Source organism: Antechinus flavipes, chromosome 4 (assembly GCF_016432865.1).
Source record: "Antechinus flavipes isolate AdamAnt ecotype Samford, QLD, Australia chromosome 4, AdamAnt_v2, whole genome shotgun sequence".
In the NCBI taxonomy this organism is placed as follows: domain Eukaryota; kingdom Metazoa; phylum Chordata; class Mammalia; order Dasyuromorphia; family Dasyuridae; genus Antechinus; species Antechinus flavipes.
In genome coordinates this window covers 431,134,856-431,279,034 of record NC_067401.1, presented here as the reverse complement: position 1 = coordinate 431,279,034, position 144,179 = coordinate 431,134,856, and the positions used below count along the sequence as shown (strand labels likewise).

General features: G+C 36.6%; 1 protein-coding gene across 2 annotated transcripts; it reads left to right on the top strand.

Annotated features, from left to right (window-relative positions):
* Nucleotides 1-52,584: 52,584 nt before the first annotated feature.
* Nucleotides 52,585-102,416, top strand: LRRC52 (leucine rich repeat containing 52). 2 transcript variants are annotated; one of them, XR_007953849.1, is made up of 3 exons: nt 72,624-72,727; nt 92,032-92,179; nt 101,957-102,054. XR_007953849.1 is itself a non-coding variant. In XM_051999105.1 (2 exons), exons 1-2 carry the CDS (start codon nt 52,951-52,953, stop codon nt 102,283-102,285), a joined length of 948 nt encoding a protein of 315 aa, XP_051855065.1. In that variant the 5' UTR covers nt 52,585-52,950; the 3' UTR covers nt 102,286-102,416. The 2 variants fall into 2 exon arrangements, 1 of the variants encoding a protein (XP_051855065.1); XM_051999105.1 differs by lacking the exons at nt 72,624-72,727; nt 92,032-92,179 and adding an exon at nt 52,585-53,569 and having other exon boundaries at nt 101,957-102,416.
* Nucleotides 102,417-144,179: the final 41,763 nt, after the last annotated feature.

The following is a 144,179-nucleotide window of genomic DNA, read 5'->3' as shown; positions in this document are numbered from 1 at the left end:
GCATTCAAATTTCTACTTTGTTTCTTATTTGAGCAACTCATGTAATCTCTCCTAATTCATCTTCTTCCCTTTCCACTTTTCCCTTCCTCCTCCTTTTTTTCTTCCCTTTTTACTTTTCTTTCTTTTCCTATTCCAAGTAGTTTGAAATCAATCCTTATATAAACCAAAATAAAACATGTCTAGACTCAAGGGATTGCCAAAATGGAATGAATATAATTTTGGACTCTGAATCACAAAAAATCACAGGTTCAAATCCTGTTTCTGACACTTCCTAATTATGTGACCCTATATAAGTCATTTAACATCTCTGAGTCTGTAAAGAGGATGCTGAACTAAATAAGCTTCTCTCAGTTCATAATTCTTTCCCCCTCTCCTATTTTCCTAGCATGCTTCTCTGCTTCTTCATGAATAAAATGAGGGAGTTGGACTACATGACCTCTAATAACCCCTCCAGTTCAAAGTCTAAGATTTTAAATTATATTCTATGCAAGATGATGAGCCCAATGCTTTACTGATGGTATCTAACTAGAGTACATATTCAGAATTTTTGGAAAAAATATTCAAGCTTGGGTTTTAACAGTACATGCTCCTTTATTATATTTTCCCATTTAAAAAGCTTACATTTTTACACAGAGTTTCAGCCACCAATACTCTAGCCTTCTTCCCTCTTCCTCCTGCCACCCCTGAAACCCTGGGCTCAGACTGGCAAACTTTGACCCTATATTGCCTGGTCTCAGTTGCACCATGCCACTTTTCAGCTACCTCCAATTCTACTCTCATAACTGTAACAGTGTTCCACCAATCCCATGCCTACCCCTGCTTACTAATTCTAGTTTTTCTATATCTATAGACTCTCCCTATTAGAATGTAAGTTCCTTGGAAGCACAGAATCTCTTGGTTTCTTGTATTCATATTCCCAGAACTTAACACAGTGCCAAGCATATAGTAAGGACTTCATAGATACTCTTTAATTCATTCATTGTTTGCAAAGACTTTCCATCAATTTCCTTCAGGAAGCCTTCCCTAATTCTTCTAGTCATAAGTGATTGTCCTCCATGAAATTTTCTTAAAGTACTTTGTAGAGTACTTTCCTTTGTCCTGGTCTTATTTGTATTGGGTAGCTAATAAATGATTTGTAATTTAGTTGTTAAAACCCATTTGGCTTTCACAACAACCTTCTCAAATCGGTAGTGACATTTTTGTTGTTACTAGCTTACAAGTAGACAATCTAGAGCTCATATAAGCCACTTGACTTAACCAAAACCACATAGATATTAAGTGACAAAACCAACATCTGAATCCAAATCTTGTGCTTCTAAATTAAATCTTATTTCCATTGTCAGTTGAACTTTTACAACATCTCCTGAACATACCATTTCTTCCCCAACACCCTGCTACTGGCTCTCATTACTTCATGTCTGGAAAACAGCAATAGTAAATTGACTTGTCTTCCCACTTCCTCTCTTTTCATTCCAGTCTATCCTCCATTCTTCTAGCACTTTTTAAAGCACTGGATTGATTGTGTCAGCCCCCATTCAAAAAGTTCCTTTCAGGATTTAAAGTCTTTCATAGACTTTCCTCCTTTTTACCTTTCCAATTTTCCTACCCCTTACTGCCTTCCACAACCAATGAATCTTGAATTCCTGCTATTCCTCTCACAAGATCCATCTCCCAGATACCTGTGCATTTCTACCGAGTATCCCTTATGCCTAAAATTATTTCTTTCCTCATCTCTGCCTCCTAGATTTTTTGGTATGCTTCAAATCAACTAAAATCCCACTTTTTGCAAGAAATCTTCCTCTGTTTTCCTTCTCTTTATTGATTACCTCCAACTTATCCTATGTCTCTTCTTCGTACATGTATGTTTATATGTTATCTCCTCAATTACATTATAAGTTTCTTAAGGGAAGGGATCATTTAACTTTTCTTTGCATCCCCAGTGCTTAGCACATAGCACTTAAAATGCTTGCTGACTTGACTTCCATTGTACCATGTTGCCTCTCACTGACTTGAGGCACTGCTCCTTGTAGAACATAGGAGAACACCAATATCTTGATTCACACCTCTAATATAGTGAAATCCTCTTGTGTACTACTCCAGAAGTCAAACAATTAAACATTCCATCACACTATTGAGACTACCTGCAAAATTAATTGTGAAGACCAAGTCAAAATCAGTTGATTTAAGTCCCAGTGAAATTTAATCCCTTGTAATATTTCTGCCATTCACCATCAGGAAGGCTTAGACCAAGTTTTAATGTCATGAGGCAAATACCCAAGAAATGTGAAACCTAAAATTTGGTTTACATATTCTCCTCCAGTTTGCTTTACTTGCCAAATTGAAGTCATCATTTGGTTTCATCCTCTTATCAGTTTGATACTGATTGATTCAACCATCTTTAATTTTTCACTTATTCAAGTTAGTTAAGACAGCTGAATTGATTCAGTTGTTTTTACTCCATGCATTTGTGTTTTAATATGGATTAATGGATTAGGATTCTAAGACTTGTCAATCTTTCATTTCATGCTCTACCTGCTAGTCCTGATCTCCTACTGGTTCCCTCAGTACATTTTATAGTATCCTTCATTATTCTGGTCCATGATCTAGTGGCCTTTATATCAAGTTAATTTCTCATCCATCTTATCCATAGTCCACTAGAATGTGAGGTCTTTGAAAGCAGGAACTGTCTTTTTCCCTTCTTTTTATCCACAAGAATTAGTACAGTTCCTGGCACATAGTAGGTATATAATGCTTAATGACTGACTGATTGACTACTTTCCAGTTGCTGATAATAATTTATCTTCTCCTCCAGGCTTTCCAAACTAGCTCTCACCGATTAAATCCTAATACCACCTTGCCTCTAAGGTAGATAGTTCCTCACAATTAAATGAGTTGGCTCTGTCTTTTTTGTATCTTTTTACTTCAATTACCTGTAAACTCTGTAAAATTCTGTCAATTCTTTATCCTATGACACAGGTCATTGGGATTTCAATTATGTTGATCACTGAGCTAGAGTTTTCTTGTCCCCTTTCCCTCTTCTCCAACTTTTTTCATGTCCCTCACGTTACCTATAGGTTTGGTAAAAGGGAAGGAAAGCAGGGATGTTGAATAGTTGTTATGTGTAAAGGCTGTGTCTCTCAGAAGGATCTTTGTTTTTAAGTATGGCAGAGGTTGGAAGTAAACCTCTGGGAAAGGTCTACAGAGGAGGTTAGAATTGGTCATACACAGGCCCTTGTATGGTTCCTTATGGTTATCAGAAAGCTTGGTGATCTGGCTACCTCCTACTATTAGAACAATATGTTTCTTACTGCAAAGCACACAGAGAGAAATCTGCAGGAGCTCCAACCTATTTCACCCCAAGAACGTAGGAAGGGAGGAATTAGACCACTTCAAAACCACCTGTGACACTGCTGTCATCGAGCAACAAGTCAGCATATTCATATTGGAAAACAAGCATGTGGAAAGACAGTTTACAAATATTCATTTGGTGGCAATGAAATTAGACATCTAAGTAGGAGGCAGTTTCCAAGGGCCTCTTGGGTTTGTTTGGGGAGAATGGGAATGATTTCATTTCAGGCTATTTCTCCTATGTTATCTAACCATTATCCTAATATTCTTGACAGCCATGAATATAATGAAGTTAATGGAAAGCATATTGTACAGAACTCCATACGAACTGTTCTCTTTACTTCCCCAAAGAGTCAATGTGATGCTTTAGACAGAGTATTGAACCTGAAAGATCTGGGTAATTATTTTATCTTCTAAGCCTCAGTCCTCTCATTTGTAAAACAGGATAAATAATACTTGGCTTATAGAGTTGTGACCCTCAAATTGGACAATGAATAGAAAACACATTGCAAACCTTCAATATCCTTCAATATTCTTCAATCATCATTCAGATGTCAGTTGTTGTTATTGTTATATTATTACCTAATATTAAAGTTATAGTTTTTGTATTCCATGACTTTTAGGGTCATTATCACTATGAATCACAGGTATTCCAGAAAAATTAGTACAGTTTTAAGCTAAAGCTAGGGAAATATCACAAAGTTGTTCCTGTTACAGGAATACAACTTGAGTAATACTGTTTACCAAGAATCATAGGTTAGTAAACCAATGTATATAAGAGAATTTTCTTGGTTGCTGAATTTTATCCATTTAAGAGACAAACTGCTTTTTTAATTTTAATATTTTGTAATAGAAATAATTCTTAAATAGTTCACACATTTCTCTGCCAGAAGACATTGAACATATTTTAAACTTTCCAAAATGACAGGGTCAGCATTATCAACTATACCCTTGGAGATGGTTGATATGTAAAGAAACTGTTTATTCCTGCACTAAACAATCCCAACTGCTGTGCTTTTCTGAATTTTTATTCCTAATTTTTATATTTCTTCTGTATCCTCCTTCAATGTTAACTTATCAACTATCACTTCCCACTGCTAGCACAATGCCTGTTTCTAGCAGCCTCTTTTTTCCCCCTTCTAATTTCCTGTTTTTTATCTGCTCTGGGCTGGGGGATTAGTTAATCAAACTTATTAGAACTTTGCATAAAATAAATATAAATATGATCTGAGGATCTGGGGAGGCTCTCCAATTAGAAAAGTTAACGTACTTTAGTGAGCAAAATGTGCAATCTCTTTTGGCCATTTTTTTTTTGCTTCCTTCTTAGTTCTTGGTCATGTTACTTAACATTAGTTAAAGTTTCTGGTTGTCATCTCTGGATACTCTGGATTACTATTTGCATGTTGATCTTGAAATTAAACAGACATACAAAAAATACAAATGATAGAGGTTACAGAAGGAAACATAATGGAAGGAGTGAGAAACAGAAAAAAATGTTAAGAAACATTTTGTTTTTCCTAGATAAGATAATGTTTGAACAGCTATTTGGAGAGAGAGAGAGAGAGAGAGAGAGAGAGAGAGAGAGAAGGTGATAGGAAAAGAAAGAAGGAAGGAGAGAAAAGGTGGAGAGAAGAAGGGAAAGAAAAAGGTATGGCTGGAAAAGAAGCAGCATCACCAGCCTTACTTGTTTTTTTTATAATCTCCAGAAATGAAAAGTGATCTTTCCTAGCTGAGAATCAAGTAAACCATTGTGGATCCACTCTAAGCTAAATATTTCTATAAGAAAACTTTGACTCCATTATCACTCATGATGCATTCATAATGCCCAATGCCCTTCCTATCACCTTACTCTCTTCCACCTGTACTTCCTTTCCCCAAATGCTTTACCAATTTGTGGAACTTTCCCTTCATCCTCATCCTTTCTCATTCCTACCATACAAATCAATGCATCAAGGATCTTGATTTCATTGGTGTGAGAACTACTGCCCTAAATTCAGAAGGCAACTCAGATGGCAAATATTTATTGGAGAATTGTCTGAAACTCTACAGAACTAAGTGACTTTCCTTTGGTCATACTTCTAATAAGTGTCAGAAGTGGCATTTGACCCCAAATCATCCTGATTCTAAGAATCACAATTTATCCATTGTGCCAGGTTTTCTCCCCTCTTAATATACATGTGTACACATGTGTGTACCCATCAAAATATACTATCCCTGGGGTCTATTCCTTTGAAGACTTTCTAGTTAATACTTACTGACTAGCTAATTTTTATGCTTTTGCCTACCTACAAGGCCATTGTTGTGGATCTTACAATAGGATAAATGACAATCTGTCTACATCTTCTCTGTGTAATTCTCTTCTGTATCTTTCTATAAATCTACATAGTCTATATAAATAATAGTGAACTTTTCCCTGGATCTTTTATTATTTAATGGCTATTTTATGCAACAATGCAACAATGGTGGCTGTCCACCAAGTTATCCCTCATTCTTACCACGAGTCCCAATTCCTTTTCTGGTCATCCATATTGTTATCTATATCTCTTTCTGTGTAATTCTCTTCTGTGTTCTTTTATCAATCAACATAGAGAATCTAAAAAATACTAGTGGCTTTCCATGAATCTTTTATTATTTAGTGCATATCTCATGCAATATGGTGGCTTTCCAACTAGTTATTTCTTGTTCTTATTATATTAGTTCCCATTTTTTCTGGTCATCTATAGCTTTGGTGTTATATAATTATAATGTATTATTACATTATATTATATTTCTTGAGTTCAAGTCATCCCTACTGATATACTGATTGGTCATTAATATCATTTAACTCACTGGTTAGCATTGCAGGGCTAAATTTAATCAACACAACAACGGGACAAACTAGAAAACCCCACCACAATTATGGAATTTCTCTTCCACTTGGATATAACTTATCTCCATGGCACTGGAGAATAACTTTGATAAGTATACATCTTATTATTTTATTTCTCTTAATTGACTCATTCAATGAATATTTACTAAGCATGTGCAAGAAACAATACTAGACCATGAGGATTTTTTAAAAAGATTTAAAATGATCCTTTCCCCTAAAAAGCTTACATTCTTACATCTTACTTAATACTGGAAATCAGAGGATGAATAAACAAAATAGTTTTTGCTGTTATGTCTATCAAGGGATCTTGTATGATTTTGACCAATATGTGGTCGATGCTCTCATTGATGAGAATCTTTAAGGTTATAAGTTGCTCTAAGGAGTCTAATGCTTTTTATAATAAACCAAAAAGACATTCATTTTTGGTAGGATGGGGAGTTATAGTATTATGTGATGTCTTTGTCATGCTTTTGTAATTTTCCTCTTCAAAAATCAATCCCTGATGGCCTTTACAGGACTATTACCTCCAGGAAGGATTCCCTCTCTCAATATATGTTTGGTCTGTTTCAGCTTCTCTTCCTGATTTCATTTCTTTTACTGCCATTTCTAATTCTTTACATGATATATCATGGGATCATAGATAAAGAGCTGGAAAAGGCCTCAGAGATAATCTCACCTAACCCCCACATTTTACCAAAGAGAAAAATAAATAAAAAGAGAGTTAAGTTTACCAAGGTCACAGAAATAGTGAGTAATGTGGACTATTTGTGTCCAACCTGTGGTAAAGCCTTCCAAGCTTCTATTGAGCTGATCAGCCAGTCACACACACTGTATATTGACCCCAATATAGTAATATTATTTTACTCCTTTTCAAGTACAAAAGACAAAAACCAAGGGTAAGTAATAAAACCAAAATTCTAATCAGGTCCTCCTACTTCAAATTCAGCATGATTTCCCCTGAATTGTGATTAATGCTTCTGGTATAAAGGTAGGGCCCAAATGTAATAATTCTACATCATTAATAGTGATCATTATTTCACTGTAGAAATTAATACATAGATGGATAGAAGGATGTAGAAAAGCATTTATTAATTGTTTACTATATGCTAATCTCTGGGGATACAAATAGAAAAGCAAAACAGCCCCTGCTTTCAAGGAACTCCCATTTTTATGTGGCACAGAGTAATTACAAGAGATTTCAGGTGCAAGTCAGATGGACTAGTCCATGATCTTTAGGATATAACAGCAACAAATCAGAAGGTATCAAATCTTCTCCTGTCACAGGCATTTCTGATGTTGAACCCATTTGACAGGCCAAGGACTTTGGGAGTGAGAACTTTATTTTTCTGGTTTTCAGTAGTTGTTGCTACTTAAGGAAGAAGAGCTGTAATATTCACATAAGAAGCTGCCAAGACATAACTCCATGGGAAATGATGGCTGTGGAAGCTGAGCTGAAAGAATAATTTCTAATCTGTCTTGATGGTATTACCGCTGCAGGAGCTCTTGGGCTTAAATGCCCATTAATAGCATTCAATCTTTAGTTTGGTGTTCATGGTGATGAGGAAGGTTGACCCTTTCCTCACAGAGACAAGGAAGGCAAAAAGGGACTTAGCTGGGAATAAGGCCAGTAGTGGGGAGAGAAAGAAGGTGGAAATTGAGGTGATAGAGTGATATTCCTTCATTCAGGATCTTGTTCTAACTCTTAGAGTCTAAGATATAGTTGTGGTCAAGGCCAAGATGGTGATATAAAGTGCCCATCATGTGCTACTGCATTTCTCCAGCAGGATACTTTGCTGCTTCAGTTAGAATATTTGTTCCATTTCTTATCTATTTTTGTCCTTTTTCTAGTTTCCTCTAGAAATGTTCTTAGGATGATTTGGTCTAGTTGGTTTTTATATCATGCTTACTGCACATTTATTTTCTCTTCCACAATTTTTCTGATATTTTGGAGGGTAATACATTTCTAATCTTTCATCCTCCTCCATGATCTTTTGAAATTAGTCCATATTCACTTACTTCCCAAGGTTACTATGAGGATCAAATGAGGTAATAATTATAAAGTTCTTAGCACAGTCCCTTGTGCATAGTAAGTACTGTATTAGTGTTATCTCTTATTATTAAACTAATATTGCTCTTTGCTGCCATAGTTTGTCACTTGAAAAGGAGAGTAATTTTTTGGCTAATATAGTTTGGGTGCTTTTAACATCCTCAAAGTTGTGATTATTATAGATTTATTAAACTCTAAGAAATGAAAATAATCAGATTCAATGCCTTTACTTTGCTTTTATATAATACTTTGAATAATAGCATGCTTCCCAAATAGAAGCTGATCTCATTATTCTGGGTGGTGCCATGAAAAAATGTTCATATTCTACTTAGGTAGAGCCATATAAGACAAACTAGAAATTAGAGGAATGAAACTTTTCATGGTACATGAATATGTGTGCATGATATTAATGTGAATATTATGTATATATATATATATATATGTTTATGAGTGTATGTATGTGTAGCTCCTTGTGTGTGTATATATTTGTAAATATGAAGGAGAGAGAGAGAGAGAGAGAGAGAGAGAGAGAAAGAGAGAGAGATGATCACATTGTCCTATGATTCTCTGACCTATTTTCTACTAGAAGCTATATAGCCTATTTAAAAAATGATCCTTTTTTTTTTTTTTTTTGCTGAGGCAATTGGGGTTACATGACTTGCCCAGGGTCCCACAGCCAGGAAATGTTAAGTTACTGAGATCAAATTTGAACCCAGGTCCTCTATTCACTACACCAACTAGTTGCCCCTAAAAAATGATCATTTTGATCAGCAGGATGATTGGACAGACTTACATGAACTGATGCTAAATGAAATGAGCAGAACCAGAAGATCATTATACATGATTATACAGCAAGATTATATGATGATCAATTTTGATGGACATGGCACTCTTCAACAATGAGATGATTCAGGTCAGTTACAATGACATTGTGATGAAGAAAGCCATCTGAACCCAGAGAGAGGACTGTGGGAAATGAGTGTAGATCACAACATAGTATTTCCACTCTTTCTTGTTTCTTTGCATTTTGTTTTCTTTCTCATATTTTTTTTCTTTTTTTTGATCTGATTTTTCTTTTGTAGTATGATATTTATGGAAATATGTATAAAATAATTGCATATGATAGGAAGGAAAAAATTTATAAGGATGAATGTTTGAAATTATTTATATATATATTGAAATTTTTTTAAAAAGTTTTTTAAAAAATGATCATTTTGTCCTAACAGCATGTAACATTCTTTTTAATTTTCACTTCTCTAAAAATCAGAGAACTAAAAATAAAATAAAATAAACAAACAAATAAATAATTGGAGAGAGAAATATGAAGCAGATAGTCAGGAATTATTAAGACCCAAATCAGGAAATCTGGGTTTGAGTTCTGCTTTGAACCCTTACTAACTATATAATCATGGACAAATCATCTATCTTCTCAGTTTCTTCCTATATAAAATGGGACTAAAAATAATACATAGAGTTCTTTTGTCCTAGAGCTTCAGAGAGACTCAAATAAGACACTGGATTAGAAAGCACTTTGCAAAACAATTTCAATAGCGCCAATCTTAAGTTAACTTCTTTCTTTTATAGTCTATCTCTAATAAAGATACTAAAAACTCCAACCTTAAGTCTTGCTTATCTTGTCAACCAGGAATAACTGGATGTTCTCAGGTTCATAGTTCTATTTCCAATTTTTTGTTGGCTGTTGTTTCTTATTTTTAGCAGTAAACATTTTCCTTTTCTCTCTTGACATTTGTCTGTTGTGCCCTGCTTGTATCATGATTTACATTTTTTCAAAATGTCTTCAACATCTAGCAATTTCAATAGGCTTGCAACCTACTAATGGGTTCTCATTTATCTTGCTTTTCTGTTTACAGCATCAATCTTAAAGACCCAGCTAGCCTCATGCCCACAAAGACACTCTCAGAACATGGAAGTGTTTGACTCACAGAAACAAATGGCTCAGACATCCTTATCACCTTAAATTTTTCAGAGAAATGCATAAGTATGGCAAGAAAAAAATAGAAAAAAGATATACAGCTGGAAAAAACTTAAAATGTTTTTTTTTCAGTTTTCTAAAAGACTGAAAGGACAGGATGCTGCAACCTAACTCGATGCTCTCAAGAGAAGATTTTACCCATTGTGGCCTCTCGAGAGGTGCTTCTTAATGTGATGTTTGTTCATAACAATGATCATAATCTATGATGAAATTTTATACCCAAAAGAATGATTCTAGATCTCTGGACCCCATTTCTTAGGCTAGAAAAGTCCCTTCACCTTGGAAGCTACAGTATCTCTTTCTTTCAGCTCTAGGAAGACAGGAGGCAGAGTGCCTGTCTCAAAAAATGACAAATCAGACATGACACACACACACACAGACCCATTACTTCTGTCATATTTCTCCTCTTAACTTTTCTAAGCAATTAAGGTTTCCATGAGCCTCCCACTCCTTTTCAAATCCTGCTCGTGAGGCAGTTGTAATTAAGGGCTCTTCGATTTCCCAAGGCTTTGTAAAAATCACTTTGTCTTGGAAAAGTTTCCCTCTTAAAGTTCACCATGCAGCCTTCCCTGGCTCACTCTGGAGTGATGGGCAAAGTCATAACGTACCAGTTGGTTTTCCCAGTAAAAAGGAGGTGAATGAAGATTATATAAAGCTATGGAAAAGGAATTGAAGATGAAGAAGCTGGATCAAGATTCTGGCTGGATTTACTGCTGGCGTGACATTGGGCAACTCACCTCAGTTTCCTCATCTATAAAAGGAGCACATTGGACTAGATAATTTCTGTAGTATCTCCTGGTATACATAAACACACATATACATATATGTGTTTGTTCATATCTGTATTGGGCACATATCCACATATAAATATGTGCATATATACCCATCCATATACATATACACATACTTATGCAGAGACATGAACACAAGTTCAAATCTATATATATGTATACTGAGGTATATACATATATATATATATATTGTATATATAAATATAAGATATTATATAAATTATATATAGAAATGTAAATATAAGATATTATATAAATTCTTATTTATAAATATAAGAATTCCATACATACAAGAATTCCAACTCAATATTTGGGATTTGGATTTTTTTAACAATACAAAACATAGATTTTAAAAATAGAAGGATTGTAGAGACCATTTAGTTTCTCTAGTTTAATTCCCTCATTTTACAGATGAAGAAACTTTCTTAAGTACACAATAATCAGATCCTGCATGGTCTCTCATACTAGGCAGGTAGGTAGTGTGGATAGACAGCTAGACAAAATATGGACAATTTGAGCTCAAATTTGACCTCAAACTGACCTCAGACAAGTCATTTAACTCTTTCTGTCTTTTTTTAAAATCAGAGAATAATGATAGTACCTATCTCCCAGAGTTGCTGTGAGAATCTAATGAAATAATATTTGTTGTGCCTTACAAACCTTAAAGGGCTTATTAATGCTAGTAATTGTTATTATTATAAAGAAAATTCTTACCAAGAGATTAAGTAAAACATCTAAACCATTAATAAAATACTGATTTGAGGAATAAAGAAGTGAACACACAATCCCTTCCCATGAGAAATATATATTCCCTTTACTTAACTTCTTGGAATCATACGATTTAGAGATGTACAGAGTTTTAGAGATTATCTGGCCTATGATTATTTTTAAGATGAGGAAGCAGGTTCAGGAATATGGAGTAGCTTGTCAAGGATGCCCATGAAATAAATACACAGCCAGCACCAGATTCAAGTCTTCTAACTCCAAGTCCAGTGATCATTCTTCTTCACTACACTACACACTTAATATTACATTACCAATTCACTATATCTTCCCCACTCTCCCCATTCACCTTTCTGTGCAGAAAATAATTCTGCATGTAGAATTATGCAATGGCTTGTAATGAATGTGCCAATGATTATTACCCAGGTTCAAACATCATAATACTTTCCATGCTGGAAGAGAAAGTGTAAGATTTGAGAAAGACCTCTACACACTCTATCCTATCAAGAAGTATGACGTGATGGAGGGAGAGAAGAGGGAGAGAGAGAGGAAGGGAGTGAGGGAGGAGAGAGGGAGGAAGGGAGGAAGGAGGAAAAGGTTTAAAAATCTAGTGAAAAATTATGCAGGAAGAGGAAAAACAGAAAGAAGGGAATAATGATGTACCTAAAGGTATTGAAGTAGATAATTGATAATGTGATAACCACAAAAGAGAGATTTTCTAGGTCCCTGGAGTATATTTTAAAGCAAAGCAAGTCAGAGAGACTTCTCAGGATTTGGAGAGGGAGAAATGAATGTCTGCCATTCACTTTTGATAAGTTACTGGGCACAGTCCATATAGGCAAAAGGGATCTTCCTTCATTCACCTACTCCCCCCAAAAAAGAACTACCAAAAATTATGAGATGTTGGATAAGAAACTTGAGACATCAGTAGTATACATCAAAATTGGATTTCCAAAAGATAAAAAGATTTGAGAAGTAAACCATAGAGTATGATGGTGTCTAGAGAGGAGATTTGGATTTCTCAATCACAGTCTATAATAACAGAATAAGATGCTCTTTTCCAAGAACAGAGTGTACCTAAAAAGGATTCAAAGAGGATTTTTACCTAATTTCCTGCTAATATAACCAAAAGGCTTGAAATTTTAAAAAGAAAGGAGAAGTTTATTTTTTTACATATTTCCTATGTATACTGACCAAGCTTCTTAATATGTTTTTGTGAAGACAACAGGAAACAAAAAAGAAGGAGAGCTTTGAGTAAAGATTAAACTCAGGCAAAAACAAAAGCAATAAAATCTTTAGAGTATATTACTGATGACTTGAAGAGAAATGTGAAAAAAATTAGGGATTCATAATTCAGATTAGGATTACAATTATGGCAAAGAAGTAGGATTTGGTGAAAGATTTCAAAATTCTGGATATCACCTGGAATTCTCTATGAAAAAAAGAACAAACAACAAAACAGCTTCAAAAACTCCTAGTGAAATCCTGGGCAATTCACTTAATATCTCTGTGTCTCAATTTTCTCGTTGTAGAAATAGTTCCTATCTCAGCGTATAAAAGTGCTATGTAAATGCTAGCTATTGATATCATTATCACTCTTATTAATAATTTTCTCCTAAACAAAGTAGAGGAATCAAAACAGGAACTTCTCTTCTTGAGACATTCATCAGCAACAAAGAAAAATTGGCAAATGATGCACAGATGATGAAAATGGGGAGAAAGTAAACATTTTATGCATCTTAGAATTTGTAGCATAGAATGGGAGAAAACAGAATAGCCTAACAGATGCCTTGAATTTGAACAGACTTCAAAAAAGTTCAGAGGAAAGGTATGTAGAATTCCATGGAATAAAATTCTCCAAGGGAAGAAAGTTCAAGTGGTATAGGAGGTTCTTATGAAAAAGTACTAAACACAAGAGCAAGAACTCTGATGAGAGAGCTAATAGGGAAGAACTCTAGAATTGAATTCAGAAATGGGGAAATAAACATTTATTAATCACCTACTGTGTTCCAGGTACTACAGTAAGTGCTATTTGATCCTGACAACCACCCTGGGAAGTAGATGTTAATATTATACCCATTTTATAGCTAAGGAAACAGATTAAGTAATTTACTTAGGATCACACAGCTAATAAGTGTCTGAAGCTGGATTTGAACTCAAAATTTTTGAACTTCACATCCAGAACTCCACACCTGCACCATTTAGCTTAGCTCTTTCAAGTCAGAGGACCTACTCCCAAGGGCTATCACTTGCTTTCTATGTGATTTTGGCTACTTAATCTTTCTGAGCCTCAATTTGCTTTTTTATAAAACAATGGGGTTGCACTCTATGTCTTATGATCTGTTGTCTATAAATGGAAAACCCACCAACTGACTTAGATTTTTTTTTAAAGGTGTGTACAGAAAATAGGAGAAAGGGCAGATAACAGAGGATGAATACAAAAGCATGGCATGGACCTCTAAAAATAAATGTCAGGATTGTTAAAGTTCAGAATGAGCTAAGGCTGGCAAGGAAAGCTAAGGACAACAAAATATGGTGGAAGGAGGAGTACAATATATTGGGGAAAATAGAATAGGAAAGAAAAGTATAGGGCCCTTTCTCTGAGGTTTATATAACAATGAGAACAGCAGATCAGCTCAATTTCTATTTTACTATTATTTTTTTCTGCTAATCAGAATGATCTTTGGACTGAAGTGGAAGGGAACAAGCATTGATTAAGCACCTGTTTTGTGCCAAGAATTGTGCTAAGATTATCTCATTTGATCTTTACAATAATCCTGGGAAATAGCTGCCATTCTTATCCCCATTTGAGGAAATGGAGGCAGCTAGTGATTAAGTGACTTGCCTAAGGTCACATAGCTGTTAAGTTTTTGAAGTCATATTTGAATTCAGATTTTTCTAACTTTGGATCCAGCTTTCTATAAGCTACTTGGCTGCCCTGAGTAAAAAGGATAGAACAAAAATGTTGAAGAGGAACTTCATGCTCAACATAAAGAGATTTTAAATATTTTCCCTTGATTGAAGTCACTCAACCCAGATGAGCTACAGATCAGGTCAGTATAATTCCTGAGCAGTCTGTAATGTCTGAAAGACTTTAGGGGAATGGGAGAGGTAAGATAGGATTAGAAGAACTGCAGCCACTGTCTCAGTTTCAGAAAGAGACAAAGCAGAGAAAATAGAGACAGAGAGACAGAGACAGAAAACAGGGAGAAGGGAAAAACAAAGACAGAGAGGAGGAAGGGGAGGAGTAATGGGAAAGAAAGGGGGGGTGTCTACAAATATAGAACAAAACGTTGACTTTTGAATCCTGATTAAATTTTAGAACATAATGAACATCCAGAAAAGGAAGCTATAATTATAAAGAGGCAGCAAGTTTTCATTAACAACAGATCAACCTAGAATAACTTGATTTCCTATTTTGACAGGATCACCAAACAGGTAGCTGATAGTATTTGAACCTTGGAGTCAGAAAGACCTGGAATCAAATGCTGCAAGTGACATTAACTAATTGTATGATTATGGGCAAGTAATGTAGTCTCTCTGTACCCCATGTAACCCTCTAGAACTACGCTGATAAGAAGTTTCTATGTCAAGAACTCCCCACATTAATGAAATTAAAAGTCAACACACAAAAGCTTTTGGCAGGTGTTGGAATCCTTACTAACTGCTAACTAATTAGAGTTGATCTAATCTTACAAGAAGATGTTTTGGGCAGAACCTACTTACCTAATAAGTAGAACTAATTAATACAAGGCTTGTGTTCACACCTTTACTCATTGGAGTTCAATGAGTTCATACCTCCCTTGAAGCTCTTTGGGCCAGAGAGCATTATGGGAGAAAACCCATAATCCCTCTCCCTGGAAGGAGCATAAATAGGCCAATGGGCCAGTCGAAGAAGTTCTTCAGAGTGAAGAAGCTACAAGTCAAGATTTCAGCGGGATGACATGAAGAGTGGTGCTGGCTCTGGAGGCTGAAGAAAGCAGAGGCAGAAGCAAAGGACAAAGCGGCAAGAGCTCTTGGAACCAAGCAGAGAGATAGGCCTCTAAGCTAACCGGGCTATATTGGAGATAATAAAAGATCTGAACTTTTATCACCTGGCTGCGTTTTGAGAAGAAAAAGCTCACCACATTTTGGCGCCCAACGTGGGGCAGACAAAATCCTGATTCCAGGGAAGGCACCCAGAGAGAACTTTTATAATATTTTATAGAAGAACAAGAACCCCACATTTGAACTCTAACAGGCAGGTATTCAAGAGAGCATGTCCTGAGAGAAAGATCTGGAGATCTCGGTGGCCTTTGGGTTTAATATGCGTTATCCATGTAATCTGGAAGTCATAATAGTTTGTGTCATCATAAGTCACATTCTAAAGGCATAGTTTCAGGAATAAGGAAGTGAGGTTCCCTCTATATTGTATTCTGAGCCAACCATATCTAGGGTCTTAAGTTCAAATCTGCATACCATCTATTAGGAAGGATCTATGAATGGAGAGCATCCTGAGAAGAGCACTCAGGTAGAGGAAGGGTCTCAAGTCATAATATCTAAAATTCAATTAACGGAACAAGACTGGGAAATAAATTAGAACCAGTTTAGAAAGGACTTAGGAGGAATATGTTAGTTGGTTTTAAGTATTAGAAAGTTGTCATTTGGGGAGAGAAACCAGGAAGCTACCAGAGTGCTTCCCAGTTTCCCTCAGAAACAATGTTAAATAGAGATTCTAAAAGAATTCTGGAGTGATAGAATCCACACAAAAATGAAATTAAACCATTTCCCAGTCAAAGATAACTTAGGACTTCAGTAAATGTTTGTCTCCCTTGGGTTAAAAAGGGAGCAGAGACTAGTACAGGCAGTATCTAAGCAAGCTAGCAGGAAGTGCTTAGTCACAGCACAGATCAGGATCTGAGGCTGCAAGATTCTTGCTCAGTAGGTCAATGGTATGGCAGCCCAGCTGTGATGCCTGCAGGCCCAATGCAGCAAGCCAACTGAGAGCCCCAGAGCACAGGGAACAAAAGGCATGAGTTGGCCAGATCAGACCACCTCAGTGCAATGGGCAAGTCACTAGCCCCAGAGACTATGCCCTGGCCAGAGCAAGTCAGTGAACAGATCACTTCCTTCCAGTATAGAAAACTTGGAAAAGTGCCTCCTATCTCCCAGGATCAAAGCTCAACTTTTAAAAATGACCAAAAAAAAAAAAAGGGGGGGGGGAGGGGAGTCTTAACTAAAGCAAGCTACCATGATAATAGAAAAGATCCAAACACAAACTCAAAAGAGGACAACAATGTTAAAATGCCTACAGCCCAAAAGGTCCCCTTGAAAGAACCCAGAAAAAGACTTTTAAAATCAAGTAAGAGAGTTGGAAGAAATATTAGTAAACAAGAGTTGTACTAATGAATTATGGGGGGAAAGTCAATAGCTTGGAAAAGAAAGCCAAAAATTGACTGAAAAAATAACTTCTTAAAAACAGAATTAGCCAAGTTGGGGGGGGGGGGAAGAGAATCCACTAAAGAAAACAACTCCTTTAAAAGTAGAATTAGCCAAATGGAAAGGGAGGTACAAAAGTTAACTGAAGAAAATAATTCCTTAAAAATCAGAATTAGCAAGTAGAAGCTAACGTCTCTATGAGACATCAAAAATAAGTGAAACAAGATCAAAGGAATGAAAAAATAGGGAAAAATGTATAATACATCTTTGAAAAAACAACTGACTAGAAAATAAATCCAGGAGGAATAATTTAAGAATTACTCAACTACTTGAAAGTCATGATTTTTTTTAAAAGAGCCAAAATAGGAAAGAGCATCTTTCAAGAAATTATCAAAGAAAGCTGCTCTGATAACCTAGAATCAGAGAATAAGAATCTACTAATTACCTCCTGAAAGAGATCCCAAAATGAAAATGGCAAGGAATTTTGTAGCCAAATTTCATAACTATAAAATCAAGAAAAATACTGCAAGAAATCAGAAAGGAACAATCCAACTATCAAGAAACTGTGGACAGGATTACACAGGATTTGGCAGCTTCTATTTTAAATAATCAGAAGGCTTGAAAACATAATATCCAGAAAGCAAAGCAGTTTGGATTGCAAACAAGAATCAACCAACCAGAAAAACTGAGTATAATTTTCCAGGGGAAAAGATAGATATCCAATAAAATAGGGAACTTCTAAACTTTCATTATGAAAAGACCAGAGCTGAATAGAAAATTTAAAATCTGAGATATTGCCCACAATTTCAAAGAGGAGTAGAAAAAGTTGGTAGGGGACCTCAACCTCCATCTCTAAGAACTAGATAAATCTAACCACAAAATAAACAAGAAAGAAGTTAAGATGGTTATAATTTTAGAAAAGTTATGTACGATAAGGCCACTAGAGAAAATTGAATTAGGGATAGAAAGGAATCTATCTTTTCTCAGCAATACATACCACCTACACAAAAATTGACCATGTATTAGGCCATAAAAAATGTCACATTCAAATTCAGAAAGGCAGAAATATTAAATGCATTCTTTTCAGATCATGATGCAATAACTATGGAAAATTAGGTTAAAATTAATTGGAAACTAAATAAGCTAATCCTAAAGAATGAGTGGGTCAAACAACAAATCAAAGAAACAATCAGTAATTCCATCAAAGAGAATGACAATGGGGAATCAACATATCAACATTTATGAGATGCATTCAAAGCAGTACTTAGAAGAAATTTTATATCTCAAAAATTTTTCATGAATAAAATAGAAGAAAAATCAAATCAATGAATTGGTGCAATTTTAAAAGCTAGAAAAAGAACAAATTAAAAATTCTCAACTAAATACCAGATTAGAAATTCTGAAAATCAAAGGAAAGATTAATAAAATTAAAAGTAAGAAAACCATTAAACAAATAAAATTAAGAGATGATTTTATGAAAGAAATAAAATGGCTAAATCTTTGATTAGTTTAATTTTTTAAAAATCTGCCATTTGGAAGAAAAAGTAAATCTATTCTGTTTGGCCCCAGATGGTAGAATTAGGAGTAATGGATTTAGAAAGTACACTTTTCATTTTGTTCTCTCTTACTTGGTTTGTTGTTGTTATTGTTGTTGGGTTTTGTGAGGCATTTGGGGTTAAATGACATGCCCAGGATCACACAGCTGGGAGGTGTTAAGTGTCTGAGACCAAATTTGAACTCAATCCCTCCTGACTCCTTATAGCCACTGCACCATCCAGCTATCTCTTGTATGTTCATTTTGATAGAAGGAAAAACTCCCTAACAATTAAAATTATTCATTAGTGGAATGGTATACAGGGGAAGATAGATGGGTTCTCCATCTTTCCAGATGTTCTAGCAAAAACCAGATGACAACTTATGCAATATGTAATAAAATAAATTATTTCTCACATATGGTAAGGACATACATTTTATGCTTCCATGATGTTCAGGAAATAAGAAAACAACTTCTTGGATTAGATAATTGCTTATGTCTTTCTTCATAGTCATTTTTATTTTTGTTCTTTTAGTAGAAGTTCCCATTATCTTTTCCATTCTTTTAGAAAACTTCTTTTGTATCTTCCTCTAGTGGTGAAAGAAAACTAATAATGATTATGATAATGATAATAATATTAACAATAATAATTAATAAACTTTTATCAAGTTCATTCCGTGTCTCAGGCATTGTGTTAAGCTAATAACATTTAGTACTTGGCATTCACATTAAAGTGCATTTTCTATTTTTTTCAATTTTATCCTCACAAAAACAGTTTTGGTCCATACGATCTCTTCTAATACATGTAAAAGTCTTTATCCTTAATAACAATATTTTCATAGATATTCTAATAAAACAATCCTTATCTTCAAGGTTTCCAAGTCCAGGAGTAGGAAAAGATGGAATAGACTAGATAACAAATATACACAGAATAGTAAATAGAAGCTGTTAAAATTTTAAACTGTACTAGGAGTTTGGAGTTGCCCTGGACATGCAAAATAAAACAGAACAATTTCAAGGAAAAGGTACTATCAGCTAGAAGATCAGTAACACTTGAGTTACAATTTCTCGTCCTTTTTCCACACACATTAGTCCTACAAATACTTGAGAGACAGTTATTATATCCCTCATGAGTCTTCCATTCTCTGGGCTATAAATTCCAAACTCCTTCAACTGGCAATATAAGCACAAACTCATCTCCAAACTGGAGGATGAGATTGAATTTATTTTTTCACTCATTTATTAAACGTAGAAAGCCTTAATGTGAAAGCCTTAGGCTGAAATTACTTGCTAAAATTTAGTTGAAAGATTCCAGTTGCAAACACTTGTTCTCTTTCTCTCCAATAGCAATAATGGACAAGATGAAATAAATACACACACACACACACACACACACACACACACACACACACGCATACATACCTCAAATGTTCTACTTCAATCTATCTACCAACTTTCTCTACTCCTCTGAAATTGTAGGAAACATATCTCAGGTTTTGTTGTTTTGGCTTGTTTTTTAGCTTGGGTTTTTATGGTGGTGGTGGTGGTGGTGGTTGATAGTGATTTCTGATTATAATAGAAGGAACAAAAAATAACTATATATTTTTTCTATTTTGCAGTTTTTAAATATTGAGATACACAGTGTCCTGGATGTCATATTCAGTAGCAGGAAATGTGAATTCTAGTCCTGGTCCTAATTTCAACTTCATCATACTACCCTAATTAACATGAGATAGAACCTCATATTAATGCTTTAAGGTTTATGAAACCCAAATCCTTTATGTATTCATATAGGATGCCCCCATGGTTTTATTAAGTAACCTTAACTAATACCTTCATAGTACAAAAATAACCATGGTTAGTGAAATTTTGTTATGCAGTATCCTAATGTGAGCTAAACTCACTTTTTTCTGTTTTATATCTCCAATACCTATCACATTTTGCAGCTCATACAAAGCATATTAAAAAATGATTGTTCACTAATTGATTGATTTCTTTCTTCAGGGCTGTTGATTAGGGACCATTGAGACAATTCATTCATTTTGTCACTCCTGCCAGAAAGTCAGTCTCTTCACAGGCTTTGCAACTGACCTTGACTGAAAGCATTGGAATAGAAATCTCTTCTTTCCCTAACACACACACACACACACACACACACACACACACACACACACTTTAGACATATGCAACAAATACTTTATGTCCTCATTTGGGATTTTCCTGGCAAGGATACTGAAGTAGTTTGCTGATTCTTTCTCCAACTCATTTTACAGATGAGGAAACTGAGAGCAACAGGATTAAGTGATTTGTCCAGGGTCACACAGATAATAAGTGTCCCGGGTTGGGTTTGAAGTTGGGAATTACTGATTCTGGGTCCAGAACCCTATCCACTGGCCCACCTAGCTGCCTCTGGTTGATGTATAATAGACACTAAATGAATGCTTATTGACTATTTCTAGTTGCTATTATTCTTCCCTTCCTTTGACAAATCTTATCAACAGTAACAACTCAGCAAAATGTTTGTAAAATGTTTACTATGTATAAAGTCATTTGCTAGGGGATACATATCCTTTATAACACTCAGGGATATTTCTTTTGAAACAGTAATTGAAAGAATGGAGCAGCAACAGAATTCTGGGACTGAAGGCAGGAAGACTGATCTTTTTGAGTTGAAATCTGGCCTCAGATATTTACTACCTATGTGACCCTATGCAAATCACTTTATTCTGTTTGCTTCCATTTATTCATCTATAAAAATCACTGGAGAAAGAAATGGAGAGCCATCAAGAAAACCTTAAACAGGGTCATGAAGAGTCAGACAAGACTGAAAAAGAACTGAACAATAAGAAGTAAAAGAAAAGTACAGAGAAAAAAGAAATGAGGATTAGGACTAAGGAAGATCTTGCAAGGTCTGAATTTCAGCTCTGTCAAAAAATCTAGATTGGATATGACTGAAAACCAGCTTTGCAAAACTTGGCTTCACAAGTAAGAACTGTAGCCCATCATTTAAGGAAGAACCCAGTTTTTGCAAGCATACACAATGAGTGCCGAATTTGGAGTCAGCAGGCCTTGATTCTATTCCCAGCTCTTCTACTTACAACCTGGGGGTCATGTACAAGTCAATTAACCTCCATGGGAATCATTTCCCTCATCTATAAAATAAGTGGGTTGAATGAAACATCTTCTAAGGCTTCTTCCAGTTTTAGAACTATGACCTATGTTCTCTAGGTCTTTTATACACAGAACTCCAGAAAGAAGTTGGATCATTAAAAGACATCTACTTAAGAAGATAATGTCAGGCAGCACAGAGACACATGGCTGGCAAGAATAATATGATTAATTGACAGATATCTAGGTGTGGGCTGCTTCAATGGTCTTGAATATTTAGTTAAATGCATTTCCCTAATGCACAGGGTGGGATACATGTTAATGTGTCTCTCTCTATGGCAACTGATTATTGCTCTCATCTCAGTTATCTCAGAAGAGCAGAGCCTGGGGCATTATCTTGCCTGGTATCTTTACTGGTAGCAACTGACATAATTATATATTGAATAATATGATTTTTAAAGGTTGAATTGGTTGTGGTTATTTTTTCTTTTAACTAAATAGCCTTGGAAATCCATACATAAATCATTAGCAAAATGAATGATCAGAAGGATGAAATTTGGCAATGAAAAAACACTGATTTTGGGAATCTGGGTTTGAATTCCAATCTTTAACATTTATTTCCTGTGTGAACATGATAAAGTCTTTTAAACCTTCTTGGCCTCAGTTTATTCATCTTTAAAAAGGGATAACAATAATTGTAATACTTACCTCACAGAGTTGTTATAAAGCAAAAATTATATAACATTTGTAGCATCCAGATTAGTTCTAAGTTCACACAGAGTATTCCTCAAATGAAGCTATTTGAGTTCTAGGATACCCTCTGGGTTAATATTCACTTAATAAATAGTTCACAAACCCCACAAATGTGTTTATTTTATTAAGTCAACCAGAGAACATAAGTTCAGAAGAAAAGCATTCAATGAGCTAGAATAAAGAAAGTAGAAAAATGTTTTCCTCATAAAGATGGACACAGTTTCCGATCAATATACACATAAGCAATGGGAGGCGGAGTACACACAGAGAACATGTAGGGCAAGGACTTGTGGCCAGGGCACAGTTGTGGAAGAGTAATATATACTCCTGCTTCTGCTCCCAACCTCTTTTAATATACCTCCCCTCTATTAGTTATTTTTATGTATCCTGTACATAGCTTGTTTGTACATATTAGTTTGCTTATTATCTTCAATGTGGCTGATACTTTTTCTATTTCTAAATAAGTAGGAAACCAAGTCAGGGAAAGCAGTGCCAATCAGGCCCCAGGGACAACTTTGTACTGGACCTATTCTGTGTTGGCTGAGGTGATGGGGAAGGAAGTTTCATCTGGGAAGCTAAGGCAAGTCAGGTCTTGAGGTCAGCTTTGTGCTATCATCTCTCATCCCTACATATAGAACTTTCTCTCCAAAGAATTGTCTACTGCCTCAATTACTTACTAGACAGTGTGTCTTACTTTTCAAATGACTACCAGAGTCAGGCCCTAATCTATTCCATCAAAATTGACTAGAAGGAGCAACTAGATAGTGCAGGGCATAGAGCACCAGCTCTGGAGTTAGGAATAGGACCTGAGTTCAAATCAAGGATCTGAATTCAAATCAGGCCTCAGATACTTAATAGTTCCTAGCTATGTCACCCTGGGCAAGTCACATAACCCCAATTGTCTCAGCAATTATCAGACTTTGTAAATGGGTAACAAAGTGTAGGCGATTCTTTGCAGTGTTCTGAAAATCTTAGTATCACATTGCCTCTATTCTATTCCATATACTTTGTGATTTCTAGGGACAATCTATCAATTGTTCATTGCTATGTTTATATGTATATATGTGCATATGTGTATCTTTATCTGTTTCTGTGTGTTCCTCTATGTCTCAGTCTTTTTCTCTCTGTCTCTCTCTGCATATCGGTCTCTCTTCCTGTCTTTTTCTCTGTCTCTGTCTTTCTGTCTCTCTCTTTTATGTCTCTTTTTGTGTCTCTCTGTCTCTTTTTCTGTGTCTCTGTGTTATGTCTGCCTGTCTGTCTGTCTCTCTCTCTCTCTCTCACACACACACACACACACACACACACACACACACACACCACCCCACAGTATACTACACTCACTATATTGCTCTGTTGTAGGGAGTATGTCCGGCAAGAAGCTACCAGAGTGAATATTCCGTATCTTCCTAGTAACTGTGATTATGGAAACATTGCTAGTATAGCTTTGGTGCCAGCATGCCCAAGGTCTGTTAGCCAAGTGGAAGGACAACAAGGGCAGTTCCTGGGCACCAAAGTGAAGTTGTAGTGCTGAGGCCAGATGAGGAATGGCCAGAAGGCATCTTCTAGCTCCAGAGAACTATTAACCTTCCTCTCTTTTCCTCCTTTAATCTCAGATCCCCAGTTGAACCTTGGCCTGGGTACATGCCTCATCTCACTTCTGTTCAACCAAGTGCTGAGTCAAGCCTGAAGGGGACCAGAATTGAAAACAGGAAATGGAGCTCATAGCAAATATCCTAAATCAAAGAGCATGAGAGAGTGTGTTTGTGTAAGGAGAAAAAAAATTTCAAGAGAAAATAATATAGATTTAAAGGGCTATCACTCAGAAGAAGAATTAGACCTAGTCTACTTGCATCAGGCGGGCTGGCAAGAAGTATTTATTAAGCACTTCCTGCCTAGCAGACACAATACTGAAAGGATACAAAAACAGACAAAAACATGGTCCCTGATGTCATGGAGCTCACATTCTAATGGGGGAGACAATATGCATGCAATTTACATACAAAATAAGTGGGAAGTATTTTCAGAGGAAAGACCTCGGTTGGGGCCAGGGAGAGAGAGACTATTAAAAGGTTTCTTGAAGCAGGATTCAAGAAAACTAGGGAAGCTATAAGGTCAAGGTGAGCAGGATAATCATACCAAGCCATTTATAAGAATTAATTAGGAGATGGAGTGTCTTATTTGATGAACATCAAAGAGGCCAATAGTTCTAAATCAGAGCATATGTGAAGTGGAGGGGTGTAAGAGTAAAAGGGGCCAGATTAAAGAGAGCTTTGGAAATCAAACATTAGTTTCTATTTTATCCCGAAAGCAATAGGGAGCCACTGGAGTCTGTTGAGTAGTGTAGGAGGGTGTGTGATATAGCCAGACCTAGCTTCATTTTAGAAATATAATTTTGGTAGGTAAGTGAAAATGAAGTGGTGTAATGAATACCAACTAAAAGACTATTGCTAAAGCCCAGATGTGAAATAATGAGGGCCTGGACCAAGATATTGGATGTCTGAGAGGAGAAAAGAACAGCTTTATAAGAGAAATTGAGAAAGTAGAAATAGTCAGATAAAGATTAAAGGAAAAAATCATTAAATTTGGCAATTAAAAGATCATTATCAGTTTTGGACAGAATAGTTTTAGTTGAATGATGAGGTTAGAAGTCAAATTATATAGATTAAAAAATAAGAAGAGAAAATGTTGGTTGTAAACAGATTTCTCAAAGAGTTTAATCTTAAAAAGGAGAAAAGATAATGGACATAGCCATGAGGATGATTGAATCAAGTGAGGGTTTTTTTAAGTAATAGAGCAAATTAAGAATGTTGGTAGGTATCATAGAAGCAACCAGGAGAAAGAGATAGATTGATGATAAGGGGGAGAGTAAAGATGATAAACTAGGTAGAATAGTCTAGGGGGAAAACATGTCTTTTAGTCAAGGATACATGTCAGCATGATTTTCCTTAACAACAAGTCATCTTTTCACATGTGACAATGGTGAAAAAGGAAATAGTGGAGAATTCAATCTATATGGTCTGAGATGAAAAGAAAGGGGAAAGATGAAGCTTTTATCAAAAGTTTTCATTTTTGCAATGTTCTGTGATCAGACAAGGACTCCATAACAGACTTGAAGATACATGGGCCATTGTGATAAATGAGATGGTGAATCAATTAAAGAGGTATAGAAAGATTACCTTGCTGCAGTGAGACCACAGTTGAGATAATTTTTGTGGATGCAATCAACATGATTTTGCAAGTTTTTCCAATTCTTTTCAATAATATATGAATAAGAATAAAAGTAGAAGATGAAGGGAATAATCCAAGGTAGATTTTGGCAAGCAATAATTGATAATGAGCAAAGGAGACAAAAGACTCAAAAGAAGAGGACAGTATAGAATTGAACTGGTTCCCTAAAAAGTCAAGATAGGAACACAAGAACAGTATAGCCAGGTCAGTAGCAATGGTTTAGAAAAAAATTGAGGAGATTAGAGATTAAAAGATAAAGTGAAGTCATAGAACAGTGTACTGTGCTTTCTAGAACCCCCCCAAATTGGGGTGGCCAAAATATACCATCTTATTGGAGGAGTGAAGAAGGCAGGAGATCCACGAGAATAGTGGAAATATGGAGTCCGTTTATTCAAACTTCTTTTACTCTTATGTACCTTAATACCCTCATTTAACTAAAGCAATACTGAGCAAGCACTAACTATATACTGCGCATGTGGGACCACATAAACAACTTGCTATTGTACGTAGTTTGCCACCTGGTATCACTCTTCCACCTGCTATCACTCTGCTTCAATCACAACACAGGTTGTCACTGCCTCCTGACTTCTCAGGAAGGCCAAGAACCCTTAAGGGAGATAGGAAACCGAACCAGACATTGTCAGCAAGTTCCCTGTGGTCTGAAGGGTCTTATACTTCACTCAGAGTTTCCCCACTATCTGTGGCCCTCTACAGAACAGGGTTGTTGTTGTTGAGTCAAGTCCAACAAGTCCAACCCATTTTGGGTTTTCTTGGCAAGAGTACCAGAGTGATTTATCATTTCTTTCTGCATTTCAGTTTACAGATAAGACAAATTGAAGCAAACAGTCTCAAGTGACTTGTCCAGGATCACACAGTAAATAAGTGTCTGGGCCCAGATTTGAAGTCAAGAACAGGAATCTTTTTGACTCCAGGACCAGCATTCTGTCCACTATATCACCTAGCTATCCTTCAAAGAACAGAATTAAGAGCTACAAAAAAAAGAAAGATGGAATGATTTTAAAATATGATCAGATAAAGGAATTTCAAATTCATAAAAGTGAAAATGAGATGGAGTAGCATCCACAAGACCTGAACAGATTGAGGAATTGGGAGATTTTTATGGAGAATCACTATGAAAATTGAAATCTCCTATTATGAGGGCAGGAGGTGGATTGCAAGGAAAGACTGTAAGCCAAACACTGAACTCATTCAGGAAACAAGGTAGTTATTCTGGGGAGTCAGAAACTTGATTAAGTGAAAAATTTGGATTGAATGAAGCTCAAAAGAGAACAAGTTATTTAAATGTATCAGTAGAAAAAGAATCTGAAAGAGATGGGGAGCAAAAAGTGTCCTCACCATGCCAAATGAGTTGGTGTTAGTGAAAGTATGATTCATTATCTGAAACTGGATTTGAACTCCAATATTTCTGAATCTTAGCCCAGTGCTCTAATCAATGTACCACCTAACTGCCTCAAGGACCATTTGTTTTCATGGGATCTTCCTGTCTAAGATAGCTTTCTCTTGCAGCAGCAGTGTGCTAATCATACTAATAGTTACAACAAAGCATAGTAGAACACTTGCATGAATTAGGCATTCATTACCTGGGTTCACCTCTTGCCTCTCACTACTTTGTCTGTATGACTTAGGGCAAATTTGTAATCTCTTAGCACCCAAGGCAACCAATTTTTCAAGACTAAACAAGTGCACAGAGGCATGATGGATATAATACCAAATCTGGAGTCAGGAAGATTCCTCTTCCTCAGTTGAAATCTGATCTCAGACACTTACAAGCTATGTGACCATGGGCAAATCACTCAATTTCTTTGCCTCAGTTTCCTTATCTGTAAAATGAGCTGGAGAAAAAAATGGCAAACTATGTCATTATCTTTAGCAAGTAAACTCCAAATGTGGACATGAAGAGTAACTGAACAACAAAAATTTCCTACACCAGAGGTGTCAACCATTATACTATAAGCTACATGTAACCCTTCCCCAACATTACAATGTAATTGGGAAATATTTAACAAAATAAAAATACAATAGACTTGCCATTTTCTAAGTTAATGTGAGACCTGCAGGGATCTTTATGTAACATTTTAGTGACCCCTATTTCTATTTGACTTTGATACCATGGTTATATAGTAATGAAATCAAAGACATCTACTGAAATTATATTTAGCAAAATATTATCAATGTTAACTTACTCAAGCAATCTGAAGGTATTTAGTATAAGAGTTTCAACATCATTAAATATAGTCAATGTTTTGTTGTGAAGGAACACAGGAGTGAAAGCCAAGAAAAATGGAGCTCTAGTGATGGCTATACCATCAACTAATTACCGGTGTGACATAGGGGAAGTTAAAAAAGGCTTTATTGGCTTCACTTTGGACTATGTGACCTCTTATGTTCCCTTCCAGTTCTGAAATCCTAAATTTTGATTAAAGATCAAATAACCTCAACTTTGGATGGCCACAACTCACAGAACATTGTCAAGAAGTAAACAAAATTGTCTAAGTGGCTGAAATGGTTGCCAGACTATCTCCTGTTGCCATTTCAACTGTTAGTAAAACTAGAATGTGCTGAAGTATATAGCAAGCACTGAAAACTTTTTTTTTTTACTTTATAGCCAACAGAGATAGCAGCTCCTGGCGGGAATGATGGATCTCCCCAAAATGACTACAGGAAGAAAAAGCAATCTAATAGTCAAACAATCAAATGGAGAAAGAAAATGGAGACAGAAAAAATTGGACATAGATCTGGAAAAGTTATCTCAAAACATTTATTGTAGGAGAAAGCAGTCCTACACACCTCAACAAGCCCTGAGGACACTCAGAGTACAATAAGTGATTACTTACAGATGGCCTGAGTCATCAAGAAAAGGTTAAATTGTGTTCAGTATACTGCTATTAATAACATCAGGACGTACTGTGTAGTGGAGAAAGCACTGGGCTAGAAACCAGAAGCTTTGGGTTCTAGCCATAGCTTTGATGCTAATTATATGACATTGGGCAAATAACTTAATTGCTCTGGAATTCAGTTTCTTTGTCTGTAAAATAGGCATACTCTTGCCCATCTGATAGGGTTGTTGTGACCAACAAATGTTTATGAAAGTGCTTTAAAAAGGTAATGTATTTTATGTAATAATTTCAGAAAATTTTGCTATGAAAATGGTGAAAAGAATTAAAGAGAAATCTTCACTTACCATTTTTGCCTAAGTGCTTTTTTCTGTAATCTGGCTCATTTAAACGCAAATGTGACCTATAACCAGTGCTATTTTTCAGGATATATATAGATATAGTTACGTGGATATGGAGATAGATTAGGTAGATAGATAGATGCAGAGAGAGGAAAAGGAGAGAGAAGGGGAAAAAAGGGAGGGAGAAAAGAGAGGCATACACACATAACAGAGAGAGACAGAGACAGAGGCAGAGAAGGGGAAAAGACAGAAGGAGGGAGGAGAAAGAGTGGAGAGAGGGAAGAAGGGAGAGAGAAGTGAGAAGGGAAATAAATAGGGGAGGCAGAAGAGATTGAGTGGGGAGATAGAGTGGGAGAGTGAGAGAGAGGGGGACAGAGACAGAGATAGGAGGGAGAAGGAGGAGGATCTGATTTTAAGTATGCAGCCTATATTCAGGACACCCAATATTGGGATCAAATATAGCATCTAGAAAATTCATTTATGTGGAACACATCATTAACTGACAATAATAAGGATAATGAAGCATAAACACCTAGAAAAAGACTTCTGTGAGGAACTGGCCTGTAGCCCATGTCATACAGCATTTTAAGATCACCTTGAAGTTTTTCAAACAGCTAGTCATGTAAAAATGTGTTCAATGTGTTCAAAATGGAATTCCTCTTCTTATGTCAAATACCACCTCCTCCTTCTGACTTCTCTAGTTCTGTAAATGGCACCACCATTCTCCCACTCATCTAGTTTCTAAATCTTTGAGGCCTTGTTGACTCCTTCTTTTGAGAAGCAATGTGACATGGTGGATACAGTGCCAATCTCATAGTCACAAAACTTGGATTCATCTCCTGCTACCAGTATACATTGATTGTGTAACCTTGGACAAGTAATTTAACTTCTCCATAACCCCAGACAGCTCTCCAAGACTCTAAATTGTAGAGAAGATGCCAGTATTCAAGATAAAAGAAGTTTCTTCATCAAAGATTAACAAAATCAGAGATCTAGTCCTATCCACTAAAATCCTTGAAGGACCAGGAAGGATCCATCAAAATCCAATCTATCTTATCAAGTAAGCAAGTCTTTATTCAGTGTTTACTATATGCTATTCACTAAGCTAAATACTGGGAGTAAAGAGAAAGGCAAAATATAGTCCCTGTCCTCAAGGACTTCACAGTCTAATGAGGGAGACAATTTGTAAACATCTGTGCACAAACAAAATATATACTTGATAAATTGTGAATTATCTCAGGGATGGGACTAAGATTAAGGAAGACATGAAAAAAATTCTTGCAGAAGATAAAATTTTCACTGCGACTTAAAGAAAGTCAGAAAAGTTAGGAGGCAGAGAGGAGGAAGAAGAGAGTTCCAGGCAGGGGACCAGGAGGTAAAAATATCTAGAATTGAGAGATAGACTATATTGTCTGGCAAGGAGATCAACAGAGTGCATGGAAATAAGGTGTATGAAAATGAGAAAGGAGGAAGGAGGGAGGGGAAGAGGAAGGAAAGGAGAGAGGACGGAAGGAATGTTTCTATAAGTTACCTAATCCTTTTCAGTGATGAGTCCAAGGTCTGTCAAATCCACAGTCATGACTTATGGCAATTATATTCTGTTACTTGAGGGGACATTTTAAGCTTTCCATGGTTCTTAGAGAACCACCATTTCTATGCTTCCCACATTTACCTCTTTTTGAGATGGTAGTTGTTTATGTATTAGTTGGGAGCATTTGGTCAATACAGTTTTTTCAAATTAGAATTTTGTTTCAAGTTCCTAATAATGGGGGAACTATATGCATCTTCCTTGGTCTGTTGTAGTTCGATAAACCTTAATCAAATGACCAAGGCATAATGAAATCAGTCACAGGAACTTGACTTAATTGTAAGTGGTCTTTATTCATGACACAAAAGTAAAAGGACTACAATCAAAATATATGAAAACAACTCCCAAATGGAAAATATTCCTATAACCAACTGCCATACCACCACTGCCCACAACTGTCCTAGAGTTACATCCCAAACTTAGTTCAGTGGCTTAAACTCAGCCTCTCCATTAGCTTCTCCAACCAGGGGCAAGTGGACATTCCTCATGTTGGCATTAGCATATATCTTTCATCCCTTCTCCACCCCAAGTCTCTCATCTACTTTTCCATTCACAAACTCCAAAAGGGTCACTATTCCAATCAGGGGAGGGAATAGACTTAGGGCAACCATTTGATCTTGAATTCCTCCTCAAGGGCATTGACTAAAAATCTGAATTCATATAAGGATTTCTTCCTTGGATAAATCATCTGCCAAATGCTTCACTTTAGCTTTGCCTGTATCCTCTTCTGCCTCAGTCTCCACCTCATGATTTTGCATCTAGAGACACAGCCTCATTATCATAGTTGCACTTTTTAAAAATTGGTTCCACATCCCTAAAAAGGCTTTCTTGGGGCCAATTACCCTTTTCCTTCTCTTTTCCTATCCTTCTACTAGCAAACTACAAGTACTTAATATTTATCTCAACATTATTCCTACCCCAGCACTTTGGCTTTTTTTAAAGTCAGCCAAAGCTTTACAGGTGAGGTCAACTTCCTATAAAGGGTACATGCCCTGTCAGATGGGGCAAAGATATAATTTTTGCTATACACTTTTACAGGATGTCATATAAGCATTAATAGATTAAAATTTCACTAAAGCTTTTGGACACTTGTATAGGATTTTATTTTACAAAGTACCTGCTTCATAGCAATCTCTTGAGGTAAGTAGCACAAATATTATCCCCATTTAGAGATGGGGAACTCAGAGTGAAAGTGAAATAGCCACAAAGATTTCCTTCAATCCCAAAGCTTGTAATTGCTAAACCACAGGCTTCCCCTGAGTATATGAAAATTTATTAATAATTTCTGCTTTGTACCTTATGACCAGGCAACAAATGTATATTGAGCAGCCACTATGTACAAGGTTATTAAGCACCATGTAGGGTACAAAGATCTTCACTCCCTTGAAGTTTCCAGTATGGTAGTGTTAGCCTAAACATATGAAGAAATGAATGAATGAAGAAATATGCATGGAAATTGGAAATTGTAAATAAGCCAACCATCAAAAAATGAGAATAAATAGTATCAGCTTTACCTAATAAAGATAACTGTCCCATAAATATGTATTCAACCTCTTCTTTTCTCCATCTTCCTTTCTTTTTCTCCTCTCCCTTCACCCATTTACACCCCTATTATCCTGTCAAGATGATCATCATACTTATAGACATCCAACCCAGCCATCTTCTTGCCATCCATCCTATTACTGTGTCCAAGTAGGTTCAGAGTTGATGCTCTGAGGTATTTAAACCACTTATCTTTGGCACTCTGGTCATAATTGAATATAAAGTGAGCACAAATTCACATTGCATATTATATATTGCCAAATCCAGATATACAGTTCCATTGATACATTCTGACCATTTTCTTTCCATCCAACCTATCCTCAAATATGCCCTCTCATATTCTTTTTTTTAAATAACTTTTTATTGACAGAACCCATGCCAGGGTAATTTTTTACAGCATTATCCCTTGCATTCACTTCTGTTCTGATTTTTCCCCTCCCTCCCTCCACCCCCTCCCCCAGATGGCAAGCAGTCCTTTACATGTTGAATAGGTTACAGTGTATCCTAGATACAATATATGTGTGCAGAACCGAACAGTTTTCTTGTTGCATAGGGAGAATTGGATTCAGAAGGTATAAATAACCCAGGAAGAAAAACAATAATGCAAGCAGTTTATATTCATTTCCCAGTGTTCTTTCTTTGAGTGTAGCTGCTTCTGTCCATCCTTGATCAATTGAAACTGAATTAGCTCTCTTTATCGAAGAGATCCCCTTCCATCAGAATACATCCTCATACAATATCGTTGTTGAGGTATATAATGATCTCCTGGTTCTGCTCATTTCACTCAGCATCAGTTCATGTAAGTCTCACCAGCCCTCTCTGTATTCATCCTACTGGTCATTCCTTACAGAACAATAATATTCCATAACATTCATATACCATTCTCCAATTGATGGGCATCCATTCATTTTCCAGCTTCTAGCCACTACAAACAGGGCTGCCACAAACATTTTGGCACATACAGGTCCCTTTCCCTTCTTTTGTATCTCTTTGGGGTATAAGCCCAGTAGAAACACTGCTTATACCCCAAAGCACAGTTTGGGTATGCACAGTTTGATAACTTTTTGAGCATAGTTCCAAATTGCTCTCCAGAATGGCTGGATGTGTTCACAATTCCACCAACAATGTATCAGTGTCCCTGTTTTCCCACATCCCCTTCACATTCCGCATTATCTTTCCCTGTCACTCTAGCCAATCTGACAGGTATGTAGTGGTATCTCAGAGTTGTCTTAATTTGCATTTCTCTGATTAATAATGATTTGGAGCATATTTTCATGTGTCTATAAATAGTTTCAATTTCTTCATCTGAGAATTGTCTGTTCATATCTTTTGATATGAAACCATAAGAATGGTTTGATTTCTTATAAATTAGAGTCAATTCTCTGTATATTTTGGAAATGAGGCCTTTATCAGAACCTTTGACTGTAATGCCCTCTCATATTCTATTCTTCACCTCTTACTCTAGGAACTCCAATCCAATCCAGTGAACGTTTATTAAGCACCTGCTATGTGCCAGCCATTGTCCTAAGAACTAGGAATACAATTAATAATAATTTTTCAAAGGTAGCACTTTGCCCTCAAAGAGTTTATAATATAAAGGGAGATCACACACAAGAGGAGACAGGGGATATAGAAGAGGATATCAGGAGGTACCTGAAAGATGCTGGGGTGCATCTTGTCTGTGAAGTTGAAAACAGGCAGGGCAGCAGCTACAAAGTAAAGTGTGCTGAGTCCTTCTATAAAGGAAGGCATTGGGAGGAGTTTAGAACTGGAGCCTCCAAACCTCTAGTCAGGGGGCAGAGGAAACCGAGAGAGATGGTGTCAAGGCAGCAGGCAGTGAGCTTAAAAGTGCTGAGCTTATGCTGGGAGAGCATATTGTTCTATGGAGTTGAAACCAGGAAGGGCAGCAAACATAAAGTAGAGCAGTATAACCAAATCCTAATTCTACCCTTGTTTCTAAAACTATAGCTCATCATCCCTGTGACTTCCTCAAACACTTTTCCTGACTGTCACTTCCCTGAATGGGATAACTTAAAGGTTCCTTAAAGGCAGAGACCACTTCATTTTTGTTTTATATTCCTAGAACATAGCACAGTATATGGCACTTAGTAAACACTGTTAATGCTTTCATTCATTCATTCATTCATTTAATTCAACAATTATTATTACCTACTATGTGCCAAGCATAGCACTAAGAACAGAGAACAGAAAAGGGGGAAGAGTCCCTAAGGATTTAATCTTCTTAGATTAAGGATGTGATGTATTTAGGCATGATTTTTTCTGCCTCAGAAATTAAAAGCTACAGTTATATAGTCATTTAATTAAAAGCTATTATTGTTGTTCAGTCATATCCTACTCTTTGTGACCCCATTTATGGTTTTCTTGGCAAAGATACTGGAATGGCTTGCCATTTCCTTCTCCAGCTCATTTTACAGATGAGGAAACAAACAAACAAGGTTAAATAACTTGCCTACATCTACATAGCTAGTGTCTGAGGCCAGATTTGAATTGTCTTTCTAACTCCAGGGTTGGTGCTCTGTCCACTGCATCACCTAGCTGCTCTTAAAAGCTATTGAGCAATAAAGTCTGGTTTTTTGGGTTTGTTTTCAAATGTCTTCATTTCTAAGTTTGCTTTTTGATAGTTTGATGGCTGGAGAGATGAACATCCTTCTTTAATGTTAGTCAGAATAACTTTGCAAAGAGTGCAAGCCCCATCAAATTAAAGGGAAGGATAAAGTCCTAGTGGAGACAGAGAGCAATGAATTCAATCTCTCTTTCCAGAAGCAGTGGTGACTTTGATTTGATTAATATTCCCAGATAGAATCAGAAAGTCAAAAGGATGAGGGAGAGGGAGATTCGGGAAGGATAGTAGAAACAAAGACATAACAGAAAATGGCACGATCAGGTGGCTGGTCCCAGTTAGATAATTTGAGCTTCCACCAATCAGAAGAGCACCAGAAAAAGCTGGAGTTCCAATATGGAAGGCAGAATAGCAGAAGTGATACCAGTGGCAGGAAGCATGACAGGAAGATTGAAGTGAATAATGTATTAAAGTACCTTTCAAATCTTGAAGTGCTATATAAAAGCTAGCTATTATAATAATTATTATTATCATCAATCATCATCATCATCATCATCTCATTCTTCTCAACTTTTGTGATGGCGCTCCGATAGAAACAGTCCAAGGACAAGTCACAATCCTTCTTTTATTCTTTATATTTAATGATCTGCAAGACTATTATTCAAGTGGGTTAAATGACAGCTTTTTTTTAGTGATTGAATAAAAGTATTGAGGTCTAAGCTCATCTTCTGCAGTGCTTAGTGAAAGTATCTTTAGGACCACTCCAGTAACAGACATGATCCAGAATACATGTATGTAGCTCATCCTGGCCCCATGTGGTTTTAATGTCTTTTATGAAGTCTCTAGATTTTGAAAACATTATTTTAAAATAGCACAGACTGTTATGTCAGATAAGCAATTTAGACTTGAACTACAGGAATAATCACCCCTGGTATCACAAAAAGCTGGGCCAGTCAGGAAAGACTTCCCAGAGGACCTGCAAGATGAATATAAATGAAGGGTACTACTTAGCCAAATGGAAAAAAGTAGGGAAAGAAAGTCCAAAGGGGAAAGAAAGTGAACAAAATAATAGTGTGATGTGTGCAAAGTTGTATTTTAGGAAAATTAATCTATCAGTCCTCTACTAAATTCCTCTGTGGTTTGAAGGTGATCCTGGGTTCTCAAGTCTATGCTAGCAAAACACAAGACTGGTACTTTATTTGACAGAACTCGAGCTGAAAAGGATTTTCTATGCCCACCATCTGAGTACAAGTTTAGCTTAATTCAGAGATGCTTATATGACCAGGATACTAGCTTCCAGAAAGGGAGTAGATTTCTGAAATACTGTCTACTAAAGGTACAAAGGAAATGTTAATGTGTCAAGGGAGGGGTATCCACAGTAAAGAATGTTGAGGGGTTGATGCAATTCAGCAGTGGTAAATGAAGTAAACTAGACAGTAGAACGACAGAAGGGGAAGAGAAAAGAGAAGGAAGGAAAAGATCAGCTACATTATCTCTGTAGTCCAAGTATGAAGTAAGGAAATAAGCATCTATAAAGCACCTACTATGTGACAGGCATTTTAGAGATATCTCATTTGATTTTTACAACAGCCCTGCAAGGTAGATGAGATTATCATTTCCCATTTTACAGTTAAGGAAACTGAGACAGAAAGAGGTGAAGTGAAATGTGATTATTATTTCCCATTTTACAGTTGAAGAAACTGAGGCAGACAGAGGTGAAGTGATTTGCCCAGGATCACAGAACTAGTAAATGTCTGAGGTCAGATTTGTATTTATGTCTTGCTGACTGTGAGCCCTATACCTTCTCCCCTTTATCAGTGAGTATCTGAAATAAGATGGCAGAAGTGAGAAAAAAAGAAAAAAGAAATTGTATCACCAGGCTTAACCACTCTATGATATAAATCTAGTTTAATAATTCTGTTGCTATGGCAATAGAGAGATGCTAGACAGAGACATTGATTCTACTCCCTTTAATGATGCTTCTGTTTCTCACCTCCCCCCCAAAAAAATGGTTGATTCTCTTTTTAGGCAAATAGGCTCAAGCAAGAAGAAGTAGGGATAACATAGGAGGCACATCTTCTAGGTCAGAGACATTCAAACAATTTTTCTTTTTTTCTCTGACTGCATTCACTTGAAGATTTTCAAAGCAGAGGTGTTTGGAGCCAGTTAGCTAAGAAAACAAGAGTCTAAGATTCTTCTCTTACTCCCAAAGACAAATTCTGAGTATGTTCCACAGTAATCTAAATATGCACTCAAGGAGAAGAGAGAATTACCATTCAACATCTGCTGGTGTTTGGGAGCTCTGGTGGAAAAGATATCCAATTAGAAACACTGCTAGTTGTCTAGACAAGAGACCTCCATCATATTTTATAAGGCTCTCAGAGAATTTCCTTTACTGTATTTGAGTGCCAAAGCAGCTAACTGGTGCAAAGGCTAAAACATTGGTCTTGGAGTCGAGAACAACTGAATTAAAATCCAGCCTGAGTCATTTAGTTAGCTGTGTGACACAGGGAAAGTCACTCAACTCTATTTGCCTCAGTTTTCTCATCTGTAAAATTAGCTGGAGAAGTAAACAGCAAACCATTCTAGTGTCTTTGCCAAAAATAAAATAAAAAGAGGTCTTGAGGAATCCAGCTCAATTGAAAAAACTAGACAACAACAATTTGAATGTCTTCTTGAGGTTTTATAAATGGTAACCTAGTCTGTAATCAGAGTATTTTCTTGGTGTAGTATAGCAGTTATAGCACTTATCATGAGAATGGTAGTAGTAGCAGGAGCAACAACAGCAATATAAAAAAGTCTGGGCTTTGTTTATCTTTGTCACTTCCTCTTTCCCCCTCCCATGGTGAATACAGTACAGAGCGTATTAAAAACTCTTTAAGCCTCAGTAAGTTGTCTTTCCATAAAGCCCCATGTGCTCCTTATCTTTCCCTTTTATAAGCCTCCTAATATTAATATAATTATATGCTTTCCATACAGTAAGAGCCAATTCAAAAGAAGACCCATTTTGATAACGAGACTAACATAGGTACAAAACAGCCTTCCAGAGAAGTTTAAAAGACTTCTAGAATTACAGATTTTTTTTCCTACATTACAAATCTGTCTATGGCTAGCTGCCCCAGAATCAAATCTATCCCTTCTTTTTATAGCCCCAAAAAGCTCAATTGTCCCTTCTATTTCTGATTAGGCTAAGAATCTACTCATATCTACCTATAGCCGATTACAGAATTATCCCCTTCCTGCCTCATAGATTTCCCAGAAAACTAGCCAAAATGGAAAAGGAAAAGAGAACTGAGACTCATTCAATTTCTTTCAGATGGTTTTTTTCTAATTGTCCTTGTGCTCTCAATAATTTTAAGCACAAGTTGGTTTCCATTACAAAGATATCCTCAAAATTGTCTATAAGTTTATATTAGAATTACATTACATTGGAAAATAGGGACAGAATTTTTTATTCCATGTAATAAAAATGTCCCAGTTGAGGAAACACCTTCTGTTAATGCAGATCGGCATATTCTTTATGAACAAATTGTCTTAGAGAGTTGCCTAGAGCACTGAAATTTTAAGTGATTTATCCAAGGTCTCATCCTGAAGCAGGACTTTAAAACATGTTTTCCTGATTTCAAGGCCAGCTCTCAATCCAATCTGCCATACCCTGATGTCTTAAAATTTCTGAGTGTAAACTATCATTATTCTTGTAAACAAGCTGGTCTTGTTTTTCTTTTGCATCTGGAAATTGGAAATTTGAGGATTATGTGAAGATTTGTCATTGTGATACCATCTGTTGAAAAGAGTTTTAATCTACATCAAGTATTTCCTCACCTGCTCACTTCCACAAGTTTTCACAAATCCTACAAGATCCAATTGGCATTCCTCTTCTTTGAAAACCTTTCTCAATCTTTCATTAGGAAATAATCTCTCTTTTAAATTTGTCATAGTATCTTACCTGAACCCCTACTTTGAATCCACTTTTTGTATCAGAATTGTTTGATCATATGTCTTTTCTACCCTCGTATGTCATAACATCCTTGAAAGTAAAGATCATTACTTTCTTTGTATCCAGAGTACCACAATAAGTATATGTTGAATTGCACTGAATTACAAATTGTCTAGTTTATTTTGGAAGCTAGAAAAATCTATAGAGAATCTTCATAATAATATCAGTGTTGCATAGTAGAAAATTCCAAGGGTATTTACACCAGTCATCAGATAGATCTGGTTTCCATTTGCTGCCTCAATATCTGACTCTCTGAGAAATCTTGAGAAGTCACATTTCCTTTCCAATTCCCCATCTGTAAAAGAAGGATGATACATTAGTATGTCACATCACTGTTAAGGGGATTCACATAAAACCTGGAAAATGTTTTAAGTCCTTTAAAAGACAAGCTCTGACATAAAAGAACTGACTTGGTGATATCAATAAGAGGTGTGCATTAATTGAAAAAAGCAAACCACTGGCCATTGTGCTGACAAAGTTGGACCTGAAGGGGGAAAACAAAACAAAACCGCATACATGGGATAACTTTGCTATCTAAGAAACAGTAACTGGAGAAAGCTAAATAAAGATTGCCTTATCTATTGCTTGACCATCAAAGAAGGACAATAACAGATAGATATTGAGGCATAGAGGAGAGTATATTTAAAAGGCACCAATATGGGAAATGGAAAGATTAAGACCAGGAAATAAAAAGGAGTCCAGTTTGATTGAACAGTACAGAGGATGAAAGGGAATGGTATATGAATTAGTTAGAAAGACATGAAATTAGATTAGAAAGAACCCAACCAGATTTCAGAGGTCCTATATTACTAGGAAAAGTTTTCTATTTTTACTAGGCAGCCACTGAAAGTTTTTTTTTTGGGGGGGGAGTGTTTTTTGTTTTTGTTTTTTGTTTTTTGCTGAGCTAATTGGGATTATGTGACTTGCCCAGGATCACACAGCTAGGAAGTGTTAAGTGTCTGACACCAGATTTGAACTCAGGTCCATCCTGGCTTCAGGGCTAATGCTCTATCACTGTACCACCTAGCTGCCCCTAATTTTTATCTTTTATTGAACAATTTTGAACATTTCTCTAGCTACTGAGGAATTTTGTATATTAAATGTAAAAACCACTAGCTTTAGAGGTGAAAGAAATGTGAATTTTAATGCTGCTTCCAATGATTGCTAACAATGTGGCCGTGAGAAAAGCACTTATTCTCTCTAAAACTCTTTTTCCTGGGTTTTCTCAAAAAAAAAATAATTATTAGAAAATAATATTGTTATTGTTTATATAATATTTACATAATATAAAATAATATTAAAATAAATTATATATTTACATGACAATATAGAATAAATAAAATACAATTATTAAAATAATAAGTGTAGTACCTAAATGTATCAAATGAAACAATGCATGTATCAATCTTTATAAACCTTAAAACATATTATATTCAAAAAGGTGCTTTATGATCTTGTGCCAGGAATATGAAAAACTGAAGAAGAAAGAGACTGAAGGCAGAGAGGTAGGCTAGTACAATAATTCAGGTAAGAGGAGCAGGCCAGTTGATGATGTACGGTGATGTCAATTGTAGAATAAAGAAAATTGTACAAGAATTATTGTGGAGGTAAAAGTGAAAGGACTTGGTAACTGACTGAACATGATAGGATCTGAGAGGATAAAGAGTTAAAGATGGCTGTTATATTTTGAGGCTGGGCAATTCACTCAAACACTTGAAATTCCCTGAGCAGCAGTAAGATCTCTTCTTTAGTTTTCCTCTTGTCCTAAATATAGTTCTAAAAGCCATTTTTGTTGCCTTTAGGATTCACCATCAGCCTCAACTCATTTTGAGCTTTAAGTGTTTCTGACATTTCTATCAATAACTTGGATGAAGACATAAGGGTCTTACTTTTCAATCTAGAGGTGTCATAAAACTAAGAGAGAGCAAACATGTTAGAGAATAGAATTGGGATCAAAAAGCTTTTTTATCAGCCTAAAATAGTTGTGCAAAGCTTACAAAATTGGATTTTAAAGAGATAAATATAAAGTTCAATCCTTGGGCTCAAAAACTCAACAGCACAAGTTTAGGATGAAGAAGACAGAGCTATATGAAGCACACAGGAGTAGAGAGCAGTTTTGGGGGGGAAATTTTCCAACAGCTTTCAAAGGACCACAGAATCAGTAGTCATCTTTGCTCCCTTCAAAATCTAATCTGATCTAATTTGAATGATCTGTAATTTCATAAGTATGCACAGTCCCTCTCCTAGAACAGATTGTAATTTTTCTTTAACTTTATTAGATGTGTAAAGTAAAAATCATCATCATCATCAACATCATCATCATCATCATCCTACAGCTTCCCTGAACTTAGATAGTACTTAATTGTAATTCTGGTCCTGCAATGACCAGTCCTTCCCTCCAAACTTTTTCAGCTTTGTAGGAGCTCTACTGGCATAGATTTTGAAGAGCCAGGGTTACCTTCATGCTATAATAAAAGCACCCAAGAAGGATTTTAATGAACATATCATCTTACGATGCTTGAGACACATTGTATACAATACAAGGAAAATGACAAACCCACTCTACTAGAACTAACCAAAACCCAGATTACAATGTTCATTTTACACACCACTTTTTAAAATGTTATAAGCTGGAAAAAATCTAAAGAAAGATGCCAGAAAAGGATAATAAGAGTACTGGAGAACATATCATAAGACGAACAGATGAAAGAAATTAGATTTCACCTGGTTAAGTATCTACTTAGATAAGGACATAAAAAGTATTTAAAAGAATGTCATTTTGGAAAAGGAAGAGTTCTCAGAAGGCAGAAATTGAAATTGAAAATTGGAAAAAGACTTATTTTGACTTAAGAAAAACTTCCTAATGGGTAGAGGTATCCAAATATAAAATAGGATACATGGCTGGAAAAAAAGAGACTTGCCAGAACTGGAGATCCTCACTTGAAGATTGGACAACTGTGTATTGGCAATATTGTAGAAGGTATCCTTGTTCTTGTACAGCTTGGAACAGATGGTATCTGAGATCTCTTCTAACTTTAAGATTCTGGAATTCTATGAAAAGTTTTACTGAGCTTTATGTGTCCATGAGTGGCTAAAGAGAATATATATCTAGTTCTGATTGATGACCTAGGGAGGAGAGTTGGACATAATTTCAGTCTTTCCTTAGATGTCTTTCTGGGTATATCAGAGTCCATAATGTGTTACCTCTAGCTGAGCTATAATTGGCTACATGAGAAAAATAGGAGGAGGAAGAAAATATGCTAGTAAGCTATGACCATCAAAATGATCACCATGTTACTGTCTTAGGACACTTCTTTGTGAAAAGCAAATTCTTAGTCAAAATCCCATCATATCCTATTCATTTGCTCTTTGATCCTACTCAGTATGACAAACCCTTCTTTTTTAGATCCATTACTCCCAAACTCATATACTCCTTATCTCTCTGGAGATAAGTTTTCTCTGGGAAATGAGACAGTTACAATTTATAAATGGTCAAATGATATGAACAAGTAGTTTTAAGATGAAAAAATCAAAGCTATCTGTGGTCATATAAAAATTCTCTAAAATATAAATCACTGTTGATTAGAGAAATGCAAATTAAAACAACTCTGAGGTGTCACCTCACACCTATTAGATTGGCTAATATGTCAGAAAAGGAAAATGATAAATGTTTGGCGAAGTGGGAAAAATTGGAACGTTAATGTAAAACTTTGAACTTATTCAATTATTCTAGAGAGAAATTTGGAATTATATCCAAAGGATGTGTCTTTTGATATAGCAATATCACTATTAGGTCTGTATTCCAAAAAGATCCTAAAAGAAGAAAAGAAAAATATTATAGCAGCTCCTTTTCTAGTGTCAAAGAATTGGAAATTGAGGGGATACCCATCAATTGTGGGATGGCTGAACAAGTTGTGATATATGATTGTAATGAAATATTATTGTGCTCTAAGAAATGACAAGCAGAAGAATTTCTGAAAAATTGGGAAGATTTACATTAACTGATGCAGAATGAAGTGAGCAAAACCAGAAGAATAATATTCACAGTATTTACTGTGAATATTCACAATATTGTATAATGAATTGTTAATGACTTATCTATATTCAGCAATACAATGACAAGACAATTCCAAAAGACTCATGATGAAAAATGCTATCCATCGCGTGGCTCTCTTCCACAATGAGATGATTCAAATAACTTTCAATGATCTTGTGATGAAGAGAGCCATCTATACCCAGAGAGAGGACTGTGGGAACTGTGTGGTACACAGCACAGCATTTTCACTCTTTTTGTTGCTATTTGCTTGCATTTTCTTTTTCATTTTTTTCAGTTTGATTTGATTTTTCTTGTGCAGCAAGATAATTGTATAAATTTGTATGCATATATTTGGTTTAAACATATATTTCTACCATGTTTAACATATATTGGACTATTTGTAATCTAGGGAACAGGTCGAGGGAAGGGGGAAAATTGGAACACAAGGTTTTGCAAGGGTTAATGTTGAAGAATTGTCTATGCATATGTTTTGAAAATAGTTTTATTTTAAAAAATAAATTTTTAAAAATGGTATCCATCTCCAGAGAAAGAACTATGGACTCTGAATGAATACCAAAGGATACAATTTTTGTTTGTGTCTTCCTTTCTCTTTCTTCCTTCCTTCTTTCCTTCCTTTCTTTCTTCCTTTCTTTTCTTTCTTCCTTTTTTCTTTTGTTCTTTATTTTTTCTTTTTCTTGGTTTGAATTTTTCTACAACATAACTAATATGGAAATATGTTTTACATGCTCTTTTGAATTACTCTGTTGCCATATAATTAATTGTGAATGGAAGATGATGAGATATCCAAGTGGGAAAATGGAAGCTCAATAGTATTTTGGAATAGATAGTGAACCCAAATAGGATCTAGCAACCAGAACATAGCTGTGAAACGCTCTATGTATTAGGCATGATCATAAGAAGTGATTTGTAGAAGTGATAGATTTGCTCAAAATATGAAAAATATGAACATCTATAATAATTTCAAGTCCTTTTGTTTTGCAGAGTATTGAATTCCATGAAAGCATATAACATGAATGTCTAATGATAGGACCATTTTTCTCTAGATTAGAAAAATTGGAATGATTCTCTGAGGTCTTTTACCTTAGGGTGCTCCATATGGCTGTACATAATGCAAGGAGATAATAAAAATGGGAACAGAAGAGAACCAGCCTTCAACCAGCTGGTTCTTAAGGAAAACACAAAGTTTATTTATATACATAGGATTACCATTTAAACTTCTTCCCAAGTTTCCAAATCAAAGATGGTGGGATGTTCTCCTCTTCCCATTTCCATATTACACAGGCTACATATTGCCCTTTTGTGGTTTCTTTTCTCCTTCAAGGTTGACCTCCATGTTGATTTTAAACTAATATCCATATAAAATTGGTACAGGGCAAAACATAGCATCATTGTTTCCAAATATGGTTGTAACTGAAGGATATCCAGAGTCCGAAACTTGATTTTAAAAAACTTCATGGTTTAGACCCCACAAGAATTATGGTTTGTCAAAGCTCTTCTTTAGACCTGAACCTATACCATCTTACACCCATAGTATCATTTGGCCTTGGAAAAATCCTTAGTTCTCCTAATTTTGTCCTTCTCTTAGTCTTGTCTATCAGGATATATCAAACAGATTACTCTTCAAAAATATGTTCCCCCCCAGTGATAAGATTACATATATCAATTAAGATTACCCTTGGGTAAATAAGTGTCTGTTGTAATATTAGGCCCAGAGGCCTAGAAACCACCATGACATTCTCCCCTTAAGGCTATAAGCTTCCAGAACATCCTCATGGAAAATATTGACAAATATGTTTCAAAGATTAGTACAACTGTGTGCCCCAATAATATCTTGTCTATGACCAGCAGGTTTTTCTACCTAATAACCTCCAAAATAATATTTTGCCTTGACCCCTGATATTCTAATTGACTAGCTCCGGGTGGGAAGAGCATTCCAAAAAGAATATAAGAACCCCACTCTCAGAAGGGCACATTGGAACATACCCTTCCTGTGTACCCATAATTCTGTGCTCCTCAACATAGCACTACCCCTACATAAGCCATATCCTGTGTTAGTATAGGTGTATCAGAGTTGTAAAATCATGTTCTCTTCTTCCTATCCTTTCCCCTCTCTTCCCCACTGATTGCAATAAAACTTTGCATTGCAATCTCTGTGGCTGGCCTCCACACCTCTTGTTAGACATGAACAGGCAATCAAGGACTTACTCTATTGATAGCCATACCTATGCTGGGGGAGGGGAACATGTTATTTGTGAATCCAATTGTAGAAAGCCCCATATTCTTCCAAGAGGGACTCTTTTATGCCAGAGAACTGTCACAAAATGGAAACTTCTTTTTAAAAATGAAAATATCTCTGGTTATGTTACCAGTCATTTTCGATTATTAGTATGAATTTGTTTTTTCTCCAATTTTCTCGTAATACCCAAATGGGATCTGCTGCTGCAGTGAGGGTAAGGAAATTTGGTTTGTTTGATAGGGGAAAAGAAGAAGGGAGAATAAACATTTATTTAGTGCCTACATTGTATCACTCATTGTGCTAAGCACTTAATAAACATTATCTCATTTGAACTGGCAGGTAAGATCCAGATAATTTTGGGTCCTGAAGCACATTGGGGAGGAAGTTTTGACTCAGGTGGTGTGGTTAGAAGCATAGAATAGTGGGAAAAGCTAATGAGATCTGTAATAAAGGGAAACAGGAGACAGTCAAAGGCAAATTTCATCTTTTTAGCCAATTTAACCATTTCACAAGGTAAGAGTGATTTACTGAACAACATAAAGAGATTTTTTTGCATTATGTTTTTTCCTGGTAAATAGATCAAGGTTTCCAAAGGCAGTTAATGGTGCACTGGATAAAGGACTGGACCTGGAGTCAGGAAGATCTGAATTCAAATGTGACCTAAGACATTTACTAACTGCAGGAATATGGGCAAGAGACTTAATCTCTGGCTGCCTCAAGGATAAGATGAGGATGATAATAGTACCTACTTCAGAGACTTCTTATGAAGATCAAATGGGGTAATATTTGTTGATTTGTTTGAAAAAGCACTTAACACAGATTCTGTATCTGGCACATGGTGGGTACTATATAAATGCTTATTGCTTCCCCTTCCCTTCTCCTCATTACTCCCACATATTTATTGTAGCTATATTTTACATACCTGCCACTAACATGCTTCCTTCACCATGTTGAAAGGACCCATAACTCTGTGATCCTTAATAAAAGTCTACATAAGTCATATTCTATGGTAGTATGTGTGTTTTGGAGTCTTAAAATTGGATCCTATTCTTTCTTCCTAAATTAATCTCTTTTCTCTCATTGGCTGATTTCACTTCTGTATGGTTCACCCCCACTTCCAGATAGCAACAACAACAATAGTAATAGTTTTCATTTATGTGATAAAATATCTTACATAAATGGTTTCATTTATTCTCCAAACAAATATATAAGGAAGGTAAGGGAAGTGTGATCTCCATTTTACAGATTAGGAAACTGAGTCTCAGGCCAAGGTCACCTCAATGGCAAATTGAAAAGTCAGCCCTAGTTGTTACAACAGATAAGAAGGGTGAGACAGATGAACTGGCATAAGCCTGGGAGGCACAGGGGAAAAGGAAGCAGCTGCTACTGATGGTGCTGATGAGGGCACCAGATTCTCTTCCTATGCCAGGGTTATCTGCATCTGAAAATAAAAGCAAACAGAAGCAAAATTTCTTGGCTGATTTTACACACTGGCCTATCTGATAGCTATTGCAGGGCTTATGGTGGGAGGTGGAGTATGGGCAAGGGGAAAATAGAGATCAAGAGGAGACCTCCTCAAAGCAAAATGGAATTGTTTTAGGGGTCTAGTTTCTATCCCCATAAGTTTCAGTATCTCCTTGTAATCTAATTCATACTGATATGTTAATGACTCATAGCAATATAATATGTTTCCATCTCAAAAATTTTATATTTTAACAGGGGTTAGTACTTAACCCCCCAAAATGGTATTTGGGTCATCAGTCATGGAAACCTATGGAGAACATATTTTACGAATAAAGAAAGATTTGATTGAAGCTGAGAGTGCTTAATCAAAGTTCCTGTTGTTTTAGCCCACCTCTGAACCTTTGGAGATTTCCTTTCCCCTCCCTTCCCCTCCCCTCCCCTTTCCCTTCTCCTCCCCTCCTCTCTTTCCTCTCCTCTCCTCTCTCATTCTGTCTCTCATCGTCTTTAGAGATTCTTTTCAAATCACACCATTTAGGCCTACTCAGAAGGTCAAACTTCTGAGATTGGGTTCTCTTTTTAAATTAAGTTTTAATTTAAGCTGAGAGTGCTTAATCAAAGCTACTGTTATATTGGCCCACCTGTAAACCTTTAACAAGTTCTCTTCAGGCATGTAACTGTCCCAGAGAAATATCATCTATTGGTGTCATACTGCAGAGTGGCTGAAGTCTTGGGCATGAAGAAGGATTGGAGGTGATAAATCTATATCACAGGAAGCATAATAACTATGTCCTTGACTAGATAGATCATCTGAGCCCTTCTTTATTCTCTTAGCGGCCATTGGGTTGAGGGTCAAGGTCCTCTGACACTCAAGTCATGGGACCCTAACACAAATCTTTTCATTCCCTTTCAACTGAACAATGATGATGCCTTTTGAGTCCCTGGGGGAAATGAAGGGAGACACTCTGGCACCTGAAAAAAGAGTATTAATCTGGAACGGCCGTGCTGCTGATAGAAAGGGCTAAAAATAGATCCCTATCCAAGGCCATGAAAAGCCAATGAGTTTGTCCTAATGTGATCCAGCTTCTGATTACACCCTCATGTGCCCAGTCACTTGATATCCTCACTATAGAGGGTTAAGGATGGTCCCTGTGAAAGGTTCAGAGGTGGGCTAAAACAACAGGAGCTTTGATTAAACACTCTCAGCTTCAATCAAAACTTAATAGAGAGAGAGAGAGAAAGAGAGAGAGAGAGAGAGAGAGAGAGAGAAGAAGAAGAAGAAGAAGAAGAACCCACCCAACCTTAGAAGTTTGACCTCAAAAGGACTAAATGATGTGTTTTTAGAAATACCACTAAAGAGTTTTTATCCCCAAAATATCTCTTCCAAAGATCTCTATGACTAATGTCCAATAAACAAGAAAATTAAATCCCTCCAGGACTTTCTGAAACCATCCTGCTGATTATTTCATATAAAACAATAATACTCCATAACATTTATATAACTTATCCAGCCATTCCTCAACTCATGGTCAGCCACTCAGTTTCCAGTCCCTTGCCACTACCAAAAAGGCTGCTACAAACATTTTTGCACACGTGGGTCCTTTTCCCTGCTGTATGATTTCTTTGGGATACAGATTCAGTAGAGACTGCTGGATCAAAGGATATGCACAGTTTGAAAGCCTCTGGGCATAGTAACTTGGAATGTTTTTCCAAAAAGAGGAAGAGAAGCAACTTGGAGATTCGGGGATTGGGTCACCATCTGAAGAGACCTCAAGCACTCTCGAACCAACAATATTTTCACTGTATCATGCTGCCAGTCCCTTCATCTTACAAGTGAGAAAACTGAGATCCTGATTGGTTAAGACTCTTTTCAAAGGTCACACAGGCAGCCAAGAGACAGTTAACTGGTATTCAATCCCAGATATTCCAACTATAAAATCAATGCCCTCTATTGTGTGATTATGAGCATCATCTAATCAACTCCACATTGGTTAATGACAGACAATATTTATATAAACACTTTAAATTTTAAAAGTGCTTTACAAGCATTATCTCATTTTATCTTATATGATCCCTGAGAGATGGGTACTACTGTATCCTCATTTTTACAGATAGGGAAAACAAAACAGAGATTAAATTACTTGCCCAGGAGCATACATATAATAAGTATCTGAAGTTTGATTTGAACCTAGGTCTTCCTGAACCAAGGCCCAGAACTTTATTCACTGCAATTACTGATTAAACAGACCCCTCCAATCAACAGGCTCTGCAACCACTGGAGAGAGTTATCATTTTGAAAATTAATTTTCTCCTATAAAGAGTTCCCATATTGAGTTTTATAAGCTTTGCTAAGCATCATTAACAAGCAGCAGTAGCACTTTTATGATTACAGAGGCAGTTGGCATGATGCATAAAAATCTGACCTTGGAGTCATGAAGGCCATGGGTTCGAGTCCCACCTAATTAACCATATGATGCTAGTGAAGTCACTTGACCTCTTAATGCCCCCAGACAGCTCTATGGGAGTCTCAGCTGCCGAACAGGTGCTGATCTGCACTGGCCAAAAGAGTTTTCTACGGGGAGTTCCCTATGCCAGTGAAGTTACAGGCTTAAGCCAATAATAGCATTTTAGGGAGGTAATGTCTACTGGAAATAAGTCTAGTTAGGATTCAATCCAAACCTGACCACTTGGCAAGGAGATTCCCGCATAAATAAAGGTTAAACTATATTCTTCCCTAAGTAAAAAGGAAGGAAGGGAAGGAAGGGAGGGAAGGGAGGGAAGAGAGGGAAGGGAGGGAAGGGAAGGAAGGAAGGAAGGAAGGAAAAGAAGGGAAGGGAGGGAAGGGAGGGAAGGGAAGGAAGGGAGGAAAGGGAGGGAAGGGAGGGAAGGGAGGGAAGGGAGGAAAAGGAGGCAAGGAGATTCCTGCATAACTAAAGGTTAAACTATATTCTTCCCTAAGTAAAAAGGAAGGAAGGGAAGGAAGGGAGGGAAGGGAGGGAAGGGAGGGAAGGAAGGAAGGAAGGAAGGAAGGAAGGAAGGAAGGAAGGAAGGAAGGAAGGAAGGAAGGAAGGGAGGAAGGGAGGGAAGGGAGGGTAGGAAAATGAAGTTAATGTTAATATTACCTGCTTTTTATTTTCAAAGCTTCAAATTTCAAAAATTTTCAACATTCACCTTTGCAAAGATTTTTCCCTTTCTTTTCCCTCCCCTTCCCCTATACTACAAGTAATCCCATGTGTTAAACATGTGCAATTCTTATATATATATATTTCCATAATTATCATGATGCAAAAGAAAAATCAGATCAAAAAGGAAAAAAAATGAGAAAGAAAATAAAATGCAAGCAAATAACAATAAAAAGGTGAAAATATTATCATTCAGGGCCCACAGTCCTCTCTCTGGGTGCAGATGGCTCTCTCTATCACAAGACCATTGGAATTGGTCTGAATCACCTCACTGTGGAAAAGAGCCACATCCATCAGAATTGATCACTGCATGATTTTGTTGTTGCTATGTACAATGTTCTCTTGGATCTATTCACTTCACTTAGCATTAGTTCACATAAGTCTCTCCAGACCTCTCTGAAATCCTGTGAATCATTTTTTATAGAACAATAATATTCCATAACATTCATATACCACAACGTATTTAACCTTTATTCCCTAATCAATGGGCATCCACTCAGTTTCTTGCTCCTTGCCACTACAAAAAGAACTCCTACAAACATTTTTTGCACATATGGGTCCTTTTTACTTTTTTAAGATCTCTTTGGGATACAGACCCAGTAAAGACACTGCTAGATCAAAGGGTATGAACAGTTTGATAGCCCTTTGCACATAGTTCCAAATTGCTCTCCACAATGGTTGGATCAGTTCACAACTCCACCAGTTTTCCCACATCCATAAGGGAAATATTTGACCTACTGTCCTGCCCCCCATCCTGGATTATTATATGGAAAGCCAATTGTGAAACCCTCTAAAATGAGAAATATTGAGTCTTTTTGTTTGTTTATTCAAGGATCATAGATTTAAAGCAGGAAGGGATCTTAAATGTCATCCAGTTCCGTAACTTCATTTTATTGATGAGAAAACTGAGGCACAGGGAGGATGAAAGTCTCACTTCAAATCACACAGCTTATAAATAGCAAAGCCAGGATTTTAACTTGGGATTCCAAGTTGAAAGCTCTGTGCACTACAATATATTACCTCTTCGAATCAGGATGACTACTGTCTAAAGTGACTTTAGAATAGTTAAGCTGTGGGCATGATGAAAAAAAAAAAAAAAAACATTGGGCATAGGAATAATACGTGCACACCTTTCATTGGAGCCATTATTTTAAGCATCTGGGCTATCTGCTTCAATAAGGTCTCTTTCAATGTGACAGAACTCCCCTGAGCCTCTCATATCTCACCTAATTCAGCATCAAGAACCCAGTGAGTGCTTAGTAAAAATAAATAAATATTTCATGGATGAAAGTAGCTGACTAACAATATCCCCCTGTCCTTGCTCTTGTCTCACTAAGATAATCCAGGCATCAGAGTGGTCTTTCTTACCAAGGTATGTATATTTCTTATTCACACTTTTACTCTTGTTATAAATGTTTCTGACAAGTAGTTCAAAAGATGAACTTTTATAAACCACATCTTCTTTCCCCCTGGTTTTTTATGTTCATATCAGAGGGAATGGAGCTCTCATATCTTTAGTTTCTACTTCCACTGCCCTTCTCCCCTTCAGATGGCAAACCTTTCCTCTTTTATTCACTTCTAGATCAATAGGTCACAATCGATGATGATGATGATGATAATGATGATGATGAAGATGATGATGATCAACTAGAATTTGTATGGCTCTTTAAAGTTTGCTAAGTGCTTTACAAATATTATTTCATTTTACCCTTACAATAGTAACCCTGGGAGGGAGGTGCTATTATTGTCCCCATTTTACAGATGAAGAAACCAAGGCTCAAAGAATATGTTTAGGGTCACACAGTGGTAAATGATTAAAGACAGATCTGCACTGAGGCTTTTTGGCTCCAAGTCCACACTCTATCCATTAAGCCACCTCGTCTTCAGTGTTTTAAAAAGATCAGTTTTTAAAGTACTTCTGAAAGAATTCTTTAGTAAGAGAGAGATTCCTTATAAAGTGCACATTTACATCAATCATTTTCCAGTTTATTCACTTGGAAAAGGGGTTTTTCTAAAGCTAACTGTGTTTGTGGCAGTGTGGTGGAGAGATCACAGATTTGTGTAATGCTGAGCATATCCCTGAACCTTTCTGATCATCAGTTTCCCTGATTGTTAAAAAGAAGATTAAAAATACCTTGCCTTCCTATTCCACAATGTGCTGTTGCGGTTGTTTTATGCACCTCTAATGAACTAATTCATGTCTAAAAGTCTGTTACCACAAAGTAATATTTTGTAGTGGAGTAAATTTCTATCATTTGATTATTGCCCTTAAATCATAAGAGAGCTAGGAAAAGGAGCTCCTTGGAGAGCATCTCATTCAAGTAGTCATTATGCAGAAGAGGAAGATGTGTTTAAAAAAGAATTGCTTAATTATTGAAAGTGATTTTAGTTATTACAAACATCCATACTCTACACAGAGATTTGCATGCACTTAAAATTATTTAATATAAATAATAATAGCTCCTAGTTATATAACACTTTGACATTTAGGATACTGGATTTCTCTCTTATGCTCATACAACTCAGGATTCATCCCCCCCGATCCTCTTCTCTACCCAACACCCATTGTTAACTCTGAAAAGCTATCTTGCCTGCTCTGTGGACTTTTGAAGTTCTGCCTAATTTTTTTTCTTTCTGGATGCCAACACATAGAGCACCATAACATATACACTCTTACACACACACACATACACACACACACACACACACACACACACACTCACACATACACATACAAGCACAGCATAGGGATCCCCATTGCGGACACCTTTTCCAAAGAGTCCCAAGCACTAACAGAGCCTTTCACCCACACAGCTTACCTAGGTAGATACCACCCCTAGGTCGGGTGCCCCAGCTGCATAGGGGAGAATTCTTTTTCCCATAGCCAAGCTGGGTTTTGCAGCTGCTGACATCACAAAGGTGTCACCTGGCAACCACAGAGGCATGCGGTTCTGCCCTGGCTCCCCTTCACTTGCAAACTTAGAGAAAGGGTGAATAATGCTAAAGCAGCCAAGTGGGCAAAGAGCCAGAAGGCAATCTGTAGGTAGAGCTTCTAAACAGACACTGTGCAGCATCAGGCCTCACATCTCAACTTCTGCTCTTGTCCTGTAATGGAAAAATTGCTTGCACCAAGGTAGAATGTTATAGTCTTTTCTGGCTCTCTCTCTCCACTCGCCTCCCTCCCTTACCCTTCTCACCTCACTCTCCTCCCTGCCCCCCCCCCCACACACAGAGTCACATTTGCCTGCATTCTGCTCAGACAGCAAGGTGGGACGAAGGTAGCCACATCACCCTTATTATGTCCCTTGCGGCAGGCCGTTGGCCCTGGTGGTTGCTGTTCTCCTGCGGAATGGGACTGGTTGGAGGGGATGAACAGTGTCCGACAAAATGTACCTGCAGGTTACTAGAAGTGGTTTGCTCGGGCCTGATGGAGTATCCCCATGATATGCCACTGACCACTCGGCAGCTCGTCCTGAAAGAAAATAATATCACCTACTTGCCAGCCATATCCCTAGGTCTCCTCAATGACCTCGTCTACCTAGACTGTAAATCCAATCAAATTATGGAGATCATGGATTATACCTTCATCGGAGTCCACAAACTCATCTACCTTGACATCAGTTTCAACAACATCAGTCAGATCTCCCCTTATGGTTTCAGCATGCTCAACAATCTGGTGATCCTAAATATTTCCAACAATCCCCACCTCAAACACATCAATAAATACACCTTTGGCAACAACACCGCCCTGAGACACCTGGATCTGAGCAACACAGGTTTGGAATTTCTGGATGTCCATAGCATCCAACACCTGTTCAATCTCAAGGCTCTGTATTTGAAAGGAAATCCTTGGAACTGTGACTGCACGTTAGTGGACTTCAGCATCCACTTAATAGTGACAAACATTGAATACCCAGGTGAGGGGGACTGGTAGGGGCTGGGAAAGGGGAGAAGAGGAGGCTACAACAAAATCGGAGGTAAGCTGGGCTGGACCGGGATAGAAAAAAGGAAAGAGTGGAATGAGTGGAAGAAAATTGGGAGACAGCTTTATTTTAAGATATTTTTCTGCTTGTTAAGTTGTTATTTTCTATTAAAATTTTAAACTGATTAAGCCTTTTGAGATATTTTGTCTACTATACAAAGCTTACATGTGGACTTTCATTTTCAGGCTTTGGTGGAGGGGGAAAGAAAGCTCAAAGTAGATTTCTTTTTTCTTCCACCAGGATGTAAGCTTTTTGTGAGGAGGAACTATTTCTTGAGGAGGAACTATTTCTCATTAATTCATAATGTCCGACTCATAGTAGGTGATTTTAAATGCTTGTTGACTGACTGATAAAAGTTCAGTCTTTCCCATGAAGACCTTCATAGAAGTCTGCATAGTAGATTAAAAAAAAAAAAAACTGCCCAAGTTCACAAGTAGACAAAGGAGAGCTTCTACCTCAGCTGGAAATTTCCTTGATTTACATGATTTACAAGCTATTATTTAAATTTTTAATTTAAAAACATTTTTAAATTTACATAATTTACTTTTATTCAGATAACAAGCATGTATTGAGCATCTTCTATATGTTGGGCACTGTGATCATTGCTCAGAAACTTGCATTTGCCATATGGTAACACCAGACTTAAGGCTGACTGTTAAAAAATCAAATACAAGAGTAACATTGGGAAGTTGAGTTGAAATGGGAAGAAAGAAAAGTATGGCATGAGTTTTAGTCTTCTTTATTCCCGAGTAAGATGATAACAAAATCAGAGCTTGCATTGCAGGCCCTTTGTCTTTCCATTTAAGCTTTTTTTTTTTTTAACTCAGCATTCCCCTGTCACATTTCCCCACCTCCCTAACACATAAACTCAAATCACTCCATACTATCTAGTCTTTCACTACTGGCCTTACCTCCATGATAACATCAGCAGTTTAGGAGAAGGTATATTTGGTTTGTTTGGATCAACCAAGTGTGATAACAAACTTGACCCATATTCTTATTGGAATAGAGGTCAGATTTCAATAAGCATTTTAAAGTTTGAAAAGTGTTTTCCTCCTACAACTATGCGATATAGTAAATAAAATTATTTCCCTTTTCAAGCTGAGAAAATGGAAGTTCAAGGAGATTGTGGGATGATCATAAAGAGAATAGAGACTTGAAACCAGATATCCTAACTTTAGGATTTTCTCAAAATACACACTGCTTCCCAATTGACAGTAACCCCTTGTGAAGCCAATACTTTTAGTGTGGTGTCTCAGGTATAGTGAGCTGAACTAGACTCAGGAAGATATGGATTTTAATTCCAGCTCAGGTGTTTCTCAGCTATAAATCCCCAAGCAAAGTGTTTAATGACTTTTAGACTTAATCATTCCCTCATCTATAAAATGGGGGTCATAATAGCATCTACCTCAAGGAGGTGTTGTGAGGAAAATAATTTATTTCAATGAAATAAAATCTTAAAAAACATTATATAGATGTTAGTCCTTTTTTATTATTTTTATTGCCTCTTGCCCCTTCAGACCTCCCTCCAGGCTGCTAAGAAAACACTGTTGACAATATATGCACTGATCCACACAAATGCTGAACTAAGTAAAATTTCCAGTAAGGTACATGTGTCAATTTGAGTGTACACTGAAATAGTTTGGGAACCCTAGGGCAGCCATTAAGGAGCCTGAGGTCAAGTCTTCTCAGTCTTTAAAAATCATTTCCCTTCAATGAAAGAATAAAGAGCCCTTAAAAAATGTTTGCCAGAATCTCAACTGGAATAGTCAAAATGCCACTCAATAGAATCAATTTTGCCAAAGTAATTTTTAGGTAAAGTGCCAATGCAAATGCTGAGTCACCATAGGTAAATTACCTTATTTCCCTGTACATTTGCTCTCTTCTAAAGGCCCAATAGATGATAATCACCATCCCTTTTCTTTTGGGGCTTGATGATAAAGTTCTCTGAAGATCATTCAATACAAATCTTGTTTGTGTTTTTAATTTCTTTCTTTTAATGCTGAGCTTAAAAACATGGCAGTGAGAAAAAGTTGGTCCTTTTTTATGAGGTAATGCCATCAAATATCATAGGATTTTAGATCTAGAAAATCAAAGTCACTAAACTTGAAAGAGACCTTAGTTTCCTCAACTATAAAATGGGAATGATGACAGTACCTAAGTTCTAGGGTTGATGTGAGAACTAAATGAGGTAATATCTATAAAATGCTTAGAACAGTACCTGGTACATATTGCCATATAAACAAATGCTTATTATTGTTGTGATAATAATTATTATTATATAATAAGTCCAACTTGGTGAGGAAACTGAATTGTTAACCAAGGATATGACTCTAAGCAAAATTAGGTTGAGTGACTTGCCAAAGGCCAAAGCAGATAACAAATATGGTGTTTTAACCATTACCCTCAGGCTCCAAATCCATTGCTCTTGCCGCTGTACCATCATGAAACAAACCCCTTCTATACCACACTTGATTCACTCTATCATGAGATTTAAAGTTGCAATGAATCTTCTAAATCATTTGGTCCAACTCTCTTATTTTATAGAAGACATAAGAAGCCCAAGAATCAAAGAAAGTAAAGTATATGGCTCATACAACTAGTTAAGTAGCCAATCTCCAATAGAAATCAAAGTTAAATGATAGCAAAGCTAACATTCTTCCTAATACACAGTTCCATAGACTGAAGCTATAGATATTGAAAATAGGAAGCCAGTAGTTAACTCTTTAAACAAGACACTCCATCTCCCATTCTCTCTTCTTTGTTGCACCCCTGTGGTTGACCATTTTGGCTGAGTTTATTATGAATCTTTCCGAAGAAGCAACTAGTTTTTCTGATTTTTTAATTGGAGCAACTTAATTGATATGTGTCACCTGATCCATCTAAAGACAGTCTGAGAAGTCTACAAGGCTTTTAAACTTTTTCCACTCATGACCCATTTTTGCCTGAGAAATTTTTGCATAGCCCCAAGTAGTTAGGTTATAAAATATGTATACAAATCAAACATTTACTAATAACTGATCAAATTTTATGACCCCCTATATTCAGTTACAAGACCCATATGGGGTAGCAAACCATAGTGTAAGAAGCTGAGATCTAGAACATGAATTCATGATGAGATGACATAAGTTGACGACAATGGAGAGGAAATAATAGAGGCAACTGAGTGGCATGATAGATAGAGTGTTGGGTTTAAAGTCAGGAAGACCTGAATTCAAAATGAGCCTTCAGGCCCATTTAGCCTGTGTGACTTTGAGAAAGTTATTTAGTCAGTTTACCTCAGTTTCCTCAACTGTAAAATGGGGATAATGACAATACCTAAGTTCTAGGATTTATGTGAGGATCAAATAAGGTAACATTTATAAAGTGTTTAGGACAGTTTCTAGCACATAGTAATTGCTATATAAGCAAATGTTTGTTATTGTTGAGATTATTATTATTACTATTATATAAGAGAGAAGACATTCTGAAATAATTTGGATTACTGAAGTCAGTTTGGCAAATGAGACAATATTTCTCTCACCTTCTCTCTTTTCATTTACTGTTTCAGACAGCAGGAGGACTGAAGAATATATAAATATGATAATATGGTGCTCCAGTTTACTAATGGCTCCTCAAAGTGAAAATTAATCCCAAACCAGTACTTCTTTTCCTCTTAAAGGCAATGGAAGGGATTTAGTATGTGTATAGTACATACCTTGGGGCAGCTAGCTGACACAATGAAATAGAATCCTGGGCTTGGAATCAAAAAGATCTGAATTCAAATCCAGCCTCAAACACTTACTAGCTGTGTAAACCTGAGCAAGTCACTTCACCCTATTTGCCTCACTTTTCTCATCTATAAAATGAGCTATAGAAAGAAATAGCAAACCACTCCAGTATCTTTGTCAAAAATAAAAGGGATCACAAAAAGCCAGAAATAAGTGAACAAAAACACCTTTGAATTAGCAATATTGCTATACATTTTATGATAGATATAAATATAATGTACCAGAAATATGTCTGGGATTCCAGAGCTAAAAGATGTAAGGTTTACATCCTACCTGAAGTTTACATCCTAACTCACTTTTTATCAGGAAGATGCTCAAAACAAGCTAGCCATACTCTATAATGTTGCATGATACTAGCTGTCCTATGAAGAGCAAAGCAGGACACGTTGTTGATCCATTCATACCTCATTTTTCCAAATAGATCCAAATTACCAAATTAATAGATTGTTCATACCACAAAAGAAACTTGATCATAAGGTCCCTTTGAATAATGTGCTTCTTTGACATAGGCAAAATGATTTTATTTGTAAAAAATTATATTTATAGCTTCTCAGGAATTAAGTTTATTGCACAAGGAGAACTGTATCTATAATATAGTAAATACTAGTGGGATGCTGATGTCCTTTCAGATAATGAAAAAAGCAGAACTCTGCCCCCAATCAGTATACATGTAGTTTAAAAAAAATAGAGCAATGGATTCAGTTTCGTTTTTGGCCTGGGTCAGCATGTAGAAGGAAAATATCCTGGCCCTAACTATCTTTTTCCAGTCATTGATTCTATTTGAAAAAGATAAGGTAAATTAATCTCCTCCTGTGATATCTAATATTTCCTAGGAAGATAAGGTCATATACAGCTGACCCACCATGGTATTCATTATTATGATAAAAAAAAAACCTTATATTTCTGTGGCACCTTATAGCTACCATCTCCTAGAGCTGTCCCCTTTCCACTCACATAGCTAACTACTCTAGCTCCAATCTTCCTCTTCAGCACATTTTAACAATCTTCTTGGTCTCAGCCTCTACCAAACAACATTCTCTAAGTCATCCTCCACCAAGTTACTAAATTAATATTTGTAAAGCATGGATATGACTATGTCATTTTTCAACTCAAGCATTTTCAATGGCTTCCTATTGCCTCTAGAATAAACTACAAACTCCTGAGTATGGAAAGATAGTGAGGTGATAGTAAATAGAATGTTGGACTTATAATGAGGATAGACCAGAATTCAAATACTGCCTCAAATACTTACTAAGGCCAAATCATTTAACCTCTTAGTCTCAGTTTCCTTATCTATAAAACAGGGATAACTGCCTCTCAGGATTGTTGTAAGTATTAAAGAAGATACATATTAAGCATTTTTAAAATCCAAAAGTGCTATATAAATGCTAGTTATTATTCATTTGAAGTCCTCTATGCTTACCTTTTGGGAATTTCTTGGCTTTATGGTTTCCACCTTTTGAAATTTATTTCACATTATTTTTCTCTATTTGTTTTACTTTCTAGCCAAAGGGGTGTATTAGCTTTAGCTGAATTCAACAAATTATCTCTCATTTTCATGTCTTCCATTCTTGGAAATCACTCCCTCTTCACTGCCACCTCAGAGAACCCCTAGCTTCCTTCGAAGCTCAGGCGAATGTCACCTGCTACATGAAGCCTTCTCTGATTCACCTGGTCCATTGTGCTCTCATCTCTTTGAAAATATCTGTTGTATACATGTTGTATCCTCTCAGTCGTACATAAGATATATTCTATATGGTACAATATGTAATATATAACATAATATTCTTGAGGACAGGGAGAGATTTTATTTTTTATTATATTTTTGTGTATTTCTTGCCTTGGCACACTATGTAGCTCATTGGGTAGCGTGCTAGATCTAACCCAAGTTCAAATCTGGCCTTATTCATTTACTAGCTATGTGATGCTGAGCAAGTCACTTTACCTTGTTGGCCTCCATTTCTTATGTATAAAATGAGCCAGAGAAGGAAATGGAAAACCATTCCAGTGTCTTTGCCAAGAAAACCCCAAATAGGATCACAAAGAATTGGGCATGACATTGACTACACAGCAACAACAATTTTATTACAAACTTGAGGTTCAGAAAAGTCATGACATGACATGATCATAAATCTGGAGTTGCAAGAGACCTCAAAAAAATTTTTTTAACTGCCTCCATTTTACAGGTAAGGAAACTGAGGCTCAAGGAGCAAATGGAGTTACTCGAGATCATATAGGTAAATTAATATGAGAGAGAAGATTTGAACACAGGTCATCCAAAGCAAGTTCTCTTTGCACCACACAATGCTGCTTCTATGTAACTTGCCTACAATCATATAGTTAAAATGTATCAGACCTATATGTATCAAATCTAGGGCCTCTTAACTTTATTTCTACTTCCTAACTATTAAATTCTGAAAATTTCAGGATTAGAATAATTGTGGTCAATATTAATAATAGTTACTGTTTCATTCTGCCCACCTTGAATTAAAGATGAAACAATATAAGGATGAAGCTGAAATGCCTCTTCATTGCATGAAAATTAACTCAAAGCAAACATGGCACCTGGCAGAACCCATTTATTGTCTGCAGATAGCCATCCTCGAGTTGACTGAGTTTATCCATGTAGCAAGAAAAAAAATTCCCTGTAATTAGGATGCTGGAAAGATCTCTTCATCCTAGCTATCCTAGGACTGCCTTAGTAGATGGATGCCTATAGGATGATTTGGAGTCTCTTCTACTTCCATATTATGTGACTTCTTTGAAGACATCTGATTCCCAAAATCTCTTCCATGTCTAAAGTTCCTCATTAGCATTTTATTCTTCAAGATTAAATGCCTGTCCTATCTAAATTCAAATATGCCTGAAGGGGATAACATATAAAACACATGAAAGACAGTATTGGATAACAGAGCATCGTGGATCTGCAGTACCAATGACCTGAATTTCAAACCCAATTCTGCTACTTTAAGACACTTGCCTTTTCTGTGGCTCTGTTTTTGATTGTAAAATGAGATTAGGCTATTTGACCTCCACAGTTCCTTCCAGACCTAAATCTATGATCTACTATAGGTCAGGAACTGTGTTGAGCACTGGGGTACCAAAAATGGGCAAAAGAAAAGAAACTCATCATTTAATTTGGGGCAGAACATACAGAAAACTATATTCAAATAAGAAGTAGACAGGAAAATTGAAGATACTGAATAGAGAGAAAGAAGTAGAATTAAAGGGCATTAGGAAATTCTTCCTATAACATGTCGAATTTTAGTTGGGACTTGAAAGAAGCCAGAAAAGTCAGGAAGGATAGATGAAGATGGAAGGAATTTTTCAGGTATGTAGGATAACCAATGAAAAAGTCTAGAATCAGAGCAAGAAATGTCTTCTTTGAAAAGCAGCAAGGAGACCAGTATCTCTTTATCTCAGGATATGTGGACAAGCATAAAATGAAAGGGGACTAGAAAGGTGAGGCAGGGGGAGGAAATAGTGAAAGGCTTTGAATACTAAATAGAGCATTTTATGTTTGATCCTAGAGGAAGTAAAGGGATACTCAAGTTTGTTGAGAAGAGGAGTAACGTGGGCAGACTTGTGTTTTAGGAGGAAGATCACTTTAGCAGCTAAGTGGGTGATGCACTCAAGTGGAAAGAGAGTTGTGGTGTGGAAACCCACCAGCATCCTATTGCAATCCAGATATATAAGGTAACAAGGAGCTGGCCCAAGATAGTGGTGGTGTAAAACCGAGAGGTTTGATAAAGGTAGGACCAACAGGTTTGGGCAACTGATTGGTTTAGGAGAGAGAGTATGAAAGACTCTAGAATGATACCCAGATTTTGAGCCTCAAGTCATGGGAGGATAGTGGTATCTTCAACAGTACTAATAAATTTTAGGAGAAATGAAGGTTTGGGGTGGGGGAAGATAATGATTTCAGTTCTAGCAATGTAGGACTAAAGCTCAAGAGAAAAAATAGAGCTGGATGCATAGATCTTGGATTAAACAGCATGGAGATGCTTGCTGAAACCAGAGTGGCTGATAACATGCTCAAAAAAGAAGATAAAATGGCATATAAGGAAGGAGTTTGCTGGGATCATTTTCTTCCAACATAAGTGTACCATGTTTAACAAGCATTATGATACCTGGGCACACAGCCTTATGTAGCCAGCACAATATCATCACATATCTTTTCTTATGGAATTTTCCCTTAGAATTGTTTTCTACATACTTCATTTATTTATGTATTATTTAAATCTCACTCTCATTTGTATAGTTTATGTTTAGAAAAAAAGTTAATGTAGTTGTGTAGTTTAGTAATAATTGAGTCACAAGAGTTAATTATCAAAATCTCATCCTTTTTACAAACACAGGCACAAAAATTCCTCATCAGGAGAGTCTTCCTTTGAATGATTTATCAAATAGTAGAATTAAATTTTGCCCCAATCCATTCAATCTCTGAACCATTTTTTACCTGAAAGAGATGTAGAAAAGGGAATTAATTACCATCACAGCTCCTGAGTTGGAGAGGGAGACTATGAAGGAAGAGTGATATTCAAGTGAACTGAGGAACCTGTCCAAATCTTGACTCTAGGGGAAATGCTGACCACAATATTAATTGAATACGACCTGGAATTTTCCACAGTTGTGTCAACTCTAATACTTAGAAATCCCAAAGGGTTCAAGAATTAGTTCAGTACTTTGCATTTTTCTGGCTTACCTAAGATATTTTTATTATTAAATAAAAGAAGAAAATCAGACTGTGGACGTGAGAACCGATCTCATAGTCATATTTTTTCAACCAGATAGAGAACAGATAAGCCAATTTATAGTCTTACAATTTAGTTGAGAAGACAAAAAATAAGCTGGGCTTGGTACAGAGTTGAGAAATGAGAGAACGGGACATAGAGACAAATATGGGAGAGAGAAGTACAGGTTATGATATAGTCATGGTGGAACATCCTACAAAAAGGAAGTACATGTTGAATTTTTTTTTCCATTGTCCTATCTGGGCACAATAGTCTTTCTGAAGGGAACACATTTCCCCAGAGTCAATTCATGTCAGCCATAGCTAAACTTAGAAGTGACACTAGCTTTTTAAAAATCATTTGATCAACCTCTTTAATGCTGTCAATCCCACCAGAATAAGAAAAAAAATACAACATAATTCTGATACTACAATAGTCTGCTTTTTCTGTCTATGATATCCACCACACAGTTTTAGAATTAGAAAAGGTCTTGAAGATAATATATCCCTATTGCCTTGTTTTAAAGATGAGCAAACTGAGGGTCAGAGGAGCAGAAAAGTTTTTCTAAAGTCTCTTAGATTATTCACAGCAGTAAAAACCTGTTTAACCATACTCCCAAACCATCATTTAAAATTTATTTCATGAAATTCCCAGAAGTGCCTATTTATGATCTTCCTCTGAAATATAGCTAAATAGTAGTATATTTCCACTTATGAACAAAGGTTAATATTATCCTTTATATGTGATTTGACCTTTTCCTATAATGTTCAAAGGAGAAAAAAAAGAAATTTTAAAAGGAGATGGAGAACAGGAGGGAGCCCTTGTCAACCATGGAATAATATAAAGAATCTTAGAGTTGGAAGTAAAAGGATAAATCATCTATTCTAAACCCTGACATGAAATAGGAACACTATCTCTATGATATTCTCAACAAATGATCATCCAGTCTTTCCTCTGACACAATCTCACAAGGAAGCTTATTCCTCTCTTTATTACAGAATTCTTCCTTAAAATGAGCTAAAATTTACCTTATGACTTCCTTCCATTGGTTCAGTTCTTCACTGAACGCTCATGAAAGCCCAGGAATCCTTTTATTCATCTCCAATTAACCCTCTTATCACCCTCCCTACAGCAGCTATTCCCAACTTCTCTTCAGTACCCATCTACATCTCCCTATCCTCCATCTCAAAGGAAGACTTAAACTTCTCTTAAAAATGAAAGCTATTCATCATGAATTTCTTCTTCTCACCTATTCTATAAAACATCCCAATGACATCCTCCATTCTCTTCTCCTGGGTTTCAGTCTTACAAAATAATGGCCCTTCTCCTTGCCAAAGCTAAGCCTTTGGTTTCTGTTCTTAGTCCCACACCTGTTGAAATGACATTCATCCCATTCACACATCATCTCCTCTCATCTTTGATCTCTCCCTATCTGCTTTCCAAATATTTATTGACATGATTTGACTAGCAGATATCTAGTTCCCCTCAACTTTAAAAAGTATCCTCATTTGGTCCTACCATCCTATCAAGCCATTATCCCACACAATCATGTGTTCTTTCAAAAAGGAGCATAGCTCTTAAAGTGGAAGCTATCTAGTACAACTCCTTCATGTGACAGATGCAGATACCTCATCTAATCTTCACATGGCACAGTCTTCAATTCTTTTCTGGGTATGTTCCAAAAAGTGCTATCTAGTTATATATCTCCTATCCTTTGTGTAATAGATTCTTTCTTTGTTTTGTTTTGTTTTGTTTTGTTTTCATTTTAAATTTAATTCATTTTATTCTGAACTTAATAAACATTCCCAATAATAAGTATTTCATTACAAGTAAAACACAAAAGGATATTATATATGAAACCATGAATCTTTTTTTCATATTTCACTTTAATATATACATACTTATAAATAAAATATACTACTTTCTCAACTATCCTTTTTTGTGCTTTTTTTTTGATGAAATTTTTTTTTATTTTTAAAACATATGTATAGATCATATTCAACATTCACCCTTGAAATTTTTTTCCTTTCCTTTCTCCCCCACCTCCTCTCCTAGATGGCAAGTAATCCCATATGTCAAACTTGTGCAATTCTTCTATACAAAATTTCCACAATTGTTATGATACACACAAAAAAAAAAATCAGCTTAAAAAGGAAAAAAGAAGAAAGAAAACAAAATGCAAGCAAACAACAATACAAAAGGTGAAAATGCTATGTTGTGATCCACATTTAGTCTCCACAGTCCTCTCTCTGGATGCAGATGGCTCTCTCCATCGCAAGACCATTAGAACTGGCCTGAATTATCTCCCTATTAAAAAGAGCCACGTCTAGCAGAATTGATCATTATATAATCTTGCTATTGCTGTGTACAATGTTCTTCTGGTTCTCACTTCACTTAGCATCAGTTCACCTAAGTCTCTCCAGGCCTCTCTGAAATTATCTGTAGGAGATTCTTTGAATCCAAGTTCAGAGGATTATATTTATCCTTTTTACACTTCAACTCAGTGCTTCAGACTATTGTTATACTCTGTTTAAACCTTTCTTGATCCCATCTCTGTCATCTAGTATATTAGCTATTGCTTCCAGCTTTGTGTTATCTGTCATTCAATTCAACTATCATTTATTGAAGATAAAGCATAATCTTACAAGCAAATATAGCAACATTTTATCATTTAAACCAGAATCTCCATTTAAGCATGACCAAGTCACTGTCAAACTGTTCAACAGAACAAAGATTAAGATCTACAATATGCCCATCTGAATCAGTTCATGTTAGGGTTTAATCCCTTGATCCAATTCAGTCTACTTTCTCCATCTTATTTTCAAAGAAATTATAAGTGAATAAAATCTAGTTGTTTTTTCAAATCCTTTGCTGAAATTTCAACATATATGCTAGAGCACTCTCCTGACCTATCTAAGGAAGTATGGTATAGTAAAAAGAAGTGGGTTGAATCTTGGCTTTGTCACTTGCTAGTTATATGACTCCAAATGAGTCATTTACCTTTTTTGGTCTTAATATGTTCTTATGTATAATAGAAAAAATAATATTTGTGTGTCTTCCAAATAAAGTTGCTGTTAAAGAATTTTGCAAACCTTAACATACTAAATAAATATCAGTAAATAAAAACTTATTAAACATTATATGTCAAGAAATATGTTAAGCAATGGAGTCCAGAGGTAGATTTCATATCCATGAATTTGGATAGTAAATATATATATGTATGTGTGTGCATATATACATTTATATTTATATGTATAAAATCTCTTTATTCTCATTCATGCTGAACCAAAATATAGCATTTCCTTTAATTATTTAAAGACTATGCTGAGAGGGTTTTGTAGATTTCACCAGACTGATAAAGGGGTTCATGACATGTTGAAAGGTTAATAATCCTTGGTTTAGAGCTATTGTGTAATCAACATATTAACCATGTCAAAAAGGAAAGTTAAGTTAGTCTGGCATAACTCAGCATGATCTTGTAGTGATATATGCCACTTCTTTTTGAAGTGCTCGTTAATCATTTTACATATCTTTTAAGATGACCATCTTTAAATGATCTGGTCTTATATTTTCTGTCACCTACTAGTCCTAGGAGAGCTAGGTGACACAGTGGATTGAGAGCCAGGTCTGGAGTCAGGAAAACTCATCTTCCTGGGTTCAAATCTGGCTCAGACATTTCCTAGCTGTATGATCCTAGGGAAGTCACTTCACCCCATTTGCCTTGGTTTCATCATCTATAAAATGAGCTGAAGACAGCAATAGCAAACCATTCCCCTATCTTTACTAAGATAATTCTAAATGGGGTCATAGACACAATTGAAAAATGATTTAACAGCAACCTTGGTTTTTCAGAGTTCATCAGCAGAGGTTCAGCAATCACTCTAATGCCTTCCTTTAGGTCTTTATATTGTAATTCCCTTGGCCCAGGAAAGCTGAACTCATTTAGACTTGCTAGGTATTTTCTTACTATCTCCTTCTCTATCTTTGGCTCCATTTCTCACCTAACCATGTTTGCCCTACCCTTTCCAATTTAAAGATCATTCACCTTGACCAAGAAGATGGAATCAAAATGATACTGAGAAGTTTCACTTACTCCTCCTTTGTTATTCATCTGCCCCAAGCACATGACCCCTCCAGATTCTTCCACTTATCCTGAACATAACTTTAAAAAGTTATCAACTTTTTTCATAAGCCTCAGTTCATTCTGGGCTTTAGCCCTCTTAACACTATTCTCAAAGTCCCCCACCATTTTTCAAATATTCTTCCTTGATCACAGGCTCTTTCCACTTTTCTTTATTCTGCCTATGTCTTTTTAAATATGAATTTGTCTGAGACATTATTCCTTGATTGTACACTCCTTCCCTGTTGCTTAACCTTTTGGCCTAATAACTTTTTTGACTCTAAACTGATCAGAGTGATTCCTATGAAGTAATTTTAGTCCTTCAACTGTTCCATTTTTCCTTCTTCATTGGGATTATTTGTGATTATATTCCATTTTTTAAAGCCTTCCATTGTTCTTCATCCATTTTCCCTTTGCAGGAGAGAGATATCTCTACCTGATATCATACCTCTTTTTTTGTAAATCTACTATCCTAAAGGCATAAGTAAGTAAATATTAAAGCACCTACTGGGTGCAAGCCATTGTTCTAAGCACTTTAAAAACATATACTCACAACAACTCTAGAAGCTAGTTCTATGGCATTATCCACAGAGTACATTTGAGAAAACTGAGGCAGAGGATAAGTGACTTGCAAGGGTCACAGAGCTATTTAGTATCTGAGTTCAGGTTTGAACTCAAATCTTTCTGACTCCAAACCAAATGCTCTATCCATTGTGCCATTCAGATGCCAAAAATACAGATTCTCTACATTCCTATGTTTAATTATCATGAATTTTAGAATGGCATGATTATATCCTTCCAAGATTTTATATGGCTACAAGCAATTAAAAAACTTTTAGGGTCAGCTAGGTGGCACAATAGGGACCTCAAATCTAGCCTCAGATGATTAAAAGCCCCGTGACCCTGAGCAAGTCACTTAATCTGTCTGTTTCCCCAACTATAAAATGGTAATAATAATGAAATCTACTTTTAAGGATTGTTGTGAGAATCAAATGAGATAATATTTATAAAACACTTAGCACTTATGTGCCAGACACATAGTATAAAAGCTTCTTCCTTTTTCTTTTAGAAAAATCCCAAAGAGTGTATATTTTCTTTAGGAAAAGATTGTAAGGAAGAAACAGTGAAATGTTGTGTGACAAGTTCTTCAGTTTAGGGGAAAAGAAAAAATCCCAAAGTCTCAGAGTTGGAAGAGATCTCAGAAGCCTTCTGTTAGAATACATCTGAAGAATCTCTTCTCTTTGATAGCTAATACCTAATATTTATACAGCATTTATTATGTTCCAAACACTGTGCTAAACACTTTACAATTACTATCTTATTTGATCCCCAAAATAATCCTGGGAAGTAGATACTATTATTCCATTTTACAGATGAGGAAACTGAGACAAAGAGAAGCTAAGTGACGGGCCCAATGTCACATGCTAGGAAGTATGAAATCAATTTTGAACTCCCACATTCTGTCTTCAAATGATTATCTGACTTTTTCCTGAAGGCTTCCAGGGAGGTTTAGCTATCTCATTCCTCTCTGAAATACCTTTAATTCTTCAAAAAAAAAAAATTTCCTTATATTAAAACTAAACTTGCTTCTTTGTGACTTCTGCTCTATTATTTTAATTCTTTCCTCTAGAACTAAGCTGAACAAGTCAGTCCTTCTTCTAAGGACAGCGATCTTAAAGGTTATTTTTGTTTACCTAACTTCATCCTTTAAAAACCTTCCAACTTCAACCTACCTTCCGTCATGCCTCCTCCCATCATTCCTTAGAGATTTAACACTCCCTGGATGTTGAAGTATTCAATTTTATTCCTGCTCAATTTCGTCGTTTTCCAAACTTCCTTTCAGCTCTGACTTAACAAACAACTTGATCTTTTTTATCTCTCTTCTTTATCAAACTGTTCAGAGTTTTCAATCTCAGAATTGATGGGACATCAGAAATCATATAGTTCAGATCTCCTCTACAAGTGAATATGGATCTTTACCTTTTTTGTTTTGTTTTATTTTCTTTCTCATAGATTTTTCCCCTCTTTGTCTTATTTTCCTTGACCACATGACAAATATGGAAATGTTTAAAAGAATTGCACATATCTAACTTAGATTACTTGCTGTTTTGAGAAGGGGGAAGTGAGGGAAGGAGAAAATTTTGGACTATAAGTCTTACAAAAATGAATGTTGAAAACTATCTTTATCTATATTTGGAAAATAAGTTATTATTGAAAATTTTAAAAGAAATAATCATTTTGACAGAATATCATCTAGTTTTTGTTTGAACAATTCCATTAGGAACCTGCTCTTCCTGATTCAATCCACTGCACCACTTAGCTGTCCTATGTAATTAGTTACCCAGACATAACCAGCTTCCTCTCTTCTTCTGATTCAGTTCTAGATTTAGCTCATTATTAATTTGAAGTGCATTGTATGATCAAGACAAAATTGATAGGCTGACTCAATGGATTGCTCATTCAACTGGGATAGCCATTTTTGATCCATTTGTTTTTTCTCTGTGATTTTTTTTTTGCTGGATGCTTTTGAATGATTTTGTATTTCATCGACACAGTCTTATAATAATCTTAGACTTAATGCAATCAGTACAATATCATCAGCAAACAGACACAAACCAGATCTTATCATCTAGAGAGAACTTCTCTTCCTGCTGGACTTTGCACAGGACACCTTCCACGACTGTAAATGGGCCTCTTTCTTTTCATATTTGTTTCTTAGTGTCAGGATCTGTTAAGGTCTAGAATTGAAAGAGACTTAGAGATCATCTAATCCTTGTCATTTTGTAGATGGGGAAACTAAGATCATGAAGGGGTTAGCTCCCAGTCACAAGATCAATTAAGTATCAGAGCTGGGATTTGAACTCAAGTTTTGTGACTTCAAATTCAGCATTCTATTAACTGTATACTGCCTCACAAAATTGTTGTTTAAACCTTAGTGTTTCATAGTCTTAGTTCTCATTCATTCTCTCTCTCCTTCTCTCTTTCTCTCTCTCTTTCTCTCTCTCTCTCTCTCTCTCTCTCTCTCTCTCTCTCACACACACACACACACACACACACACACACACACACACACACATATTTGGAAAAAAGGGTTGTTATATTTCTCTAGTGTATGGGATAGTCTAGATATCCTGCACTAAACAATCAAAGCAGTGACCAAAAAAACTAGGTATAAACTAGATTCCAGGGTAGGAGGGTTCTGTGACCCATGAACAGCCTGGGTTCAAATCATGGGAGCACTAGAACAATAAGAATAACAAAGTAGCAACCCCCTCCCAAAAAAAGCACTTCTGTTAATAGTGATAAGGAAAAAAGATTAAATGAAGAAACAAGTTTCTAGCATTGGGAGAGCTCCAGTAAAAATCTTACCAAACATCTAGAAGAATAAGGGAATGTTACATTATCACTAGATCAAATGTTTCAAACATGCAGCCCACAGGCTACATGCAGCCTACAATACTTCTAACTGCAGCTTGAACCAGATTAAGATGTAACTGGGAGCTATTTAACAAAATAAAAATTCAGTAAAACACAGATGTTACATTTTAAAATTAAGTCAATATGCTGCCCACAGTGATCTTTATGTATAGATCCTTTCTATCTAAGTTTGACAGTACAGATGTAGATGAAAGCTTCCACCAGTCTAATTAGCTTGATTTCTGCAGACCACCTCATGTATATAACCAAAAAAATCCCAGTAATCACATTATGACTGGCAGTTACAAATAAAGGAGTTCACCTGGCTAGGTTGACTATGCAGGCGTTATATAAAATTCCACCAGCTAGAGTTGTAGGAGGAAACTGAAAGAGATCTTCCTTTGCTCCCCCCCAGTAAAGTCTTCCACAAATTCCCTATCCTCCCTATTGAGAGTTGCTACTCTAAACAAAAGTCTTGCCAGGAGGAAATTGTGGGGTAGTTATATGTTTGGCAGTACCACTAACAGGAGTGACTTTCCAGCAAGTTGGAGTCACATTTGGATTTCAGGAACAGAAGGTGATTTTCTAAAATGGCCTTCAACTTCGACTCTGCAGACTATCTCTTCAAACACAGCCAGCATCTATTATCTTCCTCAGTTTCCAAGGGCTCAAATGGATAACCTGGAGAGAAGGAAATAAATGCAAGGTCTTCTCCCCAAATAAATACAGCAGCATTTCTGATGTAGCTTTGGCCCTGCTAGAAAGTTTGAGAGCAAAATTCGACAAAGAAAAAAAAAATAACTATAGTGGCCAAGATGTTCTTAAGAAGGCTACTGTAAGGATCCCCCAATTCTCTCCCAGCCATAACATTTCCAGTAGAGATAAAGAGGACCAAATTGATATCCTCACTTTATGCTCCCCAACAGCCATATTCTGCTGAGATATAATCTTAGATGGTCCTGATGGTCTGAGGATGACCTCAAAGAAATTCTTTCACTCTAATATCTACCTGTTCACCATCTTTACCCTCTCTTCTCAGCTCTCAAAGTAACATTTTCATTCTTACAAAAATAATAAATTTATTGATTTGTAATCTCTATTTCTTATGCATTGAATAACGATTACCAGGGGCGGGGGGGAGGGAGAAAACTTACTATAAATATGCATAGCATAGTAAAACAGGTTTCTACATTGGCCATTCTGAAAAACTGGTCTCCATGTTAATTGTTATGTTCATCACCTTTCTGACAGGAAGTGAATGGAATTTTTCATCTTCAGTCTTCTGTCTCATGGTTTATCATTACATTGATTAGAGTGATAAAGTCTTTTAAAGGCTTTAGAGACTTTTTCTCTAAAATTTTCTTGTCCCTCTTTATAAATTATTCTTCAGATTCTGCTCATTTTGCCCTGCATAAATTCATGGAGGTCTTTTCAGTTTCCTCTAAAATAGTCCATTTTGTCATTTCTTATATGTAATAATGTCCCATTATATTAATATACCATAATGTGTAAAGTCATTTCCCAACTGGACAACACCTTAGTTTCCAGTTTGAGTCTATTAAAAAAAAAAGAGCCACTATACATATTTTGGTACAAATAAATCCTTTTCCTCTCTAATGTCTCTAGGGTTTAGGACTAGTTGTGGTATAGCTGGGGTCAAAGGATATGTTCAGTTCAGCATCTTTGGAGACATGGCTCCAAATTGCTTTCCAGAATGGCTAAACCAATTGACAACTTCAGCAACTATGTACTGTTTTCCTGTGGCTTCTTCAATATTTGTCATTTTCCTCATCATCTTTACCAGTCTCATAAGTATGAAGTTGAATGTTAAAGTTGCTTTGGTTTGTATTTCTCTAATTACTAGTGATTTAAACATGCCATCTTATGGTTTTTAATAGCTTGGATTCCTTTCTTTGAAAATTGCCTCTTCATATGATATGATTATTTACCTATTCAGAAAATTTTTGAAAATATCAGTTCTGTATATGTTTGGAATATGAGACCTTTTTCAGAAAAACTTAGCTGCAAAGATTTCCCCCCTTTTACATGTTTCCTTACTCATTTTAATGACATCAAACTTGTTTGGGCAAAAACTTTTTTAATTTTATATAATCAAAATTGTCTATTTTATGCTGAATTAGTCTATCACTTATCCATAGATCTGAAAGGCAATTTCTACCTTGCTTCTCTAATTTGATTATAATATAACCTTTTTTTAAAACCTAGGTTATATATACATTTGCAAGCTTATATTGATATATAGTATGAAGTGATGGTCTAAACCTAATTTCTGACAGACTGCTGTTCAGTTTCCCCAAAAGGTTTTGCCAAATAGTGACTCCTTCCCAAAGTTTCAAATTATCCAATTCATAATATTCTATACCACTACTTAGGCTTGAGGGGTTGATCCTTCCAACTCCCAGCATCTTTCTACAATTATCTGTCTTTAGCCTTTGCTTGAAATGAATGCTTCCTAAAACATTAAAGCTTAGTAAGCTAGACAATTATCATATATTCCCTTCTGTCCTATTTTCTGCCCACCTTCCATTCTCCAGTCCTGATTCTTCCATTTTAGGCCACGTTGAAAGTGAAATCAATCCTGCAGGATTGTCTTCCACTAGCATTTCCTGGGGTAACTCATTCAACTGATAGGACACATTAGGTCCCATCCCAGATCCTCTCCTGACTTCTGTTCCAAACTTCCTCTAATCTCTGCTCCAGAGTCCTGCACAACACTGGCTATTCTTGTCTGTGGGGTGACAAATTACTCTTATTCATTCTATAAAATAAATTCGCTCTTGACCATGGGAATACCACATGGGAATACAAAAAGATTTTGTGCACAAGCAGACAGACCATACTATTAAATGACTGCTTGGTATTGCTTTGATTTTTCATTTATAAAGAAATTCTCTTTGCTCTTTCCCTCTTTTTACTCCAGACAACAGCATGGCCTCAGCCTGGGGACCATGATCCTGTCATGGCTATGCAAATCCACGAATGGCCTGGGTTCAAATCATGGAAGAACCAGGACAATGAAAGCCATGACAAGGTAGCAAAAGGAACTTTTATTAAATATAATATGAAAGATTAAATGCTTAAATTTTCTGCAGTTGGAGAAAGCCCCCATAAGGATTCAACAACATTCACATGGGATCTTTCTGATATCACTATTGGGGTAAACATTTCCACAAAAAGTATTTGGATGATCTGATATTTACAGATTTATGTTATCCTTGGTTTGTAACCTAGAAAGTCAGAATGTCTTTACTACTGACAAAGTAGTTCATTTGGCAAGCTTCAAGCTATCTGGTTAGGAAAGTGCTGCATATAATTCTACTGGCTGGAGTCAGACAGTATTCATTACTATAACTGGAAACTGCAAGACTCTTCGCTTACCTATTCTGTTTTTATGTATTCTCCTTAAAATTCGCTGTCTATTAAGGACACCTCTACCATGGATCATTGATTCTCTTCTACCTCCTGGTGATCCTAAAGATCATTGTACCCAAGACTGAGATCCTTTATAGTCTTTCAGGTACCACTGATCCCAATGTATGCTTGCTTCACTTCTCCCAAGCTGCCCCAGATATATAAAATTAAACAGTTCCTTATGGGAGGTAAAATACAGCCATACTTAAGGGCCAATTGCCATTTTTAAATTTATCTCTGTGATTGAATTTATCCAGAAATATTTTTCAGTTTTAACATGCATGAGAAGATTGACAAATGAGGGATATATTTATTTTCTAATAATGCTAATACTTTTTATAGTAAATAGATATAACATCATCATATATCACCTAACCTTTTATGTAAAGATACAGTGGGCTATAAAAGTCTACAAAAACCTACAATTTCTGTCATACAATTTCTTTAAAGATATGCTAGATATGTGGATAAACTATTCTTATAAAGATTTTAAAGTTGGAAAGCACATATGTTTTATTACTCCACTTTTTTAAAATAGCATTTTTCCATTTGTTTTATATCTCACTCTCTTTCAGTTATCTTAAAGATGCATGGCTCAATATTTTCAAAATTAGGCTATCTCCACCATTCCTTTCTTCTACATACATTTGGTTGGGTATTGATGCTTTTTCCAACTTCATCTTCTTAGATGCCATTTGCGCTTTTCCATATGACACACTGAGGACTAAGATGTTAGTATTCAAGTGAGCTTTTTCATTGCCATAGATAATAACAGATTAATAATGATATTGATAATAACAATAATTAAATCTTTCATGTAACACCTACTATGTGCCAGGCATTGTGCCAATATCAGATATTAAAATATCAAAGTATTTTACTATCTCATTTGATCCTCACAACAACCTGGGGAGGTAGTAACTATTATAATGCTAGCTGATCTATTCTATTTTTTATTTATTTGGTGTTCTTCTGTAAGAACTTCATCTTCTCCTATAAATATGTCGTCTATAAATACTCTTGGGATGAGCTAGATTAGTTAACTTTTACATTAAGCAGTATGGGAACTCATTTAAGATAAACTATAATTTTGTGTTAAGTTATTCTCCAAAACAGCACAATGTGAAGAAAAATATGTTTAGCTCCCCAGCAGAGGAAAAATCAACTAAAAAAAAAAAAAAAAAAAAAAAACAAAGAAAATCAGTAATCTTCTCCAGAGCAAAAATCAAATCACATGAAGAAGAAACCATTTGCATTGCAGAGAGGACACTGTCACATTGTAAACTAAACTCTACCCATAAGACTCCAGCATCTATCTATCATGAATTCAGATCCATTTGTCAATGACAAACTCTCAGAAATCTTGTAATTTCACAATTACATGTAAGAAGTAGAACTGAGATTCTAACTCTCGCATCTTCCAACTCTTAAACCAAGCTTCTTTGCACTGCAGAATAACAATGAAATATCAATTACAGGTGCATAGCAGATACACCAAGAGTCCATTTTCTCTGTATTCACATAGGCCTGGGTACCTTTTGATAACATACCTTCTCAGGCTTCCTTTTCCAGTATGGCTTGCACTTTCACTGTTACCAACTGACATACTATTCACAATAGAAAAAATTCTTTTTCCTCCTACTGTCACTTCCAGGCTTTCCCTCTATCATAAGCATTTAGTTACCTCTTTTTTTGAAGTTCATCCAATTTGTGTTTATTGTCAATCAAGATTATGATGGCTGTTGTCTATTGACCTTTAGGATATTATCCTTCCTACCTCCATGAGTTCAGTGCCTGATTCATAGTATTTCTCTTTCTGCCTGTCTTCATGCTAAGTGACTTCACCAAATAGATAGACAGATAGATACTTACATACATACATATGTAGGTATAGATATAGAAATAGCTATTGATATTGATATTGATGCTCCCTAAAATACCCTAATTCTTCAACTTACTCATTCCCATGACCTACTCTTCTACCTCATCACCTAGAGATGGTCATATATCCAATCCTATCATTACTCATAATTGTACCATATCTGAATTCATGAATTCTAAAATTTTCTCTGCTTTTCATAATTTATTATTGTCCTTCTACCTTTCTCTTTGCCTTGCAACTTCAAATTCTGTTCTTTATTTTCACCCTGATCTTCAATTCTTTGTCTTTTTAGTCCTTCCTCAGACCATCACTCCAGTGCTGATCACATGCTTCTCTTTCCATTTTAGTACCTGGGTAAACATGTTCAATTCTACACTGATCACTTAATAGCCAAATCCAATGGCTTTTTTTCAGTCTTCATTCGTCTTGGCCTTTCTGCAATCTTTGACAACATCTTCTCCTTGAAACTCTTATTTTAAAACCTGTCTCTCCTCCTACCTGACTAAATGGATCCTAGTCTAGATGAATTCCCATGGGGCTCTATCCTAATACCTCTTCTCTTTCCCCTGTTCTATTTTACATGTTGATCTCATCCACTACCATGTATTTAATTATCTCTGTGTTTCTCAAATCAACCTATCCAACCCTAACCAGAGAAATTACTCTCTACCAACTTCCTCTCAGATCACAAACTGTGTGTGTAGTAGACATAGTTTACTAAACTGTCCAAAATAGAATTTCTCATCTTTTCTCTAAAACCTCTCTCTCTTCCAAACTTCCCTCCTGGAGAATTACCCAGGCTCACATTCTAGATGTCAACCTCTACTCTTCATTATTTCTCATCCCCATATTCAATTTGTTGCCATGGTCTTTTGATTTTACCTTTGTGAAATTTCTCAAATATGCCCTTTTTTCTCTTCTCTGTTATTGGACTATTATACCGGGATCTATTGCAGTAGTTTGCTGATTGTTCAACTTGCTAAAAGTCTCTCCCTATACCAATCTATCCTTCATTCTTCTGCCAAAGTGATTTTCCTAAAGTCTTGATCCAACTAACATGCACGAGCACACATGCACGAGTGCATACACACACACACACACACACACACACACACACACACACACACCCCTCACTCAATCCCAGTGACTCCCTGTAACCACCAGTATTAAATATTAAAATCTGTTTGGTGTCCAAAGTGCTTCATAGCCTAACCTCTTACCCTATCTTTCCATTCTCCTATTCTTTCATTCAGAGATACTGACCTCCTCAGTGTTCCATAAATAAGAAATTCTAGCTCTCACCACCAGGCATTTTCTCTGGATGTCTCCCATGCCTGGAATTCTGTCTCCTCATCTCTCCTTCCTGGTTTTTCTGGCTTCCTTCACATCCTATATATAGCTTGTTTATACATTTTTGTTTGCTCTCCCATTAAACTATGAGTTATTCAAATATTAGGACTGATTCCTTTATAATCCTAGTAATTCACATCATAAATGCTCCTACCAAAGATTATATCTGACCAAATGGTTTCCTTGAATTATTCTCACTAACCACTACCTTTGATTCTACTCACATTCTGCTAAATGAAGGTGGAAAAAAATCTTGAAACCTTGATGACTGAGTCTACTACATGTTTATGTTACATAATCTTAACTGGGCCCTCACTGTGGTAAGGCATTCCTTTTGCATTTTCCTAATTCCCTATTTCACTCATCACATTGGCTTTTCCAGACTTCTTCTCTCCTCAAATATACCAGAGCCTTCCTCTCCTCTTAGCTTAGCAAAATTTTGCCTCCTATTTTACTTTTTTCAAAGCATTAACAAAAAAACCCTCTCTTCTCCTTTTTTCTTCATCTAACTATACTTGAATGCCTTCTGTGATTATTTTCTCCTTCAATTATTTCATATTAAAAAGTTGTCCTTCTCCAAACAAGTGATCCAAACAAGTTATTCTATCTTGTCTCCTCTAGCAGATTCTCTATTACCCCTGATGTCTCACTAATCTTTAATTGTTCCCTCCCAGCTGCCTTCAAATATGATTGTCTCCCCTTTTATTTTAAAAAAAAAACTCCCCTAGACATGTCCTTTCCCAATAGTTATTGTCCAGCTTCTATTCTCCTTTTAGTGACTAAACTCTTTGAGAAGGCTGTCTATAACTAAGGCTTTCACTTCCTTTCTTCTCATTCTCTTTTTAATTTTATGGTCTACTTACAAACTCATATGCAACTAAAACTGCTCTATCAAAAGTTACTAAAGTTATCATCTCTTAAATGCTTAATGTCTTAGTTAATAATTTTTTTAATATAATGGTCTTTTTTGATCTCACCCTTCTTGAACTCAGCAGTTTTTGAAACTGTTGTCTTCTTGATATTCTCTATAGGTTTTCATATGACACTACTCTATAACTTATTCTTCTCCTACCTGACTGGTCCTCCTTTGTCCTCTTTACTAGATAGTTATCCATATTATAATCACTAATAGTGGCAGGTTCCCCAAGGGTTTATCCCAAGTTCTCTTCTCTTTTCATCTCTGTACCATTTCACTTGACAATATCATCACCTTACATGGTTTAAGTTATCATCTCTATTACAGATGACTCTCAGCACTAATTTCTTTCCCAACCTGCCTAGCACTATTTTCTCTCCCAACCTCCTGGCCTGTTTATGCCAACTACCACCTCAAACTGAATGTACCATAGAAATCTTAAAGTTAACATGTCCAATTACTCTGATCTTTCTTCTCACTCCAAAGTTTCCCCTTCTTATTTCCTTACCTTTTGTCTTTTTTGTCCAATCTTCCAGTCACCAAAACTCAACTCTGGCCTCAGTTGTTTTTAATACCCCTGTGGGAAAAGAAGGAAAGAAAAGGAAAAGAATAATCTCCTACTACTTGCCAGATATTGTTCTAAGTGTTCAGTTTGTTTATTTGGTTTTTTTTACAAATATCTCATTTGATCTTAAACAGCAACCCTTCAAGGAAGATGCTATTATTATTCCTATTTTATAGTTTAAGAAATTCAAGCAAACAGAGGTTATTTGTTCAAGGTAATATAACTGTTTATGAACTTAGGTACTCCTGATTCAGCACTCTATCTACTATATCATTAGCTACCCCATATCTAATCTTTTTCCCAGTCTTATCATCTCCAGCCTCCTAACATTTTTTATATGTGTCCCTTTCTTTGCTCCTAACAATTCCACAATTCCATTGCAAAAACTTCTCATCATCTTATCCTGCTAGGTAGTCTCTCTGCTTCATCTCTCTCTGTTCTGATATATTCTCCACTCACCTGTCAAGCTGATCTTCCTAAAATACAGGTCTGATTATTACACACACACACAACACACACACACACACACCATTTAATAAACTCTAGTGGGTCCTAGAATCAAATACAAAAACCTCTGGCTATAAAAAATATTAATAGCTTGCCACCTTCTTACCTTTCCAATCTTCCTAGACCTTACTCCCTTCCACATTTTCCAGTGACAATATCCAGATAGAAAAGCAATAGCACAGGGAATAAAACACTGAGTTTGGGATCAGAAGGATCTATATTCAAATCAGTCCTTAGATACTTATTCGCTATATAATTCTAGGCAACTCACTTAACTTCTGTTTGCCTCAGTATACTCAAATGTAAAATGGTGATGATAATAATAGGGCCTATCTCTCCAGATTGTTGTGAGGATCCAATGAGATCAAATTTGGCACAGTCTGACACATAGTAGACACTTTATATTTATTTCTGTCCTTTTTCTCACACATTCTCACTCATCTTCAAATATCAGAATTATCACTGGTTGTCTTCCATACCTGGAACACTATCTCTCCTCATTTCCCCCACCTAACTTCCCTGATTTTCTTCAGGTCTCATTTTCTATAAGATGCCTTCCCCAGATCCTTAATCTTAGTGCCATCCTTCTGAGATTGCCCCCATTTGATCTTGCATATATCTTGCACACAATTTTTTTCTCATTTTTCATTTTTCCCCCTTGGAACTGTCCATTGTGCATCTACTGTGCCATGATTATTAACTTTGTTCTAGCAGTTAGAATGTTGGATTTGATATCAGAAGTATGAAGTTCAAAACCTGACACTGCAACTAACTATCTGAATGACCATGGGAAAATTGTTAAAGACTTCCTAGCCATGGAATGAAATGGTAAGGTTGAGCTAGATAGTCACCAAGTCTCCTTCTATCTCTGTATTTATGACCCTATGACTTCAAGTGATTGAAATACTAAGCTTTGATTGTATATGATATTTTGATGCTCCTGTAGTAACACGGTTATATGGGCATGGTAATCAAGACAGCTGAGTGGCAAAATAAGTAATATACTGGGACCTTGAATCAAGAAGTGAATTCAAATCCAGATTCAAACACTTGCTTACCTGGATGACTTAGAAAAATTATTCACTTTCTTCCAGTCTCGATTTCCTTATCTGTAAAATGGTTATACTAAGAGCACCTATTGGTCTAAACTCATTGGAAGAATAAAATGTTTTATAAATATTTGTAAAGTCCTCTGCAAACCTAGCTATTGTTACCCACTCAAACGTACAAGATTAACAAAACAGAAGAGACATTGCTCAGCTCCACAAGACAGCAATTGGTCAGCTGAGTAATACTCCCCTCTGTGTGAAGAGAAAATCAAAGATTAAGAGCCAGGTGGACTTGCCAGGGTATGTACAGGGCACCAGCTCCTTCAAGGACTGTTACTCAAATATAGCCTGCAGCCTGTTTGTAAACTCATAGTCCTTTAGAGCTGTGAAAGACCTTCAAGATCATCTTCTTCATCCTTTCACCAAAAAAAAAAAAAATAATAATAACTCCCAGATAATTTGGGTGCTTTACCCAAGTTCACACAGTTAACAAACAGAAAAACTAGGATTTGAATCCAGACTTTGTAACTATACTGGTTGGACTCTATTCATAGGGAAAGAGAAGGGGAGAAGCATTTATTAAGTATCCACTATGTAACAGGCACTATGCTAATCACACAAATATTACCTTTTTTTTTCTTTCAACAAACCTGAAAGGCAGGTTCTATTATTATCCTTATTTTGCATTTGAAGAAACTAAGGCAAATAATCCACTGTCATATAATTAGTGTGTCTGAGACTAGATTTAAATTAGGCTTCCTGACTCCAAATCCAGCATACCATCCACTACTTGATACTAGATCCATTGGATCACTACTTCCAAATTGAAACCAGATTTCTATGAACCATTGGGGGAAACATCTTTTAGTGGTAGAGGAAAAAAAGATTCGCTTTGCAGTTACTGAGTTCTAATATTTTCTGTGAGGAAGCAGAATATCCCTGAGAAGACAAAAGGTTCCCAGTATTTAGAGAGGTTGCATCCTTGCTTACGCTAAGAGGGTGTTTGGGGTAATTGCAGCATCCACTCCCTTGTTAACATTGCATTGCGGCAGGCAGCTTTTCTCCTTGTGAGAAAGCAATGGGCCATGTTTAAAATAGAAAAGGGAGCGTTTTATATTTCCCCAGGAAGCGTTTGCAGGCTTTCAGGTTAAACTTTAATGGAGTGTGTAATTGCATCTAGGAGCTTTAACTGGGACAAATAAGAGCCTTGGGCCCAACAAAGAGACAGCCAGTGACCAAGAAAGGCGAACAGAAAAAGGGAGAAAGATCATCATGGATCCAGAGTTAGTCATGGCATCAGATTTTCATCCTGTGCTGGACTTAGAATTAAGAAGACCAAAGTGTGAATCCTGCCTTTGTTAGTTTTGTTAGCTTGAGCAACTCATTACTTCTCCAAGACTTAGTTTACCTGTCCATAAAATGAAAGTAAAGGGCAGCTAGGTGGTGCAGGATCCAGTCCTGAAGTCAGGAGGATCTGAGTTCAAATCTGGTCTCAGACACTTAACACTTCCTATCTGTGTTTCACTGGGCAAGTCACTTAACCCCAATTGCCTCATGGAAAAAAAGAGTAAAATGAAAGTAACAATAGCACCTATCTCATATAGTTATTGTGAGGATCGAAAGAAATATTGTTTGATAAGCATCTTGCCAACCTTAGAGAGTTGTTAGTTTCAAAAACATTCCTAGAGACAGCTTAGGTGGCATAGTGGAAATAATGTTAGACTTGGAGGCAGAAAGACTTGAATCCAAATCCAGCCTCAGATATTTGTTAATCTGGGCAAGTCACTTAGCCCACTTAACCCCGTGCCTCAGTTTCCCATCTATAAAAGGGGAAAAACAACAATATCATCTACCTCCTAGACTTGTTGTGAGGATCAAATGAGAAATTATGTGTAAAGCATTTTGCAAAACTTAAAGCCTATATAAATATTTTATATTATTATCATCATTATTATGATGGTATCCATTAAATAGACCATAAGGATTTAAAGAGAATTGCCCTGCCCTTCCTCTTCTGCCCTCAGAAGACATTCTAGTGAGGTGTAAGGAAGACAAGTCAGACATATTTTAAAAATTACAAATCAAGGTAATATTTGTTAACCTTCAAATAATAGGTGCTTCCAGGGGTGTGGTAGAAACAGCTCATACCAACTCTCAAGAATCAATTGGTAAATTTTCATAGTATTTATATCTCAGAAATCCTCAGTGCTATAAATCAGGGCTTGATATAATGTGTTGTTTATTGTCTAGATTTTAAAAGTTAATATAGAAACTATCAATAATTCATATTAAGTTTGTTTTTCAGAGATATGGTTGTTAAACATTTTACTAGTATACTCTTAGCTGAAATGGTCACAGTAGATTTCACAGAGAAGGTGACATTAGACCAAGGGCTTTACAGAAGATTAAGGCTTAGAGACAAAAATGGGAACATATTCCAAGCTTTGAGAGTAGAAAATGAAGGGAACAGAGCAGAAGGTTGGAGAAAGAGGAGTATAATAAAAGTTTAGGTGAGATAAGTGATAAAAGTCAGATTATGCTATTTTAAAAGGCATCAAAGTGAATAGATCTATGAGCTTGGAATCAGGAGGACTTTTTGAGTTCAAATCCAGCCTCAGACACTCAGTTATGTTATCACTTAACCCTGTTTACCTCAATTCCTCATCTATAAAATGAGATGAAGAAAAAAAATTGGCAAACTATTAGAGTATCTTTGCCAAGAAAAGTCCCAAATGGGGCCATAATTGAAAATGACTGAACAATAACAAAGAGTTGTAAAAGTCAAGCTAAGAAATTGGAACAGTATGGAACAGTAATAGAGATTAAATGAGAAGAAAAGATATATTCAGAAAAGTCAGGTTGACAACAGGGACACCTGAAAATACAGGAAATATAAGTCTGCTTATAGATAAATAAATAAATATATATATAACTCTTATATGTGTATATATATCTTCATATATATATACATACATATGTAAAAAGAAGTATGTCTGTTTATATGATTCCATATCTGTGTATATTCTAAAAAACTTTTCAGTTTATGCTATTTTTCCATCTCTAGATCCTTGGAAACTAAGGAATGAGAAAAAGAAAGGAGACAGAAAGAGAGAGAACTTGGAAAGTTTTCCCAGATCTATGTAGCAAGGCAGAGTTTATAAAACTTGGGAAAACTATTTACAACATAAAAGTTAGTGTTCCATCTAAAATTAGGTCCATTCATGGGAGTCTCAGGCTCCTTGCTGGGACTTTTTACAAAATAAGCTCCCTATTTTCTGGTTATCTGCATGCATTATAAAGTAACTGTGGGTTATTTCCATCCCCTAAGTCTCTTAATGCAGGCTCTAATGCTCTATTTACTAGCCAGAGCTAAGGAATTCTGAATTTTCCAAGTGTAGTGGAAAGATCACTAGAGTGAGAGTCATGAGACCTGAAGGACCTCAAGTCCTTGCATTATGACAGTCATTTGAAGGAACTGAGGATGTTTAGCCAAGAGAAGAGAAGACTTGGGAGAAATGTGATAGCTGATTTCAAGTACTGAAAGGCTTTCTTCTGGAAGAAGGATTAATTAGACTTGTTTTCTTTGACCCTCAAGGGCAGAAATAGGAATGATTGGTAGAAATTGCAAAGAAGCATATGCTGGATGTAAGGAGAAACTTCCTAGTTATTAGAACAGCAATTCTTAAAGGGTAGTCTCGGCCCTCCTGGGGATCTCTCAAGATCCTTTCAGGGAGTCAACAAGGTCAAAATCATTTTGATAACACTAAAATGTTATTTGTCTGTTAAAATACTCCTCACTTCCCCAACTACATATCTATGTGAGGCTGGATTTTCTAAGTGTCCTTCATACAAAACATATCACGATGAATTGAATAAAGAAGTGGGTATGAGAATCTAACTTCTTTTATTAATTATTACTTTATTATTATCTTTTATTGAGACAGACATCAAAAAAGAACTTGTTTCTCTTGACCCTCAAGGGCAAAAATAGGAATGATTGGTAGAAATTGCAAAGAAGTATATGCTGGATGTAAGGAGAAACTTCCTAGTTATTAGAGCAGCAATTCTTAAAGGGTAGTCTCAGCACTCCTGGGGATCTCTGAAGATCCTTTCAGGGAATCTGCAAGGTCAAAACTATTTTGATAATAACACTAAAATGTTATTTGCCTGTTAAAAATACTCCTCACTTCCCAAACTATATATCTATGTGAGACTGGACTTTTCTAAGTGTCCTTCATACAAAACATATCACAATAAAGTGAATAAAGAAGTAGGTATGAGATTCTAACTTCTTTTATTAATTGTTATTTTATTATTATCTTTTCTTGGAACAAACATCAGAAAGATTTGCAAGGATATATAAAGCAGTGTTAGTCTTCTTATTAATTGTTCTGTTTTGAAAAATGGAACTATTTTTCGCCCAAAAAAAGGATATTTTTAGGAACTGTAATGAGTTTATTGTTGTAATTTTAGTGAGCATTTTAAAATTTTGTCCATTTTAATTTCTAGAAAATATTAAAAATGCAACCCACATAAATAAAAAGTCTGAGTTCCTCAATAATATTTAAGAGTGTAATGGGATTCTAAGATAAAAAAAGTTTGAGAATCACTGAATTAGAACTAACCTACAATGGAATGGACTTCCTTGGGAGATGTAGAGAGTTTTTTCTCTCTTTTTTCTTATAGTTATTTCTATAGCGGAAATATAGCAAAATGAATAGAGTGCTGGGTTTAAAGTCAGGAAAACCTAGGCTTAGATCCTTTTTCTCATACTTAATAAATACATGATCCTTGACTTTACCTTTTGATACCAGAAGCTTCTCTTAGATGGATTCCAATGTGGATTGATGGGTGGGTCCCTCCACACAGGCAACGCCTTATAATGGTGAAACCACAAATCCACTAAGTATTTGCATATTTGTATGTTTTATCCTCCATACTGCATTGTAAAATTTTCAAGGTCAGGGAACATGTTTCATAACCTATGCATCCCCTTCAATGTGTTGTCCAGAGTAGAGATAGAATTTATTTCTTCTGCATGAATAATGTCAAGCTCCTGCATCTTATATAGAAGCAGATGGTAGAAAGTCTAGTGGAAAAAAAGCATTAGGATCTGGTTTTCCAGATTAGACAAGTGAATCTCTATTAATTTTAAAGAAAGTCCTTTTTGTTTAGCTCACTCTCCCTAATGAAAATGAGATTGTTAACAATAAAAATAATACTTAAAATCATATAGCTTTTTCACATCTGTTATCTTATTGAATTATCTCAACAAATGGAGATTTTTTTCCCCTCCATTTTACAAATGGAAAAACTAAAGTTCAGAGAAGAAAGGGCAAGAAGTAAACAAGCACCTACTATGTGCCATGTGCTAAGTGCTTTATAACTATCATCATATTTTATCCCTAAAATAATCATGAGAAACTATTGTTCAATCACTTTCAGTCATCTCTAACTCTTTGTGATGCCATTTAGGGTTTTATTGGAAAAGAGTATTTTTTTCATTTCTTCTCTGGGTCATTTTATAGATGAAAAAACTGAGGCAGATAGGTTTAAGTAACTTGTCCAGGGTCATACACTAATAAGTAATAATTAGTTTGAACTAAAACTAAATTAGTTTGAACTAAAAAGATGAGTATTCCTGACTCCAGGACTGGCCCTCTATCCCCTGCATCATACATTTGCCTTGGGAGATAGACATTATTATTATTCCCATTCTTTTCAAGTTGAGGAAATTGAGTCAGACTGAGATTGAGTGACTTATTTATAAGTATCTGAGACTCAATTTGAAGTCACCTTTCTGATTCCTGGCCCTGTGTTCAATCCACTGTGCCATCTAATGACATGGCTGAGATCACTCACTAGTCAATAAATTACAGTGTTAAATCCTAAAAATATCTAGATCTTCTGATTCTTAATTCAATGGTATGTCTACTACCCCACAATACCTCTCAACTTTGAACAATGTTGAATGTACATAAAATTAGGTGGCTAGGACCAGACATGACCATTACGTCCATAACATTGTTGAACTATAGAACTAACCTGCTTTGGGATGCTAAAAACAAAGAGTTCATTAGAAGAGCTGAAGTGGGGGTGAAACAGAAAGAATCACCAACTCCCTTCTTGCTTATAGGGCTTGCCCAAAGCAAAAATTTTAAAAGGAAATGACCTATGATTTTTTTCCTTTCATTATCTCCCTTTCTATATTCTTTTCCCAAGTCCACATTGCTTTCATATCATCTTGGGGTCTCTCCTCCCCCCCAAAATGCATCATGTTCCAAATTTCCATACTTGGCTCCCTACACACACTTCCTTTCACACAGTGCCACTATCTTCAAGAAAGCAATGACTAAACTAATAAAGAAATTAAAGTGATATAAATGACAAATTGCCCTTGACCATCCCAGAAGTATCTACTTTTAAAAGAATTTGTTCAACAGAAAAAAAAAAAATCTCTTTTTTTTTAGTAGAACTAAATTAGTAGAACTCTTTTCAGTGTAATCAAGTAAAGTGAAGTTGGGGGTAGTGGAGTGACATATTTAGGGAACATGGAGATACCTTGGTCACTCCAATGATAATGAATTCCCCTAAGCTGTTCCTGCCTTTCCACATTTTCCCCCTTCATATCTTATTGAATTCTCATGGATTTCCTAAAATCCCCAAGCTTTTCACCATTCTCCATTCCTCACCCACACTAGCATTATTACTTCAACTATGAGGTCACAAGGGAGGGTAGAGGTAAATTTTCCAGGGTAGGAAGCAGAGCATTCCATTTTTAGTTCAAGAAAAAAAAAAGGTTTGATTGCTGTTGCTACCTTCAATCCATTTTGGAAAAAAACTGTCTTTATATAGCTACTCTATTACTTTATGATAGCAATTTACATTCTTATAACACATTTCTCACGATAATAATATACCCTATGAAATATATAATTTGTCATTACTATCCCAATTTTACAGTTGAAGAAACTATGTTTGAGAGTTCAAATAACACTTGACCATATTATTGAGTTTAATAGTTTTAGAGCCTCTACTCAAATTTAGTTCTTCAGCAGTAGTGTTCATCTGATAAAGACACCAAGCTGGAAGGTGCCTTAGTGATCAATTATATAAGAGAACCAATAAGGTGACAGAGTGAATAGATTGTTGGATCTGCAGTCAAGAAGAACTAAATTCAGATCTCATCCCAAAAACTTGCCAACTGTGTGACCCTGGTAGTAAATTTGCCTCTTTCCTCAATTATTAAATGTTATTAAATAACAGTATTACTTCACATTATTGTTATAAGGATAAAATATTTTGTTAAAGTACTTTGCAAACCTTAAAATAATATATAATATAAATATATAAAAGCTATCTACTATTATTATTTTATTCAGACTCCTCATTTTATAAATGGAGAAACTGAAGCCCAAAGAGAATGTTATTTGCCCAAAGTTAAATAGTATGGAATTAGAATCCATGTTTTCTAACTGAATTCAATGGTTTCCATTCCACTATATTGGTTTGTTCTATTACATCATTGCCTCTTAGATCAATAGGAAGAAGAGACTCTAAATGTGTAACCTATTATAAAAATAACCCTGTCAGACTCTCCCTGTTAACACAGGGTAGTCTATATCTTAGAAAGTGTTCTTAACAAGAAGAGATTAGAAGAAGGAACCTTGTTTCTGATATTATATTTAAGATTAGAACAACTGATGGTCATAACATGACTCTGGTATATATGTACTTCAACACTGGAAGATGGAGTGTTAGGATTTGGCATAGAAAAGTATATCTTATCCCAAGAACACCAAACTGAGGTAATATTATTGGCAATTTCCCTTGGAGAAATAGTACTGGACCTTGATTCAAGTTGGTTCAAATCCCACCTATGCTATTTATTAGCTATGTGACCTGCAAATTATCAATATCTCTGAGACTTAGTTTCCTCATCTGTAAAATAGGAATAAAAAAACCTACACCACTTGAATCCCAAAATTATTGTGGAGTATGCATAAGGGATAAGGAAGGGATTTTTTTTTTCATATCTGCTATTTTATAGAAATAAGGTAATCCAAAGTCTAATTTCCATTTTCCCAATGCAGATGACCAACTTACAAGTAGTAAAAAGTTATCTGGAAAACTAAAGGGTTAAGTAACTTGTCCAGAACTGGACTAAAACCCATTGCTTCCTAACTCTAAGGCCAGCTATCAATTACACCATACTACCCTTTTTTATTATTGTTATCATTATTGTTGACTTCTCTTTTCTGCAGCACTGTATTGTGCAATGGGCATTGATTTGGGTGGGTGGGGGGTCAGGAAACCTGGATTTGGCCCCTAACTCTGATGATTAAGTGACTAACTGATCTTAGACAGGTCATGCAAACCATTTCTTTAAGTTTTAATTTGCTGATCTATAAAATGAGATGACTGTTAAAGTTCTTTCCAACTCGAAATCCTATGATAGCTACGCTATTTATTATCAGCATTTCTGGTCAATGCTAATGAAATTAGGTGTAAGTTATTTTCAACTGGGCTAAGAATCTCGTATAAACAATGAGATAATGGAGGATATTCCAGAAGAATTGGTGCAGTTTTTAGGCTTTAATAGCCCAAAATTAATAACTTAAAATGGCATCAAGACATCTGGGACACCCTGAATACATGTAAAGTGCTAGGAATATTGTGTGAAAAAAGAGATTATGCAAGTTTTAAGCTATCAAAGCTTAAAATTGTATCAAGACTTCTATGACATCTTGCCTATGTAAAATTATTTGCAAAACAAAGTATTGTGTAAATTTTAGTTATTATTACTGTGATGATCATGGCTTAGTATATCTCCTAAGATTGTAGTCATACCTAGTTCTGTTAATAAAATTCAACTCAGTCCAATAAGTATCGAAACCTCCCCCCCTTCTCTTCTATGCAAAACCCTTCCATAGATAATGAGGCAATTTGGTGACTTCAACAAGATTCAAATTCATAGTCAAGATTACTGACCCTGATACATACTGGCTGTGTGACCTTGGCAAGTAACACTAATCTCTTAGCTAAAAAAAAATCACTATATATAAGTGTATCACATCCAAATATCACATCCAAACATATACAATAGATAATGACTTAAAGCAGAAATGATGGGAAACCATGTATCTGAGACATGATATAAAAATGAATGTGTTTCTATACCTCAATGTACAACTCTTGGAGACTATAAATGATAGGCAATGTATCCGTTTTCATAATTAGAGGAAGTTTTCTTATATTAAGTTCATATAACAAGGACATCACAAGTCTCCATCCCCTTCTCATCCCCAAATTGTGCAAAGCATTACGCTGGCTTATTGAAAGATATATAAAGAGAGTAACTTTATCCTGTCCTAAAAAGAATACCCCATCTTAAAGGATTTACAGTCTAGTATGGATGATTATACAGGTAAAGAAATCACTCTGATACAAACATAACAAATTAAGGTAGAATGTGAAAGATTTGCCAGTTCTACGTGAGACATCAGAGGAGAGAGCAATCATGTAAGGTGGAAGGTGACAAGGAAAATTTCATCGTGAAGGTAGCATTGGAACTGAACTGCAGGGAGGGAGAGAAGGAAGTAGAGAGAGACAGAGGGAGGAAAGGAGCAGTTAAAAAACCTTTGTATTGAGTCAGGAAAGCTCAGGAAGTATTCAGAAAACCTGGTGATTCCAATTTGGCTGAGATGTCAAATATGTGAAAAGTGGTATCATGAAGCAAGGTTGCAAAAGGACTTGGGGACAAACCACCAGAGACTGAATATCAGTCAGTTTGGACTTTATTCAGGAAGCAATGGGGGAGAGAATGGAGGACTCTGAACAGTAGGATGATGTAATTACAACTGAGCATTAAGAAGATTAATCTGACAATGGCAACTAAGATTGTCAAATGGATTGAGAGAGAAAAAATGGAGTCACAGTGACCAGAAAAGAAGTTTCATAGGATAGTAGAGATCTGGCTTTTGGAATCAGGAAGAACTGGGTTCAATTCTCATCTTTGAAATATGCTAACAGTGTCATCCTCATCAAGTCAATTAACTTCTCATTGATTTGGCCAGGTCTCTCAGGCTATAAATTGAAATGCAGGTGCTGATCTTTATTGGGAGTTCCCTCTCCCCCTTAAATCACAGGTTTCCTCAAAAAAAAAAAAAAAAAAAAAAGGAGGCTATTCCAACACTTAAGAGAATAATAGTAGCTAAGATTTCTAAAGGTTTGCAAAGAAAACACTTCATGAACATTCTCTAGCTTTTTTCACAAAATCCTGTAAGGTAAATGTGTACTGATATTATCTCCTTTGTACAGATGAGGAAACCAAATCAAAGAAATTAAATATTTGCCAAGCACATTTGGTGTCAGAGGTTAGATTTGGATCCAGATCATCAGGAAGATTTGGTGGTCCTCACTTTAAGGACCTAAACTAACTAGAGGGTGGTCACCGGGATAAAAAAAATTGAATTAATATTAAAGAGTTGTGTCAGAATAGGAATCAGGGGGACTTTACAATTGATTAAACAAAGGTTGGAAGACACAAGTTTTTGGGACTCATCCTCAGAAAAGTAATGGTCAGGACCATGAAATTGTGAAGAAAAATATGGAAGCCAGAACTATGGGAAATATGTCAGTAAACAGAACTGAAAGCAATAATAGGAGGAAGACTAGGAGAGTATAATGTCATGGTGGTTAAGGGAAGAGATAGTACCAAAGAATCTAATAGAGTATTTAAAATAGTGAAGAGATCTAAAAAATAAAGACTGAAGCAGGGAAAGGGATTGAATCAATCAACTAGGGAATCTGATTCTGAAAACATCTTTAACAGTGATGGCATCAGAAACCATCATTTGATTTTATCCATCCATCTAACTATTGTGCTATAGCACTCTTCCTCTTCTCTTCTAAAATCACTGAGAAACCCATTAACAATATGTATCTCTACTTTTCTTCTCACTAGCACCTAAACCCTCTACAATCTAGCTTTTGACCTCACCACTTAAATGGCACTGCTTTCCATAGGTACCAGGGATCTCTAAGTGCCAAATCTAATTGCCTTTTCTCAATCCTCATCTTTCCCTGCAGCATAGCACATGAAGCATTTTCTTGGATTGCATCATCCCCTTACTTTTCCACCCAGATCTATAACCATTAACTCGGTGTGTGTCTGTCTGCATGCATGTGTCCTCTCTCTCTCTCTCTCTCTCTCTCTCTTCCTCTCCCTTCCTTCCTTCCTCTCTCTCTTCCTCCCTCCCTCTCCCCTGTGTCTTGTATGTGTATCTCTTTCTCTGTTTTTCTCTGTGTCTCTTCCTCTCTCTGTCTCTCTCTGTGTCCCTCTTTCTCTCTCTGTGTCTCTCTCTGAGTTTCTGTCTCTGTCTCTATCTCTATGTCTCTTTGTCACTGTCTCTCTATCTCTGTCTTTCTCTCTGTCTCACTGTCTCTGTCTCTTTTTATGTATGTGGCTTTCCCACACACACAGGTATGTGCTTACCAATTTACCCTAAATGATTACTAAACCATCAGCATGTATAAATATAAACATCTCACATGTGGGTATATACAATAGAAAACCTTACTTGCCTATGGTACCAAGAAGGAGTGATGAGAACCATATATCTGAGAGATTATTATAATTAAATAAATATTAAAATTAAATTAAATATATTATTTAAATCAAATAATTAAATAAATTTAAAACTTTAATACATTAAACTGTTTAAGACTATTTCTAGAACAACTAACTGTACTTGTTTGCTGAGGGACCTGTCAATACAGCAAGATTCATCACAAATCTATCAGCTGGTATTTGACCTAATTCTTGGAGCTTGAAACTTGGCATTTATGATTTGATACAATTCTAGTTGCTTATTTCATCAAAGAGAAAGCCAACATACTAGAAAAAACTCTAGTCAGAAAGTCACATGATAATTCCCCGCCTGCTAATCATTAATTGTGTTATGTTGGACATTTTTCATCTCTCCTCCATGGACCTATTTCCTTATCTGTAAAATAAAGAATTCAATACAAAATAAGAGTCTTTTCCAACTCTTTGATTCTTAGAGAACTTTTCAGAGCAGAAAGAATTTTTTCAGGTGTTATTTTAGTTAATGCAACAGGACTATCATATGTGATAAAGTCATTAGGTTATTTTCACAAGTTTTTTTGGAGAAAGAGAAACAGTGCATCAACATTCCCATTCCTCATTGAGAGAATGAAGACTTTTCCTTCTCTATCTCCCCTGAGAACAGAATGGTAAAATAACAAAAAAAAAAAAAAAAAAAAAAAAAAAAACAGCAAAAGAAATGTCATATTTAAACAGAAGAAATATCTTTCTAAGATTATAAATCATAAGATACCAGGGGAGAAGTGCTAAGGGAGTACAAATATAGTTTGCAAAGTCAACCATAATATAAAAAACTAGGGCAATCAGCCACCCAGGTTCCTAAGCTTATATGATAGGCTATGCTCTTAGGGGCTTGGGTCAGACACCAATGCAATTGGAGGCAACAACAGGAATAGTTGCCTCCATTTAATTCAATTTAACCAACTAGGCATATTTGAAAACAGATTTAAAAGATCCAGTAGGTAAGGGAGACATAAAAATATAGATTGAGAGTTGACCATTTCATTCCAATTTCCCTTTTTATAGATGAGAAAACTAAGGCACAGAGCTGATAAATGATAAATATATGAGGACCACTGACTGAGCTAAGCATTTTCCATGGAAGCCACTTGATGTCCCTGCTAGGGTAAAGCATGGGTAGAGGGGAAAAGAAGAGGAAAAGAATGTCATAAACGTAAGTAGTGATTGACAGAGCCAAGATCCCACGTCCTCCAAATCCAGCAGCCTATCTACTAAATGTTGAAAGGACATGAGAGGGAATTGGTTCAAAGGTACAAGAAAAGACAGTAGCCTCAGCAAGAAATACAATCTTCTTTCTCCGAGTCTAAGGCAATGGAAAGAATGGGAAGCTGAGGCAAGGAGGATTGGGGACTTAGAGGATAAAAGGTATAGAATTAGAAAAGGGAACTCAAAAAGAGTGACTTTTTTTCAATCAAGTATGAAATGAGAAACTCTACTGAGGAGAGAAAAGATGTGGTGTGGGTGGTTTGAAGAGAAAAGAGATTTAAAACAGACACTGTGGGGAATGTGATAGTCGACCACAGGAGAGTAAGAAAAAGTAACGTGCAGCTGTAAATGGCCCAATTCAACAACATATTTGAAAACAGACTAAAAAGAGCCAGTGGGCAAGGGAGACATAAAAATGTAGATTGGGAGTTGGTAAGAGCCTATTCATTTCAATCCCTCATTTTATAGATGAGAATACAGATTTGCAGTGGTCCCAGTCAGCACAATTGTGCGATCTTCCAGAAGCATTCAGTAGCAACAAGCAAAGGCAAAGAAAATGAGTGGAGATTAATTCAGGATTGGAGCTTGAAGAGGGATGAGTGTTAGCAGGAGGAAAGGGATTCAAAGTTAGAGCATTATTAACTACCAAGTAAAGATTTTAAAGGGGGAGAATGGTTATTGCATGTATAGATTCAGCCTTCCTCTCTTTCATTATATATTGGCGAAGAATAGTACCTCCCTAAAGAGGTAGCATGATATAATGAGAAGTATGTGTGTAATCTAGACAAAGGACCGAGGCTGGAATTTTGGATTTGTTATTTTAGGATCTATGTAATCTTGGACAAGTAATTTATTCTCCAAAGATCTCACTTTTCTCATCGGTAAAATGGTGGCATTGGACTGGATCATCTCTCAGGGTCTTTCAATATTCAATCTCATTCTAAGGCTATCTTGCATTTCTCTAATTTTTTTTTCCCCTTTAAAACCATTCTCAGTGTTAATTATAACTTCAAAGGACAGCTAGATGCTATAGTGGATAGAACACCAGCCCTGGAGTCAGGAGGATCAGTTCAAACACAGCTCACCTCAGGCACTTAACACTTCTTAGCTGTGTGACACTAAGCAAGTCACTTAACCTCAATTGCCTACAGAAACAAAATAACATTCCAACTTCATATCATAGATGGGAAGGAAAGAAGAGAGATGCAATTTAGCATAAGTACATTCACCCACTAGGAAAGGGGCTGGAAATCTGCAATCTGAATCTGCAATCTTGTGAACCTTGATTTAGACACCCTATATTCTTACCTATACTTTCAACTAGAGGGAAATCATTAGGGGGAAATTATTTTAACTCTAAGTCTTAGTTTACTCATCTGCCAAATAGTTTACTCATCTGCTAAAATACGGAGTCTTAGCATGAGATCCATGAATTTATTTTGATAGTATTTTGATAACAATATATCAATGTAATCACTTTCTTTTGTAATCCTACATATTTTAAGAATTTAAAACATTATCTTGAGAAGGGATCCATATGTTTTACCAAACTACCAAGAATTAAAAAAAAAAAAGTTAAGAACCTTTGAACTAGAAGATCTCTAGTCTAGGCAAGACAGCTAGGTAGCGCAGTGGGTAGATTGCTGAACTTGAAGTCAAAATGATCTGAGTTTAAATTTGGCCTTAGTCATTTACTAGTGGCATCATCATGAATAAATAACTTAACCTCCTTTGCTTCAGTTTCCACATCTGCAAAGTGACTATAATAATAATAATAACACCTACTTCCCAAGGCTGTTATGAAAATTAAATAAGACAATGTTTGAAGCATTATAAAATTCTAAGTGACATATAAATGAAATTTATTAATATTGTTGTTGTTTTTATATGAGGACCACTACTGAGCTAAGCATTTTCCATGGAAGCCACTTGGTGCCCCTGCTAGGGTAGAGGGGAAAAGAAGAGGAAAAGAATGTCATAAAATAAGTGTAATGACCACGTATTTAAAATCAGCCGGAGTCAGGAATTCAGGTTAAGGGAAAAATCTTCAATCTTCATTGAAGTGAAGAGGTGAATAAAGATTGCGATAGCAATATGGGTAGCTGTGACAGGAAGCCAGCTAACAGAGGGGGATGTGAGCTGAAAGGGCTGTCGCGATGGCAAATGCAAGCAGTCTCTCCTTCCCCTTCCTTTTCCACTCCCCTGCCTCCACCCACCAAAATCGTCATTTCCTATACAACACATCAGGACTTGCACAAAGAGTGGGCGGGGGCCATTCTTTCTCCAAGCTTATATATTAATAGAGTATGGTCCAATTACTATTTAGCCTCATGTGCTTGGGACCTTAGTGCATCAACTCAAGCCTCAGCCCATTACATCTCCCACTTTCTTTTGTTTTAGAACACAGCTGATCATGCCATCCCTGACTCTTCAGGGAGGTCAGATCCCCCAAGGGGAGGTGATCACACCCTCCCTGACTTCTCAGGAAAGGAGGTGAAAGCACTGAAAAGGAGGTGATCACAACCCCCTGACTTCTCAGGAAGGGAGGTGAAAGCACTAAAAAGGAGATAATCATGCCCTCCTTGACATCTCAGGAAGGGAGATGAAAAGCACCAAAGGGAAGTGGGGGTTGCTAGCAGGTTTCTGGGCTGAAGGGTTTTATTATGCACAAACCATCAGCATGGGAAATATTACACAAGCACATAGCAACAATGCAGAGGCTATTAGTGATGACTCCCCACAGTCAGTGCAGGCTTGATGTGGTATAACAAATATGAATTATACACCCAAGTAATGGTATAACAAACAATATAAATCAACATTGTGTTGTAAAAGATTGCCAGAAGTCCTAGAAGGAGAGTATGTAAACAGCAGTCACACATACACCTTCTTCAGCAGGCAAGAGATAGTCCAAAACCAATCTATTGTCCATTGCTTCACATGTCAGGGAATCCAATGATCCCCCCAATATTTTGAAGTCCAGCAAAAGTCTTTTTATGTCTTAGGGAATCCAATGATTCCAGCAGATTTTGAAGTCCTGTAACAGTCATATCATTTCTCAGAGAATCCAATGATTCCTGAGGGCTTTCAAGTCTTATGTCTCAAAGAATCCAATGATTCCTGAGGGATTTAAAGTCCTACGACAATCTAATGTCTCAGAGAATCCAATGATTTCTGAAGGTTTTGAAGTCCAATGATTTTCTATGTCCATGAGTCAAACGCCATAACTGCCACACTCTTTCAATGGTGAGCACAATCAGCAACAGAACCACCCGATGTTTCTTGGGTCTTCTCCTTTGTTTCAAGAGTCTGCTCCGTCTCTCTGCAATGGACAAGGCGAATACGGCTCGTTGACACCCATCTGATTCCTTCTCCACCTGTAGAGATACAAGCAAACCCTCTCCCCCAAGCAGTTAGCCTATCTGGTCCCTTCCATTCACCACTTTCTGGGTCTCTCCACATCACCTGGCGATTATCTAAATATAGTGGAGCTGCTCGCACTGGACACTGCCCTTCCGGTAGGTTATAAAACCTGTCTGCTGGAGCCAGTGCATCTTTGTCAAAAATCAAGAAGTTAATAGTATAAAGAGCTAGATTTAGAAGCTCTCTTGGGTTACCTGTGGCTCCCCCTTTCTTTTGTTTTTGGAGCAGCGTCTTAATGTCTCTGTTTCTCCTCTCTACTATTGCCTGTCCTTCAGGATTAAAGGGTATGCCAGTGGTGTGTAAAATCTTATACTGTGCACAAAAGTGTGCAAAATGTTTGGAGGTGTATGCAGGACCATTATCTGTTTTTATTGCTTGTGGCACACCCATAATGGCAAATGCTTGCATGAGGAATTCAGTGACCACTCGGGCTGTCTCTTTTGCTGCTGGTATGGCAAAAGTGAATCCTGAAAAGATGTCTACCACAACATGGATAAAAGACAGATGACCGAAAGATTTATAATGGGTCACATCCATTTGCCAGATTTCATTGGGTCTCAAACCACGAGGGTTCTTCCCTGGAGGCAGTATAGGAAGGTGGAAAGGAAGGCAAGATGTACAGCTTTTTACTATTCTCCTAGCTTCCTCTTTTGTAATCCCAAATTGTAAACGCAAAGCTCGAGCAGCCTGATGGTATTTAGAATGGGATTCCTGGGCCTCCTGAAATAAAGGCGTACTGGCTAACATAGCTAAAAGGTTATCTGCCTTTGAATTCCCATCAAAAATAGGACCTGGGAGTCCACTATGTGAGTGGACATGCAAGATATAAATCTTACCTGGATGTTTTCTCACTTGCTCCTGAAGTTCCTTAAAGAGCTGATATGTATTAGAAGCTGTAAATTTTATTTGGGCTGTGGCAATTCTTTGTACCACACCTACTAAATAGGCTGAATCAGATATTATATTTATGTCTCCTGAGTAATAAGTGAGAGCTAACATGATTGCATATAATTCGTTCTGCTGCGTGGACTGAAAAGGAATTCTGACTACTCTCTTTATCGTTAAGTCATGAGAGTATACAGCACAAATATTGTGTTTGGACACATCTGTAAAGATAGTTGGTCCTTTAAGAGGAACTTTACAAACTTTTTCTTCAAGAATCCATTGCCAATTATGTAAAATTTGGAGCCATGGCTAATAAAATTTGCCACTCTGGGATGGTCTCACAACACACATTAATTTGTGTATTGGTGTAAAAGGTGTATATCCTATCAGGTCTCGCCCCAGATAATTGTACTGCTCGCTTAATGGCCTTTAACAAAATTCTAGCCACAAGCACTGGGTAAGGAGTAAGGCTTTGTTCTGGTTGTGCCGGGAGGTTCACCCACTCTATCACACTGTCTCCTTGATGAAGTACTGCTGTGGGTGCCTCTTGTGTGGCAAAAACTAATATTTCCAAGAGTTTTTGAGTGACTCTTTCAACCACATTGAATAAAGCCAGTTCAACTTTTCTCAAAGCCTCTTGAGCTTCTTTTGTAAGCTGGCGTGGTGAATTTAAAGCACTGTCTCCCCTTAAAATATCATATAATGGTTGTAACTGATAGGTAGTCAAGCCTAACACTGGTCGCATCCACTGGATATCTCCTATCAATTTCTGAAAATCATTTAAGGTGTTTAGCTTTTCTGTTCTTAAGGACAGTTTTTGTACTGTAAGCACCTTAGGGTATACTTCATATCCTAAATATTGAAAAGGAGCATGTCTTTGAATTTTCTCTTCAGTTATGTATAATTTATAGTATCTTAGTGTTTTTATGGTCTTTTGTAGACATGCTTCTAGCATTTGTTCCTCAGGTGCACATCCCAATATATCATCCATATAATGTAATAGCATAACTTTTGGAAATGCTTTTCTTATTGGAGCAAGAGCAGCAGCAACATACATTTGACACATAGTGGGGCTGTTTTTCATTCTCTGTGGCAAAACTGTCCATTCATATCTTTTATAAGGTTCAACTAAGTTAACGCTGGGCACCGAAAAGGCAAATCTTTTCATATCCTCCTTATCCAGAGGGATAGAATAGAAACAATCCTTAATATCAATGACCCAAAGAGGCCACTCTCTAGACAATTGAGTAGGAGATGGAAGTCCAGGCTGAAGAGTTCCCATAGTTTCCATCTGTTCATTCACTTTTCTTAAATCAGTGAGCATCCTCCATTTTCCCGATTTCTTTTTTACAATGAACACTGGGGAATTCCAAGGACTTAGAGAAGGTTGTAAATGCCCTTGTTCAAGCTGCTCCTGTACTATATCTAATAAGGCCTGAATTTTATCGCTACCTACGGGCCACTGTTCTATCCACATTGGTGTATCAGTTTTCCACTGGATAGGAACAGGTGAAAGTGTTGGCCTTCAACAGCAGCCCTGCTTAAAAAACCCAATTGTTGTAAAACATCTCTTCCCCACAGATTGATGGGGATTTTTTCAATTATAAAAGGAATAAAAACTCCTGTTTTGCCTTCAAAAGTCCATCTCATAGGGGCAGCACTAACTTCAGCTGCTATTGATCCTCCTACTCCAGACATGTAGGTGTCTACTTTAATCTTTGGCCAGTGACTAGGCCAATTGGCACTTCTAATAACTGTACAATCTGCACCTGTGTCTACCAATCCTTCCAATGGTAGGCCATTTATATAGATCGTGAGCATAGGTCGGTCAGCTGTTACAGCTGCTGTCTAGTATATTCCTGGATTTTGTGATCTGGAGTCAGAATCTGGGTGACTATCACCAGGTTGCTTATTAGGATTCTGTATGAGTAAACCTGATGCTACTACTTCTCCTGGGTGATAAGTCACACATTGTCTACCTGTATTAGTGACTGGGATATTATCTACACATTCCCCAGTTTCCCACATCAGTGTGTGGATGGACACTGTTTTGTACATACAAAAAGGAGGTGAAATGGTCAAGCCTACTGTGCCTGGAGGTAAGGGATCCATAGGCTGGAGAGAAACAGATTTCACCTCTCCAGGGGGTATCTCAGTTGTCCCAGCTGCATACAGTACTATTCTTCCCAATTGTAATTCCTTTCTGCCATCAGGTTGGTTGACTGTGTAATCCCCTTCTCCCATCATATGGCTTTCTGGCTGATTGGTCATGTCTGGGTACTGGACTTCTAGGCACTCTCTGGGTGCACCATTGGCTGCCATCATGCCCCAAGTGTTTTTTGCCTTGGGTCCTGGGGCTGGGCCCCTCATCCCGTTTCCCTGAATCTGTCTGCATTCTGAGGCCCAATGGAAGCCTCTGTTGCATTTTGGACATGGGGTATTGGGTCTTGTTCTCCCACCTTGTTTTCCCATTCTATCTCTATACCAACATTGAGCTTTCAGATGCCCTACTTTTCCACATTGAAAGCATCTACGAGTCTCTCTGGAAGTCCCTTGCTAAGAGGGACTCTGTCTTCCCATGTTTGGATTTTGGGAAGTCTGCATCTGTGCCCACTGTGGCACAGCATCTTATAATCTCCTTTAAAGGAGCATCCTTGCGCCGTCCTAGTATAATTCTTCTGCAAACCTCATTAGCATTTTCCTTAGCAAGTTGCCTTCTCAAAATGTCTGTTATTGGATTTTCTCCATTTGTTCTTGTGATAGCTGTCTGCAAACGTCCCACAAAGTCAGCAAAGGGTTCATTTGGCCCTTATGTTATTTTTGTGAAGGCCCCATTCTTGTCATCTCTATTGTAGAGAGAAGCCCATGCTTTGATAGCATTAGCAGCAATTTGCTCATATGCTGCTATAGAATAATTAATCTGTACTGCGACATCTGCATAAGGACCTACACCGCTTAGTAGGTCACAGGTGATTGCAGCATGAACTCCACTTTGACTATTTTGTTGGGCTTATATCCTACAGAGCTCACTATATTCAGAAAGCCTCAAGTAGTTTTGTCCAGGTTCTAGGCATATCTTTGCTATAGATTTCCAGTCATTAGGGGGTCACGATTTCAAAAGCCAAATTCTGTAATAACATCTTAACATAAGCTGATGTAGCCCCATAAAGAGTGCAAGCTTTTTTCAGGTCTTTGAGGATATCTATATCAAAAGGAGAGTATCTTCTGCTTTCTTGACCTGAAGAATTAAACTGTTGAATAACAGGAAAAACGTGGTGTTGAAATTCCAATACATTTCTCCCTTCCTCTTTGGCCTTAATTAGTCCCTTTTGCAATCTACTCAAAGGAGTAGCTGGATGCTGGGGGGGAGGTGCTGGATGCTGGGGGGAAGGTGCTGGTGCTGTCACTGTTCCCCCCACTACCCCTCCTCCCTCCATCCCGAAGGGTGGAGTTGATGGAGGAGAGTCAATTACCTGCTCCTTAGGCGGGGCTGAAGATGGCTCAGATTCACCCCACCCTTGAGCCTCACTTAAGTCTCCATGCCCTGTGGGGATATGGCCATTAATCTGTTCTTTGTCTTCCTCCTTTATCTCAGGCTTCCCCATTTGGCTATTCCTAGAGTTTTTTCCTTTTCTCCTAGAACTTATATGGTATTTTAAGGCCAACTGTATCATATTGTATAAATAGAATGCCTCAATGGAAATTGAATGAGGACCATTTTCATTGTAATATGCGGAGAGCTGTTGACCAACCAATGCCTAGTTATCTAGAGAGAGTTGCTCTTCCTCTAAGAACCAAGAGGAGGTGCGTTTTAATGTACCCAGAAGTCTAGCTGCCAGTTCCCAAGTTATAAGTAGCCCTTGATCTTCTATCAGTTTAAGCAGGCTTTCTATAGCGCCACTCCTGGGTGGGGCTGGGGGGAGGGGGGTTGGGGTGGGGGATGGAGAATCTTTACCTAGGATCTGTCCCATTTCAGCCAAAAAGTTACTAGTTTAGTCTTTAAGAAAATAAGTTCCCTGTTTGTCTTATACTCACCTAAGTTCCTGGTCCCTGGAGACTTCTTCAGTGAAAGTAAGGTCCTTGGTTCCCATGCTTGGGCGCCAAATGTAATGACCACGTATTTAAAATCAGCCGGAGTTAGGAATTCAGGTTAAGGGGAAAATCTTCAATCTTTATTGAAGTGAAGAGGTGAATAAGGATTGCGATAACAATATGGGCAAGAAAGATTGCGATAGCAATATGGGCAGCTCCGACAGGAAGCCAGCTAACAGAGGGGGATCTGAGCTGAAAGGGCTGTCGCAATGGCAAATGCAAGCAGTCTCTCCTTCCCCTTCCTTTTCCACTCCCCTGCCTCCACCCACCAAAATCGTCATTTCCTATACAACCCATCAGGACTTGCACAAAGAGTGACACAAAGAGTAAGCTTTTCTCCAAGCTTATATATTAATAGAGGACAGTCCAATTACTATTTAGCCTCATGTGCTTGGGACCTCAGTGCATCAACTCAAGCCTCAGCCCATTACAAATAAGGGCAATGAAAATGGAGAAGGAAGAAAATGTAAATAGTAATAACTCACATAATATAATGTTTTATAGCTAACAAACCATTTCTTCACAACAATCATTCAAGGAAAAAGGAGTAAGTTTTATTATTCCTAAATTATACAAAAGGAAATTTATTTAAAAGAAGTGATGACTTGCCCATGGTAACACATACATATGGTGGCTATTTAAAAGAAATGGTGACTTGCCCATGGTAACACATACATATGGTGGCCAATTAAAGACTTGGGCAAGATCTTCTGATTACAAATTCAGTGTTAACCTATGGACAACTTCAGGTGACATTCAAAAGTACCCAAGCCATAAGTTGCCTGGTTCTCTGATTCTGTATGAAACTTCTTTCTTTGAGGAGCCTTAAGAACAAGATATAAACCCATTTGACTGCAGCTATGCTTGAAGATATGAAATTTACTAGACCAGGAGGAATCTTTTTTAATGTCAAAAGTGTTTATAGATGGCTACATGATATTAGTTATACTCAGTATCTATTGCTTGAAAAATAAATGTAAATGCATAACAGTTCTAATGTATTCAGTAATGCTTTTAAATGAGTCTGCTGAATTCTATCAACCAACAACTACAAACTTTTTGGAAAAGAGCAATAGATATATTGGAAGGAATTCTTTGTTCCTTCTATAGAAGATATGTCTGTTTATCTAACATATTGGGTAATTATGCATATTTTTTTAAAATAAATAAAAATCAAAATAACAATTTTTGGTGTATATTTGGACACCATTACAATTACCTGTTAGCAATTTGGGGTCCACAGGCTGGGAATGATTAAACAATCACTTGAGGTCCCTATTAGCAATATGTCTTAGTAAATTTAATCATTGTGTCTCTCCCACAGATAAATTAAATGCCACTTGCAAAGAACCTGCAGAGATGATAGGGTGGCCTTTGACCATGGTGGGAAACCCACTCAGATACAAGTGCCTCACTCACTTGGACCGCCAGGACTACGCCTTCCTGCTTCTGATTGGTTTCTGCATCTTCTCCGGAGGCACAGTTGCAGCCTGGCTCACTGGTGTATGTGCAGTACTCTATGAAAACATCCATCGAAAGGCTGAAGACGAAGAAATAGATGAAGAAATAGAGAATGAAAGGCCCAATAGGAACCGTGTTTTTAGATACAAACATGCAAAAAGTTTTGATTCCATGAACCATCATTTTGTTTAAATGCCATAGACTAATGCCAGATGTGCCTTCCCCAAGAATCCTAGCTCCCCTTATTGCTCTTTCTCTCCTGTCTCTTCAATGCTGTCCTTGTAGATGAAATAATATTAACAAAATAAACAAACTCAATGATTGCCATTTCATAGCTCCCTTCTTTCCTCTCTCCATAGTTCCATGTTTACTTGAGTTAGTATATGAAATGAATGGAGAATGGAGAAAGCCAAAAATCAATTAAGTCAAGCCAACAAACATTTAAACTCTTACAATGTGTAAGTCACTATGTTAAGTACTAGAGATTCAAAGAATATCAAAAGTAATCTCTGTCTTCAAGAAGTTCATGTTCTAAAGGAGACAATATGTAAGCAATGACATCCAAACAATTTATAGACATGCTAACTTGTAAGCAATCAATAGAAGGAAGAAATTAAAATTAATGGAGATCAAGAAAGAGTCTCTCCTTAGAAAGCGAGGTTTTAATTGAGGCATGAAGGAAGCCAGGAAACCCAGGAAGATGAGAAAGGAAAGGGAACAACCAGAGCAAAGGTACAGAGTTGGGAGATGGAGCATCGTATGCAAAGAATAACAAAAAATCCAGTGTAGCTACATAGAGTATTTGGGAGGAGTAAATTTTAAGAATAATGAAAAAATAGGAAAAATCCAAATTGTAAAAGTCTTTGAATGCCAAAAAGAGTATCTTATGTTTGATTCAAGAGGTAATTTTGAGCACTGAAATTTATTAAAGGAAGGAGTGGGGAATAAAGAGGTCAGACATTTAAAAAATTATTTTGGCAGCTGTGTGGAGGATGGATTGACATGGAGAGAGATCCCCAAGGAAACTATTACAATGGTTCAGGTGTGAACTGATGAGGTCTAGCACTAAAGCAGTGGCTACAGAAGTAGAGAAGAGGGAATTTATACACAAGTTAGGATGCTCTGGCCCCTGTTCATTTCATGAATTCTGTCACCAATATTCATCCAACACAAATTTGTTAAGTGCCTACTATGTGCTAGACATGAGGGACAGACTCTGTAAATGTTGTGTACAAGGAATAGCAAGCAAGTCAGTTTTCTGGAATGTAGAATAATTTGCATTAAATCTAGAAAAGTAGATTGGGGCTGGACAATCAAAGATGTCTGAAAGCAAACAAATGATTTTTATTTATCCTAGAGGCAAGAGGGTATCCCAGGGTCTTTTTGAACAAGGGAGTATGAGAAGTAGCACTGTGGCTTAGAAATAGCAGTCTGGCCCCTGTGTGGAAGATGGAGAAGTGGATGTTTCTTATGAAAAGCATTCTAGCCACATCTTCCCTTTCCTCTATCTATGCAATTGATCTCACATCTATCATTTATACCTAGTAAATTACATTTTATTAGCAACTATTTTGATCCAATATGCTAACATACATATATATTTGTGTATATGTATATCTGTGTGTGTATATGAATATATATACTATATATGTATAGTATATAGTATAGTATGTATAGTATATATATAGCATATATAGTATATACATTTAAGTTTCAGAAAAACCCTGTGAAAAAAGTGCTATCAGCTTATTATTATCCCTATTTTATAGATAAAGAAACTGAGACTGAGAGAATCTAAATGATTTGCCAATAGTCACATAGATAATAACTATCAAAGGCAAGATTCCAACCTTCCTGTCTACTGTATTTGTTCTAGTCTTCATGTCTAATGCTAAGGGAAAGAAGACAAAGGAAGATCCTTAGGAAATATAGAGTGCCCAGAATTTTAAAACAATTATGCCTACACCACTATTTACAAGAAAATGTTGCATTTTAATTTTGAATTATTATTTTATATCCATCTACAAGAAAACAAAGAAACAAGTCACCTTTGAAAAGCTACAGAGTTGCTGGTATCTTCTATTTTATTTCTCTATTCTCTCTATATTAAGAATGATGCCATATGCATAAAAGGTTTATTGGATTAAGACTGGGACCTACAGAAATCCTTGGATTATTCTTGACCCTCTCTGGATATACAAAATAAATTCTATATACATGAGCCCCTCTCAAGTCTTTTTTACATAAGAATGCTAAATTCCCAAAAGTTGGAAGGAGTTTGAGAAGCCATGTAATCCAATCTCCCAACTAATCCAGCTGGGAAACAACCTTTACCTTGACAGACAGACAGACAGATTTACCATATGAAGGATACATTTTTCTGCAGCTATAAGAACCATCCAATGACAAAGAAAACTAACAGGCAATTCAATTTATTCTGTCTTTAGAATTTCACTGACATTTAGCTTCTGTCACTCCCCCAATCACATTATATTTCTAGATATTGTCATCTCCCCACATAAGAAAAATTGAGCTCAATTTATCAAAATAGTCATTTCTTAGGAAAATGAATTCAATCATTTAAAACGGTTTTTCCTACTTTGATTTCATTTTTAAATTAACAAGCATTTATTTTCTCTCCCTCCCATGCCCCTCACCACTGAAAAAGAAAAAAATAAAACAAAACCCTCATACCAAATATGCATTCAAACAAGACAAACACTATATATTGGTCATATTAAAAAATGTGTGACTCTCACCTTTCTACAGTTAGTCAAGAGTTCTGAAGTCTTTCAAAGTTGTTTGCTTTTATACTGTTGTTTTATAAAATATTGTCTTAGTCCTGCTTATTTCACTTTGTGACTGAAATCATTTCTTTCCTCATTCCTGACAGAGCAATAGTATCCCATTACATTGATGCACCATATAGTCACCAATTGATGGGCACCTTACTTTCCCTTTGGGGTGGGAGGGACTACAGAAATAACTGCTATAGTTTTGTACATATGAGTATGCCTTCTTTCTTTGATTTCTTTGGTGCATAAATCTCATGGTGATATTTTGGGATCAAAGAATATGCACAGTTGAGTAGCATTTGGAGCATAGTTCCAAAGTGCTTTTCTGATTGGCTGAAGCAATTCATATCTACACCAACAGTGTATAAATGTGCCTCCAATTTGGTGGGCATGAAGAAGAATCTCAGGATTGTTTTAATTTGTGTTTCTAGTAATATTGAATACTTTCACCTAGTTCTATGAATACCCTGGATATCTTCCTTTGGGAACTGGTTATTCATATCTTTTGATCATTTATCATTTGAGGAAGGGTTCCTTTTCTTAATTTGGTTTCTTATAATAGTGTGGAAATGATTCCTCCATCAAACAAACTTGCTACAAAGATTTTTTTCCCAATTTTTATTTTAACATGGGACTTATTCATTAGTCCTTAGTTTACCTTGAAATTCCACTTAGATTGGCAACCTAGTTGCTAGTATTTCACAACAAATATGAGCTTTCTTGATCAGAACTCTGTTAAGTATTAATTGCCATTAAGATTGTAAAAAATTCTCATCATTGCAAGTTGCCAAATAGTGAAAGGTGTTGTACTGGTGACTTGTCCAGAAAGTTATGGGCCTGATATTACTGGGGTAAAAAGGAACTGACCTGACTTTTGGAAAGAATTAAAGCTAAGAACATGGCAATAAAAAGATAAAAATATGTAAAAGAATTGTTTAACTTATGAGTCAGGGCACTATAATTAGGTTATCAATGAATGAATGAAAAACAAGGTATTTATTATACACTTACTAAACAAGTACTGTGCTAAACTCTAGGAATACAAATACAAAAGCAGAAGAATAGGCATCTGAGACAGGATTCAAACCCATCCCTGAACTGAGAAAGATTTTTTAGACAGAAGGAAGAGGAGCAAGAAGAAAAAGAGAAGAAAAGTCCCTGTCAATACACTTATAGTGTAAAAGGGGGAACAATGGATATAGGAGACTGGTAGCTAGGAATGAGCACTTTGGTTTGAAAGTTATTAGGATAGTGGGTAAGGCCAAGTTATTGTTCAGTTGTTTTTCAGTTATGTCCAACTCTTCATGACCTCTTGAGGTTTTCCTGGCAGAAGTAATGAAGTGGTTTTCCATTTTCTTCTCCAACTCATTGTACAGATGAGTAAACTGGGATAAACAGGATTAAGTGGCTTGCTTGGAGCCACATAGTCAGTTTGAGGCCAGATTTGAAGTCAGGTCTTCCTGACACAGGCTCAGAGTTCTACCAACTGCACTACCTTATTGCCTGAGTAGTCATAGGAGAGTAGGTTGGCATATCCTGTCTATGAACAACAGCAACATTGATATGGTCGTGCTTCAAGAACTAAAGGGAGGAAGGAAGAGAAAAGGACTTTCAAGAAGGTTACAGAAGAGGTAGCCAAAGAATAACGAGTATAATGAGATATAGCTGGAGCTTTCTTGAACTAATATTATGGGAGAAGCAGTAACCAATCCAGACATCAAAACCCCAAGATGAAAGTTCCAGGTCATTCTATTAATATCTAAGAAAACAAATTTGATTAGGTGAATTGGAATCTTCTTTATAAACTTCTAAAGTTGAAGGGCTCAATCTATAAAATGAAGTTACTACTACCTGCTGTCCTTTGATTTGGAGAATTCTGCAAAGATTACACATAAAGCTTAACCCTGGAAAGAAAAGACATTTTTTCATTTTTCTTCACACTGTACTGGGCACATAAGTTTCCAATACTTCTTTCTGTCTTTACTCCATCATCTTGGCTTCATCTTCCTCCAAATATTTCTGGAGCTGAATTCTAACCCACATCTCTCAAATTCCCATCCAATTTTTTGCTCTTTATCATCAAACGACACATGAACTCAAAGCAAATTAATTTAATTTAACATGATATCAAGGTAAATGCAAGAAAATTTTCTCCTATACACAAAGGCATATTTTCTCAAAGATTTGTATTGACCTAGTAAAAGAAGGAAGAAAAAAATATATATAGCCCAGAAAACTAGGGTTGAATCTCTGCTGCAATGCTATTGCTTCCAAATTTCCTGGCTCTACTCCTGAATCAGAATTGCCACTGGCTGGTTCTTTGAAGAGATAGTGATGCCATATACTTGCATTCTCTCTGTGCTGAGCTGCAAACTGTTTCTCTACTGAATTGCTATTAACATCTGCTATTTCTCTGCTGAATTCAAGCTGATGGGAAGTCTCTTTGCAAAATTCTAACAACCTTTTCCTGTGTTAGCCCACAGCACAGTGTTATTTTAGCTCACTTTTGGGTCAGAGCTCCCAACCACAAAAAGAGTCAACACACACAAAAAAAAAATTCCTTAGGTCAAATCAATCTTTTTGGGCTGAATTTTAGTACCCCCAAGTGAAAATCCCCCCAAGCTACTCTGATATTTGGTTCTAGGGAGTAAATGCCTTTTGAATCCCATCATGCCTCTAGCTGCTAGCAACAAAATCAAACAGATTGCCCAGGAGCTTTTCATCATCATACTGAAGGGGATTCAGAGGTGCAGGGACTTTAATCAGGAGAGGTCTCTTGTAGGAGTTAGCAATTGAGATGAGCCTAAAAAGAATAAAGGGGTTCTTTAAAATGTAAATGAGGAGGGAGTATGTGGCAAGCATGAAGAAGTACATGTGCAAAGACAAGATCTGAAAACAATGCGATCTGTGTGGAACCGCAATATAGTTTGGAAGCTGGGGCTAAAATATGAAGGACTAAATGCCAGAGGTTGTCCTAGGGTTAAAAGAAAGCTACTGGAGGAAAAAATTTGGAAAACCATATGGTCAAATCCATACTTTGGAAATACTAGTCTGGCAACTGTATGAAGAATGAATTGAAAGGCAAGAGACATGAGGCAGGCTCTCCAATTAGACTACTGCAATAGCTCAGGCTAATGGAGAAGCAGGAAGTCTAGGTACATGAGAGGCACAGATTATTCAGAAGCTTCATTTTAATAAATATTTCAAATATTTTTCTCATCAACCGTTGTAACAGGACAGATTTGAAATTCATATTTTCATTTCTTCTATCCTATGGAGCTACTCATGAACAATGAAATACTCATGAGATAGAAAAAAATTAGACAAGAAAGAAAAAGAAAAATGTAAATATTTATTAATTGCTTACTTTATGTATGTAGCTTTGGGTAATTAACAAAGGTTTAAATAACCTATTCATGGAATTTAAAATCTAGGAAGAAGATTAAGATTCACATACAAATAATGGTAGTACAAATATACTTGATAATTGAATTAAGACAGAATATGAAGGACTGAAGTGAATACCACAGTGAAAAATAATTATTAGCAAGAAGAATCAGAAAAGGTTCATGGAAAAGGCAGCATTTGAGCTGGGTTTTAAAGGATAGGTGTATAGGCGGTCAATGAGTGAAGAGGGAGAGCAAGGATATTCCAGGTATAGGAAGCAAAGGCACATAATTAGGTAACTCAAGAGTGTTTTGTAAACAAGAAGGATTCAAATTTAGCTGGAACATGGAGGGTAGACAGAGGAGAATAATATGGTATTATACTGTTGAGGCCTTGAATATCAGGCAGAGTTTAAACAAATTTATACAAAAAAGATTAGCAAACTACCAAAGCTTTTGAGCAGAGAAATGAGCTTAATTATTTAAACAAAGGACTCAAATAATACATAATACAATTCAATGGAGAAGCCACCTCTGTTCCATCCAGAAATGCTTGCATTAAAATTCTTAATTGTAACACAGTTGGATTTCTTTGAGATTCAGCCTAATTCCTTTTAGACTTTGGATTGATTAGCCTATCTTAAATCATATACGTATTTCACATCTTGCTGGTGTAAAGTAAGCCATGAACACCCTCTGTCATTTAACTATACATTGTGACATCTAAGATAGGACAAAATTCATGACTCTGAATTTAATATCTTATATCTCACTATTTTCCACATTCACAACTTCTCACTAACTGATCCCATTAAAGAAACTGAAACTGTTTGCTGAAATTTAATTATACCAACTACACAATTAATGGCAAAGACAGAGTTGAAGGCTGTGTCTATGGGAAGTCTTCATGTTTGGCTTCAGTGCTTGGGTCAACCCAATTAACTGTTGCTTAAGTTTCCAATCTCATTCTTGGTCAATTAGTTGTGCTACCCTTCCTGAAATATTTGCTATTTTAAGCTGAAAAGAGTGGGTAAATAGGAGTAATTTGCCTTGCCCATATTGGGGAGATGGAAATTGTATTCTGGGAAATCTCTGAGAATTGTTTGAAATTCTATGTGCACTATTTTATTGGGTTGATGTACAAACTAGTGGTGGGAGGAGATCCCAGCACTGTGATTCATCTTCCTATCAATCACAACCCTGTCCCCATTTATCATTAGTAATAACACCTACCCAATGGAGGCCTGAGATGCATGTCACCTATACCTATATTAACACTTTTGAGTGTGGTTGGGATTAGATGTCCACTGAGTTCTCTTCCAACTCTAAACGCTATGATATTATTGTTGTCATCCCTATATTTAAGAGTGAGTCACTTGGGTCCCTTAATTTGAAAAAACTGGAAAGGGAGGGAGGGAGGGGAGACACAATAGCTATCTATAACCATGGAACTTGACTTGCATCTGAAATGGATTTCAATGAGGCAGAGTTACACAAAGTAGTCAGTTTTGCTCTCTCTTCCAGAGTGATCAAAGTCCAGCAGCAGAACAAAAGGCAAAACAACTGGCAATAGCTGGTATGCAGTGGATGACCTTGACATCTCTATGCTTCAGCTCCCTTCTTGGCATTGGAACAAATTATTCTCATCTTCCTATTCTGCTAGGGGGGAGCCTTCTCATTCTTGGGGTAGATATCCCCATAATTCAGCAATGGGTTTGAAACCTGTGGATTACCCTCAACCTGGTTTAGCCCATCTGTTGAGACTATATTACCAGAAATGTGACTGTTATAGCTTCTTAGAACCACAGCTGAGAGTGGAACAAGAGGTGGACATATGAAAGAAGGTTTAGACTTATGCTGTTTGGGTCAGAGGAGAAAGAATAAGAGATCATAGCTAGAAGTTGCAAAGAAATAAATTAATGCTAGAAAGAACTTCCTAATAATTCAAAGTATACAAAGGAAGAATAGCTGCCGTAAGAGGTACTAATTTACTTTTACATAAACAACATTTGTCAGGGATTTCTAGTGGAAATTCTTTTAGGATATGGACTGAATTTAAGGATCTAGCTACTGAGTTCCTTTCCAATTCCTAAATTCTGTGAGTTTGTAATTTGTTTTCCAAATCCAATGGGGCTGGGAAAGAAGTGACCCTGACCTATGAATTCATCTTTGTGGAGAATGGCGGGAATAGAGACTTCCTCCATGAATCTAGAACTATAACCTTTATAATATGCGATGTTAGGGAGTTTCCTGGGGCACTAGGAAGTTAACTGGCTTCCCCCCTGCCACACATCTAATATATATCAGAGGCAGAATTTTCACCCAGGTCTTTCCTGACTCCATGACCAGCACTCTACCTACTATACCACAACTCCTCTCCCATATGTGATTCCTTTCAAAATCTCACCTAAACCAGCACTAAGCCAATCCAGAAATGCTGAGTACTATCTTTTTTAAGAGCCTCCTTTCTCTGGATGCCCATCAATTGGAGAATGGCTGGGTAAATTGTGGTATATGGATGTTATGGAATATTATTGTTCTGTAAGAAATGACCAACAGGATGAATACAGAGAGGCTTGGAGAGACCTACATGGACTGATGCTAAGTGAGATGAGCAGAACCAGGAGATCATTATACACTTTGACAACGATATTGTATGAGGATGTATTCGATGGAAGTGGATTTCTATGACAAAGAGACCTAACTGAGTTTCAATGGATAAATGATGGACAGAGACAGCTACACCCAAAGAAGGAACACTGGGAAACGAATGTGAACTATTAGCATTTTTGATTTTCTTCCCGAGTTATTTTTACCTTCTGAATCCAATTCTCCCTGTGCAACAGGAGAACTGTTTGGTTCTGCAAATATGTATTATATCTAGGATATACTGCAACATATTTAACATGTATAGGACTGCTTGCCATCTTGGGGGGGGGGGTGGAGGGAGGGAGGGGAAAAAACGAAACATACGCGAGTGCAAGGGATAATGTTGTAGAAAATTACCCTGGCATGAATTCTGTCAATACAAAGTTATTATTAAATAAAATAAAATTTAAAAAAAAAGAGCCTCCTTTCTCATAATATGACACATGGTACTGTGTCATAACTTGAGATTATCCCTCTTCTATAGGGAATTACTTCTAACTAGCCTCTCTGATGTGAGGACTTGCCAAGACCTTTTCAGGGCTGCTCATCCACTTTTGTTGTCCACCCAAATCTCACCTGTGACTCCAAGAGGGTACAGTATGCACAGCAGCCACACCCCAGCAAAACTATCTCAGCAAATGACTGAAAACAGATCAAGTTAACCTACAGGCTTCAAATCCATCAGTGAGTTATGGGGATGTCTACCCCCAGCATGAAAAGACCACCCTATAGCAAAATGGGCAGATAAAAACAATTTGTTCTATAATGTTCTGGCCTTGGTTTCAGCAGAATAATCACCATGAGAATAGTCAAGAAAAGTCCAAAATATTTATTATCTCCTGGATATGGAGTGAGGCTGACATTGTGTAGCTCTGCCTCATTAAATCCAACTCATGTGCAAGTCAAGATATCACTCATAGATGAATATAAACTGCTTGCATTTTTGTTTTTCTTCCTGGATTATTTATACCTTCTGAATCCAATTCTCCCTGTGCAACAAGAAAATTGTTCGGTTCTGCACACATATATTGTATCCAGGCTATACTGTAACCTATTCAACATGTAAAGGACTGCTTGCCATCTGGGGGAGGGGGTGGAGGGAGGGAGGGGAAAAATCAGAACAGAAGTGAATGCAAGGGATAATGCTGTAAAAAATTACCCTGGCATGAGTTCTAGCAATAAAAAGTTATTTTAAAAAAAAAAGATATCACTCATAATATCATTGGTCCTTCTCAAAAGGATCAAGAACAACAAACAATTTCCAAAATAAAATTCCTTTACAAATAAGAAAACATAGGCTAAGTTGTCGTCTCAGTAGGACACTGCAGAGCCAATCCAAAACAGTGCTCTATCTCTGGTACTTGGCTATTAATATATTTGGCTTTCTTTCACCAAGCCAAGCAGGACTCTAACAGAAGCCAAGTTTCTGGTAAGGCCATTTTGCCTTGTCATTGGTAATAAAAGCTGACAGTTAAGGTATCAAATGAAATTTATATATATTATTTCATTTGATCTTGTCAATAGCCCTGTGAAGTAGGAGTTATATGGAAGCAAATATTTCTTATTTGATTAACTGATCTCTCTAAATTAATAAACTATGAAGCTCATGACAGTCATGAAACAGGTAGAGAGTGTGCACTTCCTCACCTCTTCATCCATCATCCCCCTTTCTCTTCCCAAAGTAGACATCTGAACCCAGATCACAATAGCCATGAAAACAGAAGGTATCCTGAAGTATCTGTACCAACAACTTTTCTTCCATCTTTACATTTAAAAGCATGATTTAGCTCTGTGGCAAAAAAAAAAAATTTTTTTTAAAGATCACCTTGCAGAAATACAGTAAGGCTTATAAATACTTCAGGTCCCACAGAGCCCAGTAATTTCATAACTACAGCAGCCCTGGCCTAGAGCAGTAAGAATTTTCTTCCAAATCATTCAGGGAGTCAATATAGGGCCAGGCTCAGGGAAAGGTGAGGTATTAGGGGATAGTGAATTGACAGCATAGATTAGACTCAAAAGAAATCATAGATTGTTAGGTTTTAGGAGAGATCTGAGTACTCAACTAGTCTAATCAATAGTTGGGGTGGGGGATTCTATGTAAAACAGCCAACTGGCACTTTTCCCTTTGATTGGAAATGTATAATGTGGAAGAAATCACCATCTCCTTTCTAAAATAATCCATTTCATTTGGGGCAGCTCTAATTGATTTCCAATTAGTAAATGTTTCTCCTAATGAGCTCAAATCTGCATTTATTTTCCATTTCTACCCTTTGCTCTTAGGCTTCTGCCATATAAAATCCCTTCAAATTCTTGAAGATAGCTGTCATTCTCACCACCAACATACCCAATTTCTTTTCTCAAGACTAAATATTCTCAGTTCCTTCAACTCTTACTTGTCACAATATAAGGAGGCTGTTCATCATTCTAGATACTTTCCTCTGAATGTTCTCTAGCTTGGCAGAGTCCTTATTAAATTATGATATCCAAAACTGAAATATTTTAAAGGTGGCCTGACCAGGATGGAGTAGTATGACTACCATTTTCCTGCTGCTGTAAGCTTTCATCTCGTAATTCTAAGATAACATTATGGGGGGAGGTGGGGGGGAAGGGGAAGGGGAAGAAAGCACTACATGATATGTTGACTCATGGCAAGTCCACCAAAGCCTTAAGACAAAATACTATCTGGTCATGTCTCTTTGACCTATTTTTTAAACTGGAGTTAGACTTTCCATTCATCTTTATCATATCATTTATTCATCTTTATTTTACCTTTATTTGTTAAAATGGATTTTATTGGGTTTAACTCAACCTTCTAGTTTGTCAAGATTTTTTGGATCCAAATTTTATTATCTACTAGGTTAACTATCCTTCCTAACTTTCTGTTATTTCCAAATTTGATAGATATCATTTTTGCATTTTTCAAAGTAATTGATAATAATGTTAAGGAACATAGGATCAGGCATACATACCTAGAGCTTTCCCCTGAAGACTTCTGTCCAAGTTCACATTGAATCATTAATGAATATTCTTTGATCCATCCACTCAACTAGTTCCAGATATATATTCTGTTGTCTAGTCTATTGTACTCAATGTCTAAGACAAAGTGAATCCTTAATAATTGCATAGGGCATTGAATTGAATTGAATCTCTCTGGTAAAGCTTTAAAAAAAAAATGAAAGTAGCTAACCAATTAGAGCAGTGTGTTTCAAAGAAAATTGCAAATGAGGCCTTTAGAATTTCTGGGAACTTAGTTGGACAGTTTACATCATGCCCATCATCTTAAATAGTAAGATTTCTTTTAGAATCCTGTAGAGACGAAGGTATTTAGGAAAAAGGAAGGTATAAATTATCTCAAAAGAGTTCACAGAGAGTTCAGAGACAAGATTAAAAATCAAAAAAGCTGGGGGAGGAAACACTAGGGAATTTAAAAATGGCTGCTTTACTGAGAGAAAATGAAGGGTGCTTAGGTAAGCAGTCAACCAATCAATAAATATTGAGAACAAGTATCCTCTTATTGCTGTAAGGGAAATGTAGCCCCTGCCCATGAGAAGATTATAGTCTAATGAAAGATGTCATATAAAAATGGAAAAAAATTAGTGAACAAGAAATTTTTCAATATGCTGAAAGTCAACTAATAAATTAGATGGAATTGTTTTCCCTTTCCTCCACTTTGAAGAGAAAAAGACAAATCACAAAAAAGTTCCTATCAAAAGAATGAATTACCAGGATAAGGCACGGAATATAATAGACAATTAACTAAAAATCTTAGACCTTCTTCAATCCCATGCATGAAAGCTGATGATCAGCTGTCTGATTCTGAGGAATGTTAGGCAATATTTTTAAATACTTGAATCCTAAACAATCAAATAAAAATTTTGTTTACTCTGAAGGACATCACTCTCATTATCAGCAGTGAGAGAGCAGTAAGATAGACATGTTTAGGAACATGTAGGGTCTGTCTGAGTCAGAAGCAATGAATATATGTAAGAAACCCAAGTACCAGGTATGTTGTGGCTATCGCTACTGCTGTCTGGTGAATAAAATGGACTATCACAAGTTATGTTCCTTTTCCCAGGAAGTCAGTCTATGATAATCTGAGAAAGTTCCAAGAAAGAAACAGTCAAAAATGTTCACCAAGTAGAAGTTGGCAATGAAGGTCAGCTGATGACATTTCATGTGTTCTCAAGAACACCACTGGCCATGGATATCAACTTCTGCCATTGCCTCTACAATCTCTAGTCATCAAGCACTATTGCACAATGAACTTGACAATTGGTAGAAAATAAAGAGGAAACTACAAGATCAATGTAAAAGTTCTCATTTTTAAAAAAAGGAAGAAAACAAAAAGGCAGGGACCTCTACCTTCATACTTCATCTGAAGTATTCTTATAGTCCTAGACAATATGGCTTAAGGATATTGGTAATATGGAAAATGTTCAGAGAAAAGCAACTAGGTGATAAAGGACTTTCAGTTCTTGTTATATAAGATATTGAAGAAACTAAGGATGTTTATCCTAAAACAGAGAAGATTTATAGGGTGACATGATTACTTTCTAAAAGCATTTGAAGGCCAGTCATATGAAAAAAAAAATGGATTAGATTCATTTTGTTTAGCCCCAGAGGATAGAACCAGGTGCAATAAATGGAAGTTGTAGAGGCAAATCAGTCCTGGTGTCAGAAAAAACTTCCAAACAATTAGAGTTACCCAAATGTGAAATAGGATACCTCAAGAGATAAGGGGTCCCACTCCTTAGAAGTTTTCCAGCAGAAGATGGACAATTACTCAGATATGTTATAGTGGAGATTCTTTTCATGTATGGAATTAACTTTATGGTCAGTGAAGTCCCTTCCAACTTTCAAATTCTATGATTCTATGAATTCTTCCCCTTTATCCATCATTACCAGAGGTGATCAAGGAGTGGTAAGACTTTACCTCCAATTTTCACAGGCCTGATTACAGTGATGATTGCTGGAAAATGGGGTAGAACTTCAAAGAATAATGAAGCCTAACTAGAATAGGATTGGCTTGGTGTGTTTGATTTCTCAACTCACTGACTGGAGTGAAGATTCTATATCGATATTTATACTCGAGTCCATGACTTTTAAGAGTTTACTCAATTCTTTTGACAATACATAGTCTATGTTTGGTTTACCTTCATTGTCTTCAAAAAGGGCTGGAACATATACATACATAAAAAATATATTCATATACCTCTATACATAACCTCCAGGAATATAGAAAAGGCAGAGGAGGAAGGAAGAGAGACAGGGAAAAGAAGAAGGAAGAGAGGACAGAGGGGAAGAGGGGGGGGAAAACACAGAAGAGAGAGAAAAGGCAAAAGCAAAGGCAGAGGCAGAGGAAAATTTTTCTTCCAGGTTTGTAGATCTGCTATGGGCATGGATGTATATGGCATGAGGGAAAAGAAGAAAAGGAAAAGGAAAAAATATATTACCTATAAGTAGTAAAGGTGGTGATCTGGGAATTGTGGTATGGGAAAGAAGGTTGTCCAATTACCTTAGCAGTGGAAAATGTAACAGCTGAGTTGATGCTCAAAAACCTAGCTTACTCATCACATCTGACATAATTAGACTCGAGATAGAATGCATTCCTTATATATATATCTTTGATTCAGTGCAGTGAAGAGTGCTATTCAAAAACATGAACAAACAAGCTTGAGATCTGAGGCAATGTGTTTGGAAAAGATACAGGGGCACCTCCCAGTGGAATGAAAAGTCTCCATCAAACAAGTGGTCCATTGTAGGGAAAGAAAACAGCCCAATTTTGTAGGAGTGTTCAGTACCACCATGGCAGAATCCTAGTTCTAAAACGTGAACAGATAAGTAATATAATAAAAAGTTGTCTTCTATCCAGATCTGTGATAGCATCCAGATAAATCCTTTGTCCAGATGTAGACTCAAATAGCTTCATATGTATTAAAGAATCATGACTAGTGCAAGGGTACTAAAGAGTGGATTTTCCACACTTTCCAGAGCTCTTGACTATTTTTTCATGGCAAAAAAAATTGGCCCCAGTAAAAAAACTTCATCAGCATCACATAAAAACAGAAATGAATATATAGTAGCCCACTGAGTCTGGTTTTTATTTATGTAAGAAGCTTACATAAGGAAGTCTATGAGACCTTGAATGTATACATTCTGTTATTATTAACATTGCCAAATGTTAATAATCTGCAATATTTCCTTTTAGAAAATTTTATATGTTTGAACAAGATAGTAACATAAATTTCATCCAAAAAAAAAAAAAAAAAGCTTTAATAGTCACAAGAACTCAGTAAAGTAGTTGTGGCAATATTCAAATCTGACCACATCAAGAAAAGATAGATACTAAGATATAGTAGAGGAGCATCAGCCTTGACATCAGGAAGACCTGAATTCAAATCTGGCCTTAGCCACTTAACATTCCTAGCTGTGTGATCCTGAGCAAGTCACTTATCCCCAACTGCCTCAGCAAAAAGAGAGAGAAAGGGAGCAGGAAGAGGAGGAAAAGGAGGAGGAGGAGGAGGAGGAGGAGGAGAAGTTTATTAAGAGCTGATCATGTCAAACTGGCTTCATTTCCTTTTTGAAGAGGTTTGCAGGACTAAACAAAGCTCTATTTATCAAATCTTCTCTACAACTATCACATTTAATTCTTACTAGAATATCTTACTGAAAACCCACCACTTCTACTACCCTCTGTTTTATACTTTGTACTCTGAAAATAGTAATCAAATCAACATTACCATTCCTAGAAAAACATATTAATCAATTGCCCTATGGTTTCATTCCCCATCCTGACCTCCTAGAACAAAATGCCTCTCCCTGATGAGCTATTTTTTTCAATGAATGAATGGCCTGGAGAAACTGAGTCAAATCAGTCTTGGCAATTTTGCTACAAATAAAGCCAAGAGAAGGAAAGAAGTTGTCCTTGTGTGCATTACCTTCTCTATTAGATTGTATGCTTTCTGAGGACAGGAGCTGTATTATTTTTTGTACTTGTTTTCTCAGCACATAGCACAGTATCTGATAAAGAGGAAATGGTTTTTATTCAGTGACTCATTTCTTAGCACTCACCATTAATTTAACTCATTCTTTACTTCAGCATTCTTGACACTATACTTACAGGACTGAATCACTCTTGTTTTTGTCATTAGTTCTCTTGCCCTTTCTTCCATCTTCTCTATATGTATTTTTCAAATGAAGTCATTCAATGTGATGAGAGGATAATACCAGGAATCAGGAAATCTTTCTGAGAAATACAAATACAAAATAAATACAAATACAGGAGCAGTGTTGAAGTCTTGAGAAAGGCAGAAAATGACCACTTTTCAGAAAGTATCAATGATCAAGAGGATAGTGTCCTGTCTTTTGGATAGCTATAAATTCTTTCTCTCTCAAGAACTTTGGAATTGATTGCATGTCATGGCAAACATTGGCACAGGATGGTCCAAAATGGCATGCCCTCATCAAAGAAGGCGCTATGAGCAAGACAGAATTGAAGTAGCTCAAAAGGACCATGAGATACACCAACTTAAAGAATCCATCCAAAATGTTCACATGGATTATTTGTGCCCAACTTCTATTAGAGCATTATGAGCCCATATTAGTCTGTTCAATCACAATCAGTCACACTGTAACTTGACTTACATAAGGAAGTCTATGAGACCTTGAATGTATACATTCTGTTATTATTAACATTGCCAAATGTTAATAATCTGCAATATTTCCTTTTAGAAAATTTTATATGTTTGAACAAGATAGTAACATAAATTTCATCCAAAAAAAAAAAAAAAGCATTAATAGTCACAAGAACTCAGTAAAGTAGTCGTGGCAATATTCAAATCTGACCGCATCAAGAAAAGGAGACTCTGATCACTAAGATATAGTAAAGGAGCATCAGCCTTGACATCAGGAAGACCTGAATTCAAATCTGACCTTAGCCACTTAACATTCCTAGCTGTGTGATCCTGAGCAAGTCACTTATCCCCAACTGCCTCAGCAAAAAGAGAGAGAAAGAGAGGAGGAAGAGGAGGAAGAGGAGAAGGAGGAGGAGGAGGAGAAGTTTATTAAGAGCTGATCATGTCAAACTAGCTTCATTTCCTTTTTGAAGAGGTTTGCAGGACTAAACAAAGCTCTATTTATCAAATCTTCTCTACAACTATCACATTTAATTCTTACTAGAATATCTTACTGAAAACCCACCACTTCTACTACCCTCTGTTTTATACTTTGTACTCTGAAAATAGTAATCAAATCAACATTACCATTCCTAGAAAAACATATTAATCAATTGCCCTATGGTTTCATTCCCCATCCTGACCTCCTAGAACAAAATGCTTCTCCCTGATGAGCTATTTTTTTCAATGAATGAATGGCCTGGAGAAACTGAGTCAAATCAGTCTTGGCAATTTTGCTACAAATAAAGCCAAGAGAAGGAAAGAAGTTGTCCTTGTGTGCATTACCTTCTCTATTAGATTGTATGTTTTCTGAGGACAGGGGTTGTATTATTTTTTGTATTTGTTTTCTCAGCACATAGCACAGTATCTGATAAAGAGGAAATGGTTTTTATTCAGTGACTCATTTCTTAGCACTCAGCATTAATTTAACTCATTCTTTACTTCAGCATTCTTGACACTATACTTACAGGACTGAATCACTCTTGTTTTTGTCATTAGTTCTCTTGCCCTTTCTTCCATCTTCTCTATATGTATTTTTCAAATGAAGTCATTCAATGTGATGAGAGGATAATACCAGGAATCAGGAAATCTTTCTGAGAAATACAAATACAAAATAAATACAAATACAGGAGCAATGTTGAAGTCTTGAGAAAGGCAAAAAATGACCACTTTTCAGAAAGTATCAATGATCAAGAGGATAGTGTCCTGTCTTTAGGATAGCTATAAATTCTTTCTCTCTCAAGAACTTTGGAATTGGTTGCATGTCATGGCAAACATTGGCACAGGATGGTCCAAAATGGCATGCCCTCATCAAAGAAGGCGCTATGAGCAAGACAGAATTGAAGTAGCTCAAAAGGACCATGAGATACACCAACTTAAAGAATCCATCCAAAATGTTCACATGGATTATTTGTGCCCAACTTCTATTAGAGCATTATGAGCCCATATTAGTCTGTTCAATCACAATCAGTCACACTGTAACTTGACTTACATAATGATGTCATTTTGGTCTTTAAGAATGGACAGCAACAAACTAAAACCAGTGTATTTTGAAATCAAATATCTTTGTCATCTGGGGTTGAAGGGGAGTTGATATATTTTGAAAGTAATCTGGCAGCTTGCCTACTGAAGCCTCCCACCTCACAAGAACATTAACATCCTGCCGAAAGCATCACCTAAAAATCCCAAATATAGGAAGTCAGATACCCAAAGGATTTCTGGATTCAAAATCATTCTGAAGTTTACCTACAAGAGCAAGCCAGTCAACAGGGAATCAATACTTGAGCTATCAGGACAAAAGCAGACAGTTGCTTATCATATTTATCTGGAATAAAAGTGAGGGTGAAACTAAAAGAAGAATTGGATCCCACATATCTGCCACTGGTGGAGTTGATGAGTGATTCAGAGATACTTGAGGTTCTTGCATTTGCTAACCTCCACAACAGGGTAGTGGCTTGAAAAAATCAGATTTTGACAATGAGGAACACCTTGTTCAGAAAAATGTCATTTCTTTCAGCTAATAACAACTTTTTGGAGAAATAGGCACAAGGGTGAAACTAAAATTAGTAGGAGGGGTCTATGATTAAAAGAATTCCCAGAGTATTTCTGGAAGCATTTGTCTCCTAATGAAAGTTTTATTAGAATCAAAATTCATTGGAAGGAACCTAGGTGGGCAAAGGTTTTTGCCTCTGTTTAAACTGAATATGCTCCACTAATAGGCTGGCCCTTCCTGAAAATGGAAGAATTGTTATATGTCTGTTATTGATTCCCTTGGGCTTTATAATCAGTCAGCTAAATGCTAAAACAAGTCTGTAGGAGACTGATTTAGAACTGAGCCATAGGCTCCATTGCTGAATAGGCATTCTGGGATTCTGCTTCCTCCCCTACTTGCAAGAGCTTCATAGATAACATGGAACATCTGGAACTGAGATTTATGAGATTATTTCAGTCTCTTCTGTTTCTTCCTATACTAGAAGCTTCAAAAGCACTAGCCATCACTAAGAAGCAGGGAATGGAGACAGGGCTTTTCTCCTTTTGCCTCCAAGAAACTCTGCAATTACCATAATAGAGCTTCAGGACACCTGGGAATGAGAGCCATGAGATCAGCACTTCACAACATTTCCCTTTCTCATTCTAAACTTTAAGACTTCTATTAGGATTACTATACCTGGAATTAGATCTAAGTGTGCAAAACTGATTAATTAAATCAATCTGGTCAGTTTTCTTTCATCCCATGTTCAAATTCTTCCCTTTCTTCCAGATATAGCCAAATGGGTGGGGATGGAAGTGGGAGGAAGTAGGCCCCCAGAGCATCTAGAAGATTTTTGAAAATGTTGCTCCAACCTTTTAAAATTTCCTCTTTGGATCAAAGATTTCTGAACTCTCTAGAGCCTTCTTGATCTGTCCTGAGTGAAAGTTTCCCAAACCACCATTATATGCAATCTCTAAAGGTGTGAGATTTATGAGGGCAAAAATCCTCTCTCTACCTCTTGTTTCTCTGATGGAAATTTCCTGGGAGTTATTAAAGAGGACACATAAGGAGGAGATATTAGAGAGGACTGATTTGGGAGAGGAAAAACTTCATTCAAAACCAATAATTTAGGTAATGAGGTTTACGGTGGCAGTGGTCAAGCTATGTATGGTTTTGTCAATAACTCCACAACTCCCATCAATGACAACTTCAAAATACTTTGGAATTCAGCACTCATGCAGTATACTGCTCTCCCCTATTGGAGTTCCACCTACTTCAGTGAAAATCTGGAGATAAAGTCCTCTGGGATAATGATTCTTTCTTCCTGGACCTGTACTTATTTGATAGCAATCAATCCACTTGGGACAATGGAAAGATCATGGACTTCAGAATCAAAGGATTCAAGTATGGCACTTCTCATCTACATCCCTTTCACTTTCACTCCATTCCAACAGCCATCACTCTAGTTCAGGCTCTGCTTACCTATCACCTGGACTTTAGCAATAGCCTCTTAATTCATCTTTCTGCCTCAAATTCCTCTCTACTCCATTCCAGCCTCCATTTAACTGATGAAATTATTTTCCTAAAGTACAAGTTTAACCATATCACTCAACATTCCTAATCAATGAGCTCCTATGGAACCCTTTTACTTCCAGCATCCAATATAAAATTCTCTCTAGCATTTAAAACTCTTTAAATTTTGATACCTTTCTACCTTTCTAGTCTTCTTACACCCTATTATATACGTTAGGGTCCAATTATTCCGGCTTAATTGCTGTTCCTCCCATATTGTTTCTCTTCATACTTTTGCTCAGGCTGACTTTTATACCTGGAATGTTCCAGCCCCCTCAACTCCACTTCTCAATTTATTTCCCTGGAGTCCTCCAAGATCAAATCTTACTCTGATCAAATCCCACTTTCTGCAGCATCCCTTTCTTGTCACCTTCCTTTCCCACCCTTCAGGTACTAGTGTCTTTAGCTCTGAAATAATCTTTTATTTGCTCTATAAGTAATGAGAGTCTGGCACATATACAGACCCCATTAGCTAGATGGACTGAGAATACCTCTTTGTGGAGAATACTTATGAGACGGCTTCTAGGAGAATTGTACTGATATGTAAGGGAAGTTTGTTGAAAGAACTATGGAGCATGAGTAGATCTTATACAACTGTTTCTAATTGGCTAAACATAGTTTGGAGGAGCCATTTTTAAAAACCAGCTGTGTGGCTGTCAACTGGACTAAACAAAGCTCTAGGTCTAAGTAAGACAATTCAGGATTCAGGATCTTTAAGAAGTTTTCCAAGGAATCAAATGTCCACTTGGGTTTTTTCCAGACATTGATACTGTTCAAAATTAACTCTCCTGAAACACTTACTATGGGTTTCCATTCCTAAGGTGAAAGGTCAGGATCCTGGGCAGACAAATGTCTGAAGAGATGATTAGAAAGGGAGTGTCCAGGGACTGGACTGATTCTTCAGGGTACTGGCTTCTAAAAAGTAACTAAAAGCTACAATTCCCCCTTCTAATTGCATCAGTTATCCTGCAATATTGTCGGGAAGTAAAGGAAAACAGAGGCTAAAGACTTGCCCAGAATCACACAATTATTAAGTGTCTGAGGCCAGATTTGAACCCAGGAAATGAATCTTTCTGACTTCAGACCTGGAACAGCCAGCTGCCCCAGTTAGATAATAGCGGAGTCAAAGTTAATTGATCCCATATTAAATTTTTCTTTCCTTATGGGTCAGTATGTAATTCAACTGGCTCAAGCGAAGGAAACCAGCGATTGACACTGGAAAGCTCTGTGTCCAAATCAAGATTATTTTAGAAAAACCATTATATTTTAGGAAGCAGAGTCAAGTCCACTTTTTTGAAATACTGTGTGATGGTTCTGCAGTATCCCCTCCCACATGCTTCTTCTCACTTCTTACAGCTTCTATGCTTGCCTTTTACTACCCTTTGCTTAGATGAATATGATTATAACAGCCTGCTAATTGTACCTCCACCTTCTAGTAACTCCCCTCTCTACTCAATCCTCCACCCAGAATCACAAGACTCCTCCTAAAGCACAAGTGTGACCACATACACCCCACACACACCCAATTACTTTTATTGGTTCTCTATTGCTTATGGACTGAAATATGAACTCAGCTTGACATTAAAAACCCTGCACAATCTGGCTCCAACTTACCTTTTTTTGATTTCATATGATTAACTTTCATGCATTTTAGATTCCAGCTAAAGTAACCTACTTATTACTTCTTCTCCCAGCTCTCCTGACACTTCAGACTTTCTCCACAATGGCCTTCTCAGCTTGAAAATACACTCTGCCTCCAGCCTCTCATCCTTGAAATTTACTCTGCTCTGTATTCCATTTCTTTTATTGATTAGATCCTCCCAAAACCTCCATTATAAGGAAAGTGCTTGCGTCAGCCATGGTCTTCATTCCCCTATGAGCTCCACTCTTAATTCTTTAGATTTCCTGGTACTCCCTTCTCTACATTTTCATCTTCCTTTTTGTTTGTTGTTGATGAAATTGGGATACTATCTTTCTGCTTGTATTTGTATTCTCAGGGTTTAGCACAAGACCTGTATACAGTAAGCACTTAACGTTTATTGATTGATGATTTCCCAAACTCAGCAATTTTCCTCTTGCCTTTGCCTAAGATATCCCCTGTAGCTAAAATGAATTCCTTCCTCACTTTCAACACAAACCCCACCAAGAATCCCTAATTTCCCTCAAGATCTACTGTAGAAAGCATTTCCTGTTTCCCCTTATTATTAGTATTATTTTACTTCAAAGAATCAACCCTATGCTTCTCTATTTACATATTGTATATCCCTAGTAGAATCGTTTCCTAGAGGGCATTGATTCTTTTTAAAATGTCTCCATGTTTGCAGAGCCTACCACAATGCCTTAAACATAGTAGGCACTTAATATTTTTTGGATTAAATAGGATTGGATAAGTATTTCAAATATGATCAGACCAGTGCTTTAGGAAATGACAAATTTCTGTTGATGAAAAGATTCTCAAATGCTTCTAATTACAAATAAAATTATACTAATTGCACCTCCTACTCAATTCTTAACTACTTAGAATTCAGCCTCTATCTCCACAACACAACTGAAGCTGCTCTCTCCAAAGTCAGCAAAGATCTCTTAGCTGCTATGTCTGAAGGCATTTTCTCAGCCTTCTTTCTACCCCTGTGTATGCTTTGACATTGCTAGCCAGTCCTTCCTCCCAGTTATTCCCTCTTCCTTTGGCTTCCATGTTGCTGCCCTCTCCTGGTACTCTTCCTCTCCATCTGACCTCACATTTCCCTCTCCTGAATCACTCTCTTATGTTCCTTAGCATGGATGCTTCCAATGGATCTACCCTATGTCGTTTTCACTTATCTCTCTATACTTTTTCTGAATGATTTCACCAGCTCTCAAATTCAATAATCTTTACATTCCAGAACCTATGTATTCCATTTTAATTTATATCATTCCATTCAATATACTCTACCTCACCCCTTCCTACTTTTATAGTCTTCTCATACTTGGGTCCCTTCAACTTCTATACTCAACTCTATTGTAAGGGATGTAGAAGACCCTTACCCAAAATGACTACTCAGAGATCATTCAGTAGAAGGCAGAAAAGTTGTTTATTGAAACCTCCAGAGGATGAGTCGTCCCTTCACAAGATAATAAAGAGAAAGCTCGTGGTAGGAGGGCTAAAGAAGTAGTAAGGATACATAGCTTTTATACAAGAGATTACATCACAAGTAAGAGAGCATTGAGAAGGGGAGGGGGAGACATCTAATTGGTTGTTGCTATTTGGAGAGATTAGAATGGAAGGTTTCTATTTCCCCAAAATTTCCTGATTTCTAAGAAACAGAAAATCAGGCCTTCGGGCTTAATCAAGCAGACAGTGGTCAAGCTAATAGATATCGATAAATGTCAAATACTGATAAATGTCATCAGCTCAGGTTAAGTAAATATGTTTATAGCTGACCAAGGCTCAAGTAAATATAAGCCTGCACATATTATACAGGTCATAGGGGAAATACAGAAATAATGAAAATAAAATACAGAAAAAGAATTCATACATTCCTATAAGTTCTTCACCTTATCTCTCTATTCCACACTCTATGGTCCAGCAAAAATTTTGCTGTTCTTCCCACAGGACTCTCAAGTCAATCAATAAATATTTATTATGTCCTTACTTTGTAACAGACACTATACTAAGTGCTGAAGATACAAAGAAAGGCAAAAAATAGTCTCTGATCTCAAGGAGTTCATAATCAAATAGGGCAAGACAGCATATAAAAAAGAACCTAAAAAGGGGGAAGGCAGAATGATAGAGTCCAGAGGAGTTTGGGTGTCTGGGAAATGATGAGATTGCTGGCCTGGGCCCTCTCCTTAAATAGAGAGTCTGGAAGGAGTTCTCCACTGTCCACCTTCTATCCTCTTCAATCAGAGGGAGGGAGAGACCCTGGTCAGGGAGGTGTATTACAGGATTGGTGTTATCCTGAAGGATGGTGAGATATTTGGGAGCATGATAAAGCCCAGAGGAATACATCCAGAGGAAGTATGATCTCCCATCTCTGTGCCTTTGCCCTTATACCTGAAATACCATCTTCACCTTGACCTCTTGATAATATAGTTTCTTTCAAGATTCATGTCAAATGCCACCTTCCACAGGAAGCCTTCCTAAGCCTACCCCCACCCAACCAATTGAGCCTTCTCCTCAAAAGCTACCTTCTTCCTAACAATGCCTGGATCTCATACTTACCGAATTATTTACACGTCTCCCTCATCAGGACTGGAATTGTTTGTTTCTTTGTTTGTTTTTTTATCTCTAGTCATGAACAGAGTACCTAGCACAGTTATCATTTGACAAATCTTTGTCAATCTATCAATATTTCTTCGGGTTTCTCTATGAGATAATTGGGTGTGGAAGGGGAGAGAAACAGAGACAGAGAGACACAGACACAGAGAAAGAGATGGTAAGTGGTAAAGGGAGAGAAAGGGAGGCAGGGAGAAAGAGAGAAAAAACATTTATTAATAACATCCTATGTGCTAGATATGATCACTGGATATACTACACATAAATATAATCAAGCAAGGCAGTTCTCATCTTCAAGGGGTTTACATTCCAGTTGCGGAAGACAACATATATGGAATGGCCACAATGGTGCAGATAAAGAGATAGTAGAGTCTAGTGTTGAGGAGAGGTAAAGGAGAATATAGAGAATCAATGATACAGGTGACTTAGAGAGAACTGAACTAGTGAAGTAGGTCTGAGATTAAACATAAGGAAGAAGAATTTGACCAAATGTGGGAGAAATGAACGAATAAATGCAAAGAGAAGTAATCTAGTGGTTCAAATATTAGTCCTGATTATACTTCAGACAAGCATTAGATAACCTTCTACTCTTAAAACATGGAGAAACCAAGATGCAGTATTCAGTGATTTGCCTCAACTTACACTAATGGAAAAGATTTAAACTGTCAGCTTTTAAAGGCGCATTCTGTTGTTACTCTGTTGACCTCACACCACTTTATATCTTATCAAATCAGTTAAAGTGCTTCTCTGCTGAAGTCTGAAGAGCTTCCCTGTTGCCTGAGACAGATTAATGGATGTGTGTGTATAAATAAACTCCTTGAAAAATCACGGTTTCAGAATGGACATTCTAACCAGATATTCTGCTTAGTATTGAATTGCTGTGAACATGTGGATTAAGAACTTCCAAAGAATTAAAATTCAACAAAATATATTCGACACTAAAAGTACATTTGATAAAATTCTGTAATTCTGTAATGATTCAAAAGGGACTTGAGGGTCTTGGAATGCTAAAGTATTATTACAAGTATCTCTTGTCATTATACAACAAATATGCTGAAATTCAAAGTTAAGGGGATATGACAATTAACTGAATATTAGAAAAAAATCATCTTTATTCCGTGTGTGTTTTGTGTGTGTATGCGCACATGCACAAGCATTTGTGGGTCCTATAACTCAAAGATGATACAATTTGTGGGTGGTGATATCCATCAAAGTATTGATATAGGAATGAAAATATCAAATCTTCATTTTAACAAGATTCTTAATACATAAAATCTGAGGGAAAAATTATTCTTTGACTTAGAGGCTACTATTTTCAAATTTGCTGACAATTAACTGCAAAATCTGTATTCTGGTACCATCTTGCCATACCTGCCAATGACCCTCCCCTATATCTTGACAACTTAATATTATCTACTATTCCCTGAGGCTACTTTCCCCAGTGGTTCAGTTTTGTCAAAGGCTTTCTCCATCAACCATTTCTGAAGGTTAGTATTTGAGGCCAGTTCACTGAGACCTTTTGTGTCTATGTACTGGTCCAGCCCAGGAACCTGAACATCCAGTCTCTGGGCAACTGAACATACACACACACACACACACACACACACACGTATGTTAGCACCTGGCAGAAATCAATGCCTTGGACAATGCTGCCCCCTAAAGATCAAAAATAAAAGTACTGTTGATCTTTTGGAGTTTGTAACAATTGAATCACAAAATATTAAGTCATGGTGAAGAGGGATGAGTGGGTAATTTGTAATGGATGTAATGTAGAAAATAGCTGAGGTGGTTGTAATTGTTGTGGTTGTCATTGTCCTTTGTTCTCAAAGAGCACCATGACATCAGGGAGGGGATGCCATTACATGCAAGTGACTGGGATTGCCTCACTCTCTCTTCTGGGCCCATCTGGGTCCAATGACAAGACATAAATCAAGACAAGATAGTGGAAGATCATGAGTTTTTAACTTTTTTTCCTACACTGGGAAATGAATCTAAACCATTTGCATTTCTGTTTTTCTTCCCGGATTATTTCTACCTTCTGTATCTAGGATATACCGTGACATATTCAACATGTAAAGGATTGCTTGCCATCTGGGGGAGGGGGTAGAAGGAGGGAGGGGAAAAATCAGAACAGAAGTGAGTCCAAGGGATAATGCTGTAAAAAAATTACCCTGGCATGGGTTCTATCAATAAAAAGTTATTTAATAAAAAAAAATTTTTTTTTCTAGTCTTATCTAGTCTCAGTTTGACTAAGGCAATGCCCATTTAGTGATATAAGGCTTTTATCTAAAGTGATATTCTATTGCCACAACAACAACAACCTGTTAATATTAATGTCTCACTGAAGAATAGCACTATTTGTTATTATAGCTGTTTTGATGAAAGAATAGGTAAAGGAAAGATTGAGGAAGTTCTGAACCTCAGTTAATTAAGTGGTCATCTGGAAGGAGAGAAGGGAAAAGATAAAACTGGAAAAGGAGATAATGCCAATGAAGTCGGGGCCACAGTTAGTACCAATGTGATAGTAAAGGATGTCAATGATATAGAGTGATAAAATAAATGCAGAACTAAGAAGCAAAGGGGAATGTGGAAGTACACAATGGCAAACTTACCTTTGTTCACATTTGGGCACAAAGAGAGGAGCATGGGAAAAAAGCAACAGATAGAACCCATGTTTGTCTGTCTGTCTGTCTATCTGAGCCATGTTTGTCTGTCTGTCTCTCTCCTTTCTCTCTCTCTCTCTCCTTTCTCTCTCTCTCCCCTCTCTCTCTCTCTTTTCTCTCTCTCTCCTTTCTCTCTTTCTTCTCTCTCTCTCTCTCTCTCTCTCTTCTCTCTCTCTCCTTTCTCTCTTTCTTCTCTCTCTCTCTCTCTCTCTCTTCTCTCTCTCTCTCTCTGTCTCTCTCTGTCTCTGTCTCTGTCTCTGTCTCTCTCTGTCTCTCTCTCTCTGTCTCTCTGTCTCTCTGTCTCTCTCTCTCTGTCTGTCTCTCTCTGTCTCTGTCTCTCTCTGTCTCTCTCTCTCTCTCTATCTCTCTCTCTCTGTGTCTCTCTCTCTCTCTCTCTCTCTCTCTCTCTCTCTCTCTCTCTCTCTCTCAGGTCATCTGCCAAAGTGGTAAAGAATGAAGTAGCCCTACATGCCTTTCAGATTGGCTAAGATGACAGAAAAAATAATGGTGAATGTTGGAGGGGTTGTGGGAAAACTGGGACAATAATCATTGGTGGAGTTGTGATGTGATCCAACCATTCTGGAGAACAATATGGAACTAAGCCCAAAGGGCTACCAAACTATACGTACCCTTTGATTTAGCAGCATTCATACTCGATCTATATCCAAAGAGATCACAAAAAAGGAAAGAACCTACATGGGCAAAAATGTTTGTAGCAGTCCTTTATGTAATGATGAGGAACTGTAAACTGACTGGATTCCCACCTAGTGGAGAATGGTTTAACAAGTTATGGTATATAAATATTATGGATTATTGTTGTACTATAAGAAACATTTAGCAGGATGATTTCAGAGAGGCCTAGAGAGACTTACATGAACTGGTATTAAGTAAAGTGAGTAGAACCAAAGAACATTGTACACAGCAACAAGATTATGTGATGATCAACTGTGATGGACTTGGCTCTTTTCAACAATGAGATGATCCAAGCTAGTTCCAATGGTCTTGTGATGAAGAGAGACATCTACACCCAGAGAGAGACTGTGGGGACTGAATATAGATCACAACATAGTGTTTTCACTCTTTTTGTTGTTTGCTTGCATTTTCTTTTTCATTTTTCTTTTTTGATTTTATTTTTCTTGTGCAGAATGATAATTGTGGAAATATACATAGAAAAGTTGCATATGTTTAACTTATATTGGATTACTCACTTTCTAGGGAAAGGGGTGAGGAAAAGGAAGGAGAAAAGTGGAACACAAAGTTTTACAAGGGTGACTATTGAAAATTATCTATGCATATATTTTGAAAATAAAAAGCTTTAAAAATGAAATAAAATGCAAACAACTAAAAGATTTTTTTTTAATGGAAAAAGCTGAGGTTTGGGAAGGAAAACTCTTGCAAATAGATACAACTTCTATATGAGGGCTTTCACGTGCATGAGGACACACTGATGAAATTGAATCTATTAGCCCCTCAGCAGTTGATAAGCAGAGAAATCCCTGCTCGTAGTTCAATTAAGAAAGCTATAATTAACCAGGAGTTTCACAACATGAAGAAACTAATGAAGCCTGATTTCCTGATTGGAGCCTTCTGGGTGACTGGTTTGCTCATTGAATTATTCCAAAGTTTCCACATGTTTTAATACATAAATAATACTTGAATTTATCCTAGAAGCATATGGTTTGTTTGTTTCTACAAAAACTTTTCATTCTTCTTATTAAAGAAGCTAAAGCTGAAATTGAAATGTAGTGGGGAAAGAAATTGAGAACCCCAGTAGTGGGATAAATAATATACTAATAGTAATAACAGTAACAAATAATAATGGGTAGCATTCCTATACTACTTCATGGTTACAGAGCACTTTCACACTATCTCATTTGATCCCAACAACAGCCCTGTGAGGAAAGTAGGGCAAGTATTATTATCCCTGTTTGAGACATGAGGAAATGGAACAAGTGAGCCTGGGGAAGAAAACGATCACTATATATAAAGGACAGGACCAGCTGTTCTCCATCAAGTACAAAACAAAACAACAGCTTAAACTAAGCATAAGAAATTTAAGTTTAATATATATCAAGCCTGTATCTAGTGCTTTAAAGTTTGTAGTTTTTTTTTTAATTTTCTCCTAAAAATCCTATGAGATTAGTACTATTATGGATGTTTACAGATGGGAAAACTGAGGGTCAGAGTAGTCATGTCTTGTGAGAGACCACAGGTGATAATAAAGGCTTTTTCCTACATAGCATGCCCTCCCTCCTTTTACTCTTAGATCCCATTTATACTGTATTTATCTCATATATATATATATATATATATATAATGTCTCTTTTTTAGAATGTGAGATTCTTGAAGGCAGAGATTATGGGGTTTTTTGTGTTTATTTCATTCTCTTTGTAGCCTTAGCACTTAGCAACATGATTAGCACACAGGAAGAATTTAATAAATGTTTGTTGATTGACTGGAAAATGAGGCAGGTTTGGAGTCAGATGGACTAGGTTTTAATTCTTACTATGCCGTTTGATAACTAGGTGATCTTAGGCAAGTCACTTTATCTCTGGTATCAGTTTCCTCCCCCTAGAAATTGAGAAAATTGATCTAGTTTGTTTCTCAGGTACCTTCTAACTCTATAATCCTATGATTCTCCCCTGCCCCTTCCCCAGGAATCACATATATTTTATTTCATTTATTTATTTTTAATATAGCTTTTTATTTTTCAAAATACATGCAAAGATAGTTTTCAACATTCATCCCAGCAAAACCTTATGTTCCAAATTCTTCTCCCTCCCTTCTCACTTTCCCCCTTCCCTGGATAGCAAATAATCCAATGTAAGTTAAACATGTGACATTCTACATTTATCATGCTGCACAAGAAAAATCAGATATCATCCTATGATTTATATAAGGTTCATATCTAGTGAACGTCTGACCCAGGTCACCAGGATTCCCCAGCCACACCCCTAGAATTTCTCAAAGCTAAGAATAAATAGAAAATCTTCATGATGGCTGGGGTCACTGAGCACTGAAATTGGTTCTCACAGAGAGGTTTCCCCTTCCACTGCAAATAATAATAAAAGTCTTTCTCCAGGAGCACAGCAGTTGATTTCTAGATTCACGGAAGAGAAACACATTTCTTATTCACTGGAATGTTAATAGTTTGAAAACAAAAAATACAATGAGGACATGTAGCTATTCTGGGTCCCCTCTGTCCTGATTTTGGGATTTTCCAGAGCAGTCATATGAGCTGGCCAACAGCATCAGGACTCTGACTGAATCTTAAGTTGCTTGCTATTCCCAATTACATACTTTCTATATGCGATCCTTTTACTCACATAGAAACAGGCTCTTCAGGTATATTTTATAAATGTGCCAACCCAACATAGGAAAACCCCACGCTTCTGGAATCTACCAATTAGAAGTAAGCCAAATAAAAAGCTATTCCTTGGGGTTGGTGCCATTTGTCTGGCACTCAGTGGCCACACTTCCATTGCTTTGGACATTTGTGTAAATAGGACCCTCACCACCAATGAACCCCACTATGAAACCAGATAAGTCTGACCAGAATGTCTCACAGGTGTTTGCATGGAAATACCACAGGGAGCTGAACACTTATTCGATTTGTAAAAGGGAAACCAATCACCCATCTGCCTGTCTTATCAGCCATGCATTTACCAGAAAAATAACTGGCTACACAAATTTAGCTATGGCTTCAGTTCAGAAAAGCCCCAGGAGGAATAAGTAACAAATAATTGCCAGGAATTCCATCCAGGAGATAAAAGTCTTGCTGAGATATATTGGTATTCAAATAAAATACAAGATAGCAGATCGGTGAGAAGTTACCCATACCAAGTAATAAAAATACCAGGCAATCTACTAACTTATAATATAGTCCATTGACATTAGTCAGGGTCCTATAAAGACAATATATCACAACCACCTATTGTTCATAGGAGAATTTGTCAGACTCCCCAATGAAACAAGAACAATAGTCATCCAAGGGACTTCCCAAATGAGTTCAGGCACCAATTTCAGAGAGATTTTATGATGAGGCTTCTATGATGCAGAATGAGCAGGGAATTGCACAATGGTACTCTCAAGCAGGTCATAAAGAATCACTGACCCATATAAGTCAATTATAGAGGTCTAATCTGGCTTTAGATTGGACCATTCATGACCTCAGAATCAAATCTGTAAAGAAGTTGCTATCATAATATCCAGGCTGAGAAGCCACTGAACAAGTCATAGTAGAAGGTTAGGACTATCTTGCCTATTGACAAAGCCTATATGATGCTTCAGGAGTAATGGGAGTAGAGATTATATATACCAGATATATTCATGATGGAAGGCTTATACTTTGCACGGAACCTCAATGGGTGATGATATATTTTGTATATCGCCCTTGCAAGTATAGGTGTTAGAAGTCAGTATAAATACCAATTGTTTCCATTCTCACTAGAAAGCCTAAAGATCTTCCCCTTCAAGTTTCATTTTTTTATTTTTTGAGTAGATAAACCAGGTCATATTTTGCCTTATTTCTTACTTATCTTTAAATCACTGAATTAAATCACTGAATGGCTGTTGCTTCAGACAAACTGAGATATAGGAAAGACCTCAGCCTAAAAAAGCCAAGGTCTCCTCCTGCATCAGGAGTCATCTCTAGTCATTATGAGCTATGTCTTGCCACTGAACTTAGATAATGCTAGAAGAAAGAGTGAGGCTGATGACTTTGTACAGCTCTGCTTCACTTAAATCCAATTTGCTTGCAAGTCAAGACATTACTCTCCTGATGTCATTGGTTTTCTTCCAGAATGAAGTACAAACAATAATCTGTTGTATGCTTCTTTGAATCTGTGCTATGCATTACATGAAACTATTGTATTAGTCTTTTCCACATTGTTCTTACTTTTATGCACTATTTTAACATGTATTCCAAAGTTGCTGCCAGAAGTTTTGGTGTATAAATTATACAGTAGGTCAGTGTTTCTCAAACTTTTTGGTTTGGTTTAAATTTTTTTTTTTCCTGAGGCAATTGGGGTTAGGTGACTTGCCCAGGATCACACAGCAAGGAAATGTTAAGTGTCTGAGGCCAGATTTGAATTCAGGTCCTCCTGACTTCAGGGCTGGTGCTCTTTCCAGTCACTTACCACCTAGCTGCTCCTCAAGACCCCTAAATATTCTTAAAATTTTTTGAGCAATCCAAGCATATTTTAATGTGATATATGTGTATATATTTATTATATTCAATATTAAAATATGTTTGCATTATTATAAAGTATTTGGACCTTGTATACCCTCAAGAGCCCTTGGACCTCATTTTGGGAACTGTTGTAGTAGGAGTTATAATAAGTAAAAATAACTAGCACTTGTACAATGCTTCAAGGTTTGCAAAGTGCTTCACAAATATTATTTCATTTTATCCTCACAACTCTGAGAAGTAGGTACCCTTTTTATAGATGAGAAAAGTAAGGCAGAGAGAGATTGAGTCACACACATAGTAAGTGTCTGAGTTTGAATTTGAATTCAGATCTTGTTAACTTCTTTTTTCAAGCTTCATTTCCCTGTAGTATCTAGATGTCTATACCCATGTATCTGGGATAATTGTTCATAAATATGCTTTGTGTCAATTGATAAATGTTTATAATGTGTTTTTTTTTCAGTTTGACCCAATGTAATTGATAGGGACTGCAAAATTTTTTCTAAGGGTTTGGAATATAGAATGGGAACCCTGTGCAGTTACCAGAGCAACAACTGGTAACTACCTAGTAAGAGAAATAAAATTTAGGAAGTTTAGAAATAACAACAATAGCATTTATATTTCACTTTAAAGTTTCTGAAGCATTTAACAAATACATTGTTTTATCCTCACAAGAACTCTGGGAGGCAATGTTAATATTATTCCCATTTTATAGATGAAGAAACTGAGATCCTGAGAGAAACCTATCTTAGAGAATGAAAGCACAAAAGTAGTAAGTGTCTAAGATTGGTACTCTTGACTTTAGGTCCAGCATTTGTGCCACCCAATTGCCTAAGTGTCTTAGGAATAGCCAGAGATAGAAATGGAAAGAGATATGTCAAATCGCTCATTCAGATGAAGAAGAGAAAGGACAGGGAAGGAGATATGAGAAAGGACCAAAAGAAATGTCAGATGTTGAATGCTATGAGATAGAGGACCTGATCCAGAAGTCCCAAGCCTCCAGATCCCAAGAAGTCATTCTCTCCAGAGATGGAGTTTCTGTGATATTAACTGGGCCACATAGATGAAGATGAAAGTCTTCACATTGTCATCCAAAGTTCAATGATGATGAGGTCATAGCATAGAATTTCTACAATCCTCTAATTTCTGTGCCCAGAGATTTGGTGCACCCAATGAGGCTGCTTTAACAGCTAACCTAAAACCCTGCTGATGAGCAAGAACAAGAATCACCATTTTTATTCTCTCATTCCCCATGCTCTCAAACTAAAGACATAAGACATTAAAAAAAAGTCTTGCGGAAATGAGTGGTGAAAATGTTTTCCATTTGGTTTGTGATTCCTTGTTATTTGCCTTGTGTTTTATTTTAAGGAAATGCTTAGTGCTTTCCTATTATGTACTGGAATTAGTTCTGGCTAATCAAGGGGGAGAGTGAGGAAATAGGTACCCTTGAAGAGTGGTTGAATATATGGCCAATCTGAAGAGTTTCTGGAACCCAGATGTGGTAATGAAGTGTTATCGATAAGCTGACTAGCAATAGAGTGCTGGGCCTGGAGTCAGTAAGAGTCATTTTGGCGAGTTCTAATCTGTTCTCAGACACTTACTAGTTGTATGAGCCTGGGCAAGTCATTTAATCCTGTTTGCCTCAGTTTCATCATCTAAAATGAGAGAAGAGAGTGGAAAAACCACTCCAGTATCTTTGCCAAGAAAATCCCAAATGGGGTCATGAAGAGTTGTTTAAGACTGAAATGACTGTATATAATTCTTGCCAAAGAAGTAAAGAACTGACTCAATGTTTTACAGGATGGGATCAGCCAGCTACCTCTAAAGATTGAGAAGGAGCTCTGGTGATTTAGATAATGGTCAAGCTATCCATTCTGTAAAAGAAAAAGCAGGGATCTTTCCTTGCTGTATTTTTCTGTGTTTATATAGATAAATTGTATCTCCGAGGAAGGAGTGGGGAAAGGGATACCTATGGGAATAAACATAAGCAAAGTAAAATTTATAATCTTAAGGAATCTAAAATAATTGGTTCAAGGTTCCAATAATGATATTTAGGAAATTGTGAATTATACGTGATTTGGACTGTGAATTGGACTAATATTTGGTATGTGATTTCTTAGGGCCTGCTAACCCTTCAATGATGAAGAAGATCAATCTATTCTTGTCTACCTCCCACTTGTAAGAAACAATTGCAGATAATGCTGAAAAGACACATAATTATAGAATTCTAATTACCCTCAAACCCTCAAATTTCTAGTAAGATATATTGACCTCAAGTCACACTGACTACAGTGTTTTAAGCTAGGCTAAAGCCCTAAGAAATGATGCCAACAGAGATGCCATCCCCTGCCCTTCCATAGAAAGAGAACCACAAGTAGAAACTATCCAGCCTCACCTAACTTTTGTTATTCTACAATATAAGGCTTCATATCCATCCTAGCGACTTGATACTGTCCTTTCTAAAGACAAGAGGATAGATAGCGAGCTTTTCCAGGTCCTCTTCAAAAGTGAGCTTTGGTGTCTTTGCATAAAACAGCTAAATGTAAAAGTAGGATAGACCAGGCTAATGAAAAATACTGCCTGCTGTGAGTTGCTTGAAGAGTGAACAATGAATAACAACAAATATTTTATTTCAAGTATTATCAATTTTAGTACCATGTGATATTTTTCCACAGATGCAAGTAGGAGCATTTGATGCAAGTGATAATCATTTGTTCAAGCAGTTTTGTTGCTGAAAATGATAATTTCCAGAAGCTACTTTCCAATACCAATAGCCTCTTGTTGAGACCCACCACAAAAAGTATGACTCATACAAGAAAAATGAGCAGAAGATCTTATAATAAACTAAAGAGTCCAAATGCAGACTACTAAACCAAAAAGCATTAATAGAAAACAGATCCGTTCTTTTAAGGATCATACGAAGAAGATAAATTGCTTCGCAAGAATTGGCTGTGTTTCAAAGTCCATATCCTCTACTTGTCAGAGAAGATTGTAGTTAATGCTGAGGAAAGACATGTGCTGATAGAATTCTAGTCACACTCAAATTCCTGAATTCCTAGTGAAAACATCCTAACCTTATATGTGCAAGACAAAGCGATCTAGAGAATAAAGTGTAGGCAGTTCCAGATGTAGGAGGTGATTATTCATATTACAAAAGGATTCACCTTAGGCCACCTTTCACATCTGAAGATAAGTCATGGACCCCCACGCATAGTAGATGCTTTAAAAACGTTTAGTGATTGTTTGATATGACTGTAGCTATGCTGTTGGCATTCATGGGTTGAGAAAAATGCTTGATGACAGGAAGCTCCAATGGGTTCAGTAATACTTTTAAATAAATTCTACAATGCCAGCAGTGGCCACATACATCTATAAAGTTCTTGATCACTTTATTGAGTCTATGATCTCATGGATTCAATTTCAATATCCAAAGATGCCTCAGATACTTACTAACTGTTGTGACCCTAAGCAAGTCATTTGGTCTCTCTTTACCTTATTTTATTCATTTGCAAATTGAAGATATTCATCCTACCTACCAAATATGACATATAAATAGTATAAGAGGCATAGTTTCTGGACAATTAATCATTTTAGTAATTATTGCTAATGGATAATTAATAAAAAGATTGGTTATTGGACTGCCTCTTGTGAACCAAAGATACATCATAGCAGCTTCTTACTACTTACATGCCCTTGGAAGAATAGGTATTCGCAATGGGCAGCAATCACCTCTGACTAGTTAACAATTCATGAGAATAATTAATATTATAATGAGAAATGGACCTATTCTAAGGAGGGGTTGGGGATAGAACTGATCACTCAGACCTGTCTGACTAGAACTCAATGGGCTGGATTTCAACCAGATTACATTTTCTTTGTAAGCTTTTTCTAATTGGGTAAGGCAATAATTCTACCTACACAAAATGATTTCAGTAGGGGTAATTTTTTTTCTCAATAGTATTTTATTTTTCCAAATACATATAAAGATAGTTTTCAACATTGCTTTTTATAAAACTTTGTATTCCAAATTTTTCTCCCTCTTTCCCTCACCACCTGCCAGACAGCAAGCAATCTGATATGGGCAATCCTCTTAAACATATTTCCATATTTATCATATTGTAAAAAAAATCAGATCAAAGGGGAAAAGCCATGAGAAAGAAAAAGCAAATTTAAAAAGATAAAAATACTATCCTTCAATCCACATTCAGTCTCCATAGTTCTCTCTCTGGATGCAAAGGCATTTTCCATTGCATCTATTGGAATTGTCTTGAATCACCATATTGCTGAAAAGAGCCAAGTCCATCTTAGTTGAGTATCACATAATCTTGTTCTTACTATATATAGTTTCTGCTCACTTTACTTGGCATCAGTTCATGTAATTCTTTCCAGGCTTTTCTGAAATCATCCTGCTCATCATTTCTTACAGAACAATATTATTCCATGACATTCATATATCATAACTTATTCAGATATTCTCCAACTGAAAGGCATCCACTCAATTTCTAGTTCCTTGAGTGGGATAAATTTCTGGGCAAGGTCAGAGCTCTTTGAAAGACTGAATTTTGAAATAGATAAGGAAAAATTCCACATCTCCCCAATAATTTGTTATTTAATATGAGAAAGAAATTATTATTTCTTTCATTCCCAGAGACATTATGAGGATCAAATGAGATAGTATTTGTAAAGCACTGAACACACTGCTTGGCACATTGTAATCACTATAGAAATGTTAACTATTATGATTATTATTTAGGCTGCAGACCACTCATTCCTGTCCATCAAAAGCTCATGCCTATGATGGACTTCTTTTTGGCCAACCCTAAACTTTAATTTTGAAAGTAGTGATATATCTATGAATGTGACATATTATTTATTAAGTTTATGAAAAATAAACTTTGGGGATTTGAGAGAAGTATTAGCAAACATTGACTTTTTCTACATACCCACTAGCTGCTACAGGAGAAACTTTGCAAGGCCTGTGGATTTTTCATTTTTCGTTTTTAGATTTTTTTAATATACTGAGTCATGCTACTTATTTTAGAGCTAAATAAAGATCAAAATAACAGTACTTGATGCGAGTGTGGATTCATAAACCCTTTGTAATAGCTCTATATCTATCACAGGTTCTCCATCTGTCCATTGGGGACCATTAGACTACACATTCATTAACTGCTTGAAAGAGAAACAGATGTACAGACTTACTTGAAAATTGAATGTTGCCTAAAATCCCTTTGTGATCATGATCAATCAGAAAACAAAGTAAAGCAAGATTAATTTACAAAGAAAAATGAAAGTCAACAAGGAAATATTATTGATTAATTTTAATGAGCTACATAACTTTTCAGACACATGTTCCAACAGAAGAAATTCAGTATTGACATGAACAACATAAAACTTAATGAGTAAGAGGTGGCTAGGAGACTTTTAAATCAATTTGATAGTTCTAATGAATTTGGTAGAAGGTAGCCTCTTCCTCCTACTGATGAATTCTTCACTATTCATGCATATATGTGCATTTACTGGGATTCCTATTACATGATACCAAGGGATCAATAAAATATGGTAGATTCAGGAAAGATGTAGAGCAGCTGATTGGCAGGGCTTACGAGCTAAATGTGATGAGATAACTACCTACTAACTATAACATTTATGGTTTTTCAGTCATTTTCTGTTATATCCTACTCTTTATGACCCCATTTGGGGTTTTCTTGGCAAAGATGCTGGAAGGAAATTGCCTTTTCCTTCTTCAGCTCTTTTTACAGATAAAGAAACTGAGGCAAACAGATTTAAGTAAATTGCCCAGGATCACACTGCTAAAAAGTATCTGAAGCCAGGTTTGAACTCAGGAAGAAAAGTCTTCCTGACTCCAGGCCTGTCTCTCTATCCACTACACCACCTACCTACTCATGGCACTTGTGATAATAAGACAAATAAAGCCTCTCAAATATGAAACAGAAAAAGACGAAAGAAGATCTTTGAGAATCATAGAGAAGTTGGCCCCTCCCCCAAATGGAGAAGAGCACATAGTGCCCTGGAATCATTTTGGGATGTCCCAACATGATTGGGATCAGATCAGTAGCAGTGCTGCTTGGTAGTTAAATGAAGAAGGTTCACAATAATATCATTAATACGTAGCATGATGTGGAAAGAATTCTGGAGAGAGACAGTATCCGAGATGACAGAGAGACAGTATCAGAGATGACAGAGAGACAGTATCAGAGATGACAGACAGATGGAGATGAGAGACAGACAGACAGACAGACATGCAGAAACAGAGAGACAGAAAAACAGAGACACACAGAGAGATAGAGACAAAGACAGAGACAGAGGACCTGTGTTTGAATCCTGCTTCCTTTTACTTGCTATTCATTTCACCTTAGCCAAGTCACTAGGCCTCTCTGGACCTTCGTTTTATCATCTTTGAAATGAGGAGAGAGAGGGAGGGGAGACACTCTATGATTTCTAAACTCCCTTCCAGATCTCAATCTATAGTCCTATAACCAAGCCCTCACTTCAGTATGGCAAAACTCCAGCATTAGTTAGCTCCTTGTTCCCAAGCACTAAGACATATCACCTCATCTAGCTCTCTTTCCTCTTTCCATCACCACCTCAACCCTGCTCTAGAATGCCTGATTTTTACAATGAATTCTTTTGTTTTCCTTTTTAAAAAAAAGTTGCCACTTAAGCAGCTAGGTGACATAGTGGATATAGTACCAGGTCTGGTGTCAGGAAGACTCATCTTCCTGAGTTCAAATCCAGCCTGAGACACTTACTAACTGTGTCACCCTAAGCAAGTCATTTAACTTTCTTTGCCTCAGTTTCCTCAGCTATAAAATAAACTGAGAAAGAAATGGCAAAGCATTTGCCAAGAAAACCCCAAAATGGAGTTATGAAGAGTCAGGCACAATTGGACAACTACAGCAAAATTAGTTATACAGATTCTGTGAATTTCTCTACCCTTGCATTATTCTGAGAGGATGAAGGAAAAGACCTGCTTACACTTTTTTTTTAAACATTTTTATATTGCAGTTTTTAGGCTTGCCATGTTGTTCTGTCACATAATACACATAATACACAGTGTTGCAAACTCCACTGATCACTAGCACAATCTTGAAAGCCAGTTGGAAATCAATCAGTGCCATTTTATTCTAGTATTTCCTGCCCTGGTTTGCCTGATCCACTTAGCCCATCCTCCTGGGGATTCCGTTATGCCCAGATGTGCCCCCAGACACTCCGGAGAATTTAATTCTTCCTTAATCAGAGTAGTCATATTTCACAGGGCTTCTTAGCCTGAGGTCAATAAATTTGTAAAAAAAATTTTATAACTATTGCAATATAATTGTTATTTTGTAATTGTATACGTTTTATATTATGCATTTAAAAATCTTATTCTGATGAGGGTTGGTGCTTAGCACAGTGTCTGGCAGGTAATAGGTACTTAATATTTATTGTTTGATTGATTGAAAATGGATTTATAGGGTTTATCAGACTTGTGAGGGGGTTCCTTGACAAAGAAAGCTTAAGAGCTCTGCTGACTCCTGGCTCTCCCTCATCCAGTGTTCTCTACAGGTATTGGTATATTTTATATAACCCATCTTTCATTCATTAAATTGTTGCTATTGAACTAACTTTTCCCTGAAGTGTTGTTTTATCTAAAGTTGCATTTTTGTATTATATGAATGTTATGGAATATTATTGTTCTATAAGAAACAATCAACAGGATGATTTCAGAAAGGCCTGAGGAGACTTATGTGAACTGATGTTAAGTGAAGTGAGTAGAACCAAGAGAACATTGTACATGGCAACAAGATAATCAACTGTGATGGACTTGGCTCTTTTCAACAATGAGGTATTTCAGGCCAATTCCAATAGACTTGGGCATGGAGAGAGCCATCTGCATCCAGAGAAAGGACTATGGGGACTGAATGTAGATCACAAGATAGAATTTTCACCTATTTTGTTGTTGTTTGCTTACTGTTTCTTTTTTCCTTTTTGATTTGATTTTTCTTGTTGAGCATGATAAATATGGAATTATATAGAGAAGAATTTCACATGTTTAACATATATTCTAAGGAAGGGGATGGAGAAAGGGAGGGAGAAAAATTTGGAATACAAGGTTTTACAAGGGTGAATGTTGAAAACTATCTTTGCATATATTTTTAAAATAAAAAGTTATTTATTTAAAAAATTGTATTTTTATTTTAAAAAAATACTAATTAAGTATGTTAACAAGAGTAGTCTATGTTCCCTGTGGATGAAGCTGAACCTAGAGTCAGGAAGACCTGAATTCAAATCCCTCCTTAGACCCGAGTAAATCACTTAACTTTTGCTTACCTCAGTTTTCTCATCTGTAAAATGGGGGAAAGGGGTTTAATAATATCACCTATCTCTCAGGATAGTTGTGAGAAACAAAAAAGATTTATAAAGAGCTTTGTAAACCTTAAATAAGTACTCTTTAAACTCTAACTCTTACTATCATTTTTTCTTCTCAATCAGCACTTTTCTCCTTCTGAGAGGATAATGCTGCCTAGTTTTTGTCTGTGAACCAGAACTATAATTATTGGAAATGGGAAAGGTGGACATTAATGTCTCTGACTTCTCTACTGGAGGTTCCCTCAGTTAAGTCAGGTGTATTATTTTACCCTTGGGCTTCTGTTATCACCTATGAAAATAGAAAGGTAATGATTGATTCCTACTTAGGATTCAGGAGTAGCCAATGGATCTGAGGTGCATTTTCTCTGAAAGATTTTATGTGAGAAAAACACATATTGAACAAGAAACAACAAAATAAAATGTCAAATAAATATATAGTAAGAGCCAGATTTTCTGTGTGTGTTTCTGTGTCCGAGAGAGAGAGACACACACACACACAGAGAAAGATACAGAGACAGACAGAAACAGAAAGGGATGAAAATCCTGCCCTCATTTCCTTATTTGAACTTTGATGAGACAGTAAGCCTGCTAAGTGAATTTATAATAATGTGGATATATGAGCCACAAAACTGCTATTCAATCCAGAATCTTCTTACCTGAGAATAAGCCTAGGATTAGAAGAATGAATGATTAGCTTATGTGGATGGATGAAGCCTAAAATTGGGAAGGATAGTGGAAACAAACAAAATAAAAGTGATATTCTCACCTCACCCTATTATTCCTATGATTCTAATATATATGTGGAAATCATAACCACTAAAAAAAAGTGCCTTGGTAAGTAGAACAAGCAGAATAAAGTATTCCCTCAAATCAACAATTTAGGACAAATTCATGAGACTTGGAATCTTCAATTAGTTCTCCATCTGTTCTGTATTTTTAACTGGTTTCTCCTTGGAACTTTCTCCCAAGGTCAATAGAAACTGAAAAGCCCTCCAGCTTTTCCAGGACATCATGTACACATCTAGCCTTATTGATTAGTGGTGTGATCCCTTTCCCAAAGCCCACCAGTATGAAATTCTCTCCTGATTGGTGAAAATGAAGATCCTGCCTTGCGTGAGGGACAAGTCAAAATTGGTGAGAGATGAGAGAGCTTGATTTCTTAGCCAGTTCCCTTTGACACTTTCCAAAGTCAGGCCCATTTGGAGACTTCAAGGCCAATATCCTTGGGAGATGCTTTAAATGAGAAACCCTTCCTCAAAGGGGGACCCCTTTGGGACTCCTCAAGTGTTCAAGTATTGGGGCACTGAGTGCTTCTGTCTTCTAGCTTCAAAAAGGAAGATAGAAGAGACAATCCTACTCCAGATGGCTGAAGGAAAAGACTCTGGGAAGATGTGAGTGTAGCTGTCATTCTTCATCTTGTCCCTATCTCCAGCTTGCTACACTGACAATTTCAGGGAATTTCCCCTTGGCTGAGATCAACGACAATCCTTCTTGCCTTTCCCAATGGAAGAGTTCCTTTACTCTATTATCTGGTATATATCTCCCATGCATACCTTGTCT

Bases quoted from the DNA above. Each gene is read 5' to 3' on its own strand.
- LRRC52 (XM_051999105.1), top strand. From the start codon at position 52,951: ATGTCCCTTGCGGCAGGCCGTTGGCCCTGGTGGTTGCTGTTCTCCTGC. The intron at 53,570-101,956 runs GTGAGGGGGACT...TCTCTCCCACAG, and splicing joins GACAAACATTGAATACCCAG to ATAAATTAAATGCCACTTGC.